The sequence below is a fragment of the Vicugna pacos genome, chromosome 20 (assembly GCF_048564905.1).
Source record: "Vicugna pacos chromosome 20, VicPac4, whole genome shotgun sequence".
NCBI lineage: Eukaryota > Metazoa > Chordata > Mammalia > Artiodactyla > Camelidae > Vicugna > Vicugna pacos.
In genome coordinates, this window is record NC_133006.1 from 20839718 (window position 1) to 20981228 (window position 141511).

The following is a 141511-nucleotide window of genomic DNA, read 5'->3' on the forward strand; positions in this document are numbered from 1 at the left end:
CCTGAGATGTGCATTGTGTTATACTGGTAGCTTTGTTCCATGACACTTTAAATGGACTGTAATGAAGTTCCTTGCAATGGAGTTTGGTGTATTTGCAAAAGACATGAACTTTGATATCAGATAGGGTATAAGCCCTAGGAGGACAAGGACTCCATCTGTTTTGTTCTGTGCCATAGTCAACACCTAGTCCAATACCTGGCATATAATAATAGCTTAACAAATAATTTGCTGAATGAATGTATTTGAGTTAGAATCTTAGCTACTTCATCACCTAGTTGTGTCACTCATTTTAGAATTTATTCAACAAATATTTGTTTCATGCCTGCTAAAAGCCAAGCATGGTGCTAGCCACTGGGGACATAAGTTGACAAAAATATGTCCTTGCCCTCAAGGAACTCAAACATCTGGTTATGGAGGCTGTTATGTGAAGGGAGGTGGAAAGAACAGCCAGTGTGCAGATCCAAACGGAGGAAAAGGAGGGAGCTACTAGTAAATCTATAAAGCAGAGGCATAGGAGGCTCTCCTGGGCCTTGTATGCCACATATGGGAATGTGAACTTGACTGTTCTGGGTACCACTGAGAGACTGGAAAGTGGAAAGAGTCAGGGAAAGGTCTGCATTTTAGAAAGCCTACAGGCAGCTGTTAGGAGAAGGGTTAGCAAGGAGACCTGATTTTGGCTGTAATCCAGTTGGGAGGTGACGAGGGCCAGAGTAAGGCACTGGCCATGAGATATGGCCCCAAAGGAGTATATTTGAGAGTGACCAAGAAAATCCAATCAATTGGACTTGGAGACTGATTAGATATGGGGCAAGATGGAGAAGGAGTCAAAGGCCCTAGCCGTGTCATTAGCCATGGGGATGGAGACAGAGGGATAGGTATGAGGGTATGAAGGAGAGAGAATCTACTGGGTTGAATGATGGGTTTTGCATGAGGGGGATGAGAGGGAGGGAGTAAGTCATCCTTGATTCCCAGATCTCTGTCTTAGGTAACAAGATAGGTAAGTCAGACATTATGGGAAGAGAAGCAAGTTTGGAAGGTTTTGGGCAAGTTGCTTGACCTCTCTGAGCCTGAATTTTCCCAGATATAAAATGAGAATAATAATACCCACCTCTCAGGGTTGCCATGAGAATTAAATTGCAGGGCATAGCATATATGCTCAATAAACACTTTTGGGTGATACCAATAATAGTGCCTGCTCATGTGTCAAGCACTTACTCCCCACAACAACCCTATAAAGTAGGTACTATTATCCCTATTTTACCAATGTGGGAACTGAAGCAGAGAGAGGTGAAGAAACTTGACCAAGGTTACCCAGTTGGTAAGTGACAAAATGTACTTTTCTAGCCACTGCATTATATCTTATTCCTTCTGGGACCTATAACTGGACTTGAGGGAGGAAGAGAGACAATGACAGGAGAAATAGACAACAGACCTGGTCAATAATTTATACCAAGAGCAGTTTTTATTTAGAAATGTGCCTCCACAACTTGGAAGCAATCTAGGGACAGATGGCCCATGGCTTGCTTGTTTACTCTCTTTCCCAGCCCAGGGTATAGGGCCCTTGGGGTTAAGGCACTGGATCAAGTTCTTAAGGACCAACATCCCAGACAGCCTCAGTGGTCTGGGGCCTGGGGCTGGTGCAAAAATGAACCAGGTTCCATCTTGGACTATTTCATGGTCAGAGGGCATGGTCCCTTGGCACCAGGATTTCAGCTCCTTCTGCAGGGGCTGGTGTTACTCACAGGCCAGCTGTGGCCAGGTCCTAGTAGGCATGAGGTCAGGGGGAAGAGAGGCTAGCAGAGGTTAATTTTCTGGTGCTGGGTCCAGTTTTTCTTCCTGAGCGGTGGAAGCCGAGATGGGAGCCTCATCCCCACCATTGAGGGACTTCTGCTGCTCACTGCTGCTCGGTGAGGGGGTTCTGTCACTGCGGGATCCCCAGCGGGTCAGGCGCTTTAGGGAGGAGTCACGGCGGGCAAGTAGAGGGGGCTGGAAGCCTGTGAAGGAGCTGCTGGTGGTGGGACGCTTGTCTGGCAGAAGAAAGGCAGATATGAATAAGGAGCAAGGTGCAAGCAAAGGGGAGAAGTTGAGTGGCCTTGCCTCTGTCCTTGGGGGAGACGAGAACCCCTTGACCTTCAGTCCTGTGCTGGTTCTGTACATCTGGAGGTATCCCTTCCTCCCTCCCTTGCCCAGTCCAGGGCAAGCTCCAGGGTCTAACCCTTCTCACCTCCAGGTTTGATTGGATGCATGAGCCGGTTCATCTGGACATTCCAGTGTTTCACATTGGTACTGGCCTGGCGCAGCTTCCGCTGGGCAGCCTGTAGGGGCAGGATGAGTGAGGAGTGGGCCAGAGCCACCATCCAAGACAGGGTGTCTTGACCTTTTCAGGTTCACAGGCCTCTTCGAATCTGACAAAGTCTACTGGTCATCTCCCCAGAAAAACACATGTATGTTCATAAAGAGTTATGTATAGGAACAGAGTTGGCATCCAATTTCAAGGGACTCAAAGACCCTCAAAGGGTCAAAAATAATCATAATTATAGTTTCCACTTATTAAGCAGCTCAGATGGGCTAATAACTCATTTAACTTCCAGAGTAAAAGTTAACAGCAAACAAGTTCAAAAGAGGTGAAGTAACTTGCCCAGGGGCACACATGGAGCTCTAAACCAGTGTATCACACCACCTCTCCAGCACCTAATGCAAAAACCTCTGCTCCAGTGTTCATCCAGCCATTAGCAGTGGTTGGGGAGTGGGGAATCATAGAGAAACTTTTCCTTTCTATGATCCATATTTCTGTGTTCGAATTTTTTACCATGACCATGTATGCCAACAAAGCAAAATAAAATAATCAATATTAATAAAAACAGAACAGCAAGAGTTAAAAAAAAAAGCCCTCTTCCATGGAAATTCAGGCTCCAAGGAGTAGAGCCAAAGTACAGGGATAGCAAAGTAGGGGCTGGAAGAATAGGAGGAAAAATTTTGCCCAGGTTAATAACAACGACAAAATGGCAGCTGGTGTTTCTTCAGTGCTTGCTGTATACTAAATAGCATGTGTTATCTTGTTTAATCTTCACAACAATGTTATTTTCAATCTCCTTTCCTGGATGAGGGACTGGAAACTCAGAGAGGTTAGGCAATTTGTCCTAGGACACACAGCCAGGTAATGATAGAGCCAGGGTTTGAGGGAAGGTTCCAGAGTCTGTGCTTTGACATGTTCAACCTGCCAGCCTCCATCCTATCCCACCTCAGGCCTCACCTCCACGTCCTCATCAGCCCTCTGCCGGTTCTGCCGCACCTCCTCCAGCTGCTGCTGGGCCTGCTGCAGGGAGCGGCTCTGCAGTGCCATCTCCTGCTGCAGCTCTTGCTTCTCCTGCTGCGCCCGCTCGATGTAACGCTCCTGTTCTTCCTTCAGCTGCATTAGCTGCTTCAACTTCTCCTCTTCCTCCTCCAGCAGTCTGCCGTGAGTGCACTGTGTCACCTCCAGAGCCATGGCACCTGGCAGGTGCTCAGCAAGCGGAAGGGTGGGGGTGTCAGGGAGGAGAACCAGAAGGGGTCCCTCAGTCCTACCTGGTCTGTGCTAGGCGCACAGCCTCCTCATCCCGCCGAGCTTTCACCTCCAAATGCAGGGCCTCCTGAAGCCTCAGCTGCATCTCCTCCAGCTCCTTGATGCGCTGCTGCTGCCGGGCAGCCTCCTCCTTCTTCAGCTCCATCTCAGCCTGCATGGAAGCCCGGGCCTGCTCGGGGGATGCAGAGCCAGGTCAACGGGGGCATGGGGGAGGGAGGCGGCAGGTATGCCGCCCTTTCTCCAGGGATTTGTTAGGTCATCCTAACTAGTTATCTCCAGGTGAGGGTCTGGGAAGTTCTTTCATGTAAGGGTTTCTTTATCTGATCCCCTTCTGAAAGCCTGATTAGGTCACATAGTGATCAGTGAACTACATGTTGCACGGGGGAAAGGGGCTCAAGTCATCCCTTTCCTGGCATTGGCCTTAATAGTTACTATTATATATTATAATAGAATGCATTATAATTATAATTAAGGCTAGTGCTAGGAAGGGAGTGACTATAATTATAATTGTTTTAACATTTATAACTCAAAGTGTTTCCTTGTTTGATCCTCTCCATATTTCTATAAGCAAAGTTATATTGCCATCAACATGTCACAGGTAACTGAGGCATAGAAAGGCTAGGATACTTGCCTGAGATCACAGGGTTCCTAAGAGGCAGAGCTGGGATTGAATCCCCAGTGTCTCTGATTCCAGATCTAGATCTCTTAAACCCTAAATCTAATTGCCTTTACACACCTAGTCCGCCTCCACATTCGTCCTACCTTCCTCCCATCCTGCATTCCTCAAACTGGTTTCATTATAAACTCAGATCAAGTCTAGTCCAACCTAGTCCAGCCTTGGGTCAAACTCATTCCCAATCATGCTCCTCTGTCCAAGCCCCGTTCCCAGTCAAGGTCTCCGAACCAGGCCTCATTCTATACCTAGCACTCAGCTCCGGGACCCCCAGTTCATAGGCTCAGGCCCCTCCCCACACCATCTCTCCTCTCAAGCCATCCCTCGGCCAGGTTCCTTATCCCATAGGTCCCGTCCCTGGCACAGTCCGGATCCACGTCCATCTTTGAAGCCCACAGGCTCTGTCCCCAAAGTCCCTCTTTCCAAGCCTCGCCTCCCTCGCATCTCTCCACATCCATTCGTCGGTGTGTGGCTCCGCCCGTGGCCCCGGCCCCGCCCCCGCCCCCTCGCCCGTGCTCTGCATCCAGCCCTGGCCTCACCTTAGCCCTCAGCCCACCGCCTCCACCCCGGGTGCGGCCCCACCTGCTCCGCCTCGCGCAACTGGCCCTCGAGTGCCTGTTGCAACTCGCGGTGCTGGCTTCGGCGCCGCTCCTCCTCCTCCTGCAGCAGGCGCTCGGCCTGCCGCTGCGCCTCCTGCAGCAGCTCCAGCTCCTGCAGCTTTCGCTCCTTCTCCTCCTGTAGCTGCTGCAGCCGCAGCATCTCCTCCTCCTTGGCCGCCCGGCGCCGCTCCCGCTGCTCCCGCTGCTCACGTCGCTTCTGCTTCAGGTCTTTGTGCAGCGAAGTCTTCCCCTCGGCCTGCAGCCGGATCGCCGTCTGGATGGCTGAGGGGGGAGCGGGAGGTGGTCAGCCGGAGCTAGCCTGGGACAGGGGAGCCTCGATGTGGCCTACCGCCGAAAGGGGCCTTAGGAGTTGCTTAGAAGTCCCGTCTCCAGCCTCCCGCTGGGCACAGTGCATCACCACCTTTTCACAGACTGAGGCCCTTCCAGATCCAGGCCACCCAGCCAGCACTCACCAGCTGTCCACTCCTGGCGCTGGCGCGTGTCTGACGCGCTCATCTCGTACGTGCGGGAGGCCGTCTTCACGCAGAACATGCAGCGCTTCCCCTCTCGGTCTGGCAGCACCTGGCAGAGGGCAGGCGGCCCCAGACAGGCTGGCTTCACTGGGGTCAGGGCCACACCCGTCCCAGGGGTACTCCAGCTCAAGCCCCTACCCCTCCTGGCTGACCATCTTCCCTGGGCACCCCTCCCGCTCTGCCAGGTGCCTGTGCAGCCTGATTTGGAGGTTAATTATGGGGATAATTGTATCCCCACAACTCGTGTAGCCTTTGCTCTCTGAAGGTGGGGCTGATGTCCTCTTGGTATTTCTCCATGGAGCCTAGCACATAGCAGCCACTCAGTGTGCAGATCATGCTTGAACATCTCCAGTGACAGGGTCCTCAGTATTGAGACCACTCATTTGCACATAGCCCTGTCTGTTGAGAAAGTTCTGAACTCATTCATTCCACAGATATTTTGTAATGTCCACTGAGCACCACTCCTTGCTCTCGGCATTTGGGATACTGAGGTGTGCCTAACAGAAAAAATCCCTGCCTTTCCTAAGCTTACAGTCTAGTGGAAAATAATAGCTACTGAGCTTCATGTGTTCTAGAGTCTGTTCCAGGCAGGGATTATTAGCTCCATTTTACAGAGAAAGAAACTGAGGCTTTAAGAGGTCCAGGAGCGTGCCCAATTCATACTGCCTGTTAGAAATGGAACTGGATTTCTGCCTAGATATGTGCTCTTTCCACAATGACACCTGTCTCCTTATGTGACAAAAATGGACAGAGCCTAGGATGGCTATAATAATAATGTTTTTAAATGTAAAATACCAAGTGTTGGTGAGGATGTGGAGAAATTGGAAATTTCATACAGTACTGTTGAGAATGTAAGATGGTACAGCCACTATAAAAAACAGATTGGCTGTCCCTCAAAAAAGTTAAACAGAAAAATGAACAGATAAACAAAATATGGTATATCCTTACAATGGAATATTATTCAGTCATTAAAAGGACTGAAGTCCTGATTCATAACACAACATGCTTGAAAACATTATGCTAAGTGAAAGAAGCCAGCAGAGAAGGACAAATATTGTATGATTCAACTTATATGAGGCACCTAGAATAGGCAAATTTATGGAGACAGAAAGCAGAATAGAGGATATCAGGGGCTGGGAGGAAGGGAGGATGAGTTATTGCTTATTGGGCACAGAGTTTCTGTTTGGGATGATAAAAAAAAGTTTTGGAAATAAATAGTGGTGATGGTTACACATGAAGGTACTTAATGCTACTGAATTGTGACACTTAAAATGGTTAAAATGGCAAATTTCATGTTACATATATATTTTTACTTAAACTTTAAAAATTGTTATTTTAAGCCTCTGAAATAATGGGCAGAGCCAAGAGAAGAGAAGGGATGGGAAGGGAGAGAAGAGGGGTGTGGAGAAAGAACATGGAAGTATAGAGTTGCCAAAGGGAATGGAATTTAGGTGAAGGAGAAATAACTTTAAAGAGGATTTTTAGAAAGCTTTGTAGGGTAGCGTGGCATAAATCATCTCTTCTGAAATTTTTAGCAAAATCCACATTATTCACCAACAACTTTAGTATTTGATTTGCAGTTTGAGTTTTTTATAAAGTGTTGACATATGGAATCTAAAAAACAAAACAAATGAACAAACAAAACATAAACAGAGTTGTAGATACAGAGAACAAATCATTGTTTGCTAGAGGGTAGGGGGCTAGGGAGAGGAAAGAAATAGGTGAGGAAGATTAAGATGTACAGACTTCCAGTTGCAAAATAAGTGAGTCACCATTATGAAATGTACAGTGTGGGGAATATAGTTAATAACTATGGTTACACAGTTGTCTTTGCGTGGTAACATATCATAACTAGACCTATCATGGTGATCAGTTTGAAATATACAGAAATATAGAATCATCATGTTGTGTAACAGGAACTAACAGAGTATTATAGGTCAATTATACTTCAAAAATAAATTTATAGAAAAAGATTCGATTTGTGGTTATCAGAGGTGGGGGAGCTGGAGGGTGGAGAAGGGGAAATTGGATGAAGGTAGTATAAAGGTAGAAACTTCCAAATATAAGATAAAAGTACTAGGAATGTACTGTTACACATGATAAATGTAATTAACACTGCTGTATGTTATGTATGAAAGGTGTTAAGAGAGTAAATCATAAGATTTCTCATCACAAGAAAAACATTTTTTCTATTTAATTTTTTACCTATCTGAGCTGATGAATGTTCACTTATGGATGTAAACTTATTGTGCTAATCACTTTATAATGTATGTAGGTTGAATCATTATGCTGTACACCTTAAACTTATATAGTACTGTATGTCAATTATATCTCAATAAAACTGGAAGAAAAAAATAAACTGTTACTTTTCTAAAATAAAAAAAAATAGTGTGACAACTGACATGGCTGAGAATGGCCTTGAGACACCCAGGTGTGCAACTGACCCTTAAACAACACAGGGGTTAGGGGTGCCAAAACTCTGCCCAGTTGAAAATCCACATATAATTTTAAAGTCAGCCCTCAGTATCCTGGTTCCACATCTGCAGATTCAACCAGCTGCAGATAGTGTAGTACTCCTGTATGTATTTATTGAAAAAATCTGCTTATACGTGGACCCACAAAGTTCCAACCCATGTTGTTCAAGGGTCAACTTGAACAATTCGGGTTATACTCATCTAAGCAGAAATTTGTCACTGTGGCTTTTCCCGCTTGCCCTCCTCCAGACCCCCTTGCCTTCACTCTACACTGGAGACCTTCTGGGCCTTGAGAGGGGCTCTACCCCTTCACCTGTTCCCCTCACCTCCACGCAGCACTGTGCATCCAGTGGGATGGTACCCCTTTTCTCCTTGCAGTCTTCACTCCCAAAATAGCAGAGGCAGCTGGGCTGCAGCTGGAACCAGCGTTCTGCCCAGTTCCTCCTCAGGTGCCCTCGTTTCCACAGGTAGCCCTGCCAGCCAGAGCAAAGTCAGAGGCATCACTGTCCCCTACTTTGCCTCTTCTGGGGGTCCTCCCCTGGTTCCCAACATGGCCTAACCTGCTTCAGGACATCTTGAATGAGCTCCTGGTAGACCTCGTGGATGGCCATGCTGAGGGTGTCCCGCCCCACACCTCGCAGACAGCGACCTGAGTTGAAGAGCTCCAGGAACTGCCAGACGCTGAGCCCGCCAGTGGTCTGGGCTGCCTGGGCCTCCTGGGCCAGCAGCTCCTCCAGCTCACCCAAGCCCACCTCCAAGCTCATGCTGCTGAGTACCTTCTTCAGCAGGTATTCAACCTGGATGGGGAGGGAAGACCTAGTGGCTGCAGCAGGCAGGGGTGCCAGTCCCAACACCAGGGGGCACTCCCATCAGGCTCCTAGAGCCTTGGCAGAGGTGACTAGCGGTTGGGTTGGGGGGTGGGCAGAGGCCTAAATGCCGGTGGACACTTGGGTAGAGATTTGGGAGGGGATCCCAGAGCCCCAGCCTCAATTCAGGAGTCTCCTCCCCAACCTCCAGTCCCATTCCTTCCTGCCTCAAATTAAAAGCAGGGTGAGATGGGAGCTAAAGGCCAGGAAGGGGCAACAAATCTTAGCAAATGTCAGAGGGGGTACAATGGCCCTCTCATCCAATATCCTCATTTTGCAGAAGATAAAACTGAGGCTCAAAGGGAGACTTGCCCTGAATCATAAAGCAAGTTGGCAGTAGCCAGAACTCCACTCAGATCTGCATCCCATTTGAATCCTTATTCCAAGCCCCAAGCCCTAACCCTGGGGATCCTTCCCCTGTGGGAGGGCAAAGAGACTGGAGGTGGGAGTAAGCAGGGCGGGGACAGGAAACCGGTCACAGAGGAACAGGAAGTGGTGGTTGGGGTACATCCTGCTGCAGTTTGTTCACACTGCGTGTTGATCACAGCAGCAAGCAGCTTTCTGGCCTCTGAGAGGCCACCTTGCCCTGACTGGCAGGGGTCTGACAGAAGCGCTTAGCCAAGTGTCTGATAGACACAAGTCCCTCTACTGCCCCTTCTTGGGAAACTCTCTCCAGGACTTTCAGTCTGGGGGTTCCTGGGTCTCAGCCAGGAGTGGTGGGGCACACCAGTTCAGGACTCAGGTGGCTCCTCTAACTCTTCCCACAAACGGAAGCAAGGACATGAATCTGAGCGCAGATGGATGACATGCCAGGATTTCTTGTAAATACAGCGGACCTCTCTCGCGTGTACCCTACTCTAAAGACCTAAATTCACCCTGGAGTCTTCACAGCCACCATGAGGGTTAAAGGGGCAGGAGAGGGCTGAATGAACAGAGGACGGGGGCAAACAGAGGGAGGGTGCAGGCTGACTGGAGACAGGGGGGCAGGGATCTGCTCTGGCTTCACCCATGAGTAGAGGACGCAGGGGCTGAATTCTAGGCTTCTACTCCCAGGATGCCCTCTCTGGGGCCCTGAGCTGAGTCTGCCCTGGCTCTCCCATATGTAGGAGAAGTAGGAAGGGAAAATCTGGAACCAGGCCCAGGCTTGGTTGCCCACCAGAAGTAACTGGAGAGATGTCCCAGGGAGGTCTCCATTCCCCTAATATAGCATCCTTCTCAGACTGCCATAGTGTCTAAAATCCTGCCATTTGATTTTAAATGTTTTCATTTTTAAATGCCCAGTAATATATCAGGCATTTACACCTCTCTATAAATAGAATTTGCAGATCATTTTCCTACTGGGAGGGCTAGCAGAGTGCTGAAAAGGTATAGCTTTGGACCTCTTTGGAGGAGGTATAATTGCTCTGATATAGGCAGTTCTAAGCATCTGGAGATAGCTGGGTGTGAACAGGTACTGGCAGGGGGAGACAAAGAAAGGGGATGTGGGAAAGTACACAAGGTAATTTGGTCTCGTTCACGGTTTTGCTGAGGCCTGGCCCCAAGTGATTTAGTCCCTGAATCACTCACCTCATCAGGAACCATGATCAGAGGGTACTTGTCCTCAGACAGGAAGTTGAAGAGACACCAGAGGCGGAAGGCATCCTGATTGGAGAGCATGCTGTTCCCATTGCTATCCACCCGATAGTTCTTCTTGGCCGTCAGGGTCCAGCACAGCTCATCAAAGTGCTCCTTAACGAAAGCCCCCTCCTCCGCCTGCCACCAGGCCTGCAAGTCAGCTGAGAAGGCTGCCCTGTCCCCGCCCTACCACCAAACTAGGCTCCAGCTAGTTTCTTAGGGTCATTTATTCCCCTGCTCCTCACCCTATCAAGTGAGGCTCTACTTGAGGAATCCATGAGTTGCCTACAGGTAACAGTTGGTTCCAACCACCCTACCCCACCTCCACCCCAACACATCCACACCCACCCAAGACCCCTGCTAACAGAGAAACTCTAGTCCCTCAGCCCAGGGGAGAAAGATGGGGAAGCCCAGTGGGGAGTGGACCATCAAGAAGAACCTGAGAAGACAGCGACAACTGGGAGGAGCAGGGGGTACTGCATTAGGGGGAAGCTGGAGACAGGCCTAGGCGGGGATAGGGTGGAAGGTCCTGGGAAAGGCAAAGGCTAAGACAGAGATGAGGGAGACTGAGGGTGTGTTAAGGGGAGCAAGGAGAGGACACGTGGCTGGGATGTAAATGATGGAGACAAGAGAGAGGGATGGACAGAGGAGACAGTAGTGGGGGGCCATAGCGGGAGGAGTTGGGATGGCAATGTGTTGGGGTGCTGGCCAGGTTGGGAAGTAGGGAGAGGTCAGAGGGGCTCCACCTTGTCCAGGATGTACTTGTTGAGGTAGGGCATGTATCCCTGGCTGGACACAGGACCATCGTCATCGTCTCGGAAGTGTTCCTCCAGGGCCACAGGGTCGTGAGGGATGTTCAGGACTGTGTACAGGTTGTGGGACAGCACCTGAGACAGAGTGGCAATTTGCCTTCCTGCAGCCCAACCAACTGGGCCGAAAGACAGCTCCTGCCTCCCTGCTTGTCTCCACCCCTAACCTGGCTAAGTCTTCTGCACAGATTATTCAATTCAATCATAACTAAAATGTATGCATTTATATACAAAGGAATATTACTCAGTCATACAAAATGAATGAAATCCTGCCATTTGTGACAACATGGATGGAACTTGAGGGCATTATGCTAAGTGAAATAGGTCTAACAGAGAAAGACAAAAACCATATGATCTCACTCATATGTGGAATTAAAAACAAAAGGGAAGAAAAGGGGGCTCACAGATACAGAGAACAGAGTGGTGGTTGTAAGAGGTATGGAAGGGGACAAAATGGGGGAAGGTGATCAAAAGGTATAAACTTCCAGTTATAAAATAAGTCATGGGGGTATAACGTACTGTGTTGCATATTTGAAAGTAGCTAAAGGAATAGACCTTAAAAGTTCTCATCACAGGAAAAAAATTTTGTAACTATGTAAGGTGATGGATGTTAACTAGACTTATTGTGGTGATCATTCCATAATATATACAAATATAGAATTATTACATTGTACACCTGAAATTAATGTCAATTATACCTCAATAAAAACCAAAAACTGAAAACTTACACACTTACTATGCATTAAGCACTGAGCTAAGCAATTTACATATAATTCACTTAACCCTGTAACAACTGTTAATAACCTCATTGCACAGATGAAAAAATCCCCTAGGCTCTGAGACATTAAGTAACTCACTCAAGGGCACAGAGCTGGCAGAGCTGGGATTTAAACCCAGGAAGCCATGCTCTTCACCGCTTCATTAGGCAGGTGTGTCTTGTTTCTGCAGACAAGGACGTTGAGGCTCAAGGGACTCAGTAACTTGCCCAAGGACCCATAGTGAGCAAGAGCCTGGGATTCAAATTCAGCTCTGCAGATCCCAAAGCTCAGGTGCTTCCTATGATGCTGGGCTGTCTGCAGGAAGATGGTCCGTTACCCCAGGGCAGAAGCCCAGCATCTACCATCAAAGACTCAGTGTCAGGCATGTGCCTAGAGTCCAGTGTTTCTGTTCCAGGAAGGGTGAGTGCAGTTTCAGCCACTGCCCTTCAAAGATGGAAGGGGGCTGGAAAGGACTCAAAGAAAGGTCATGAAAAATGGTCTGTGGGATGTGGAGGACAAGGCCTAAAAGGGATGGCAGCCATGATGGTATGGAGGGGAAACAGGAGTTGGTTAACAAACCTATGATATTAGAACAAAGAGTTGAAAGTTGAACAAGGAAATCAGGAACAAAATAAAATTGCCTTGGGGTAATTGTTACAGCACTCACTACAGACGGGGTGAATGATTAAAAATTGTCATCATGTGCTTTCCATAACCCATATCTAATCTCCACAATCATGATCTACAGACATTATTATCCCTGTTCTTCACATGAAGACACTGAGGCTTGGAGAGGTTAAGTAAGAGTAAGTGGCAAAGCTGAGGTTGGAACCAGGTATTCCTGGCTCTGAAGGCTGCCTCCCTATTATTATTATTGACCCTTAGCTTCATTCCCCAACTAGATAGTGAGCTCTGTAGACAAGATCTCTGTTCACCTTTATGTCTCACAGCACCTATGTCCTCTTCAGCATACCAAAGTCCATTAATAAATGCAGTATTTAAGGCTGCTTCCACCACTGGCAGTTAACCTTGGAATCAGTTCTTCTGAGGCAGAAGCTGACATCTCAGAGATGGCATGTATACCAAGTCTCCATTTCCTTATTCTCTTTTGTGAGAGGAGGGGGACAAAGGTTTGAGACTTCTCCCCAATGTTCTCCGGGGCCTCAGGTTCAACTCAGCAAAGTGGGAAGTTGGGGGCTCAGCAAGGGGGTCAGTGTTTCTCTCTTCCCTCACTTCCCTCTGGTCAGCTATCCCTAACCCCCACCCCAAGCCTTCTCCCATTACCTTCAAATTATCCCATGTGCCATCTTTGGTTTTGCCTTTTCTTGTTCTAAAGGACATGTAAAGTTTCTTCCTGATGAACTCTGCATCCTCCCTTATTTTGGTAATGGAGCCCTGATTTTCCTTTGAGAAGTACCTCTCCCCCATTTTCAGTATCTCTGGTATTGGCCATTTGCACCCCTACCCAACCTGGCTGCAGAGGTGGGCACATTGGAGTCCTGGTGTTTGGTTCAAGGATGCACATGACCAAATCTGGGCCAATAAGAATCAGCCCTGAGATTTTTTGCTACCTCTGGAGGAGAAGAGGTATACTGTTTCCATGGGAGTGTTAAACTGTTAGATGGTAGATTCAGGTGATATTTTGTCCATATATGGGAAGTGCCTGCTTAAGAATAAAGCCATGAGTGAAAAGCAGAGTCAAGGTACAAAGAGAATCATAATTGGAGGACCTGGATCTAGTCATGCCTGAAGTCAATACTATGCATGGAGTTTGGTTATGCGAGTCAATAAATAACATCTCCCTTAAGTTATTTTGAGTTTGGTTTCTACCACTTATATCCAGAAAAGACATGACTAATACATCTGTGGTCATAGGATACCCCTCTCTAAGAGGTGCTCAATGTCTACCACATAAAATCCAGGGCGACCAACACAAGAGAAATTCCCACTTCTAAAGAGATGTTATTCTAAGAGTTTCACATATTTCCACTTGCTGTCTCCTGGCCTCTTTTCAAATTACCCATGTCTTCATCTTCCTTCAAGCCTCCTCAAGACCTCTTTGAGAAAGCTTCCTTCACAGCCCAGTCACATGGCTACACTCCAGTGAAGGGGGAACATAGAAGGCCAGGGACCTTCAACTTCTAGTTATGAGGCCTTGAATAAATTCCTTCACCCTCTGAGCCTCAGTTACTATTTTTTAATTAAAAAAAATTTTTTTTTTTGGTGGGAGGCAGTAACTAGGTTTATTTATTTGTTTATTTTAATGGCAGTACTGCAGATCGAACCCAGGACCTCGTGGCTAGGCAAGCACTCTACCACTGAGCTATACTCTCCTTCCCAAGAATTAGTTTCATTGTCAGTAAAACAGGGGATAATGCCCACCATGCAGATGGGCCGTAAGGATGGAGTGAGATGATACATATAAAGAGAGAGTGCCAGAGTTAGGTCTGCACAGAAAAAATGCTAGGTCTCTTCTTGTATTGAAAGTGCAATTTTTCACCTGACAAATTGACAAAAAGTCTGATACTATAGGGTACTGAGGAGGCTGTCGAGAAATAGGGGCTCAAATACCCTACTGTTGAGGTGTGAACTGGTAGTCTTTCTGGAGGGCAAGAATCTATCAAACTTAAAATTGGGCATGACCCCAGCATTTCTAATCATCCAACCTGTAGATGTTCAAGGGAACAGAGCTACCTGTACAAGAATGTTCATTGAAGCATTGTTAGAATATGAGGAATTGGAGCTAGCCTGAGGCTCCTTTGATAGGGGACAGGTACACTGTGAGTGGTTGAAAGATTTTATTTCTGCTACATGTGTGCTCAAGTGATTTAACTTCCCCAAGACCTTAGTCACCTCCTCTGTGAGGAAAATAAGGGGTCTGCTCCACAGCGTTTTTTAGAATGAAGAGTTTAGCACAGCACCTGGTACATAGCACCATGGTATAAATTTCTTAATAAAAGTTCTGAGCTACTGTTATTGTTATATTTGTATGAACAGAGATGGAAACATTGGTGTACTATACTGACAGGTGAAAAAAGCATGCTGTAGAATGAAATATTTGTAAAATAATATGTGTGCAAAGATTAGGTTGAACCATATCAAACTGCTTTTCTAGTAGGTCAAAACCACCAAATGTCAGCAATTTCACATAGTTCAAACTAATATGTTCATTTGTACACAGAAAAAAAATCTAGAAGACTCAGTAAATTGTTAACAGCTGACACCCCACAAACCCTCCCCAGTGAGGGGAGGAACTTTCACCTTCTTTAACACTATTTTTGTTTTTGAATTTTTTTAACCAGTAAAACATGTTTTACTTCTATAATAAATTACAACTTCTTTGAAATTATATTCTTCTGCACCAGGAGCATATATTGTTTTTACAAAAAAATTTTAAACTATAGAGATAAAAAGCAAAGGGTGCCATTAACCACTGTTATTAATGTACCCTGTTATTAAGTTGCTCTGTAATAACATTCTTCTTCTTCCCTGCTTGTGTGAGCATTTCTGGGTGTTCTACATTCCTTGAGGGCAGCAAGGACTCTAGTCTCAACCCGGACTCCAGAGCTCAGTACAACATCCCTCACATGCTGAGTGTTTGTGACTGATTCCTCAAGTCTAACTTAAAACTCCAGTGGTTTCCCAGTGCTCTTGCGGTAAACTCTCAAGTCCTTCCAGAGATTTTACTCTATAACTTCTCTGATTGCATCCCTTTTGCTCACTTCTCTCCAGACACTCTGGTCCTCTTGATATTCCTCTTGCCTCAGGACCTTTGCACTGGCTATTCCTTCAACCTAGAACATTCTTCTCCCAGGTCGTGGCATGGCTTATGCTTTCTCCTCCTTTATTTAGATGTCACCTTCTCAGGGAGGGCTTCTCTGACCACTGTATTTAAATCTGTAATCCCATCCCCTCTACCCCTCCCCACACTTCCTATCCCCACTTCTGCTTTATTTTCCTCCATGTCATGTATCATCTTCCATCACATCATGCATTTTTTACTTATTTTATCATCTGTGTTCTCTGACTAGAATGTCAGCCTCACAAGGGTAGGGATTTTTGTCTGTTTTATTCACTGCTATATTACTGGGTCTGGCATATTAAATAAATATCTGTTGGGAGGATGGGCATAGCTCAGTGGTAGAGCACATGCTTAGCATGCATGAGGTCCTGGGTTCAATCCCCAGTACCTCAATTAAAAACAAGAGAAAAAACAAAACAAAACAAAAAATATCTGTTGAATGAACTTAAGTGTTTCAAGGGGAGAAGTAGGAAAACTGCAAGTCAGATGGACAGGAACTGGTTCTCTCTAAGCAAATCAGCCTCGCTGGACCTCAGTTTTCAAACCTTTAAAAATGAAGTTCAAGGAGATAATTTATAAATCCCCTTCCACTGCAGGATAGAACCTGATACCCAGCAGCACACAGTTATCTGCGCAGTCCCTTGTCTTGGTTCACAGGCCCACCTTGTCCTTCAGACCTTCCTCACATGTACCTTTTGCCAGTGTAATCTGAGGAGCCTGGGTAGAGGCTCTGACCCCTGTAAGCCATCAAGTGTCAGGACAAAGAGGAATTAAAGCCTCCAGGCAGAGCTCAGGGTCTCTCCCCAGAGAGCTCATCCGACCTGAGATTGCCAAGCTTCCTGTGCCTGGGTGTGAGTGGGGGCTGGGGGCGAGGAGAGGGTGTGTCCAGAGGAGGGTCACGCTGGAAAGGAAACGGGCTGGGGCCAGCATGAGCAGGAGCAAACCTGCTGATTTCAGTCAATCCTCAGCCCTGGAGGCAGGGACTCTCATTATCCTCCTTTTACAGATGAGGAAATCAAGGCTTAGAGAGGTGAACTGTTTTCCTGTTCAAGGTCTGACTCTAAAGCCCTACTCTTGATCTCTATGCTACACTGGCTCAGATTAAACATCAGAATCACCTGGGGAGCTGGTTGAAACTGAAATACCCTGGGGCCTACTGACTCAGAGTTTCCAGGGGTGGGGTCCAGATGTCTGTAGTTTTCACAGGCTGCTATTTGGGCTCCCCCAAAGAGGACTCCTAGTCTCCCCCACCCACCCAAGCAGCCTCTGACCTCTGGGTTGGCAGTCTTTGACCTTTGAGAGGCGTCATTTATTCGCCATTTCCTCTGGAGGCATGTGGGGGAGTGGTTCTCCCCTGGGGGCTTGGGAGTTCCCTAAAAACTCAAGCGCAGGGATGGGATGGGTGCCAAGACCCATGGTTTTGTAGTTCTCAGACTTTGGGAATAGATGCAGATACAGAGGGTTTGGGAATCCATGAAAACACCAAGCAATAACTGCAGAGAATGACTGACTAATCTCTCTCTCCTAGATGGTCTATAGTCTTTAAACGTGCTTAGGTGCTAAGTGATTCTTTCAAAGTATATAGATCCTTTTAAGGAGTTACTGAACGTATTTTTCTCAACCAGCAGGTACTAAAGCAAAACTACTATCATGAGGGAGGAGCGCCAGGAATTTTAAAAGGTGGGAATCTCTGGATTAGCTATATGCCTGCAGAGAGCAAGAAGGGGCTGGAGGGGTTGGGTGTGGGCATCAAAGAAAAGACAGAGGCTCACAAAAGGGAGAGGAGAGGATGCATCAAGTATCAATTTCACCCACTTGATGTATTTTGTTAAAATTTATTTTCCTAGGCTAGCTGGATAGCCCAGGTCAACTCTTAAGCTTTACAGATGAGAAACCAGAGGTTCAGAGAAGGGCAGTGACTTGCCTAAGGCCACCTTGCTAGGCAGCAATATAGGTATGGCTCTGAATTATGTGCTCTGCACATCACTGAATCATCCTCCCCTCCTCCCCATTTGAGCCTGAGGAGATCAGCAGCAAGTAGGGATCAGGGCAAAGCTTATGATCCCAGCCATCAGATACCTGGACTAGGGTGATAGCTGTTAACAGCTAAAGGCAGGGTGGGTATAGCTCAATGATAGAGAGCATGATGCATGCACAAGATCCTGGGTTCAATCCCCAGTACCTCTGCTTAAAACAAAACAAAACAAAACAAAACAAAAACAGTTTGCTGAGTCTTTTAGATTTTTTTTTCTATGTACAAATAAACATATTAGGTTGCTAACATCTGATTGTTTGACCTACTAGAATAGCAGTTTGATATGGTTCAACCAAGGAGAAGGTTGTCCCTCTCCAGAGGAGGCAGAACCGAAGCTCAGAGACTCTCAGTGGGCAAGAGACCCTCCCTGGGCCCCAGGACTGCCCTGAATGCAAGTTAGAGGCTCAGGAGCCTGCGAGACCTTAAAGAGCCAAGTAGGGAAGGCCCCAGTTCACTTTCCCTGCCTTCCTCCTGCTCCTGCCAGCCAAGGGGAAGTGGTAGGCCTAAGATCCTCATGGAACCGAGACACATTGCTCCAACCACATGTCAATCTCAGGCTCCTCACTCCAGGCCTGGCAGTCAGGGAGTGAGGAAGTCAAAAATCTCAGTTGATTGCCAGTGAGGCCTAAAGTCAAAGCTGCTCCCTGAGGAAATTCATTATTTTAAAAGTTCCCCTCCCTGAAGCCCTCTGTCATGATCAGGGACTCACTCCTAAAGTTCTTTAGAGAGAGGTTTCTCGTGACTCTGCAAAAACTCACAGTCTTCACTCAACTCCTGAGAAGTTTTATGTTTAACCTAAATCCATCCTGGACAGAAGTGACCTATTTTTCTAAAATCAAAGGGACAAAAGCTATAGTACTTTCTACAAGATCAGAGAGGAAAATTCATCTGATGTCTCCCCTGAACCTTCTCTTCTTCAGAGAAAACAATCCTGACTTCTTGGGGTACTTCTCAGAGGACTTGCTCTTCTTTCTCCTCCTTCCAGCCTCATCATGGTTTTGCCCAAGACAGCCAGTGGCAGCCTTCTTACCAACACATCAGGGGAGAAGTGGTAACTGTCACAAACAGACATAGTTTGCTTTGGGCTGGTGCAGGTCTCCTGCCTCTTCCCAGCTGAAGGCCCCAAGGACAGGGACAGTTTTAGTGAGTACAGGCTAACCCCAGGATCTTTCTCTTTCTCACCAAGTCTTTCAGCTCAGGGGAGTGTGCCCTGCTGGTCTATCTCTCATCAGCTTCTTCTTCTGACTTCTGACCACTTCTCTATTGCTCTTTTGCCTTTCCGGTATCCCCACCCCCAGCACTATCACTACTTCCTCCCATTCCAGTATCCACCACTACAGACTTGGGGGAGAAATCCTTCTCTCCTATGACATGAGCCCTCCCATTTCTGCCCCACCTGCCGCCTGGCCTACTGCTAGACTCCCACTGCTAGCTCAGATTCCTAGACCAGGTAGACGAGTTTTCTGTCAAGTGAAGGAGAAATCTAAGGCTGCTGGCAGTTGGCTCAATTTGAGCTGTGATGTGGTACAAAGACAGCAGATGGTCCAAGGATGCAACCTGTGCGGTTGGTGAACAGGCAACACCCCAGTTAGAGGGCAAGACAGAGGCTCAAACTAAGCTTTACTGACTGATGGGACCAGGAAAAGGGGAACCACCCTGAGTGCTGTACCCTCCATGTATAAGGGCATACAGAGCCTGGAGAGGTCGTAGGGGCCTCAGGTAAAGGAGATGTAGAAAACAGAGTCTTAGAGACAAAAAATTACAGAGATTGGGGCTGTTCCTGAAAGATATTAAAAGGGCAGAGAGGGAGTTTCAGCAAGGATGGATTTTGGATAATCCACTTTTCTTTTACCTATACTGAAGACCTCATTTTATTACATAACCTGTAATAAAATGGTTTAAGTAGAATGTAAGGAAGAATCTGTCTGTTGGGAGACTCTCCCAGATGATGGAATGTGGTAGTGGACTCTCCTCCTTGGAGGAGTCAGGAATCATTTATTGGATGCTCACAGGTCTGGCTAAGGGATAGATTATGGGATAGGACCAGTTTGGGACATTCTTTGTGTCCAAGTTCAGCAAAGCAAGGGGTTGGAATGGGGGTGGGGCACAATGCCTATCCTGTCTCATTCATCTCTCCTAAATTTCCTCCTAGCTTGGTCTGGGGAGACATCAGCAACCTATGGCCTAGCCTTAGGGCAGGCACCTGGTTGTGCTCAATAAATATTTGTAGAGTGAATGAATGAACCCTTAAGGAAGGTGGCAGACGACTGAGGCCTACCCTATTCCTGTCTCCTACAGTTCCCTGGCTCCAGTGGCCTAGAGCCTTGCTTCTTGCCACAAACTAGGGTGAAGGCAGCACTAACCCAGCATGGGAGAAAAGAAGGAGAGAAACTTTTCCGCCTTCTAGGGATTATCTAGGACAAACTAATGAACTTTAGGGCAATTACTGATGGGGCTCTTCCTGGGCTCAGATTCTACCCCTTCCTTACTTGAGGTCTGAAGGCCTAATGTAAGTTTCCCAACCTGGTGTAGGGGTGAGGAGGATGGTGAGCTGGGCAGCAGTATTATGGGGTCTTCAGTCCTTGCCCCTTGCCAGCTCTGTCCCACCTGGGAGGCAGGGCTCAGAGGAGCTGCCCTCCTGCTAAGGGTGACCCGGCCGGCCTGGTTTGGGACTGCTAGAGGTTCTTGAACACTCTCTCTCAGCTCCGAGAGGAAGTGACTGACAAGTACTAGCTAACTGTAGTCTTTCTTCAAAGCCAGGAGGAAGCAGCAGGAAGGAGTAGGGTGCATGCCCAAGCTTGATTTGGGGAGACGTGTGCTCATCACATGGAGTCTGGGATTAGCTTGGCCCGTGGCCCTCAGAACCCTGTAATGCCACCTCCACTTTCCCAACAGTTGTGGGCAAGGGCTCTGGCTGATGGCTCTGCACATACTCACTGAGGCCTCTGGACAGTGAGCAGCAGCATCCACCAGGTAACGTTGCCCGTTACCCAGTACTGGCCCCCCACCCCTCCTGGGCCTCTGGACAGCTGGGTGCCCTGGGAGAAGCAGTGTTCATGCCTAGCTCCCAGGCAGCAGGAGCTCATGAGGTGTGTCTGCTGGCCTCCCTTACACCCCGCGTGCCCCTCACCTTGAGCTGGGACTTGGAGACCTTGCCGCTCTTCTCCACGTCCAGTGCGGTGAAAGCGTACCAGATGGACTTAAGCAGCTCCTTGCGCAGGGCCATGGCTGAGGCGCCCGCCCAGCCTGGGCGGCTCTGACACCAAGATCCGGTTTCAGGAAATGCAAACGGCTGCAGAGACCGCAGAAGGGCCATGGCGGAGCGAGAGCTCCACCTGCCTGCTCATTCGGGCTCCCCGTGCAGGCAGGAACCGGCCTGTTGATGGAACCAGCCTTTTGCTCTCGCAGCGTTCAGTGGCCCCATTCCCTGCACGGGAACTGGGGACCAAGCCCTGGAAAGCTAGAGCCCCAGTTTTGTTCAGCCTGGTTTCCTGGGGGTGAGGCTCTTTAGAAGCTTCCTCAGCCCCAGAGCCTTCTGGAGCCTGCTGGGCTCCCAGAGGCAGCTTGCTGAGGAAAAAGCAGCCCATCCAGACTTGGGTGTCTGATAAAAGGGAGCAAATCCTGTACCAATCCCACATGTACCAGGCGGGAGGCTTTGGTTAAGTTACTTAACCTCCTTTGAGCAATTTCTCATTGGTAAAGCAGGAGAAATGTCCATGTCATAGAGTTGCAAGAAGGTCTGAGAATGGCTGTAAAGCACAGAGCAGGCACTGGAGAAAGCATTTCTTTTAAGGCCATCTGACATTACAGTGGTGGTGGGGCTCCTTCCGAGTGGAAGAAAGATAACACAAAGTTGGAAGAGGAACTGGGCCATGGTGCTTCTCTGGGTCAGGAGGACTTGGCAGGTAGAGGATTGGCTGCCTCCCCATCCTCTGGGCTTTAGCTTGAAAAGGGACCCAGAGCATTGCCCACTCTGGCCTAAAGACCTGGAGACTGTTTCTGAGGCTCATGGGGGTTAGCCTAGTGGTGGGGCCCAGTTTCAGGGGCGCTGGGAGTAGGAGGAGTAGGAGGCTGGGGATTCAGGTTCCTCCGCATCAGTGCTTCCATTTCTTCAGATTCAATACCTGTGAGGACTGGGGCATATCTCTGCCAGGAACAGTGGTCATGGATGTTGAAGGAGCCTGCTTAGGCAATTGAGACACCCCTCCCTGGGGGCATGTCCCAGCCCCATGCTTCCAAGGAACTGGTAGCAAGAGGGAAAGGGAGCTTGCTAGGCATCCTAGGAGAGGATGCCTGGGTTAGGGGAGAGGGTTCCAACCCCAGGGTAGCAGTAAGAGGCCTGGGGCCACATGTATCACATTACAGAGAGGAAAAGAGGCACCTCTAATAACTGCAATGTTCCCATGGGGTCAAACCCAAAGAGTTCTTTCCATCAAGTCCCTTTCCCTGTACTTTTCAGTGGGGTCTTGATTGTAGCTTTGGAATTCCATAGCGTGGCCCCAGACACCTAGATAGGTACCCCCAGAGCTCGGTGCCAGAGCCAGGACTTCAGTGCCAGGGCAGCAGAGGTATCAGAGACCCTCAGTATCTTGGCAAAGCCACCCCAACCCCTACTCCATGGGGCTTTGCCCACCTAGAGGAGCAGTGGACTCTGTGCTGTATGTATGGAGGGCTGCCTGTGTTTGGAGAGGCTCTGACAACATAACATAAGGAAAAGTAGAAAAAAACAGAGTTCCTCCAGCCCAACCATCTTGAGGCCTGAGATCCAATGGAAGCCTGTAAGCAGTGGTCACACAGGTCCTGTTTGGCACCCTGGAGCCCATCTGCTCAGCTGTGGGCAGGAAGCCACTGGCAGCTCCTCAGGGCTGATCTTACACCAGGGCTTCCTTCCACCTGTGCCCCTGGTAGGGCAGTCCTACCAGTCCAGCACTGAAGCCAAGTGAGGTCTGTGCCTGGGATACAAGGCTCTTAGCCTTGCCACCAGGGTCCCAAACTAAACGGAGGCACCCAGGTGGAAACTTGGAACTTTTATTAAATACTCATTCACCCATTTGCCACCACCATCCAGAGAAGGGGAAAAAATAATCAAAAATGGAATTAAAAAAAAAATTACACCCAATCCCCAGTATGTACAAGGTTGCTCCCTGCCTCTCTGCCAGAGGTTGGGGAGCAGCTGGGGGTTGGGGGGGGCTGGGCACCTTTTTTCCAGTCATAGGCCCCTGAGCAATTCTGACTATGGTGGCAAGAAGTCCCTGCTGCCAAGTGGCCAGGCATCTTGGCTGGCCTCCGGGGAGGTGGTTATTGCTGGGAGGGGCAGGGCTGCGCTGCACTGCCCCTACTGGGCTGAAGAGCTATCTGCCTTCTCCCCTGGTGGGCACTGACCAGTTGGAGTGGAGGACCAGTTCCAAGAGCAGCCCTAATCGCCACCTGAGAAGGGGAGTGGACCAAGGGCAGGAAGGGTGTTTTCCAGAGGGAGGAGATGGCGCCCAGCTGATACTGGGGGGAAGGGAATCCCAGTGCAGCATGGTGATTAAGCTTGTCCTCCTTAGCTCCTGAGGATGGCACACTCCCCCGATTCCAGCTGCTTGGACCTCCTCTTGGGCAGGGCCTCTGTGCCCTTTAGGCCGTTTTTCTGCCACCGTCTTGCCCTAGAGACCCATGTGGCCACCTTCCACGTGTCAGCCACACCCTGGGCCGTTGGAGGCAAGGATGCACCTCCTCCAACACAGCGTGGGACCCAGCCCTCTTGGGCTCAGCAGCCACTCTCCGACTCTGTGGTCTCCAGGGTCACAGCCCTCTGCTGCATGGCAGCAGTGGCCACACTGATGGCCTCCTCAAAGGTCTGCTGCTCTTCCAGCTGTGGAGAAGGGGGTGGAGAAGTAAGGAGTGAGACCCTCCCTCCTAGATTCCAGAGGTATATGTGTATATGTGGCCTACTTTTCTGAATCTCCTCCACCCACCAAGTGCCACATATTTGAGCACTTAGTAGGACCCCAATAAACAGGAAGTTCACTGACAGAATTCTAGAATTAGGCTAGGCATGGCGAGGGAGCCATGGAATGGTCGAGAGGCAAAGACCAGTTTGCTTAATGACTGGCTCGAGTGGACCTTGGTAATCATCTACTTCAGCCTCCTTATATTCCAGGTGAAGAAACAGGGACATGAAAAAACAAAGGACTTAAAGTACCAGGTAGATTGCCATCAAAGTTATTCTGAAAGTTGGAAGGGGCTTCACCAACCTGCCTTAGTCAAGAAAGAGCCAGAGACAGGTGTGTGGATGCAGGCAGAAAGGGATTTGTCCTCTGAAATGGGCTCTTGTTGAACCAAATGCTGTTCTCTTCAAGATCGCCATCTAGTTCCCCTCCCCTTCTTGTTCCTTTCTCCTAGCAGACCTCTCTCTACTCACCTGCACCGCAATGTGAGTTCCACTGGCTGTGGCCAACAATGCCACCTGTTGATGATGAAGGGATGCTACACTTGAGTCCTCGGCCACCACAGTCCCAGAGGTAATGATTGTGACCTGAAATACAGAACAATGAGGTTTTCCAACCCACAGACATTACTCTCCCAATCCCCAATCCAAAAAAAAAATCCCTCCAAGCAAGGTGGCTGGGAACAACCCAGAAGGAAATGCATAAAACCGTTATGGGTCAGATTAGGGTCAGATTAATTAGCCTGGAGCTCAGAGCTAAGGGAGGTTGTATTTTTCTTTAACTTACAGCCAATTTAATTTAGTAATTTTGAATCACAGAAGGACAGACCTGGAAAAAGCTCCAGAGATAATTTAACCCCCTCATTTGAAAATGGTCTAAAGTCCATGGAAAAGTGACCTGTCTATGGTAGCAAAGCAAATTGGGGGTAGATGGGAGATTGAGAAACTGCCTCTTGACTCCCAGTGAAATGTTTTTCAACAAGGCAAGTCACTGATGGCCCATAACTGCTGTAGGGAAGACCCTTTATGTCTTTATGTGGGAATGTTGGTCCTCATAAGAAGGCTTGACTAATTCAGCCTGCACTTTAAGGCCCATCCCACAGAAAGGAAGGATGAGAGAACAAGAAACCCCAAGCAAACCGCCTGGTCATACGGGCTGCGTCTGGGTGCCATCGGCGCTGACCATGGTGACTGTATGAGTGCCAGATGTGGCAAGGTCATCCTCATGGCTGGGGATGGTGAGGGTGGTGCTCCCATGCTGGGTCACCATACTGATGGCACTCCCCAGGGCCTGCAGGTCTTCTGGGGACAGGCTGACCTGCCAACAGGAAGGAAGAAGATGATCTGGGAGTGCAGGGGACGGATGTCTGAAAGCCCCTAGGCAGACACATCTGCTCTCCCAGACCAGCTTAGCTTATTGGTAAGCTAGAAGATCAGCATCATGTCCCAGGTGTGGAGGGGGTCAGGACACTCAAGCAAAAGAGGCCCTAGGCTGCAAAGAGGGGTTACACTGCAAGAATTCTGCTGACTACTTCTATTCACCATCACTTTGCTTCAGGGCTCAGTTCCATTCAATTCATGATCTCTACCTAATTTCATCCTCATGTCAACTCCAAAAGGCACAGGTGCTCACTGGACAGTGAGCGTGCCGACAAGGATCAGGTTACACTGCCAGCTAGAAATCCCAGGCTTCCAGACCCCACACCATGCTCTGGCTCCCATACCAACATGCCTCTCTGAGAAGGAAACCTAAGTGTCTCATTCAGATGATCAGGACCTGTCAGCCTCTAACTACTAACTGTGCTAACTCCACTAACTGTGCTCCAGAAGTCCCAGAGACTGAGGTGGATGCACGAGGAAGATGGGGGCCTGCATTACAAGATTTGGTACCCTCAGTCTCAGCTCTCTGCGATCCATAAGACTAAAAAAGACAAACTAGGTGGAGATGAGGCTGTCAGAACTTTGGGGTTCCCCAGAGGGAGTGGGAGAGGGTACTAGCCAGACTGACCCACCCCCACCCTACCCCCAAGGCCTGTACCTGCTGGGCACCATCCTGAGTGATCAGAGCCACCTGAGGGGCCCCCTCCTCCTCGGTCACCATAGCCACTTGGGCTGGGATGTCATCACCTTCTTCTTTCACCTCCGACAGGTAAGCAATGCGGGGTCGTTTGGGTGGCGGGCTCTCCTCAGCTGCAGAGGCGGCTGGGAGAGAAGAGCCCAGGCTGACACCTGCCACCAGGTGGTCACAGGGAGGCCAGGCTTGTCTCCACCCTCACCTCCTGCCCACACCCCTCACCCTCGAGCTGCTGTTGCTCATACAGGGCCTGCTCACTCTCCTCCGTGGCCTCCAACTCGCCATGGGCGCTGCGCTTGTGCATGGCCAGGGTGGAGGTCTGCCGGTAGGTCTTGCCGCAGGTGCTGCAGGTGTAGGGCTTGCAGTGTGTGTGTACCACGTGGTGCTTATACAGGCTTGAGTACTCGGTGAAGCGCTTCCCGCAGCCTGGCACCGTGCAAACGTATGGCTTCTCCCCTGGGGACACTGGGCTGTGAGGGTGGTGGGAACTGGGGCTGGCAAGGGGAAAACTAAGGGGACAGGGATGGGGAACAGGGTTGGTGAAGGGAGAGCCAGAAGGAGGAAGAGGGACTGAGATCTGGGACTCTGAATGGACAGAGCTGGGGAAGGTAGCCCGTGGAAGACAGAGGGGATGTGAGTGTGGGACCCTTGAGCCCAGAGACAAGGTGGGGAGAAAATGAGGGGACGGGGCAAGGCTGAGGCTAGTGAAGGGGCTGGTGGGAGGTGCTGGGGGCTTGTAAGGTTGAGGGTTATGAACAGAAGAGGCAGGAGACAGAGAGGGATGACTGATGTGTCAGGCGCAATGGGAGAGTGAGGGGACATATGCGTCTGAGAGGTGACACAGGAGGCTGAACAGGAACGTAACACTGGGGAGGGGGAAGGTACACAGGAGTCATATGACAGTGGATGAGGTGAGGAGCTGAAGATGACACTTCACTCTGCTTTTTCCCCATCAAGCCTGACCCTAGCCTACTCCCGGGAGCTCAGCTGGAGGGGGAGAACTCAGGGTGGATGTAGAGAGGTGACAAGGAGCTGAGAGGGCTGGCAATGCCTGTCAGATTGGACCTAACTGGAAATGGAGGAACAGCTCACTGCAAGTAAAAGAGTGGTTCTGGGGATTCAGCCCTGCCCACAGGCTGGAACAACTAGTAGGGAAGGGCTCTGGGCTAGGTGTGGAGAACATGTCTCAGGTCAGAAGCCTACGGCAGAAGGGGTTGAGCCCTCAGTGGGGGTGGTCCTCACATGCCAGCTGGCCCACCTGTGTGGATGCGCACGTGATTCTTGTAGTTGGTGGCGCTGGTGAAGCCACGGCCACAGTGGGGCTCGGGGCAGGTGTAGGGCCGCTCGCCTGTGTGGGTGCGCACATGTACCTTGCGGATATTAGACGTGGTGAAGGAGCGGCCACAGCCCTCAAAGGGGCACCGGAACGGGCGTTCACCTGTGGAGATGGGCTGTGTGAGGGGTGACTCAGGGAGGGGTCATGCCAGACAGGGAGCGGGGACAGCCCCAGGCTTGGGTCCAAGTCTGAATGGGGCAGGGAGGGCAGGGCCCAGCCCACCGGTGTGGGTCCGGACGTGCTTCTGCAGGTCTCCTGAGGTCTTGAAGGCCTTGCTGCACAGCTCCTCTGGACACTTGTATGGCTTCTCACCGGTGTGGGTGCGCACATGGCTCTTCAGCCCATATCCTGTCCTCGTGCAGGAGGGAGGGGTAAGAAGACCGCTCGGTGGGGTCTTATCCTCCACCCTCTCACCTTCCTAATGCAGAGGCTCTCCATCTGAGGTGTGTTCTGTGAGGCTCTAGACCTCCTTTGGCACAAGAAGCCTGTGTCTGCCTCTATCCTACCCCTGCCTGGGCAGATAAGAGGGGCTGGAGAAGCCCACTCTGCTCTCCTTCCTTCTCCAGGGACAGCTGGTGCCATTCCAGACCAGTGTAAGAGGGAATCCAGAGAACCTATGGCTAAAGGTCCTCAATTCAGGGGGAAAATGAAGCTCAGAGAGATTTAGCGGCCCACCCAACACTCTCCACTGGTCGGTGTCAGCGCCAACACAGGGGCAGGTCCCTCTACCAATCCCCAGGCCTGCTGGCCTGGACCGTGCTGCCTCTTGTTTCCGTTAACAGGGACTCCTTGAGACAATGCCCTGCAGTCAGAGCATTCTGACAGTAGTTCCTCCAGGGAAGCAGCCTGGTGCTTGGTTCCCTTCAGGGAGCTGCCAAAGCTAATCTAGAACCCTTTGCCCTCAACTGGAAGCAGTCTACCTTGGTCTCCATTAGGTTACCTGTGGCAAAGGCCTTTCCGCAGCCGGGGAAATCACACCTGTATGGACGGTCACCCGTATGAGCTCTCTCATGCACCTGTAAGGACAAGCAATCACATAATTGGAAGGACAGAGGTGTGAATGGACACTTTGGTTCTCTTTAGGGCCCAGAGTATCAGCACTGGCCATCTCCTTTATTTTGCTTCCTCTTCAGCTGAGATGCCACCTCCTCCAGAGAGCCTTCCCTGATACTCTGTCCTGCATTCTTCATGTGGGTCACAGCCCCCCTGTGCTGACATTTCTGTACAATCATCTCTTCCTTCCAGGAGGCAATGGGCAACTTGAGGGCAGGGACCAGTTCCAGTCTGAAAGCTCTTTACAGCAACCTTACCTTTAAGTGATGAGCAGTGGTGTAGAGACGGCCACAGCCCTTGTAGCCACAGCGGAATGCCCTGTCCCCAACCTGCTGTCCTTTGACATTATGGGGAGCCTGGCTGTCATGTAGAACCTGAGGAAAAAAATCTTCGGGTCACTTTGTGTTCTCCTCAATGAAAGACAGGAGGAGGTGGGACACAGGGTCCAGCTGGCAGCTTAAGATCCAATAAGCAGAGTTAAACCTACCAGAGGGAGAAGGGCAACCTGGGTGACAGATCTAAACAGACAGGGAACAGACACTGAGGCACAATGCAGAAGAAATGAGGCTAGCATGTGGAGTCACCACCCATTCCTAACGGACAGAGGGAGGACTAAATGTCACAGGGGCTATGACAGCTACAGGAGAAAGGGCATTTCCTAGATGGCTAGGTAAAGAGGGGGAGGAGTGGTCTGAATGGCCACACTCAAGCTGGGCTGAGAGCCAGCAATCCCCCTTTTGACCACCAACTTAGGAGGCTGCAACTCTGGACATGGCTATCCTCTGGTGAGAGGAGACTCCTTCCTCCCTGTGGTTGGAAAGGGCATAAAATAAGAGGCTTACTGTAGGGTTGAGCTCACATGGATTCACCAGAAGTGAGGTGGCCACAACCATTTAACTGCAGAAGCGCCCAGGGCAGGGGCCTGAGGGTCCCATCAAAAGCTCAGTTCCAACCACAGCACCCAGCTAACTGACAAGTCCTCCCCTTCCATCTCTTCTGGGAACCCTTCTGGAATCACCCGTTTCACACCAGCCTCTGGCTTCAGAGAGCCCTTACTGTTCTTCTGCTTTTCTGGGCAAAGTCCTGCTGGGACTGTCCCTTAGTCTTTGTTTCTGGGACACCATGACCTTCCCAGGAGCTCCTGAAACAGAACTCCAGAAGTTGTGGTGAGTAGGAGACAAAGGAGGGAAGACAAATCCATCGCAAGTTCTGTCTAGTCATCTCTAGGTCAAGAGGTCAAGCAGCTGACAAAGTTTCATGGATATTTAAGCAGCTGGCGGATGGCAATGGATGGTCACAGGTGGCCAGGCCTGCTTGGTGGGCTAACCCACTCAGACGTTCAGATAGCATTCCCATGACTCTTGAGGTAATCGAGGAAATCAAGGAAATTCAGGGCTGGTAGCAACTTCTGAAAGCATCTGGTCCCATCTCATTATACGAGAGAGAAATAAGCCAAGGCCTAGGAGGGGCGTGACTTACCCAAGGTCAGACTAGGTAAAGGCAGAGCCAGCACAGATCTCAGGGCTCATGACCTGAAGCCCAGTTGTCTTTCCAACAGCAGTAAGCCTCAAATTTGGCTACTTAAATACACCTGAGGGAACTGGGGTGGGAGTAGGCATAGCCCAGAGGGGCCTACTGTGAAGTTTTGTGCTTCAGTTTGAAAAGACATGAGGATTTCCTCTTCTTGTCTATCATCCAGCCACGCTAGTTTTATTATAAAAAACAACTCCCCCCAGTCTTTTGGTAAAACAAGTGCTGCAGGAAACCCTGCCACACCCTGAGGCTCTGCAGTTCATTTTGGGGAGGGAGCACCCTGGTTTGGAAAGCTCACAGATCTCTGTACCCATTTCCCCTGTGGGTAGAACCACAGCTCCAGCAGAGAGAGCTTAGACTGATTGATGTTGGGAAAGCCAAGATTCTTCTCCTTTGCAGCTGAGCTACTGTGCAGGCTTTGTGTTTCAACGATCCTAGCTACTCTGTTAAATCTGCCCTGGCCACTGCCTACTGAGGTTATTTTCCCAAATGACTTAATGAGTTGCAGAGAAGACATAAATACACGAACATCTGACCTCAGTGGACTGAAAAACTAATAAAAGTCACTGGCAAGGGCTTTCTCAGACAGCACAAAGTGAAGCTGGGCCTAAATTCCCACAGTTTGGATATCACTGTTTCTTACAGCTGCCTTCCCTCTGCAGAGACAGCATAAACAAGGGTAAGTGTAAACAGCTGTCGGCGGCCCCAGACAGGCTGGGATGCTCGCCCTAGACGATGACGTGTGAGAGATGAGTCGGGGGAGCCAGGGCAGAGGGGCAAAGGGAGTAGCCTGGGCCATGACCAAGCACAGGGCTGCCCCTGTCCTCCAGAGAAGTGGCAGATTTGGCAGGGGCCAGAAAGCTGAGCTCACCTTGCTGGCATACTGCTCCAGGGCCACCACAGTGTCTGCGCTGAAGCCCTCATCATCCTCTGTGGCCAGGTCCTCCAAGCCCACCTCCGTCTGCACAGCCAGGATGGTGCTGTCCGATGGCACAGCCATGGGGTGGTGAATGTAGGCAGTGGAGCCATCTTCCAGCTGGACGGCTTCCAGGGCACTGGGGTCATAGCCCTCTGCAGGGTACATGAGGTTAGCCCAAACACTGCACAAGGGCAAGAGATATGGCTGGGACCTGGGCTTTAAGGTAACGAGATGTACGTAGACTAAGGAGGATTTCAGTATCGGGCTTCTTGTCCCTCACCTTGATGATTCACTCTGGCTAGCCCTCTTTCTGGGGCTGCCCCTCCTAAGGATGAGGTCTCCTATGGAGTACTGATTGGGAACCCACAAGCTCCTTGAGGACCTGAGGGAACCAGCATCACTGGCCTAGATGACCTGAAGAACCTCCTAAATGGTGGCATCACAGCATCTAGGGGGATCTTTGCAGGACACAAATGTGACTGTGTTACTTGATGACCTAAACAGTTCAACCGTATCCCACTGGTTTCAGAATAAAGACCAAAACTTTATCCTGAAGCCCCAGCGCTCTGGCCCCCGCCTCTCTCTGTTCAGCTTCCTCTTACCCGCTCTGCCCTCATCCCCAGTACTCTAGCTCCTAGTAGTTCCTCGAACGTGCATTCTTTCTCCCTGCCCACCTCACCCTGGTCTCTGGGCCACACCTGCTGTTCCTTCTGTCTGGAGTACTGAACCTTTCCTGCAGTTGCTCTTCCCCTAGCTAAGCCCACTTCACCCTTCAGCTCTCAGCTCAAGCATCACTTCCTCAGAGAAGCCCTCCCTGAGCTTGAATCCCTTTTTCAATAAGTTCCTCAGTGATGGTTCCCTAGTGAGGCCTATTTCCCCACTAGACTCTAGGAGAGCAGGGACTATGTCTGGCTGTGTTCTCTCTTGTATACTCCACACCTAGTACAACACGTGGCACACAATTATTGCTCAAGAAACTACTTGTAATAGGAATAAACCATTATTCTTCAGTACCTTAAAAGCTTCATTCTTAAAAAATGTTAATTAAGTTTTCAGTCCTGGTCTTGGATGGTGTCGTTGGGTCTTATTTAAAGCTCTAAGACTTTGTGGCTGTGCTGGAGCCAGAGCTGCCATCAAGGCCCATGCTACTAATTCCCAAGGCAGAGCCTCCTGGCATAGGAAACAGCTGCTCCTGCAGTCCACACCAGGGAAGGCAGGCGACACTGCTAATCCAGGTGAGCTTGGGGACCACAGATCCCATGTCTATGCCCCAACTCCCAAGGTGCACAACTCCATGCCCCAACCTCTGTCACTTCTGCCTCCCTTCCTTCCCGCCAGTTGTGACGACTATGAACCCACCTTTGGGTGTGCGGTGTATGTAGGCCATGCTGCCATCTTCCAGCTGCACAGGTTGTCCATCCTCAAACGAAAGAGGTTCTGTAATGAGAGCAATGTCCGCCTTTCTCTGGAGTTCGATGTCAGGGAGGGGTCCTTCAGTGGGGACTGCCCAGCCTACCTCACAAGGCAGGGGTGTCTCAGGATGCCCTCACCTTTCTGCACTGTCACTTGGTGAATATATGCAGTGGTCCCGTCTTCGAGCTGGATCACTTGCCCTTCTAGAAGCTTCTCTCCTGTGGAGGTAGAAATGGAGAGAAGCGGGCCAGGCCCAGAAGAGGGCTGAGGGACACCTGCCTGTTTTAGCAGAGGCCTGTTTGAGGCTCAGTCTGTGTGACATTCCATGCTACCTCCCTCCCTGCCTCCCAGGTCAGGGCCTCAGAGGTACTAGGGGTAAAAACATCCTGTCATGAGGAACCTTATGGCTCCCAACAGACTCCCTTCCTGTCACTCGCAAGAGACACAACTTTATTTATTATTTCACCCACATCTGGCAAAGTGGGGACTTCCAACCTAGCACTAAGTTGCTGAGATTGACCAAAATGGTGAAAAAGGATGCCCTGAAACCTGGAAAGTCCCCAGTGGGTCAAAATTCAGATATGGCTCAAACTAAATCAAAATACATTTCCTCATCTCCCTGTAGCAGTATGCTAAAACCCAGACCCTCTGATAAGGCAGCAGAGCTTAGAGGTTAAAAGCAATGGGCTCTGGCAACAGTCCAGCCTCCTGGGTTTGAATTTCAGCTCTACCTCTTACTAGCTGTGTGATCTCGGATGCTTATTTAACCTCACTGTGCCTCAGTTTCCTCTTCTTAAAATGAGGATTAAACATGGTTTCTTCTTCACAGGGTTGCTGTGAGGGTTAAGTGAGTTTATGAATATAAAACAGTGCCAGGTATGTGGTCAACCCTCAATAAATCCTAGTGTTTACTGTAATAAGCCCAATCAGCATTTTAGAAGAAACAAAGTAGAGCAACAAGGAGCTGTTGAATGCGACATGTCCATCTAGATCTTGTTCCACTGCCACTGTTGGGTAATGCTTCCTTCACTGATCCCTGACATTTTCATTCTAATTTTCTAGCAAAACAATTGACTCATCTAAGGCAACACAACAAGCAGTATTAAAATTATTAAGTTTCCAGGTTCCTAAGAGTTTCTAAGATATTATCCTTCCTTTATCTCAAATCCTTACTGGAAAGCACTTCTGAGAGCAAAAGGCTCTTCAATTTAGAATCATAATTAGAGAGGACTCTCCCTATGTTCAGTGAGTTTGAGAGGGAGAAGGGGTAAAGGAAATGAGAAAGGGAAGAAGAAAAGGGAGACTGAAGAGTTAATGACAAGTGGTTTGTTCCTTTCTTTACAAGTTTCAGGTTTAGGAATTTGAGCTCTTATGATGTGGGAAAAGGACAAGACAGCTGCTTCTGGCTCATCTCTCTGCTGATGTCTCCCTCCTCAGAATTCCCAAACTGAGTCTTCTTGGGTCAGTAACTAACAGTTCTACAACCCGGCCAACAGCAGGTAAGGTGGAGACAAAGGTAAGAAGTCGGAGAGAAAGGCAGCTGACATGAGGGGAGAGTAACTTCCCAACTTCCCTCCCACCTGGCAAGCAGTAGGCTACCCTGCCTTTTAACACTTTACCTGTCCTAGCAAGGGCACCAGTACCTGGGGTTCTGAAAGTATCAGCAGGTAGCAGAGCGGTTATTGCTTCAGGGTAGGAAACAAGATGTTGAGAAGAGTTATTCGGGAAAAAATTTCAACCTAGAATTTCCTCTAACAACCAGAGATGACAACAAGCAGAGGCAGCAAGGAGAAGAGCTGACTGATGGGGCCCTTGTACCCACTGTAGAGGTACCATAGGTTCCTGTTTGCCTAGAACAGTCCCAGTATATTTATCCATGGCTTGCTGTTTCACTCTCAAAAGTTTCAGCTTTGAATAACACATTTTATGCTTACCCTAATTATAGACTAAGTCTCATAAAGTTTTAGGGCTTCCTGCTGGCTAAACTGGGCCCAGACAGAGAGCCTGCTGACAGATGAAAGTGCCCTGCTCGAGAGCTTCAGAGGAGCTCACAGCAAGTGATGCCTTTCAGGACAGTGTGGCTCTGGTTCCTGAAGGCCAGCTCTCTTCTCAGCAGTGTGAAATCTGTTGTGTGTGAGTGTGTGTGTGCCCACATGTAAGCACCCACAGCAGCACTGTGGAGGAGGCAGAGAACAGAGCCAGGAAGAGTGATGAGAGAACGATATAAATGGGGAGATGAGGGAGGCAAAGAGATCTAGATATAAGAAGGGAAGACATGAGAAAAGAATGTGGCTTTCTCAGGCCAAATGTGGCCACTTGTTTTTTATTCATTCATTCAACCATTAATTCGCAACAGAAGACTGAGGCATGGGAAATAACTGGGTCCATAGAGTAAACACAGCCCTATCTACAACTCCTGAGTTCTTCCATCCCACTGAGATTGCATCAAAGGGGCAAGACCCGTGATGGGAAGTCTGCGAACAGCAGGTTTCAGGCTTCAAAAGTATTCTAGAGAAGTTCCATTCTTAAGAAAACGAAGCCAGTCAGATCCAAACACTGTCACATGGAAAGAGCTTATTGACGAGATTAAGGGGCCTCTGTCGTCATCAGGAAGCAGACAATTTAAAATGAAATCAACAAACAATTAATCTGTAATCTTGGGACCTGAAATACATTTTGACAACATGTTGAAATGAAGGAAGGCAATGTTTCAATGACAGTGCAGTCATGTGGATGGTGGCACTCACAGAATCCAGAAAAGGAAAAATAAAGAGTAGGAATGAGGCAGTGTTTGCCCAGTGCTGTCCAAAAAAGACATGCATGCCATCTGGCATGCCTGAGAACTGTGGCCAGAAAGAAGAAGCCTGTCATGACAGTGAGTGTCCCTGGCCAGAAGGCCCTGCTCTTCAACAACACTCTGTTCTGACTCCATGCCCAATTTGAGAATCTGAATTTCAGGTAAATCTGAACTTCAGATAAATAATGAATTTTTTTTTTTAGTTATTGGTGTTATTATTTTACTGTTCTAAATGTTTAACTCATTTTTTATACATCTTTCTCATGCAGTATTTGGGACATAGTTACACTACAAAATTATTCATTGTTTTTCTGTAATTAAAATTTAACTGTGTGCTCTATATTTTAATTTCTGGCAATCCTAGATGGGCCTAAGGCATGAGATCTATGCTTGGGTGCCCCCTGACCTAGAAGAGTATGTTGTATATGGTCGATGCTCAGAAGATAGTTTGAGTGCTTAAACTTGCTTAAATCAAAATGAACTGCTTCTAGAAAGCACTGAGAAACTGGACAGGGAATATATGAAAAGCAGGAAGTCATAACCAGCACTGTGTTCATCCATTCCAGAAATCTTTATGAACTACTCACCACATGTAAGGGATTCTGCCTTTCAGGGGTCTTGGCTTCTATAGCTAGACTCATCTGATTCTCCAGCCTGCCTGCATGGCATTTTATTTTAAAGAGGTCCCCTTTTACTAATCGTCCTGAGAGTCCCTCATGCAGAGCAAGTTGTGGCAAGCAGGTGGGAGGGCAGGGTGATGGTGAGACCCTTGGAAGGGGATAGGGTGGCATTCTGAGGTCCCCAGAAATACCTTTCACAGCTTGCTGGACGTAAGCTGTTGTCCCATCACTGAGGGTCACCGTCTGCAGTCCCAAGCTCTCCATGGCAAACTACTGCTCGTGCACTCAGACATGAAGTTGGCTTCCTCCTAGCACCGAGAGCCACAGCTGAGGTCAGAGATTTCTTTTTGCGTCACAAATCTGAGAAAGTGGACAGTGTCATATTGTGAGTTGCACGACTTCCTCCTGCTGCAAGGACACACAGGGAAAGAGTGGATGAGGCCAGCCAAGAAGAAAAACATGAATTCTGCAAAGTAGATAACTATACTGGTTTTTATTAAGAGGCTTCAAAATATACACATTTAAGAATTCTAAAGGTTATATAAGAGAAGCACACCAGCCAAACTGGATGTAAAGTACAATTTCATTAATTAAAATCCACTTTTAAACTTGCTCCTCTTAGAAGGGAGCCCCACTGAAGGTAAGCAGCCAACTCCACTGCTGCTGGTTTTCTGTGAGATTTCTGACATCTCTCTTTTGCTCAGATCCATCCTTGTAAAGACCCTATAGGCATCACAAATGGAATGAGTCCCCAGCAGAACTCACAAGGCCTCCCTCCTTCGAAATGTTCCACTTCTAGTATCCCCTACCCCAGGGATAGCATCTCCAGCCACCCACAATCAGTGGGGGTAATTCTTGAGTCTTCCTTTTCCCTCAGAAGTCTAGATACACCACCATCTTACACCATACACAAAAATTAACTCAAAATGGATTAAAGACTTGAATGTAAGACCTGAGACCATAAAACGCCTAGAAGAAAACACAGGTGGTCAGCTCCTGGACATCAGTCTTGGTGATGATTTTTTTGGATTTGACCCCAAAAGCAAAAGAAACAAAGCAAAAACAAACAAGTGGGACTACATTAAACTAAAAAGCTTCTGCACAGCAAAGAAAACCATCAACAAAATGAAAAGGCAATCTACTAAATGGGAGAAAGTATTTGCAAATCATATATCTGATAAGGGGTTAATATCCAAAATATACAAAGAACTCATACAACTCAATAGCAAAAAACCAAACAATCCAATTAAAAAGTGGGCAGAGGATCTGAATACATATTTTCCCAGAGAAGATATACAAATGGCTTCTGGTACATGAAAAGATGCTCAATATCCCTAATCATCAGGGAAATGCAAATCAAAACCACATTGAGATATCTTACACCTGTCAGAATGCTACTATCAGAAAGACAAGGAAAAAAAAGGTGTTGGTGAGCATGTCGAGTAGAGGAAACTCTTGTGCATTGTTGGTGGGGATGTAAATTGGTGCAGCCACTATGGAAAACAGTATGGAGGTTCCTCAAAAAATTAAAAATAGAACTACCATTTGATCTAGCAATTTCACTTCTGGATATTTATCTAAAGAAACCAAAACCTTAAGTTGAAAAGATATATGCACCCCCATGTTCACTACAGCATTATTTATAATGGTCAAGACACGGAAACAGCCTAAGCGTCCACTGAAGGGTGAACGAATAAAGATGTCTCTCACACACACACACACACACACACACAGGGATATTATTCAGCCATAAAAAGAACGAAATCTTGCCATTTGTTTTTCTCTGCCTGATGAAGAGAAATACTGTGAGATCTCACTTATATGTGGAATCTTAAAACAAAAAAACCCCTCAGATTCCTAGACACAGAGAACAGATTGGTAGTTGCCAAAAGCCGGGATTGGGGGTAGTAAAATGAGTGGAGGGAATAAGGGACTAAAAAGGTACCAACTTCTAGTTACAAAATAAGTCTTGGGCATGTAATAGACAGCATGCTGATTACAGTTAATAACAGCTTACTGAATATTTGAAAGTTGCTAAGAGAGTAAATCTTAAAAGTTTTTATCACAAAAAAATTACATATGTTGCTGGATGTTAACTAGACTTAACTGCGGTGATCATTTCACAGTATACACAAATATCGAATCATTATGTTGTACACTTGAACATAATGTATAGCAATTATACTTCAATTTAAAAAATAAAAAAAATCTAGGTACCTAATTTCAGGTAGGTATCAATCACCTCTCACCTCTTGATTACTGTAAGAGCCTCCTAACGTATATCCTCAAATAAATTCTTGCCTGTTTCCTATTCTTGTAACATTGTGTGCCAGGTGTCTTTAAAAAAGTAAAAACTAAATCTACTTCCTTGATTAGAACTCTTCAGTGGCTTTTTATCACCCTAAGAATTCATTCACCTTGCAGGCAAGGCTGGTCCCCTTATAAGTCCCTGTAGCCCTGGGTACTACCTCTTTCTGGCACTCACAATCCTGGAGTCACCTACTTTAGTACTTATCATGACCTCTTTAACACATGTTGCCTACACAAGACTTTGGGCTCCAGCTTGGTTTCTAGTTCACTGTGGGCTCTCCACAAATCCTTGGAGAGAGGCTCACCAGGTCTTTGTATGAGGAGGGAAGCACTGGAGCATCCTACTGGCAGCACCTGCTCTTGCTGCTGTGGTGTGGAGCATACTGGAGCAGGAGAGCCCACACTTGTGAAGCCTCTGCTCTAGGCTCATAAGATTCTCTTTGCCACACATCCACAGAATTCTTCTGGACTTGGGAGTCTGGACTGCCTACTTGAGTCTCACTACCTGGTAGCTGATCTTCTCAAAACAGTGCTGCCCAAAGTGCTTTCACATCAGGGTATCCAGAGAGAAGGATAATTGAATGTCACACTTTGGATGTTGCTGCTTGAAGCCAGGAGGAACCAGGAGGGGCTTTGGTAGCCACAAGGGCTGAGTGGATCAGTATCCTGACATAACAATAGCCCATTTGTGACACACTGGTTGGGATGCTCTACCCTAGACCTGGCACCTCCACAAGAATTACTCATCCATCCTGTCCATAAACATTTAATGAATGGGCTAAGCTCTGGGGATAGCAACACTACTGCCACTAAGAGTGAACACTGCTGGAGAGCTAACCATGTTCCAGGCATTTACACATGTAACTTGCTTAATCCTCACAACGATCCTATAATTAAATACTATTATTATCCTCATTTTACAGTTGAGGGAATTGAAGCCCAAGACATTAACTTCCTCAAGGTTGCACAGCAAATAAGTGGGAGAAGAGGATTTGAATTCAGGCTGCCATCTGGCTCCAGAGTGTGCTTTTAAGCAGTTTACTCTGCTGCCAATCACAGAAGTTTTTAGCTGGGGGCTTATGAACCCTGCAGCCACCTGATAATGCTTCCTGGTGTGTGAGCTTGTCCATTTTTTCTGAAAAGGGGAGAGTCCATGATTGTCATTTGAGTCTTACAGGGACTAAAGGAGGCAAAGAACCACTGTCTAGGTGGGAATTCTGACATCTGACATCTCTCTGGTCTACTAGGTCTGCTAATCCTGTTAAACTCCACGTGGTCCCTACCTCATGGAAGCTCTGGTCCTGGCCTTTCTTGGTCTGCTCCAGGACCTTTGACTTTCATCCTCTTCACTGGGGAGAAAAGTTCTTTTGGTAACCTGTTTTTGTGTTAACAGCATTGTGTCAGAAATGAGAATACACTCAAGAGACCTAGGTCTGAAAAAAAGCAGACTGTACATTGAAAAGGGATTACAAAATGGCCTCAAATCTTTATTGCTGGGGCCTGTGGCTGCTGAAGCAATGGTTGGTTTAATTTAATTCATCTGTATTCTATTGAGACTATCTGAGGAAAATCCATGCCGTGGTTAAAAAGACAGGCTATGGAGTCAGACAGGTTAAATTCTAATCCACATTCTGCCTCTTTGAAGCTGTGTACCCTTTGACAAGTAACTGAACTCTCTGAATCTTAGAGGCTACTTCTAAAAAATGAGGATAATAGTGGCACTTTCTTCACACGTTGCTGTAAGGATTAAATGAGGTCACATATGTCAGCATTTAGCACAGTGATGGCACACAGGAAGTATTCTAGAAATACTGGCTCTAAGGAGAAGGGGATGGAAGAAGAACTTTAAAGGGATATGCTTTTGAAGCAATGGGTATTTCTAAAACACAGCCAAGAGTAGTGGCAACAGCCTGGGAACAGAAGTCTGCAGAAATGCTTCTAACCTCTATTCTACCTCCTATAACTGTCTCTTAATTTATAAAATAACGTGTTGGTCCAGATGATCCTAAAACTCTTCCACTGCTCATGCTAATTATATTTATCAAATATATAGCCCTTAATATGTACCAGCTGCTGTTCAAAGCACTTTACCCATACTAACTCTTTTAATCTTAAAAATAACCCTCTAAGGAAGTAGGTGAACTATCCCCATTTTACAGATGGGGTGACTGAGACTTAGAGGTAGAGTAATTTGTCCAAGGTCCCACAGCTAGTTAGTGCTGAAGCCAGGATTAAAGCCAGGCTGGCTGGCCTCAGAGTCCGCACTTCTCAGTATCTGGTGTGTTCCTTCCTTTTGCTAATCCACTGTGACAAAATGTCAGCTCTCAAAACACTTGAATACTGGTTGTTTAACTTCCATCTCACCCAGTGCAACTGAAACCCAGTCCCTCTTGACCTGACCACATGGAAAGAGGGAATGGCTGGTAGCCACATTTCCCAAAATAATGCTTTTTAGACTCAGAGAAAACAAATCTCCATTCTTTTACATGTCCTCATGTCCAGGCTAAATATTCACTTTTCCTCCTTGAGCCTCATAACATAAACCTTTAAAACAGTCCACTCTTGCTCTCTAATTTTTCTTGACCTCTGAAGCTGCCTTCTAACAGAACATGACTGTGGGTGACCGAGAAGGTGCTTCATGGCTATCAGGCATGCACAAGTGTCTGACTGCCATTTTTCTCCCCTTCTTTCGTTAAATGATGGTCTACTCTGATCCTCCTGTGCTGGTACTAAACTAACAACAGTGACACTGGCAGAGCCAGGGAGAGGCTTGTCACTGCCTCAGGACGGCTGTGTCTGAGCAGTTTTCACCTGCACCTGACACTTCAGATTCGTAACACCCACAGCCCTCTGAGAAAGGGCAAGGGGAGAAGGGGCAGCTGCTATGTTTTCTCCTCGGAGGCCATAAGGTTTACCAGCTCCCTAATGACCTGAGCCAGGTATGGGGGTATGTGGGGGATGCCGGGAAAAAGAGCCATGATAAAAGGTGGGGATGAAAAGTGAGCATCCTGACACTCCCAGAATTGGCAAGTCCAGCTCCTCTTTGTTGCATTTTTAAATGAACTTAACCAATTGTTGGCTCTGATAAAGGAAATAGCTGTATGGCTTCATAATATATAAATGTGTTTCCTAATGTAAAAACTTTATAATTATTGGCAAGATAACATTTAGAAAAACTTCTTACATATTTTGGATCTTTAGGTCTCTCTATGAAACAAGATGTGCTTAAACTGCCTCCTCAAAGCAGAAAAATAAGGAATATGATAGACAGGAAACTAAAGAGTAGCAGTGTATTTGTGTTTCTCCACGTTGCACGGTTCATATCTAATCTGACCCACACCCATGCTGGGCTTCGCCTTAACTACAGGCACCTGTTCGCTACTCTGTCATTTTCTGCTAAACCCAACGCTCTGGACATTTGGAACAAGGCTTTCTGCACCCTGCCTCACCCAGATCAGAGGGCAACTGTATATAGAGGCCAAAAAAAGGAAAAACAAAACATTTGCTTGGAAAGAGAATGCTCAACTTTGGAGAAAAAAAATGACTTAATTTTCACTCAGATAATTCCTCATCTGGAAATACAGAAAACTTCTTAGGACAAAACAACATTAGGTTGGGCAGGACGAAGGCTGAGGGAGTCAAGTGGCAAACAACTAAGAACCAGATTTGGAAGAACTGTAGTAAAATGATTCAGATTTGTTATTATAGGAAAAGACTTCAACGCACACACAAAACCCCTAGTGAAACAGGCTTGCTTCTGTAGGTTTCCAAACACTAAAGAGAAAAAAGAAAATTAAAAACAGAAACACATTGTAGGGGAGGATATAGCTCAAGTGGTAGAGCGCATGCTTAGCATACACAGGGTCATGGGTTCAATCCCCAGTACCTCCTCTGAAAATAAATAAATAAGCCTAATTACCGCCCCCCCCAAAAAAAACCCCAAAACAGAAACACATTAAAACATCAGCTAAAGATTTCTTTGCAAAAGGCACACTGATGTTAAAAGCCCAAAGTACTTTTTAAGTATGGTTCCTATTTGGCTTCTACAAATTTATAGGCTTGAATTAGTCACAGAAAAGGGAATAATTAGGCAAAGTGCATTATTTTCAATTCCAAAAGGGCAATGAAAAAGCAGACCCCTCTACTGCAGAACAGAATTCATTTAAATTAAAATAGATAACTTAAAAATCTAATTTGCAGCCAAACGTTTTAGTGAATTTTAACATCTTAGTTTGTAATTGCCCAACATAGCAATCATGGCTGAGTTTCAAATCCACCTTTAATCCACGACAAGAAAAGTCCAGAATAAAGGCATTTTGGAAGGGTTATTCTAAGGATATCGCTTTACATCAACAAGCAAGTTAATATAGATATGAAGTAATATCTCAATTGTTTCTGGAATTCAGTTTGGGGTCACTGCTGGCTTGAGAAGGGCTATTTGAAAATGAAACATTCCATCAGCAACAGGAGAGACTGGATCATCACAGTACTCAGAAATATCATGTTATTTAAAACATCACCCTGGGGCAAAAAGGTTAAATTTATATTGTCAGTTCATCAAAATGGAACAATATCCAGACCTCAGACAGGAAGAGAAGGTAGTTTGGGACTTTTAAAGCATAAGAAAATCAATAGCCAAGACATGGAAACAGCCTAGATGTCCATCAACAGATGACTGGATAAAGAAGATGTGGTATATTTATACAATGGAATACTATTCAGCCATAAAAACCAACAACATAATGCCATTTGCAGCAACATGGATGTTCCTGGAGAATGTCATTCTAAGTGAAGTAAGCCAGAAAGAGGAAGAAAAATACCATATGAGATCACTCATATGTGGAATCTAAAAAAAAAACCATATATACAAAACAGAAACAGACTCATAGACATAGAACACAAACTTGTGGTTGCCAAGGGGGCAAGGGGTGGGAAGGGACAGACTGGGATTTCAAAATGTAGAATAGATAAACAAGATTATACTGTATAGCACAGGGAAATATATACAAGATCCTGTGGTAGCTCACAGCGAAAAAAATGTGACAATGACTATACATATGTTCATGTATAACTGAAAAATTGTGCTCTACACTGGAATTTGATACAACATTGTAAAATGACTGTAACTCAATAAAAAAAAAGTTTAAAAAAATAAAAATAAAGCATAAGAAAATTAAGTCAAAAGAAGAGTTGGCTTAAAAAACCCCTCAACATTAGGAATAAATATTAAAGAAATAAAAAGTAAGACATGATATTAAAAACACATGTAACTAAACTGTACACTTAAAAGTGGTTAAGATGGTAAATTTTAAGTTATGTGTATTTTACCACAATAAAAAAAATTGGGTGGAATAAAAAAACAAAACACATGCAGACACTTATAAACCTCCAAGAACAGTATCAAATTCCCACTGGACAAACAAGGCTACAATAGGAATTCACATAAGCCAAAAATGCTAATATTAAATAAACAACATGAAAAAGGTTCACTCTCATTAGTTATTAAAGAGTAAGAAAGAATATTTATGATGATATTATACTTAACAAATCACAAAAAAACCAAAGTAAAAGTATTTACATCCAACAGAGGATGAGATTATCACTATACACCTATTACAACAGCCAAAATCCAAAACTGACAATACCAAAGGCTGGCGGGAATGTAAAATGGCATAGAAAACTGGAACTCTGGAAGACAGTTTGGCAGTTTCTTACAAAGCTAAACATATTCTTACAGTAAGATCCAGCAATCCTACTCGTACGTATTTACCCAAATGAGCTGAAAACTTATGTCCACAGAAAAACCTGCACATAGATGTTTATAGCAGCTTTATTCATAATTGCCCCAAACTGGAAGTAACCAAGCAAGATGTCCTTCAATAAACAAACTGTGGTACATTCACACTACGGAATATCATTCAGTGATAAAAAGAAAAGAGCTATTAAGTCATGGAAAGACATGGAGGAAACTTAAATGCATTTTACTAAGTGAAAGAAGCCAATCTGAAAAGGCTACATATAGTACGATTCCAACTATATGACATTCTGGAAAAGGCAAAACTACAGAGATAGTGAAAAGATCAGTGGTTGCCAAGGGTGCTGGGGGAGGGGAAGAGGGATGAACAGGTGGAGCACAGGGCATTTTTAGGGCAGTGACACTATTTTTTTTTTTTTGAGTCAAGATCTTTCTTATTTATTTATTTAATAATTTTAAAATTTTGTGTACAATTTTTAAAGGTTGCTTTCCACTCAGTTATTACAAAATATTGGCTTTATTCCCTGTGCAGTACAATGTATTCTTGAACCTATCTTACATCCAACAGTTTGTACCTCCCACTCCCCCACCCCTATGTTGCCCTTCCTCCTTCTCCCCACTGATAACCACTAATTTGGTCTCTGTATCTGTGAGTGGCAATGAAACTATTCTGCATAAATCTATAATGTGGATACATGACATTATACATTTTCAAAACCCACAGAATGTACAACACAAAGAGTGAACCATCTGATGTCCATTCTCTTAATGGAGGCAAAGCTACAGTAGAGTCAAACTGTTACCCTAATGCTCTTCCCTGAGCTTGGAAAGCAGGTAGGATGATTTTTTAAATTTGTGAAATAAATCATAAATACAAAAAAAAATGAGTGAACCATAATGTATTTATGGACTTCAGTTAATAATAATGCCTTGATATTGGCTCATTAGTTGTAGCAGATATACCCCACCAGTGCAAATCTTAATAGGGGGAAACTAGGAACTGAAGGGTGGGCGGTGGTGGTGGGGAGGAAGAGGAGAGTATATGGAAACTCTCTGTACTTTCTGCTCAGTTTTTCTGTAAACCTAAAACTGCTCTAAGAAACAAAGTCTAGTAATTACACACACACACACAAAATCAACCATCAATGTTAGCAAGGTCAGGAAAGGCAGGGGCAAGTGTGCACTGCTGATGGCACTAGAGGGGCTCCAGGTTTCCCAGAGGACAATTCGTCAGTGCTTAACCCCACCAGGAAAGGTTCAGGATCTGAGATAGAATAATCTCAGCTTCATAATTCATCCCACAAAAAGAATGGACACAAAAGAAGAGCTATTTGCAAAGGATGCGTGTTTAAACATTTTAGACAAGAACCATGAAGACCATCTGGATTAATGGAGGAAGGTTAACAAATTAACACTAAGTGAAAAGACAGTAAAGGCTGAACATTCATCCAGTTCCAACTCGCAGAAACCTTGACTCCAAATGAGATGAGGCAGAAGAGGCCACAATGAAATGAACAGCTGTGCTAAAAGGAGGGGGGGCATGATCTTTAAAAAATGAAGTCATTGAAATGAAAAGATACCAGCATGGAGCTGGAGCTGACAGGTAGTTCTAAAGTGGACACGAAACCCTTCTGCTTGATTGCCAGCTCCTCCCTCTTGGGGTTTTTCTTTACTTTCCGCACAGCCTTCCTGTCACTCCTCATCCCTCCTGGGTCCTGCAAAGACAGACATCTATTCTTCCTCTATTCATGCCAGTTTAAGTACTGAAGTAGAAAACTTCTTCCTCTAGGATTTTTCTTCCTTTCTTCTCTTATGACCACCAGAGGTCTAGTTACCTCTTTTGAATATATTTTAAAATGTGGTATTCTTCAAACTGGGCTGTGTTGTACTTTGTGTGTCTCATGGAATAGAGTGTCATAGTGGGGACCCATGATTCAGTATCCTACGCCGAACTTTAGCTAATCTGTATATTCTTTTTTAAAACATTTTATATTGATGTATAGTTGATTTACAGTGCTGTGTTAATTTCTGGTATACAGCATAGTGATCCATTTATACACATATATATTCCTTTTCATATTCTTTTTCATTATAGGCCATTACAATTAAATATATTTCCCTGTGCTACATAGTAGAACCTTGTTATTTATCTATTTTATATATAGGAGTTAGTATCTGACTAATCATGAACTCCCAATTTATCCCTCCCCATTAGACATGTACAGTTAAAAAAAATTTTTGATGGGGGAGGGTATAGTATAGCTCAGTGGTATAGTGTACAACTAGCATGCACGAAGTCCTGGGTTCAATTCCCAGTACCTCTATTAAAAAAATAAATAAATAAATAAATAAACAAACAAACATAATTACTTCCCTCACCCCATAAAAATTTTTTTTTAAACGGAGGTACCTGGGATTGAACCTAGGACCTTGTGCATGCTAAGCATGCGCTCTATCACTGAGTTACACCCATCCCCCTGTATATTCTTAAAGCAATGTTCATGAGGCTGTGGGGAAACAGGCACAGTTTTACATTGCTGGTGGGAATATACATTGGTATAAGCTCTATGCAATTTGGCAGTTATCAATCAAAATTACAAAGGTATATACCATCTGCCCCAGCAACTTCACATCTAGTCTACAGGCAGACACACATGTGTGAAGAGTGGCACATGTTCAAGGTTACTCATGGCATCCCTGAATGTCATAACAGCAAAAAACCCCAAACCACAAAAATTTCTATCAATATAGATATTCTATACTATGCAGACATAAAGAAATAAGGACATTCCTTACGTATTGACATGGGAAGATCTCCAAAATAAATAAAAATGTCAAGATATAAACAGTGTCTTTTGTATGCTGCAACTGCCATAAAAAAAAATCTGTGGAAAGACAGTGAAGCAATTACTAAAGAAGGTTGCCTGTGGAAGGATTACTGAATGACTGGGGCATAGCGATGGAAGGGTGACTTTTCACTGTACATCTTTTACACTTACAAAAAAACCTTAAGCTTTGTGAATGTGTTACCTATGTAAAATAAACAAATAAAAATATATAAATAAAAGAAGAGAGTCTAAAAGCACTCCTTTTGTTGGCTACAGGGATATCTATGACTCTCTACAAGGCATGGCTAGTACAGAGCTGACAGGAGAGATTCCATGATGTTACAGCTTTGCAGCAAAAGCACATCTGAAAACTCAGCTTTCCAACTCATGGATGCCATTCTCAAGAATCAGATGGAAAGGAGATCAAGGTGAGCATGAAACAATAGCAAGTTTATATAAGACCTGAGGGCACACTGGCTCCAACACGTGTGTCCCCAGCTTGGTATGTCCACAGCCTGGTCACAAGGATGGGTCTGGCTGAAGTGGAAGCTAAGCAGGGGGTGCTTTTCTCTCTCACTGTTTCTGTGGCCCCAAGGCAGTACCACCTAGGTTGAGAGGGTGATCTTCTCAGACAGAGAGAACTTTGGTTTCAGGTACCCCTGCTATATCCTCTACATCTAAGTCTCAGGTCAATTCTACAATCTCAAGCAGACCCCAGTTCCTAGGTTCTTATCTTAATGGCATGGGTCTCATGCTTTACTGGCTATCCTAAAGCAGCAGGGACTTCAAAAAATGAAGAGTTATGCAGTAAGAAATGGTCCCAAGCTAACAAGTTATATCTGGGTGTCTCACAGATGAACCGTTAATTAAGGCACGCTTGGGGCGAATGTTAACCCAGAAGCACTAGACGTGCTCTGACTTCCAGCTGGTGTCAGTGTAACACACTTTGAAACATCATAGATCTTTATGAACTGTAAGTGAGGAGCCCCAGTGGGCCCTGTACTTTTACTAGCAAAAAAAAAAAAAAAAAAGGTTTGTGAGACCCTCAAATGTCCATACCTTGACTGATACCTGCCAGGGTGAGAGGCATCTGGGGTTCCGTCAGTAGCTTAAGGCCACCACTTAAATGTGATGGCTTCAGCTGCACTTAAATTTGTATCTCAGTTTTTTTTTCCCCCCACTCAACAGAACAAAATTTCCCCATTCTGTTAAGTGAAAGATGCTGATTACATATCTACTCTAAATTAATTTTGTGGGTGACCTGTTCATTAAGATGGGCATATTCTTGTTTAGTTGGTCGGAAACTCTCCTTACAATATAAACATCAACATCTAAATGATACAAGGATAAGACTGTGTTTCCAGGTGCAGTGAAAAGATTACTCTGCCAGGTATGTCTTTCCCTTAAACATTGACTCTTTAGTGGGGAAAATAACACACTCCTACTTTCTGTTGAACTGCTCATAATTTAAGTTCCTGGAGAGTAAGCATTTCAGCTTAATTAGCACCTAACAAAGAATGTGCCCATAGATACTAAATGAATAATACTATTAGGTCACATAGCTAACTGAGCTCTTTAGCTCAAATTTGAATCCTAAATCAGCTCCACTTACTATGAATTAGATCTAACTGAAACTCTTGAGACCAGATTTGAAACTACTCATATACTACAGAACTATAAGTTCCTTAAGAGAAGTGCCTAGCAGAGGAGCAAATGCTGAGTGAAAGAATGAAGGAGAGAAGGAACCGAGTCCTACCATCTCAACTCTTCCCCCAGCCCCAGCTAGGACGACCACTTTTTCCTCACTTGGAATACCATCTTGCCTCATCTCTCACATCCACGTTCAGTTTTCTCCCAGACTCAGGTCAAGAACAAGCTCTCTCTGGCCAATAGCACACTAGACCATCAGACTCCAGCCCACTCCCTCAGCACTCAGCAGTGAAGCTACTCGAGGTGGCTTGTCTGTAGAGTTCCAGGAGGGCAAGGATGCATCTCTCCATCATTGGATCCTGTGTCCAGCACAGCGCCCAGAACATGGCAGGCACTCACTGGGTATTACTTTAGCAAAGGAAGAAAGGAAGGACTCTTACCACCAACACCACTACCCTGTGTAGAGCTCAGCATTTTCCAACATGCTCGCAGATAGACAGATATATTATCTTGCTTGCTCTAAGTACTACTTCATCGACTCACAGTGGGAGGGGCTGACAGCTCATTTCTAGTCTAAAGCAGTCATCCTGTAGATGAAAATACAGATGCCAGAGCTGCCAGAAGAGTCTCAAAGGATCTCACAGCTACCTGGTGGCAGAGCCAGGTCTCACCCCTAGGTGCCAGTGTTCTTCCCACCATACTCCTTTGTCTCTTGCCCAGTAAGAGTATTCTTTCTGTTTCCATCTACTCTTGTCTAACAGACTTGTATATCCAGCTGCTTACTCAAGATCTCCATGTCCAAAAAACATCTCAAACTTGACATATTCAGAAGTGAATTTATCTCCCCCTTTTCAAAACCTGCCCTTTTTCTAGGCTCCCTCATTTCAGTAAATGGGAACTCCACCCTCTAACTGCTCAGGCCAAAAATGAGGGAGCCATCCTTAATTTCTCTATTTCTTTCACATGCCACATCCAATCCATCAGCAAAACCTGTTATTCCTCTTTCCATCCAAAATATATCCAAAATCCAACCACTTCTCACTCTCCTGCTGCTTTACTTTGGGTCTAAGCCACCAAATTCTCTTGCCTGGACTACTGCTGTAGGTTCCTAATCGGTTTCCTTCCTTCTGCTCTTGCCCCTACAACTTACTCACAGCATGGCAGCCAGAATGATCTTTTATGTCAGATCATGTTACTTATCTGCGTAGACCCCTCCAATGGCTCCCATCTCAATCACAATAAAATCCAGAGGCCTATAATGCCTAATATGATCTGCCACCAATCTATTCCAACCCTCACATCTCCTGCTGTTTCCCCTCTCTCACCCTACTGCAGCCATACTGGCTGGCATCCCCATGTTTCTTGAATAAAGGAGCATACTCCTGCCTCAGGGCTTTTGCACTTGCTGTTCCCTCTGACTGGAATACACTTCCAGATAAATGCCTGGCTCATGCCTTAACTTCCTTCAGGTCTTTGTTCAAATGTCACCTTTTCAGTGAGATCTTCCTTGTCCACCCTACTTAAAAGGTAATACCTCAACTTTTGGTACTCTTTTATCTCCCTTCTCTGCTTAATTTTCTCAATATATATTTTACTTGTTTGTTTATCCTATATTTCTGCCTCATCCACTCCCCAACAGGTGAGCTCCTAAAGTCCTGGAACTTTGTTTTATTCACTGCTCTATCCTCAGGTACCAGAAAAGTACCTGGCATCTAACAGATATTCACCAAAGACTTGTGGAATAAATTGAGTGAGTGAGTGAGTGAGTGAGTGAATGAACACCCACACCTTTAGGACCTCCCAGTCATCTAAAGGGTTTAGGCCAGAAGGGGAAGACTGGTTGAGCTCTGCTCTCTCCCTGACTTCCCCCACTGCCTCACTTTCTCTTCAGGCCCAGTCCAGCTTTTGACCACAAGAAATCACACCTGGGCTGGGAAGCAGGGCAGTACTAGGGCAACAGGTGCTTGTTACCACTATGGTACAATTCTGCAGGGTGGCAGGGTGCTGATTTTTGTATTTAGCATCTTGATATCTCACAAACAGAAGAGGTCAAAAATAGATGAGGACTAAATATACTACTTAACCTAGATAACAGTACTGATTCAGTAACAGCAGCTCATTTACCCTGTGATGGTTTCCAAGGAACAGTGCTAAATTCTCACTTGTTCACCTAGCTGTCCTTTCTTCTCCCTCAAACTTTTTATTATGGATTACAAGCATACATCAAAGTAGCAAGAATAGTATAATGAACCCCATTAACCCATTACCCAACTTCAACAATTTACTAACATTTTGCCAATCTGGTTTCTTCTATTCTTTGATTGTCTCTGCAACCCCCACTAAGTAGTTCATCTAGCGGTTTTCTGAGAACTGGTCTATATATGTCAGACCCTGGCCTTGTTACCACTGTACTTTAGCAACTATATCAATCAATCTCTCTAGTCTTACCAGAAATACAGTAAAAAGAAGTGCTTACACTCATTCCCCCACGTCAACAATGGCTAAAAAAGGAAGTGTCTAAATTTCAGACTGTTTATATCAAGGGACTTACCCATTATCACGTTTGGAGGGAATTGAGAAGGGTTGTTGTGGCTACAAAATGGATGCAGATATGAGCTACTTTCACTTGTTTGTCTCTGATGCAGAATTTCTGAATGAGTTCATTCAATCCAGTAAGTTTTTAACCAACTACCTGCTAAATATGAGGGACAGGATTAAGGCAGAAGATAAAGAAAACCCAGCCTCTGTTCTCAAGGAAAGCACAGTGGGGGTGGGGGTGGGGGTGGGGGTGGGGGTGGGGTGGATGTTCAGTGAAAAGAGTACACAAGATCCAAGGCAGAATATGTTCTGTGCGTAAGAAAGATGAAACAAGCCTAAGGCAAAAGCTTTTTAAAAATCAACCCACAGAATTTGCAGATCCCAAGATTTAACCCTTCTTTAACTGTAGTTTTTCCCTCTGCTGAATTTATTGCTAAACAGCCAACAAGTGTATTATAGGAGACCTGGGAATTTGGTGACCTACAGAACAGATTTTGGGATGTGGATCTTTAATGTCACATTATGCTAGTCACCATTCAGTCTTCCAGTGGGAGGGGACTGGAAAGTCCTCCCAGGGCTTGGAAAACAATCGGGCTAATTCAATGCTGACACTCAAAGCATTCTACCCTGAGGGCATACATAGCAAGCAGCTTCCTAAACAGGATAGGATAGTGGGAATGTCTCAAGGAGACATGGCTAGATTGATTCAGGATTTTCAAAGTCTCTCTCCTGGCTCCCTAAAGGACTGTGGTCTTGGTGATCTGTTATCAGAGGTTCCCAGAGAAGAATGCAGTTCTTTGGACAAACCAAAGTGGCCAATGAGGTTTGGCTGGTCAGTGCTGCATGTGAAGGAAGGAGATCTGAGAGTGGCAGGGTCACCCATGTAGCTCCAGAGTTAGATGCACAGGAGAGTGGAAGAAGGGGCGGAGGTGGGATGGGAGAAAGGTTTAATCATAATCACTGTTACCAAGATTGGTGAGGTGAGGATGGATGGGAGAAAAATAAAAGTAAGGCAGGAAAAAGGCACTGTGAGAAGGGATAGGGACATAGGAAGAGGGAAAGGGTGAAATATGATTCCAGTTCGAAAAGGAGTTCACTGATGAAAATGAAGAAGATGCCAGGAGATCCAGGAATCTGAGAGGCAGGATATCACAGGATTTTGAAAGTGAAGAAGGATCTTAGAATGGGAGGGTATATAGGTTATGAAGGATGGGTTCACGTGGGGATGGAAGCAGCTCATTTCACTGAAGCTGGGTGAAGAAGTCCCTAGGTGAAAGCCTAATTCTGATGAAGGTTTTGTGTAACAGGATGTGGCTGAGGATGGTAGAAGGAAGGCAGGTGGAACACACAAAAGAGATTGAAACTAGGAAGAGACCATCTACTGGGCTAGAGGATTTCAGAGTATATGAATTCCTGGGGTTAAGGATGAGAAGATTTGGGGGTGAAGTACCAGTGAGGTGGGAGCTCCAAGGACTCATAAGTTGAGAGGACATTTGGACCAAGTGTAAAGGGAGGTATTAAGGTGCAGGGGGTCTCTGGGCATTTGGGGTCAAAAGTCATGAACAATGGGTTGAGGGATTCACCAAGCCATGGGGCAAAGGTTAATAGAAACCTTGAAGGTCATGGAATGTGTTGATGTTGGCTTAGGGATTAGAAAATAAGGAATAAGGGGCTGAGGGTGGCCTGGAAAACTAGGTAGGTTTAGGGGCAAGAGAAGCAATGGATCAAATGGGTTTTAAAGACTCTGGGTTCAAATCCCAGCTCTGCTACTCATATGGGTGAGTTTTAGGTTCTTCATTTGTTTAAAACCAAACCAAAACAACAAAAAATGGGAAATGATGGTAGATAGAGTAAGAATCACTTCTTGAGGTTGTTAAGGGGGAAACTTAATCTATACATACAAAGTTTGGCACACAGTAGGTACTTAGCAGTAAGTGCCAACCATTATTAAGGAGATACCAGGGTAAAGAACCAGAGAAGTGAGGAGGCCACAGTGGAGATAAGAGGATAAGGATTCCAAGAGCTCAGTGATACAAAGATAATGCAAGGTGTGGGCCCTGTGTTCATTATCTGTTCACTCCCTAGAACCTAAGACAGAGTAAGACTCATAGGAGCTTCGCAGCTTATACTTAAGGGTTTCTGTGGGCCAGGCATGGTGCCAAGGGTTTTGCATGCATTATCTCAAGCATTACTATTGTCCACCCCTAGCAGAGGTGGAGACAGGCTAAATGGCATGCCTAAGGTGCCACAGCAGAAGGGCCAGAGTCAGACTAGAACTCAGGTCTCTTAATAAACTAATACTCCAAGCTGAAGTGAATATGCTTTGCATATTAACTGATGGGTTCTGATCAAGGGAAATGGATATGGACTATTAAGAATATTAAGAGTGTAGGGGGTCATGGGAGTGAGGGAATAAGGTTCATGAAGCAAGTGGACCCTGGGGTGAGGTTACAAGAGTAAACTAGGGAGGAGTACAAAAATGACTGCAAACAAACATTATCTTGACTGAGAACTGCAGAATTTCGCAGCTGGAAATAAACTCTGAGATCATTTAACCCAACTTTATCACAATACAGATGAGAAACAGGTTCAGAGCGAGGAAAGGACTTCTCCCAGGTTGCCAAAACACAACAGTGGCAGAGCTAGGACTTGAATGTGGGACCACGCTCAATCCAAATTATTTGATGCCTCCAACTATCGCTACTTCATATTCATCTCTGTATTCTCCTGGGCACCAGCTTGGTGCTAGCTAGGACACTTGTAAGTCATGTGCTGACTGACACTGGAGGATGGAGTGCAGAGAGCGGTGTCAGTGGTGGTGACTTTAGGATGAAGGGGGAACATGTTATGAGGATCAAGCGGTTACAGAGCAAAAAAAGGATTATCAGATATTGAGGGTTATGTAGAAGATGACTGGGTGGGAAACTATTGTAGTAGGTACGGCTTAGGAGTTACCAGACAAGGTTTGAGGAGAGTCACCAAATTTGTGGGAGAACATAGGGTAGAACTCGAAGGGTTACCAGACCAGTAGGGTCACTGAAAAGGTTTAGGGGTCACCAAGGAGGGATGTGGGGCTCTTGGGTCATGTATCATTGGTTGAGAACTGAAGGAGTCGCTGGGTTGGTAGGTTCCTAGGCAGTGCTGGGGAAATTCCTGGGTTGGCAAAGTCAAAGTATAAGAAGTGAGGACTATCAGCTGAGGTCCTAGGGTCAGTGGGTAGGATTGGGGTGGGGGTCACAGAAGAGGAGGCGGGCGCAGTCACGGGGTGGGGTTTGGGAGTCAAGGGGGAGGAGTCGAAGGGCGGAATGGAGGGGCAGGGATGCGGGCCGGGACCCGGGGTAGGGGAGGGGTCAGGCCGCCGTCTAGCCGCCCAGCCACCAAGCTAGGGCCGGAGGAGGATGGGCACGCCGGGCTCGGGACCTTCCCGGGGTCCTGCGCCCGTCCAGCCTCCCACCTGGGCACAGTGGACCCACTCTTCCCGCAGCCACCAACCTGACAGCCCTCGAGGGCGACTCCGCCGACAGACCGCCATGCACCGGGCCCCGCCACGAGCGCCGGCCCCGCAACCCGCCTGCGCCATAGCCCGCCCGCCCGCGCGCTGCTTGCCTCGCGCGATATCCAGGTTCCAGGGCCGCCGCGCTTTCCTCTCCTCTCGGCGCGCCTCTACCGGGCCCCGGAACCGGTATAGAAAATACCGGGCACGCTCCACCCCGCACCCCCGTGGCCGGGGCCGCTGTCCTACTTATCCCCGTTCCCGGGCCGCTTGAACCCGAACTGCCGGGCTCTAAACGGTGCCCCTCAGAGCCCCGCCCCCCACCCCCCCTTGTTGGCCGGGGTGACGCACCGCCCGCGAGGCCCAGCGCCCGGGGAGGGCGTGATGACGTCACGACGCCCCGGTCAGGGCCTGGGCGCGGCTCGCGAGCCGGGTCGTCGCTATAGCAATGAGGAGCCGCCACCTGTCCTGTGGAGGGATTCGCTCCACCTGAGGCCTGAGGCGGGAGCGGGGAGGAGCCCGAAGCCCCGAGGTCTCTGCGCCGTCTTGTCGGCCGCCTACGGGCGAGAAGGTGCGCTTCTGGAGCCGGGGAGGGTCGGAGGGGCAGACTGTGAGAGAAGCCGTCGCGCGGGACCCATTGCCCACACCCGGGCTACGGACCCTCTTCTTGGGGCTCAGGGCCCTCAGGCTTCCACCTGCGCCTTACCGTCCCGAAGCGCTTTCCTGTGCGCAGGCTGCAGGCACTGCCTATGATCTTCGAGCCACCCGTTGAAGGAAGCAACTGCAGGTATTACTAGGCCCTTACTGAAAAGGACGACGTCGAGGAGCTGTGAGGGACTTGCCTCTTTAGGAAGGGCGCCCTGATGGCCCTCTTGGGTTCTCTCACTCTCATTCTCCCGTCAGCCCCATGCCTAGCCTTGGAACCAGCTCCAGCTACTCCCTCTTGTAGTCTTGTTTCAGGGTGAACAAAGCCAAGCACTTTTACAGTTTCTTCCTCCCACTAGGGAGGGGTATGATTGGGGGAATTTTCAGACACCTAAGAGAAAACAAAAAGGAGTGAGATTTTGGTTAAAAAAAAAGAAAGAAAATAAATAAAGGAGTTAGATGAGAAACTGGTAAAGGTTGCCTCTTAGCAGAGGAATTGGGTGCTTGGAGGAATGAGGTGAGAAACTTTCCCCTCTCTGTCATTTTAAACTTTAACTCCTTTATTTTGTCTCCTCTCTCTTGTCCTCCCCCCAAATTTTAACTTAAAAAAAATTAAAGAAAGTATTCTGGTAAACTAGAAACATTTACAAAAGTACTGTGTTTGGGGTTTATGGTAGCTAAAGATACCATTGGAGGCAATGGAGGTTCCTCTCCTCCCGGTCTGAAGAGCCTAGCCAGAAAGCTTCCCTTTTAATTTTAGTATCCCCTGTTCCCCATCTTACTTGCTCTCACACAACAATTGCCAGAGTTCTTCTCATCAGGTTCTTAGTTTAGGGAGGCAGTGATGACAATGGCACATTCTTATGGTTAATAATTAATCCTTTTTGTGCCTCAGGTATAAAAATAAACATCCTGACCATTAATAAGGTGCCCTCTTTCTGTTCCTTTTTGGTGAAAGTTTGACAAGTTACAGATACATAGATACAGAGAGAAAGTAGTAGCTTGTCCTGTAGCATAAACTTCTGGTTAGAAATAGAGCAAGTAATAGAAGTCAAGATGTCCTAGTTTGTACCCCCCACCACCTTTTTCCATAATAAAAGATACATCTGTCCTTTCTTACAGTCTTTGCACATCGTAATCTGATTGGCTAATCACCTCTCCCATTACACAACAAAAACTCTAGGAAACCAGTGTCTGAATCTGAAGTAGTAAGATTCAGATGGTGGGTAATTTCAGGTACTGAGGAGAACTAGGGAGGAAGATACTTTGGAGTGGAGGATTGAAGATCGTTTCTAGCAGCTTTGAGCCCCATCCCCATGATATATCATATAGGCTAGTGGTCCTCAGACATTTTTTAAAATGGACTTCATGAAAGAATTTTAAAGAACCACATATACTCCCTTCTTCATTTCTAAGTTGATAACTAAATTTTCCATCATAAAAGTTGACATTTTAAACTAACATTCCTAAATGTATCCAGTGGACTCCAAATACCCTAAATACTTGATGCCCACCAACATCCATTTAAAAATATGCGAACAAGCTCTTGAACAGAAATTTTATATGGTTCCCTTTCTTCTTGGACTCCTAATTCCATTCACTTCCCCTGTAGAACTCTATCCTGATTAGTGTATTTGTATGCTTTAAAGTCTTTCATTGATCACTGTCAGGTTCTTTGCAACAAAAATGAGTATAAGTTTATTACTGGTTACCATAGACCTTGTTAAAAAATTTCTTCTGAGTCAAATTGTCATTGCAGTTATTACTAGTACAAAATTTAGTAAGCAACATAAATATATTACATATTTTTATAACTTGTAAGACTAAAAAGTGTCATTTTTATTGAAAATGAATCTCATAATGAGAAATGTAGTGTTTCTCCTCAATTAGTTCAGGTAGTCATGGACGAATATTACTTAATGGTAGGCGATAAAGTGCAACATCAATTATCTATTTTTATAGACGTTAAGTGTTGAGAAACCCTGTTCACATAGTAATTGGGAAAGGAAGAGATTTGTTCAAACGATATACCTCAAGTCTTTGAACTACTAAATCATGTGCCAATAATCACAAAGTGTCCTATTACCAAATACAGTTAACAAGTACTATCAAATAAAGTCTTCCTTTAATTTTATTAAAAGCAAAGAGTTGGAAACCACTGAACTTGCAAAAGGATTTGTTACTCATGTGAGTATCAGTTTCAGTCTTATAAAAATGATTATCTGTTACCTTCTCACTCAGAGGCACCTAGTTAATCAGATATTGATTTTCATACTTCTTTGCCAACACAATGTTTTGGGTTAAATTCTTTTATTATTGCATGTCTTCAGTATCTTTTTGTTAAAATATTGAAGTGCAGATTCACTTCCATATGGAAAATGCCTGCCATTTGTGGAATTAGCAAAGCCAGTCTTCATTTCAAATCAGACTTTCTGTCAGGAAGAAGTCTGACTTTATTCTTCAATTCAAATAAATATGTTAATAATTCATTTTAAAGAATATAATAAAAATCACTGGGAAATGTTATTAACTGTACCTTATAAAATAGATTACTAAAAATCAGCCATGAGTAAAGTTATATAGATCTAATATTAATACAGACTTCAAAAACAAGTTAGTACTATTTCTTATTGTATAATTTAGAATAATGCCATATAATGCCTAGCTAAATACATTAGTTATTTTATTAAGTGAAAAGTAGGATAGAAGGCATGTTATTCCCTTGGCAAATGCAGATATGTATTATGCTGAACTCTCGTGTTTGACTTTTGGGAACAATTAAATAAGAGTCATGTAAAGAAAAATAACTATAATTTTGTTAGATTTGTTAGAACTCATGATCAAATTTTTCTTATGTATTTAATTTAAAAAGAAAGTTTTTTTTTAATTAGGAAATAATGCATTGAGCAGTTAACAAACAATTTCATTTTTTGCTAGTAGGGGACAGAAAATAGGAAACATTTTATAAGATGAAATAAGAGGCCTGGCTGCAATGGGAATATTTTGTTTCGAAGGGAAAAGACAACCCCTTCCTCCTACTCTCCAGGTTTTTACACCCTCATCCAGGCATCAAGATTCAGCCTAGATGAGGGCTATGCCTTTCTTTTGTAATGTAGGACAAGAACTGTGGTAAAAGGGGAGGTGGAATGGAGAGTGTGCATGAATATGCCAGCTGGCTCTCAAACAGATTAATTTTAGGGAAGATTTCTTATGGAAGTTGAGGATCTGGAAATTTATTCCCTTAAAATTCTCCTCGGATTGATTCCTTGTCCAGGTACCCCTTGGAGAGTCTTCATATACCTTTGGGAAGAATTCCTTGGAAAGTCTTCATGTACCCCATTTTAAAGACTGCTTGAAATAGACAGACCTATACTCCACTGGCCCTGACTATACGTTATTCTGGGACATAATTACAGGTGTCCTAGAAGGTGGATGACTTAGTGTTTTGGGAATAGAAGAGGGTTAAGAAGGGTCAGAGAAGATGGCCCCAAGTTGGTGTTGTCATTCACAGTGGTCCTGGATATGGTCCTCAGCTTTGCAGTTCTAGAAACGTGATTTTGTCAGTTCACACAAAGGTGTTCATGTTTTGTCACACTGAATCAAGCTCACAGGAAGTTAATGTATGAAATAGAATGGCAGTGAATTAATTTATGCTCATAACTACCAGGTAGACTAGATTCTCTCTTCTGCTGGGAAATCTATGTGGAAAGATCAGTTGTAATCAGTCTTACATGAGGAGTGCAGATCTTGACCATGGCTATTGTAATCAAGCTGTGATAGCCTGATGCACAATGCCTGGCATGTAACAGGAACTCAGTAATAGTGGAATAGAATGTACCCATCTGCCTTACAGATGCTAAAGGGGAAGTTCAGGATTCTGGTAGGCCAACCCAACATATTTTTTAATCAGGTAGACTTTTCTTTATTCTTCTTAAATGGCTATATCATGTAGGTATTAAATCCAATAAAATTTCATGTCAGGAAATCATATAATTGCAACAATTAAGTTTTATTGCACAAGGTCCTGGGTTTAATTCCCAGTACTGCCATTAAATTTTTTTTTTAAATTTAATTACCTTTCCCCATTAAAAAAAAAAAGTAAAAAACAAAAATATATTTTTTAAAAGTTTTATCTATCATCTCTGAGCCTAGAAATTGAGACTATTCATTTATAAGAGATTGGAGATTGCTTTCCCGAGACCTATATAGTAATGGGTGGTAGTGGCTAAATGATCTGTATTTCATAATTCTGTTTGGTGGCCAAGAGTATACTGCATAAAAAGAACAACCTTGGTGACCTCCAGGGCTGGAACTTTGCTAGAGGTGGGACATCTTAACTAGGGAGGTATCTGAGCCACTTGTGGCCTGGCCTGATTTGAGGGACTGTACTATATGATGAGGAACAACACCCAATTTCCACCACTTCCTAGATCCTCCTCAGGAAATAATTCTTGGTACTGCTTTGAAAAATAAGCCTTTTCAAATTCTAAAATTGTTAGGAATAAGATGGATAAATGAAAAATTGGGGTAAGTCCTATTTGGAAGCCAGAAGATACTTTATCTCCTCAAAGCTTTTTTCTAGTGCTGGGATAAGCTAGTGAGACAGAGGAAAAGAAGCCAGGCTGAGGAGGTTCATTTAGTATTTTATTAACAATAAAAAAAAAATACAAAATCCAGACATTTCTTTTTACAAGTTCAGATACATTTTTCCCCCAAGTGCAAAATATTCTATGAACTGCATCATTTACTGTTTATTGTTGTGTAGGAGATGCTTACTATATTGGCAGCAGTGGAAGGTTGATATAAATACAGTATTTTGAAATTTCTTCTGCATTAAAAAAAAAGCCTCCCATATGGTAATGACTATTTTCTGAAACTTAAGTTCAGATCACACAGTATAAAGTTTGCAGTTTGCCCAAACTGCTACAATCTGTGTTGTCTAGATAAGCTGATAACAGAACTGAGAATTCTATTCTCTCTTATCATATATTTTTGTAAAGGTTTCCTAGTCCAAATAATGGCCAAGAACAGGGTGTGTTACCTTTGAGACAAGTCAGATTTAAAGATATCCTTGTGTTGTTTGCTTCCACTTTTCTCTTACAGTGCTTAAGAAGGAAGCCAAGCAGGTTAACATTACTTTCTGCTTATGGTCAGTGACACTTTGTCTCGCTTCCTCTAGTTTGAGCCTGTTATATTGAAGTTAAGCAGCAAATACAAAAGTCTGAATACTCTATAATATTTTCTTTCATTTTGAGATACAGCCTCCTAAACTACTCCAGAATGACTTCAGACATACATATGGAGAACACTTCTCAGATATGAAAACTTTCACTAGGGCCAAAGACCAGGACTGTATCACTGAACTTTGAGCAATATATCTGAGCCTCCACCACCTCAAACTGACTCAGTCCTGGGGAAGTCAGAGCAGTCACAGCTCAGTGTCAGCCTCTAGGGATTTGTAGGCCTGAGACAGGGCAGCTCAAGTCCAGGCTCTGGTCAGTTTTCTCCTGACTCTGTTCCCTAAGGTTTAGGGAATAGGCCTGGCCTAATATACAGAAAGATGGAGACAGAGAAGTAAAAAGAGATTGCTATGTTGCTGAAGATATAAGTGCCTTTCTGATATGCATCCCTTGGAGCTTGAAGCCCTTGCAGAAATGGCTTCCTATTCCCAGACTCAGATCAGGGCAGGTTTTGGACTAAGATAAATAAGGCCTCACAGTACTATGGCCCCATAAATACCTGATCCTGCTGAGAGGCCTTTGGGCTAGTTCACGAAGGGTTCCCATTTACGCCATTTTCCTGCTTCCCTACACTGGTTAAAAAACCTCTTTTTCTGTATGACCTATAAAGGCATAGAGAGTCCTTAAATGTTGATTCCTTATTCAGTCCAGTTAATCCCTAGTTCGATGCCCCAGGGCCAGCTTCCTTTATGTACTTGAGGAGCTTTGCCTGGATTCTAAACTCCCAATTTGGGATAATCTAAATTAAACTTGGTGGACATTAGCAGGTCTTCACCTGCTCTCCAAGATCTGTCTTGACATCAGTTAAGAGGCTTGGTGGTCAGTACTTTCCATATTGTGGAAATGATTTGCAAGCCCCAGAAACCATGGAATAAATTATTAGAGGAAGTGTGTTTATGTGTATGTATAGGGTAACAGGAAAGGAAGAAAGCAAGAAGCCAGACCCTGAAGGCATGAATTGGGAAGCACTCTGGCTTTCTAAGAGAGATGCAAAATGGTAGTGAGAGAGGAATCAGAAAGTTATCCTAGCTTCTGGTAGAGAATTAGGATGGTCAGAATTGATTAAAGCAGGTAACATTTCCTGGGAAGTGTGGACACTTCTATTAAATGATCATTTCCCTTCTTGGAAGCAGCCATTTTATATTTCTACAGCAGACTCTTCTTTGACCCAGAGAGACAAAGGCAGCCAGACACTCCACCCCCAAGGGCCATGGTGTTGGGTAATGGATGTAGCTGTGACATCACTTACCAACTGCCTAGAGCTGTCTTGGCTGGTGAATGCTACTGTTTGAAGGGTGTCAGTCTCCTTTATTTAGTGTTGAGCCTCCCTGGGGAGCAATAGCCTGGGACAGTCACTTAGAAATGAACCCTAGGAGTCAATTGTTAGCCTTTGACTGAATAGGACTACAGCTTTGGGGGAACTAGAAGGAGTAAATGGAAAATAATTTTACAGGTGGCAGTGAATTGAAGGTGGAGTATGTGCAGGATCTGGGCTTGGGGATGTACTTGATTCTTCTTCCTTTTGAAAAGCAGTAGTTGAGGAAGCTAGGCTTGAAGTCAGCTCCCAGAGGAAATGGCAAATAGGTAGGGGTAGGCAGAGTGGCCAAGGTCAGGCAAACAACTTCCTGCCTGGATAACTGTTCCTGTTCTTGGCTCTCACAGCCTTGTCTCTGGCCTTGGGGCCCTGAGTCAGCTCATCTCCAGGGGTTTTGTCCTGGTCCTCTTCCAGGTTTATACCAGGGGAAAACAGGATGAAGACAGGGAGAAGATGGAGATTTTTCCCTACTTGGGGTGGAGAATCACTAATCAGTTCCATTGGCCTCTACAATCTTGAGGTCCATGCTGAATCCAGGGAGGCATGGGGATGGTAGGATTGGTTTAGCAGACACAGGTCTCTCTCCTTCCTGCTCCATCAAGTCCCCAGAATTACTGTCCTACACATCAGGTGTCTCTGGTGAGGAAGTAGAGACAGATCAGATGCTCCAGCACTCAAGGCTCATGAGATTCAAAACCTTACTTCTTCCACTCCAAACATACACTCTTCTCTCTTGGGCAGCTATAAATAGGGTTGTTCTAATAGAAGAAAAAGAAACAAAAACCCCTCCCTCTAGTCAACACAGAAAGACAAAATGATTGCACTTATTAGATGTGGACAGGGTGGGCAGAAGGCTCGCCAAGTGCACACATTCCTCTTGCTGCTCATGGCCTGGGGCCAGAGGTAGGTGGCTCTGGGCTGGCTGCAGAGCGGGGTCCTCTTTGGTGGTGTCCACAAGCCATCTGGGGCTACAAGGGAAAGACAACTCTGGGGCAAGGCCCAGGCTGGCTTCTGGTCAGCAGCCATGTTTAAAGACGACACTTAGCAAGGGGAGTAGGGCTCCCCCAGGGAGCACTTGGGTGGAAGTGAGGGGATGGCTGGGCCAGGGAAGACAAGAAAGGACAGGGATTAGTGTTTGAGGCTGGTTTCCAATTGTTCCGTAGTTTAGTCCTTTAGAGGATACATTTTCTTTTTGTTTGTTTGTTTTCTATTTTGGTGATGCTTTAAAACCTGGTTTCTGTCCTGCAGAGATAGTCTTTGTCTTGGGGAGCAACAGCGGCATATTCAACATGGTCATTCCTGCTGTTCTTCCTTACTCAGCCAGTGTCCACTAGCCCAGTGGTGTGGGCCTTTTGTAAGCCCTCATGGATTGGACCCCAGGCAGACATGGGGGAAGAAGGAGACAAGCTATATAGACAGGAAAGCCAGCTGTGTGGATGGTCCAGGGCTCAAGCCACATGCCCCAGAGGACCAGTGCTGGCATTAAGCTTGTAAGTCAAAGGCTTCTTTGGCAGAACCCTAGGCTGTTAGAATATCCCTGGGGGGCACAGCCAGGGGACATTTTGGCTCCTGACTAGCAAGGCACAACCCTATAATGGCAGAAGCCCCTCTTCCCCCTCCCCATTCCCCACTAGACCCACTTCCTTCGTGGGCTTCTAGCACCCTTCCAAGCAGATAGGGCCAGGGATGTAAGCTGGTAAAATGGGCAGTGTGGCTGGGGAAGGGAGAAGAGGGGGATATGATACTATTCCTTCACCAATTGGGGGAATAGAGCCAGCACGGAATGGCTTTTCCAGGGAGCATGCAGGAAAAGGGAAAGTAAAGAGAGAGAACGAGGGTGGCAGAGAGAGACAAGGAAAGGAAGCTAGAGAAACAGAAAGGGAGAGTGCTTGGTCTATACACTGATTTTTTTTTCCTCCAAAAAGAGAGACTGGAGAGAGTCTCTTATCTGAGGGTGGGGGCAGCTGGCTCTGGGGGCTTAAAAACCTGGGTCTTGGGCCTAGGAGCACTATTTGTAGGGCCTCAGGAAGCTGGAAACTTTGGAACGAAGCAGCTTGATGAAGGACTTTGGCAGCATCTCCTTGTGCTTCTCTGTGTACTTGAAGTAGTTCTGGGGGTGGGCCAGCACCTCAAAGAAGGCCTTAATGAGCTTCTTGTCCTGCAGAGGATGGCAGGTGGCAGTGTCAGCATCAGGGGCGGGAAAGAGGACCACCAGCCTCTGCTCAGCAGCAGCACCTCTTGGTGTCTAATAGGCATACCCAGAAGTGAACTCTGGATTCCCATTCTACCAGCTGTTGCTCTTTTAGAATTCTACAACTCAATCAATGGCAGCTCCATCCTTCCTTTGCTCAGTCCTAGTCCTTGGAGCCATCCTTGACTCTTGCATCCTCAGCAAATCCCATTGATTCTAACTTTAAAATATATCCAGGCTCTGACCACTTCTCACCATCTCCACAGCTGCCACCCTATCCAAACCACCATCCTTTCTCACTTGGCAGTGGCCTCCAAACTGGTCTCCATGCTTCCCCCTACCCTTGTCCTTCTATAGACTGTTCTCCCCCACAGCAGCCAGGACTTTTTTAGTGTTTAATTCGATCACGTCCCTTTTCTACTCAAAACACTTCTCTAGTTTCTTTTATCACTCTATAAAGCCGAATCCCTTGCATGGCCCAGGCTGAGTGTAATCTGTGCCCTCTATCCCCTCTTGACTCTTTCTTACTCTGCCGAGCCACACTGCCTTTAAAGTTCTTGAACATGTCATACTGCTCCCATGCTCCTGAGCTTGGAATGCTCCTTTCCTGATCTTCTAATGAGTAGCCCTTTACCTCATTCATGTCTCTTTTCCTCAGAGGCCTTTCCTGACCACCCTGCCTGAAACAGCAACATGATGTGTGGAGAGCCTACTGGATGCCAAGCACCATGCATTAGGACTCAGCTCTTCTGGCTTCCAGGCTAGTGTTCTTTCCATTGCATCAGCAGATTTTTAAAATATGAGGTGGGGCTTCCAGCCTCTTATCCCCCACTTTACTCAAAACAGCTCCTCCACTTTATGCATTGAAGTTCCACAGCACATTTGAAATAAGGGTTCAGTGCTTTAAAAAGGTGTTTGAGAAACATTGCTGAAATTACGGAACTTGAGGATTTTTGTCATTGTCTCTTATTTTGATAATAATACAAAGTTACTGATCATAAAGATAACTTTTTTTGTACTTATAATTTATGAAGGATAATACTGTGACTAGGACTATAGTTTCTTATATAAGATTTTCTCAAACTGGGATCCACAGACCTGGGTATCCAGAACATTCTTCAATGTTGGAAACATGTCTTTTCCTTTAAAAGTGGTCTATACTGAATTAACTCTGGGAAATGCTGTGCTAGGTCTGCTGTTTTTCTGTAAGAACTGAGGAGGGAGTAAGGGAAGGAAGGGATTTATGCAAAAGCATCTTTCTGTACCTTATTTTCTGTATATTTATTGGTGGAAGAGGTAGAGGACATTTCATCTCCTCATCTTCCCTTTCTCTTCCTCCAGGGAATAAGATAGTGTGGGTGACTCTGCAGCCAGATGGGCTTGGGCTCAAATCCTAGCTTTAACTGGGCAAGTTCTGTAATTCTCTGTGCCTCAGTTTTCTCATCAGTAAAGTGGGAATGATGAAAGTACCTCCTTTATAGAGCTATTGTATATATCAAATGAGACTATTCATGTAGGCACTTAGCATATTGCCTACACATTGTTACATGCTCATTAAATGTTGGTTATCATTATTGTTGTTAATATTCACTCGCCTTTAAAATCTCCTGGTGGTTTTCAGATGCATAGAGCCGGCCATCTCGCACAATGTCTTCTACCAGCTGCTCATAGTCCTCTGCAGAGTCAACCAAGGGGAGGGGCTTAGGGGTAGGAACTCCTCCTGCTCCCTTGCTCCTTCCCAAGACCCATGAGCGTCCCCTTTCTCACCCACCTCCCTGGCTCTCCTGCCCTTGCTCACCGTCATAGGTAACATAGGGGATCTGGAAGCCACGGGCACTGTTGGCCTCACTTGTCTTGAAGTTGATCCAGAGCTTCCTGGAGCGGGCTGTGAAGGCGATGGGGCGCTCATAGGTCTGGCAGGTCTCATAGGTGGTAATGGAGGATGGGGAGGCTGTGAAGGCAAATAGCAGGTCAGGAGAGCAGCAGGGCAAGCTCCCTAAGTCATCTGAGAGTGAGGAATTGGGCTGACAGAAGCTCTCCCCGACCCCTCAACACACACATATCCTCTCTCACTGCCTTAGGCTTGTTCCACAGCTCTTCTTTGACATCCAGGCACTCACATAATGTAAGAAATTTGACATTTAAATGAATGGAACAGCAAAAAATGTTAGCACAGGGAAGTGTCACATGTAACACTATTGAAATTTTACTCCCGGCGCTGGCTTTCATAACTCTGGTCCCCACCGAACACATCACATTCATTGCTGTTTTCCTTTGTTAGCTTCTCTCCTCACAAAGCCTCCCTCATCACTGCCTTGGTTCTTCTAGTACCAAGTTTCTCTCTCTCCCTCCCTCCCTCCCTCCCAACCAGATTTGGACTGCCCTTCCCTGGTCCAGCTCTGCAGCCACCCACAGTTCTTTCTCATGACGAGGACATCCCCACACTCGTCCTCAGATGGCAGGAAGATCTCGGGTACCACGATAAGAATCTTGCGCTTGGGTGGGGGGTTGATGTTCCAGATGCACTCCACGCCGGCTGGGTAGTTGCCTGGGTAGTTGGGGGACTCGATATAGCCAGTGAACTCACCCAGCTCCCCACCACACTGGCGATCTGTAGCCAAGCCCCAGTGGACAGAGCAAAAAAGAGAAAGGAAGTCAGTGGGGAAATAGGTTGGGGAAATCAAAGAGTTCTGAAGTGGAATTCAGACACGTAGGCAGCCTCCTTCCTAGTTCATCATCTATTTTCCAGATTCTGGGTCCAGCTTCTTTCCTGCCCTCTTAGCACCTTGTTATCTCACTTTACCTGTCTGTGCCTCCCCATTACCTGTCTCCAGGGAGAGAGCACTACAGGGCCCAGCCCAGCATCTGGTCATGACACTGAATGGGTTGGGAGAGGTGGGGGGTAGGACTTTCCTGCCCATCCACTCTCCAGCCCTGCTCCTTTTTGGTTTACTACCCAGCCCACCTCCTGCTTCTTCCCACACCCATTGCTCCCAGGTCTCTCCACCCCTTTTCCCACAGCCTGGCCTGCTACATACTCTTGCACTGGGCCACACTGGTGGAGCCATCAAAGTCAGTGCTTGTGTTTCCTGGGCAGCGGGTGCAGAAATTCTGACGGAAGTCGGGCTGATAGGATCCCATGGCACAGCGGATACAGCGATGGATGCTGGTGTTGTAGTAGTGCCCAGGGGAGCACTGGACTGCAGGCAGCGGGGAAAGGTAGGGGTTAAGATGGCAGGGAAGTGGGACTTCTGGGACATGGGATGGGCAGGACACATTCATCACAGAGAATGAATGAAGACACCAAAGTTCCTTCTAGAGTCCTAACCTTTCCTAGTAATGCCAGAATTTAAGCCCAGGGTAAAACAAACTTGACAGAGTAGTTGGCTACAGTGCCAATCCTTTTCTTTCAGGCACTGAGCATAGTGCCAAACCTGTACAGAAACTCATTTGTAGTATTGAGGGGAATGTGACACCAGTTCTCCAAAGCAGAGGGGTATGTGAGACTGTTACTTATTCTCCAGTTCCCAGGCTTGGGACTGTTGGAGGGTCAGGATGGGTCCTATGAGCAGGATGGTGTGGTTGGTAACACAGCTGAGCCTTTCCTGGTTTGGGGAAGATGGTGAGGCAACATACTTGGGACTGCTCTGGGGACCTGGAGAGTTTGTTTGGAAGTAGTTGGGATTGGGAGTCCCCAGTGGAGTGAGTAGCCCACTTACCTTTGGTATCACAGTCTTGAAAGGAGATGGCCCCTTCGTGCTTGGTGGTGAGGCCCCCACCACACGGAAAGCACAGGGTCCGTCCTGCTTCAGGTTGGTAGGTGCCACGTGGACATGGCTGGCAGGGCTTGAACCCATCTACAGAGTGTTGGCCAGGTGAGCACTGACCTGCAATGAACCAAGGACCCAACTCTGATGGGGATGGTCCTGGTCATCCCCATGGGTCACCCAGTCTCAGGGGACAGAGGCACACACAAACAGGATGTTGACTAGGAGAGTGGCCTGGAGCCTGGGCCTGCCCTTGGGAAATCCCATGCCCATGGGCGTCCCAGTGCCCACCCTACCCAACTCTGTATTGTTTGTTCCCCTGGCACCTGCACACGTGGTGATGTTGGTTGCTCCAAGAGGCCCGTGGGCATCACTCCCAGGGCAAAGGTCGCAGGAGAGCTGCCCTTCTCTCTCCTGGAAGGTGCCCGCTGGGCATGGCACACACTGCTCCGTCTGGCCGTGGTAATACGTTCCCTGCGGGCAGCTGACTGAGGGAGAGTCGGCCGTGCTAGCCACCCACCCCCCACCTATCTCCCACCACCCAGGTCTGGGATTCTCCTTCCCTCTCCCCCAGATTCACAGAGAATCTCTTTTATGGGAACAGACAGAATCCTGCTCGGGAGGGTCAGGGGCCAAAACCATGTACAGGAGGGTTGGTGGCCCCACATGATGCCCCTCTAAATTTCAGAACGGGACAAAGGAGGGGAGGATGATGGGCAAGAGGATCTTGGCTGCCTCACGATTTGAGAGATGCAACTGAGGCCATAAAGTGTCCTGCTCTGAACCAGACCCAAGCTGGGCCTTCCCTACTCCCCTGCTTCCCTGTTCCCCAGCAAGCTCCCTTACCACACTTGGCCCCTGAGCGGTGCTGCCCCAGCCTACAGGCCTCCAGCAGTTCAGCTCGCTCCCCAGCTACGGGGCCCTGCTTGTGGGCCAGCTCATAATCAAGGCCTGCCAGGCGCAGCAGGAAGCGGTCCTGGTTGATGGACTTTCTAAGCATCTTCAGGGATCCTTTCAGCCGCCGCTCCATCCGCTGTCGGAGGCAGGGCAGCCCACAGCCAGCTGGTGGTGGATGGTGGTGTGAGTCAGGGAAGGAAGAGAAAGAAGTTAAGAGGAACTGGCTCCTGGGCTTGGCATTAGGCAGGCTCTGCCCCTTCCCTTTGTTGCCAAGATCTGCTGTTTCCCCATCTCTGCCCTCCCCTTTCCCCCTCCTTCCAAGAGTGCCCCCAGTCCCACCTGTGGTTTCTTCAGCTCGGACTTCTGCCTCCAGTTCCAGGGTGAGCCGAGTGACTTCCTTGCCTGGAGGGGTCCGGGCCCGCCGGCCCTTGCCCTTCCGAGAGGAGTCACACTTGAGGTGAATGAAGGTGACCTGGCAGTCAGAGCAGGGGGCACCACCTGGGGGAGAGGCCTTGTAAACCCCAGGCACAGCCCCTGGAGACAGGGAAAGTTGTCACTCCCAGCTCTCACTTTTCCATCCCAGCCCGGACAGATCTCACCAGATCTCTGACTGCAACTATCTCAGTTCTCTTTTTGTCTAGCATACTAATTAGTTAGGGGAATATCCTAGGACTTCCTTGGACCCTGTGCCTTCAACTGCTTCCTCCCCTGCTCTGTCCAGAATTCAGGGTGCCAGTGGTTTTTGGAGATCTCACTAAGCAGAGAAGCTGAGGGGTGGGAAGAGTTTGGTAGCCAGATAGTTCACTGGAGTGGGGGCCCCAGTCCAGACCTGGCCCCAGGATTCTGCTGGCCTCCTCTGTTTTGCCTTTGTTTCGCAGGTGCAAACGACATTTGGCATCTTTGATCTTGAAGGAAGCCCGCTGTTTAACTGTCAGCACTGCAGCCTCTAGAGGGATGGTAGAAGCTCAGTACAGCCTGGGGACCCCTTGGGAGTGGGAGCTGCTATAGAGGATGTTGGGAAGCTGGGCAATAAACCAAGGGCTTAGCTGGAGGAGAGGGATTACAAAAGCCAAAGGCATCAGATGTTAAGAGCAGAGGGAGCAAAGCAGCAGAGCTGGAGAATTCAGAACAAAGAAGGGGATCCAGGAACAAGTAAGGCCAAGAGGGGCAAGAGAGTAGTGTGGAAACAAGGCCTCTGGGCTGGTGCTCACCATGGCAGTGGTTGAAGTTTGTGCTGTTTCCAGTGTGGCCAGCTCGGGCTGGAGCAGCCCTGGGGCTGGGGATGCCACAGCTCACGGTGAAGCCATTCTCAGACTCTGAGAGAAGAGGGCTGTCACGGTTCTGCCCTGGCCCCACCAACCCCCACTGGTTAGAGGAATTCAAGGGGAGTAGAGAAGCTGCCTGAACAGCCAGCCTTCCTCCCTGCCAGCCCTTCAGCGGTTTCTACGTACCTGGCAAAAACCGGGCCCGGGAGGGGCAGTTCAGGGCACAGGTGTCCTTCTTCCCAGACCGGTTGCAGGTGAGCATGGCTTTTGAGGCACTAGGACCACTCTGACACTTTACTGGCTCTAGGAATGGGAGATAAGCCTGAAGAGGAGAGGGTCTTCCTCTCCCACCCTCTTCATCACTTGGGTAATTTGAAAGAGGAGAATTAGCTACATGCAGAACTGTAATTGTACACGGAGACTGATAAAGGGATTATTTACCAGAAACTTCGCGTCTCAAATGACTACATTCTCCATCCCCTGCTACCTCACACCTTTAGCATAGAACTCCACAGTTTCCAGGATCCCCAACAACCCCTCTACCCTGGGACTCTGACCCTGCAGTGCCAGCTTCAGCCAGCAGAGGGCGCTGCTCACCTGTGCAATCCTTGCCATTCCAGTGCAGCCGGCCCTGGCCTGCTGGGCAGGTACACTGATAGCTGCCAGGAGTGTTGATGCAGCCAAAGCGGCAACCTCCCCGGTTGATGCTGCACTCATCCACATCTAGGGGAAGGAGGAGGGAAACAAACAAAGGTGGAGGAGGAAGAGGAGCCAAGGAGTGGGCAGTGAGCTAGGACCTTTGGTTAGAGTTCCAGGCACTCTAAGATGATTCCTGGCCTGAGAAGAGCTCAAACCTACGACCTCCTTCCCTTATCTGTCCCCAGTCAAAAGAATGCTTGAGAAAGGGCCAAGCTGACAAGCTTTTTAAAATCTTCCATCCTAGCTACCAGTGGGCCTGTAATTTGGGAGCTAAAGATGGGAGTCAAGGGGCAGTGTCAGGGTGGAAGATAGAAATTTTGAAAAGAGGATGCTGTTCCCTGATACCCTAGTCTCTCAGTTGTCTTAATTTCTCCTGTTTCATCACGATGGGTGCAGACTTGGCACAGGCACCTGGGGATTGCCCATAGCCATAAACCAACTCAGGGACTTGTTCAATTGAAGAATGAGGAGGTGAGAGGGGCTGGGGGCTGAGGGTTCAAATCTGCTGACTTACCCCCACAGTGGGAGACACCATACAGTAGGTAGCCATGATGGCAGAGGCACTGGAAGCTTCCCGGTGTGTTGACACATATGTGGTCACAGGTTCGATCAAAGGAACACTCGTCTATATCTGGAAGGACAAAGTTTCAAGCCACTGAATCAGTCTTGGGACACTTGACCCTGTGACCCCTTGCTCAGGTGATGGGTCCAAATGAGGGGCCTTGGCTCTCTCCCTTAAATTGAAAGAGTTCCTACTCATGGCTCAGCCCAGAGATCAGTGATTCAGCAATGCCTACCCATCCTGTAAGCCCCTCCACTTGCAGTCTTGGGAGTCAGGAACCACGAGATCTGGTGCCTCTGGATCAAGGCCACCATGTGGTTAGGCTGGCCAGATACTGCCCAGGATATGAATTGGGGTGAAATCCATCTCTCACTTTTTGCCAAGCCTAGTGCTCTCATGTAGAGCTGCTTCACCAAGAGGAAGGAGTATATTTGCTAATTCACAGCATGACACTGCCTATGGAGACTCTCCACAGTGTCTATTGAGTTTCTCAGGCTCCAGCTCTCTGGCCTCCCTGAAGCTCGCTTACCTCAAGAAATTCTCCCACAGCTTTGCCCTTGGCCTGAGTCTGCTTACCCTGGCAGTTCCTCTCATTGATGAGAAGCTTATAGCCCTTCTTGCAGCTGCATTCGAAGCTGCCCACTGTGTTGCGGCAAATGTGGTCACAGCCCCCATTGTTCAAGCGGCACTCATCTATGTCTAGGGAAGCAGGACAAAGTGGAAAGAATCAAAAGTAATACTGAAGGTTGGGGACAGATAAGGAGACGAGATCCCTCCCTCCCTCACAGAGACAGGGAGAATCAAGGAGCGCTTTGGGCCCTCCTCTTCTGACTCCTTTCTCTCTGCCATCTCTATTTCTCCCCTATTCAGGGTACCTGTGGCCATTAGTAACACCTGTCCTGAGACTGAGCCCTCTTAGAAGGGAAAAGATGAGAACCAGAGTCAGGCCTTCTGAGAACTGCCTAGAAGTAGGTGGGCATTTGACCTACAGGGCTAGTCCATGTACCTGATTCTGCTACTGATTGCCTTCCCAAAGAGGGTGGTGGACAGGGTTTATCCCTTTACTGTCCCCTACCCATGCCTGTCATAAGAGCCCTGGGGATGGGCGGGGTGGCAGAGGGGTAGAGATTCAAAGGGGCAGTCCTTCAGAGAGGAGGAACTGGGAGAGAGGCCAGGCAGGGAGGACCTCCAGGACAGCCAGTGAAGCTGGGTAGCTGGTGGGGGAGGGGTAGGGGCCAGGCAGGGGGGCTGGGCTGGGAGAGGTCTGGAGAGACTCAGGCCTGAGGCAGCTTTCAGCACTAGGAAGGGAAGGGGGGCTGGACGGGTGAGCAGCTTCCTTCCTGAGGTCAAGTTCCCCAAGCTGGTGGCAGACAGGACCCAGGCTACTCACCCCTACTTGGGGGAGGGGGCAGAGAGGGCTGTCTTCCACTTCACTCTTAGCATACCTGTCAGCAATCCTTCCTAGCAGCAAACTTCTCAACTCTGGCTGCCTGACCCGATACCCCCACCCTACCCTGGCCCTCCCTCACCCCACAACCCCCATCCTCTCTGCCAGCTGTTGGGCCAGAAGACACAAAGAGCAAGCCCAGGCCTTCCTCCAGTTCCTACTTCTCATGACCAGGGAAACAGACCTGATGAACCTTCCCCCCAGACCTAATTAAAGGGAGGGAAAATTATACCATAATAATAGCTAACAATGTTTACCATTTGCCAGGCACTGTTCTAAGTACTTTATATATAACTCAGTTAATTCTGACAGTGTTCCTATGAGCCAAGCACCTTTACTGTGGTAAAGCTGAGGCACAGAGACACTAAGTAACTCGCCCAGGATCACAGAGCTAATAAGCAGCAGAGATGGAATCTGAACCCAGGGAGCCAGGCTCCAGCATCACTGCTTGCAACTGCTACCCTAATCTCCCTCTGACCAGGATAGCCTTTTCATTGAGAAAGTCTGGGGTTAAGAAGGTTATGGAACACACTTGTGACCTTGTACACCTACAGGGCTCAAATACCCTCCTAGACCCAGGAACATAGGGGGATAGGAATAATAGGGGCAGGGTCACTAAGGAAATGGCTGGACTTTTGTGCTCCTTGAACTGAGATGGGAAAGGTGGACAGGAGACAAACCTTAGTCACATCCCCAGTTCTTTATAATCAGATAGCTCCCAAGGGGTTGAGGAGGTCCCATAATAGGTACTCTATCTCTGGTCCCAATCTCAGCCCCTTACCCTCATGCTCCTGTCCTCTGAAAACCCTTACCTTTGCAGGTCTTCCTGTCTGGCTGCAGCATGAAGCCCACCGGGCAGCTGCAGTGGACACCCGTCGCTGCATCGTGGCACTTACTGTCACAGCCCCCGTTGTTGACAGCACAGGTCTCTGTTTAGGAGGGAGGTAGGGGGATGGTAACTAGGTTATCAGCTTGGAGGAATCCCAAACTGGAGGGTAGAGGAGAGCACAGAGGCCCAAGAGAAGGCCTCAGCTGCCTCCCTGGGCTTTAGAAGGAGCATTAAGCGGAGGCTCCCATCCCCCTTCCTCCCATCATTCCCAGCCTCCATTCCCTCACAAGTGCAGCCAAGCAGTCCACTTCCCTGCCCCCTACTTGATTGAAACAAGGTGGACAGCAGTGAGGCAGGTACAAGCCAGAGCTGTCAGGCAGGAATGTGCTGAGGGGGTGGAGGCGGTGGAGGAGGGAGGGCGCAGGGAGTGATGGAAGCTAAGTAAGGGTGGTTCTTGCTGCCAGGGAACAAGAAGGGACAGATAGGAGTTTTCTTCTCTTTCCACCGACTATCTCTTTGGTGGGTGGAGGGGTCATGGTGGGACATCTTGGGAAGAGTGAGCTTGGTGATTCCTAAGACAGCTGAGAGATGGCCATCAATTCATCTTCCCTTCATCCCTGCTCAGCTGTCTTATGAAAGATCCCAGTTCCGGGACTGACTACTCATCCTCAGAGGAGATAGCTCATATTGTCACAATTTCCCAGCCCACTCCCTGCTACCTGTGTCTCCTCCCGAGCCTTCCTTTAAGTTCTGGATGGAGAGAAGCTGGCTGTTCTGCTGTTGTTTTATTTTCCTAATGGGTAGGCATTGTCTAGAGGAGGGGAGGGGGCAAAAGGAAAAGAATCCAAAGGAGAAGGAAGGGCATAAGAAGGAAGGTGAAAGAGTTAGAGGACCTCAGAGCTGAGTCTCTTCTGTTGCCCCCTCTTGACTGGTATGCTTTCCCTTTGCTGAGAGGTCAGAGTTAGGGGAGCATGGATGGGTCATCTCCCTATCTTCTGAATTCAGAGCAGGAAAAAAATAGATTTAAACTGCAGCTCAGGAGGGTCAGATCAGCCCAGGAGAAAAAACCATCAAGTCAAATAGTGCAAGGCCCTGACACAGGGACTACGAGGGAGGTGCAGGCCGATCACTGGGAGGCCTAGAACTCTCTCCCATTAGAAAGACAAAATCATGAGGCCTCTGCTACAGAAGAGAGGAGAATCAGGAGCCCTGAAGGAGAAAAGTACTGCAGGGTACTATCACCTTGAATCTTTGACTCCTGAAACTCAGGCCCAACCCTTATTACTGAGGGGACCAGCAAGGGCTGTAGAAGAAGCCCAACTCTGCCTCTGGGTCCCTGGTCGTGCCCTGGTCCTTCAAATGCCCAGGCCGGGGAGCAGCCACAGTGAGATCTCCTCTGTGCTAGTCCCACCTCAGTCTCTCCTAAGGTTCCCCAAGACCATGGGAAGAACCTGGGAGGGAACCTTGAGTTCAGGCTGCAAGCCCAGCCACCCCCACCCACCTACCCAGAGTGCTCTTAACATAAGAACAGGTGCCCTAAGCCCTGGAGCAGAGAGGGGAACAGAGATCCTGCACCAAGTCTAGTAGATTCTCAGGGACTCAGGATGGGGAGCATTAGAGCTGGCACAATGACCATCCCAGGTTGGACCAGGAAGCCAGGCATTGCTGCCTGTCCCCACAGGGCAGTGCTTTTGAGGGTGGCCTCTTTGGCTGCCTCAAACTTTTACTCTTTGGATTGCATGTTAATATCACAGTTTAATCTGTGCTTACTCTGTGCCAGGCATTAGTAGACGCTCCACATGCACTACCTCCATCATCACAGCAACACTAAGGAAGGACTCTTATTCTCCCTATTTTTTTTTTTTATAGAAGCATAAACTGAGGATCAGAGAGGAAGGTCACTTGCTTAAGGTGGCACAGTTAGAAGGTGGCAGAGCCAGGATTCAAACTCAGGTATGTCTGAACTCAAATGTCGTGCTCTTAAACCGTTATGGTGGGAGAGAATGGTGAGTGATGCTGGGACTGTGAGTTAATGTGGGAAAGAACCCAAGAAAGAAGCCCCCAGGAGGGGCTGGCATCTAACCCTATCCCACCCCTACCTCAGGTGGCACAGTGGGCAACACAGGTAGATGGAGCTGGCTGGGTCTTTAGCTGTGGAGAAGGCAGAGAGGGAGAGGAGCAGATGGTTGGGAAGGGGTGAAGGTGTTAGGCGAGTGAGGAAGAAGGTGGGATGATGGAGCAGGAGAGAAAGGAGAGGAAGAGAGTAACAGGACCAAAGGCAGACAAAACCAATGTGAAGCCCAGCTCTTGGGGACTCAGGTTTCTTGTCACCCAGTGGGCCCAGTACCCAGGCTGCCAGGGGAACCCAGTCAGGCTGGGCCCAATGGGCATGCGGTTAGTGGGAGCCCCAGCAGGTTAGCCCTTCCCCTAGCAAGCCAGTGAGAGCAAGCGGAGAGAGCAGACATATTTACCATTAGAAACGGCCTGAGGGGGGATGTGCTGCTCTAGCCGCCTTTCCCCTGTTTGACATTGTAAAAAAGCTGTTTAGATGCTGGGCAGGAGCTACTATGGCCCTCTGTGCCCCGACCCCCTCCCCACCGTCCTCCTCCACCCTGCAGGCCCAAACCACTAGCCCCAAATGATGAGCCCTGAGACTCCTACGCTTCACTCCCCAGCCTTGTTCTGCCTGGTATCCTCAAAGAAACCAGGCTCCCACTAAGTGACTAATGGGAAACTGAGTCTCAGAGAGGGGCAGTCATGGGCCCAGTACTTCACAGCATGTCAAAGGCAGAGCTGGGATGCAACCTCAAGTCTTACAAGCTGCCAGATCCCACGGGGTGCCCACCCTTTTTACTACACTGTACTGCCTCTCAGTCTCCCCATTAAATCTGAATGTCCTGATGGCCCTGAACAATGAAGTTTCCTCCTGCCAGGGCTGGGGAGAAAAATGAGATACAGGGCAAGGTAAAATAAGTTCTACTGGAGAATAGGGAGAAGAATTTGGAAAGAACATAGCTGTGAACCCTAGAGCAGCCTCATGTGCTCTCTTCTGCCTCACTTGGCCATGGCCCAGAAAGTGGAATGGGTCTTGCATTAGAGAAGAGCTCAAGCTTAACAGTATTTTCCAAAGCAGCCGTGCCCAGGACTAACTAAACAGAAAGAAACCAGGGAGGGACCTGGCCTCACATCCGTGGGTCCTGAGCTCTGTCCTGATACATGCAGCTTTTTTGGGGGGACTGCATGCAGTTTCTTCTGGGAGTCTCTAAGGATGTATGAGTGTGTCCAGGGGCTGGTGAGAGGTTTGGAAAGCAGTAGAATTAGACTTACGAGTTAAAAAATGAAAGGGGTTGGAAAAACCAGACTGGAGAAGGCAACACGAAGACCTGAAAATGTTCCAAGGTCTTTGAAGAGTTAGTTCAGAGGGAAACATGTAGCAAGAGAGATTTTAATTAAGGAACTTTAGAACTGTGTGCGCAAGTCTCTGGAACAGGTACCCGAGGGAGACCTTTAAGAGCCCTATCTGCTCCCCTGTTCTTGTGTCTGGGGGAAAGGCAGTGCTTTTTGCAGACAGTGAGTCTCTGGAGTGAGATGGAAGAAAGTCTGGTTCTTAAGCTGAGTGTCTTGTCTCTGTTAAACACAGAGTGACTGTGTTCACACCTTCCCATCCCCAGCATGCTGTAGCCCACGAGATGAATGGCCATCCATAAACACCCGTGCCCACAGAACAAGCTTGCCCTTGCCTGGTTCATGACACAACCTGTCCTCCTGCCCAAACTTTTCCCTTTCATTTCTCACTTCTCCAAGGGGACACCTTATCCCATCATCTTTCTCAGCACTCTGTGAGCACATAGTAATTGGCCTTTACCAAAAAAAAAAAATGAAAACAGAAACAACAACAAAAAAAACCCTATTAAGACTTAGGGAATTAGGGATTAAGGAATTGAACTCATGTGGTACCTAAAGATATGTGAGGTAAGGCCTAGGAATTCAGGAGAAGGGGCCCAGGTGTTAAGATGGCTCCAAACTGGGGTGAGAGGGATGGGATGCTGGAGTTGGTGAGGAAGTGAGAGGCCTACAGGCAGAGCACAACTGGAATGTGGAGGAGAGGGGAGGAAATGGGGGGCTAGGGTGAAAGGACTGGAAAGGGGATTTACAGGAGGAGAGAAAGTAGAAAGAGGAAAAGATACCTGGAGTCAGGAAACCCCATTTGTCAGTTCAAGGCTGGCTGTTCCAGGAAAGAGCACTCTGTTCCACCCTCGGTCCCAGAGTGGGGACAGCAGGCTGTGACAGCTCCCATTTTACCACTCTAGTCAGCTGGGGCCTCTGGTCAGGCTTCATCCACTGTGCTGCCCCAGCTTTCCTCCCCATTCTCAACCATGGCCTTGGTCAACAAGCACCTCTGCTAATTATTCCCAACTTGGCCACACTATTCTGGATAAAGAGGATGGTGAGGCTCCCATGGGTGGGGCAGTGGAACCAACAGGTCTGGGAGTAGAGGGTCAGGTGAGCCCTTCAGTCTCTCAGAGTCGTTCCTCACCAGACCTGGCATTGTCTGGTCCTTCAGCTTGCTCACCAGTAATTCTGCGCTCAGCACCTGGGCCCCGTATGTTTCCCCTTCCCTTGGTTCCCAAGGGCCTCTACCCACTCCACCCCCCTTAACAGGTGAACGAGTTCTCCACTGGCCTCACCCACCAATGCACGTCTTCCCGTCCGTATGGAGCACAAACTTGACATGGCAGCCGCACCGGGGGCCCTGCTCTGTGTCATCGCACGTGTGTTGGCAGCCACCATTACCATAGTTGCACGTCACTGTGCAGAAAGGGCAGGAGGTCTGTAAGCCTACTTCTCCCTGGCACTGCAGTTCTCCATCACACCAAAACTGCTCTCTTATCTAGTTGTCCCTCCCATGCTCCCTTTCCTTCCCACCACTTGCTGCTGAGGCCCCACCCCCCTTCTCTTTGTTTCCCCTTCTCCCCCACTGCCATCCCAATTATCTCACATTTACAGTCCCGTTGGTTCTTGGTGAGCTCAAAGCCAGGGCGGCATTCGCAGGCAATACCCCCTTTGGGTGTCTCCCGGCAAATGTGAGCACAGCCGTGGTTCTTGTTCATGCAATTCATTCCTTCTAAAACGGAAGAGGAAGAGGGTGAATGTTCTGTACTCCTGGACACCTAGAGGAAGAGAAACTAGGAGGGAGAGTTGGGGCCTAGGGAACTAGGAGAATTACACTGAGGCTACAACACAGAGGAGACTGACTCTCCCTCACAGGCCCCTCGTCCTGACCACAGAGCTGGGTGCCAATGAGCAGAGCTCACAGCTATGCTGAATGACATATAGGTATTGCTTCCCAGCTCCCCCAAACCTGCATGATCACCCTTTCCTTCACACAACCAAAAAATAGTATCTAATAGTTGCCCAGCACTGTGCTGGTATGGGTGGATTTAGGAAGGACCCAGAAAAATGAAAGATGTGATCTCTTTTCTCAAAGAGCTTACAGTCAAACTGGGAAGAAGGTAAATAACATTTATAATGTTAGAGAGGAGTAACTGGTACACATAATTACTATATGATTTTATTCAACAAATATTTGTTAAGCTCCCATTACAAGCCAGGGGGTATATTAGGTTCTGGAGAAACAAAGATGAATTAGACATAGTCCCTGTCTTCAGGGATGTAACAGGAAGCAGGGGTCAGGGGGTGATGGTGGTGTCACAGAAACAGACAACACATACCCTACTACTCCTGCCTGACCTTCTCAATCCAATCCAAGAAATAAGGCATGGGTGAGGCCCTCTCAGACAGCGGCATCTTAGAGCTCAGCCCTCTACAGTTAGGAACAACATCCACCTTGGGTCTGGACACACAGGATGCCCATGGTAGCCTCAATTCCACACTGACTCCTAACCCCAAATGAATTCTCCCAGATTTTGTTCTAACACAGAGTATCTGTCCATAGAGCCCTCAGGATGTGATTGGGTTAAGGGATAAAAGAAGGAGCTAGTGGAGAGTGAGACCTAGGGGCTATTGAGAGAAAGCTCCTGAGCAGATGGAGAGAGAAGCCTGGGAGCACAGGGCTGGACCCTCCCAGGACATAGGCTGACCTTCCGGCCGCTGGATGCAGGTGTGCTGGTTGTCGCTGAGGAAGAAGCCTTCCCGGCAGTGGCACTCATAGCTGCCCATCATGTTGACACAGCTCTGCTGACAGCCGCCGTTGCCCTCGGCACACTCGTCCACATCTGTGCAGGAATCAAGGTTGGTAAGGCTGTGGGTGCAGGCCAGGGTCTGGGGGTGCCCTGGGACTTAAGCACCAAACGCTGAAAGCAGTCTTAAGAATCCAGCGCACACTCACATACCCTCCCCTGAGATCCAACACCCAGCCTTAAGCCAGGCAGTTCTCACCCACTTATCAGCTAATGTTCCATTGCTGGTGAAGAGGCCACCCTAAGAGGGTAGAGCTGGGAAGCTAAGCAGGTCGGGAGGGGACATTTGACATGGCTCACTTAGGTGAAGATGTGCCTCCCTTTTCTGCACCTGTTGAAACTGGGCCCAAGGATAGAGGAGATCAGGAAAGAAGTCAGAGCAAGAGGAACACAGATGGAGACTGGAGCATGGTCAGGGAGAGGAACTGTGGGTTGTGGTGAGCAGCCAGGGAATCAGGGCTCCATGTGCAAGGAGAGCTGTGGCCATGGTGCTGAGGCTGGAGGGATAGGGTGGGGAAAGGTAGCGAACCTCAACTCATTGTGAGGCAGGCACCATTTCTGTGGACAGGCCCTGGCCCCAGCCTTCCTCCCCTCCCCCCATGCCTGGGCTTGCTGCCATCTTCCCGAGCCTTTCTCCTATTTTGGTTTAACAAAACAAAGTCTAGTAGCTTGGCGGGGAGGGGATAGGGGGAGAGCTGCCAGGCCACACCCTAATCACCACCCCAAATCACCACCCCCAGGTCCCAGAGCCAAACTCATTGTGGAGTTCCCACTTCAATGCCTTGACTTCATCTCTCTTCTACCTACTACCCTCCCAAGTTAACAGCCCTTCTCAGTTTTCCTCAGCCCAGGAGGCATCAGAGAGACCAATCTGGCTTCTAAGGAATCTGGCTCCCAAGGGCCTCATTTGTCCTTCTCTTCCCATCCTTTCTGCTAAGCCCTAAAACCCTGTCCTTCTGGCCAAGGGCAGAGGGGCCCGGATCAAGTAGGCTTCTGCGTGAGAGATGCACCCATTGGGAAAGCCAAGGAGATAGACTTTCTTTTGCCTTGTTCCTGTCCCATCTCCTGCACCCCTGCCTTCTCCCCATCCCTGTCTTCCTGCTCTCACCCCATCCTACATTCCATCCTTCTGTTTGCTTCTTTCTATTCCAACCTTGTGATTTTGCTACTCTAGCCATGTTCTTTCCTCCAGTTCTCAGTGGAGAAACTGAGGTCCAGGGCATGGATGACTTACTCCAGGTTCTCCTAAAAGCCAAAGGTTAAGACTTTGAACCCCAACTCTAGGGTTAGGGCTAGATCTTTGCTCCCCTGAGCCTTTCCATATCTACTCTTTCTCTTATCCCTTGGTTGGTTCTCCCCAAAACACAGGGAAACTAGACTCGGTGAGAATCGGGGGGCCTAGAAAGTTCAAAGGTAACCAAAGAATTTAGAAGCTGATGTTTGCAGTCTCTGTAAGCAACTCATTGTCCTGGTCCAAGTGTCACAGCTTCTCTTTCCAAAGGAATGCCCAAAGAGGGCCTCACAGGTGACTGACAGATGAGAAGTGAGGTCCTTGCCTGGTAGCTACAGTGGTAGGAAAGGTGGCCAAGACAGGGGGCTAGGGCCCAGCAGGAATTAGGTTCAGAGACCCGAGTTGGGAGCAGAAACCTATAAGCATGGTCCAGGGATAGAATGTGACTGGGTTTAGAGGCAGCTTTATAGTAAGGAGGCTCTCCTAGGCCAGTGAGACCTCAAATAATTCATCTGTTTGGTCAGGTGGGGCAGCAGGGGAACAGCCTAGCCTGCTTTTGTGGGCATTATTATTCTTGCTTCTTTTCCTTTCCTCATGTTCTGCTCTTCCAGTCTCCTGTTTCTGTTTACTACCAAAGAGAAAGAATTTGGGATTCTTTTCCTAGGTTCACATCTCAGATCCTTTTCTGCTATGGGCTTCAACTTTTCCACTTGAGCAAGAATCTGACATGGTCCTGGTAATTTTCCAGAATGACAGAAACCAAAGTGGAGTTTGGTTCCCTAAAGATTCTCCTATCTCTGATACAACCTCTGGGACAAAGATCAGGTCAGATTGAGGCCTCAGAAGTGAGGTGAGGGTGAGCCTGGAGATTGCAGGAAGAGCTGGGAGAAAGCCAGCTGTTAAGGGCCAGTGGCTCCCTGGGGCACAGGGAAGCAGCAGCAGCATCATCGTCATCATCAAAGACATCCCTTCTGTTTACTGAGCACTTACTATGTGCTAAAGATTGTATAGGGCTCTTTACACATGTTTTCTCATGGTGAATCACACAGCAGCTCTCTGAGTGGGATATTACCATCCCAATTGCCCAAGGCTCCCTAGCTAGTAAGCAGCAGAGCCAGGATCTGCCTGGAGCCAAATCACCTTCCCACTGTGCTCAACCCCCTGTGACTAAGCTCACTGTTGTCATCTCTTGGCTCTTGTCCTGAGGACACTTTCTTGTGGCATCTCCTCAGTGTTTTCATCCAGCAACAGGACTGTTTCATCCTCAGTATCCAGTCTCAAAGGGGAGGCTGACCTTATTTTCTATTTTGTGGGAATGCAGCTTTTTGATCACTCTCCTCTCCTTGCCTGGGAATAGAAGATGCTGAAAATGCCTCTTTCCCCACAAGACATACCCTTCCCCCATTCTTCCCCGTTGCTCACCCAGACAGTTGTGTCCATCATGTGCCAGGTGGAATCCATCATAACAGGTACATCGGTAATTGCCGGGGATGTTGACACAGTCGTGCACACAACCTGCATTATCCTCTCGTTCACACTCATCCACATCTGTGGGCAAATAGGAGCTGAGGCAGCTGGACCCACCTGTGTGCCCCCGACTGTCCACCCCTGGGTTCAGCCTTACGGTGGCTTTTAAACATATATATATATAACCTGTGTGTGTGTGTGTTTCCATAGTTACTTTCATAGTTTACAAACCATTTTGCATTTTCCTATTTTCATCTGTATTGTCATAAACATTTTTAGATGTTTCTACCCAGTCTTTCCAATTATCATTGTACATGGTTGCAGAATATTCTATTACATTGTTGTATTGTAATTTACTAATCCCTTTTCTCTATTGTTAAGATTCCTTCCATTAATTTTGCTAGCATAAAAGCTGCATCAAAGAATATCTTCTCCCATATATTGTTTCTTTGAATTTCCTTTGACTACATCCCTAAGCGTAAGATTCTTGGGTCAAAGGGTATAAAAACCTTCAGGATTCCTGCTAAGTATGACAAAATCACTTTTCAATTCATAATGTCACCAGGAATTAATGAATATACCTTGTCTATTGAAGTCTTAACCAATGCCGAAGGTCATAAATTTAACATCTCAAGACGGCTTTAATTTGCATTACTTTGATTATGAGGAGATCTGTTTGTCTGCAGTATGAATTGCCCCTGGGGTAAACTGTCTGTTCTCATTCTTTTGGGGCGTGGTGTAAGTGTCTAAAGATGGAGATTCCAACGTCAGGGAACCTCAGGGCTTAGTCCCATGATTCTGGTCCCCTTACCAAGTCAGATTGTATGGCTATGAACCATTCCCACCAGGCCCTCAGCTCATCTATATGGTGCCTTTGTGCCAACTAGAAAATGGCACCTTCTCTGGGAAAAAACAGATCCCCAATACCTTCCCATGCCGGCAGGGATTGCAGGCCTTAGTGTAATACACACCATGGCCAACTGAGAGCAGTGGCACTGATTTCCCCTCTCTGGCAGGTTCCCGTTCTCCAGGAGCCCTCCCAGCCTCACCTTTGCAGTGTTTCCCATCTCCTGTGTAGCCAGACTTGCAGATGCACTTGTACGACCGCGGGGTGTTCTGGCAGATAGCGTCGATGTGGCAGTTGTCGGTCCCCTCTACACACTCGTCCACATCTGGCAGGGGCAGAAGGGGCACATGAGACCCTCCATTGGTGCCTCCCAAGGGGTATCTTGAAGGTGGTTCCCCAGGGCGAAATCCCTTCTCCTCTAAAATAGAGATAGCAGCCCCTCCAGAAGCAAGTGCCCTTCCACACCCCTCTGATTTCAGAGTGGGCTGACTCTGTAATTTTAGGAAAGAATCCCCACTCCCCTCAAAAATACTTAATCCACAATGACAGTTAAAATTCCATCATTTGAAACACCCTCTTTGATTTAAAAACAAACACATAAGAAACTTGGACTGGGTAGCACACTTAACTTGATTAGAAACATTCAACCTAAGGTGAATTAGTTTACCTTTCTTAGGAGCAGGCTTAGAGACAGGGAGAAGAGAAAAGGCATGGGGACAGTGGCCTCTGGGAAAGTGGCAGAGTCCAGCAACTACTGGTAATTAAAGGAGGAAGAAAGGGAGACGGAGCATCTGAGGAATCTTCATCTGCCTCATGATTCTGCTTGAGACCAGGCCTGCTCCCACTTGCCCACCATGGCGCCTAAAATCTTTAAAGGAAAGAAGTTCCATCCTGGAAGGCTTTCCTTGGCCCCTGTGCTGTCAACAGCGGAGGGACTGTGAGCTGGCAAGGGCTGGCACCAGTAACTTGAAGCCTGGTAAGTGCACCCCTTGTGGCTCTTCAGCTGATTCATCCAGGCACATCCATCCCGCCACCCTGAGCTCTTTCATCTAACCCCAGGTGCTCCTCTCTCTCCTGGTCCTCACTTTGACATGAGGTACTACTCACAGAGCTGTGCTAAAGGAAGAGGCCAGCCAAAATCTAGCAGAAAAAAGGATGTTCAGAAAGGACATAGGAAAGAGAATTGTTTATCATCGTCGAGCAAAAGACTCCAGCTTCTGGGGCAATGTTATGCTGCCCATAAAGCTGAACTGAGACAGGGGGAAATGTTTCAGCCAAAAATGCTTTATAAAGTGTATTTGTGAAAGGTACTATACTGAAGGCTGTGGGAGCTCAGAGATGACTCAGCCCAGCCAGGAGAGACAAATAAGTAACATGAAGCAGGATGTGTTTCAGCACCACAAAGGTATTAGAGACAAGGAAAGGGGGTCTCAACCTTGGCTGCACATCATAGTCAACTCCCCTAGGACATGCCTGAGCACCACCTCCAGAAATTTTGGTCAGCTGGTCTGGATTGAGGCCTGGTTATCAGTATTTTTCTAAAGCTACCCAGGTGAGTCTAAGGAGAATCTCCATTAAAGGGAAGATCAGAGGAAGAAGAGACCACTTCTAGCTGCGAACTGGGGAACCCAAGACAGTGTAGCAATGTGCAAATAAAAGAAATGGGATTTGAAATCAAGACCGTAACTTCCAGGTGTGATCCATGGACTGTAGAACTGCTTGGCTTTTGTTAAAATACAGATTCTCAGGCCTTATTACCAACCTTTTGACTCCAAATCCTTAAGGTGCTTGATATATTTTTTACTGAATGAATAAATGACTAGACCAGTAATTGCTCCAATTTATAGACTCCCATGAGTCCTAGCTTGAGACAATTAACCGTTCTCTGCTTTCTTATTTCAAGTACTTCAGGGGCAGGACTGAGGCTTCCTGGAGCTAAGAAGAGAACTAAAATTTGGAAGAGTGCCCCCAGACACCTGCCTCAAGTCTCCTGGGCTCCTGTTTAGCTCTGCACTCTACCCTCCAACTCTCTTCAACCCTTCTGCAGCAGTCCACCACGCCCAGTGATTCTCACTGCTCTAATACACACAGATTCTCCACCTCACGCAGGCTCTGCAGTCATGGTGTCTGCCTGCTGGCCTACACTAGGAAGTCATCCTAAAGTCAGTGAGTGGAGATGGGGCACAGAAGACGAGTTCATGGGAGAGGGCAAGAGGGACCTCTGTGGATAGTAAGAGGCTGCGCGGAGAATCAGTCTGTCCAACAGATGAAAGAGAAAGTGGTACTAAGAAATGTCCTATCATAGAAAGAGCCTGAGCTCTGGAACCAGTCAGTACCAGGTTCAAATCCAGCCCTACCACTCTCTAGGGAGGCTTTTCTAAAAGGTTTTCTTATTTATTCCTCTTTAAAATGGGAATAATAATACCTCCTCATATGGAGGCTGTGAACAGTTGATGAGATAATTTGTGTGAAGTACCTAATAAAGTATCCAGTAAACAGTGGGTTCCCAATATATGGAAGCTGGAGATGATAAAGTATTTAATCACAGGTTCAGACAACAGATGCTTTAAGACTGTGCTATCTAAGATGGCAGCCACTAGGCACATGTGGCTATTTAAATTGTAATTTAAAATTCAGTGCCTCAGTTACACTGGCCACAGGCCAAGTGCTCCATAGCCGTGTGTGGCTAATGGCTACCACAGTGGACAGCACAGGTATGGAACATCATAGAAGTTCTGTTGGACAGCACTGCTCTGAGAGTTCTGAGTAAGGGATACTCTGCGCCTGAGTGGACCCAAAAACCTTTCTGAGGAATTGGATTCAAGTTTGAGTTTTGGAGGCTGGATAAGTGTTAGAAGGGGAAAGAAGAAATTCCAAGTGTGGTTAAATGCATGAAGAAAGACAAGGCACCCTGAGGTCCAAATCCTTATTCTCTGTCCCCACATTTACACATGTACACATGTGTACACACTGTCCCCCCACGGTGGGGAAAATATTTTTTTAACAATTAAAAAAATGTTTATATGTTCTTGTTGGGTCCCTAGAGGAGCATGGACTGGATGGTCTCCCCCTTCCCTGTGAGCCTTGGAGGCAGGTACAAGGGCACTGTGCAATCTCAGCGACTGGTAATCATCCTGTGCATCCTGCTTTGAGCCCTCTTCTGTGTCTCTCCATTCCTTCCCCAGCAGCCAGTTGGGTGACTTGGAAACTCACCTGGAAGCTCCTCCTCTCAGGCCATCTCAGAGGTACACACCTGTCTCTGAATCAGCTGGTGCTTCACTACGGTCTACGTCAGGCTATCTGAGCTCCCAGTTCTTTTCTTTACTGCCAATTCAATGTTCACCAGTACTAGAGTGGCTCCGGATGCTGACTGCAGCAACCTAGGCATCCTGGAAGAGCCTTTAGACCCTTCAGGAGGTTGGGTTTTCCCCACCATCTTAGCCCCCTCCCTCATTCCCCACTCTTAGTGCTTATTCCTCTTCAACACCTAACCTTTCAACCCCTTCAACACATTGACACATCTCATTCTTCACACCTGAGTGCAGTCCTTTCTTTTTTCTTGTAGTCGCACTGTTCCCAGCTTCCCAAATCTGGCTCAAAATTGTCCTCCCAAAAGCTCTTCCTAGTAAACTCTATTCCTGGTGAGTTCCTGGTCCTAGGGGACTCAGTTTGTCTCAGCTCACTTGCAGCTATTACTGCATTGCTCTGCTAATGCTTTAAAGCCATTTCATGTGGCATGTCCAGCTTTCCTCACTTAGCTGGTCACTTGCCGAGGAAGGGACCCTTCAACTATTTGGATGGAATCTTTTGAAGCAGAACAGGCCTAAAACAGAGCTTGAAGTAGGGTCCCAAATTATCCTGTGTCTCCTTTTGCCAGTTCATTCATTCAGCGCTCCCCCCATCACATCCACCCACTCAGTTTGTCCATGCAAGTTCCCTTCAGCACCCATGGGTACAGTCTCATCTTAGTTTGTCCTCTCAGGGTACAGGTGTTCACTAGTTGGCCTGACAAGCCAGTTGATGCTGTTGGGCATGATTGGTTTAGACCTGTGGCTGCATTCTGGGATTCCCTGGGGACCTGATTTTAAAAATGCTCATGTTTAGGCACTCTCTTAGACCAGCTGCACCAGGATCTCCAGGGTGAGGCTGGGCTGCGATCTGTCTTCCTTTTCTAGCTCAGATAATGTGATAGACTATTTGCCCAAGCTGGGAAGAGACCAGGGGCAGTAGCATGACCAAGTGTTTGAGAAAAGGGGTTCTGGAGTGCCTCTTGACAGTTCAAATGCCAGCTGTGTGCTTGTCTGTGGTCCTGGGCCAGCCTCTGAACTTACCTGCTCCCTCCTCTGTAAAAGGGAATGAGGCTTCCTCATGGGACGGCCGTGAGCATCAAATGAGTTCATACTTAACACAGCAGCACAGGCACATAGTAAATGTTCAATAAAGGTTCGCTGTTTTTATTCCTTCTGACTTTCTCCCCGGTATCCTTTCTGAACCCCTCTCCCCTTACTCTTTATCAAAGCCCCATTTGAGGCCTGGTGTGGGGAGCATGTGATGGTACAGGGAATTTGGGGGAGACATATCCTTGAAGGTATCTGTGCCACTACCTATTCTCCCCATGCTGGGAACTGCCCCAGAAGGAGGGGGAAATGGGTGAAAGTTCAGTTGGGGACCAAAAAGCTGTCTTGCACAATCCTTTGTGAAGACTATCATTTTTTGCCTTTACCCCCACCCCAGGCACTGGGCTGGATCAAAAGCTGAATTGGGGGAGAATGGAATCTGCAAAGATACCACAGGTGAGCCAGGACCTCCCTGTCTCTCCCTCTTCTGGCATGAAAGCACAGGTCTGTAACTATAGTAGCTTTTCCCAGCATCATCTGACCTTGCTTCTGGATTTGCTTCAGTACTGAGCAGAGCACTCCATAAACTCTGCTAATGTTGGGAGGAAGGGTGGGATGGGGTGGGGGATAAAGGGTTAGAGGACAGACTAGAGAGGGTGGATTATTATACCACAGGCAGTCTAAGATTCCCTTCTGAGGATGAGGAAGTGTACCTCCAAAGGGGAGCAGGAGGACCCCCAAGGAAACACTTCATCTACTTTAAAATTTTGCCCAGGTCCAGCTCTGGAATAACAAGTAGCAATGAGCAGGAGTTTTAGGCTGCCAATAAGCAGCTGCCTGTAGGTAGTCTGCCCTACCTTTATGTTATCACAGTAGTTTCCTTACTGCTCACAGTGGGTGGGGGGCATTGTGGGCAAATCTGCTGGGTCCAAGGAGGAGGTCCAAAACAGCTTCCTTGGTGTCCTAATGCACCCACAAGGCTGTGGCATCCTTCTTGCCTCAGCCAGGTTAGCCCAGGATGTCTACTGTGTCTACCTCATTCCTCTATTTTGCTCTCTAGAAATGCCTTCAAACCTCATCTGTCATTGAGGACCCAGTTCAAGTGCCACTGCTGGGAAGCTACCTTTGACCACTGCAGCCTTCTCTAATCTACTCTTTCTCTTAACTCTGGAGGCTTTGACTGTCAGGTTCTCTGATCCCCTGACCAATCCCCATGACTATTTTGTGACGCCTCTTATATGCTACCCTGCATCGCTATTTAACTTTTGGTTTATGTGTATTATCTTCCTACTGAAGCCATAAGCTCCCTGAGGCCACAGCTTCCAAATCTTTGAAACCTATAGAGCGGCTATAAGAGAATTGAGCATATTCATTTAACCATTCAACAAGTAGTTATTGAGCATTTGCAACATGCCAAGCACTGTGCTAGGCACGCATTCAGCAGTGAACAAGACAAACTAATGTACTGAAAGCATTTAGTAAATATTTGCTAAACAGATGAGTGGATGGAGGGATAGATGGTTTGGTGGGTGAGTGGATGAGGTCCATATTGTGGCAGCCTCTCTGTTCTGTGCTACTGCTGAGAAAAAGGTCACTTCTTTACTGTCCTGTAACCTCACAGCTGTTCTGGGTGGAGGGCAGTCCCAAGAAGTTTAGTCTTAAGGACAGGGAAATAAGAAATTCAGAGGAGGGAAGATACTCACTTGAAGGTGTCTCTTTGGTCATGCTGAAGCCAGAAGGGGCTGGGACCAGCAAATCTAGGATAGGATTCTTTGTGAATCCTATAGAATCCACAGGATCTCAGGGTTTTCAGATGTTATCTGGGGCTACTCAGGCATCTCTTCAGAGCATCCTTGTCTGACAGATGTTCTCTAGCCTCAGTGCTAACACCTGGTGACAGGGCACCAGGGGCCACTCAAGTGGAACAGGGCCAGTTTTCCTTTGCTGCTGCTGGTGGTTCCTGTATCCTTTCCTCCAAGTTGCCTCCCATATCCAAGTAACATCCAAAGTAGAACCAGCTCAAGCTTTGGCCGTGACACCCCAGTCTGCCGCAGGTGCACATACATGTACCTGTGTGTGTGCGCATCTGCTCTACCTCTAGATCAACTAGAGAAACTGGTGGAGCCTGGCTTCCCAGCTTCAGCTTCTCAGGCTGTCTTCCCAGTTAGGAACTGTGCTGTGACCTCAGCTGGAGCCTAGACCCATCCTTGGCCTGGAGAGAGTCCAGGAAACCACACAGATGGAGACAGAGTACTGTCTTCTTTTTAAAAAAGTACGCTTCCCTCTTATATAAGCTTAGCCTGCTCAAATGAAGAGCCAGGAAGAGCAGTTGGTGCTTGGTGACTGGGGAGGAGCCAGGATGGACCTGATGGCTTCATCACCCACCAGGGAGCCTGATGAGTTACTCTTTGAAGTCCTACCTTATCCCCAGTCCAGCTCCTTGCTCATTGAATGGATCCCTAAATAGGTAAGAGTTTTCTCCCTTTCAGTGTGGACTAAACCAACAACCCTGAGTCAGAGGTCTTTAGAGGATGGGTAGGATACAAGGGAGTAAAGAACAGAACATGAGAGAGATAGAGGCAGGGAGTCAGGCACGTTCCAGTTTCATGATAATCAATTTTCTCTCTCCAAATTGGTGGAAGAAATAACAAGATAAACAATGATGGTGGCAGGTGACATTTAATTCCCTTAAGTATGCAGAGCTCTTTTATGTGGGTTATTTCATTTGGTCCTTAAATGGTCCTATCTCTTACCGTATAGATGAGGAACAAGCCCAGGGAGGGTATCTTGGGAAAGAGAAAATGGCCGAGTGCAGAGCCAGGAGCCAGGAGCCAGGTTTTCTGACTCACAGTCCAGTGTTCTCTCACTGTACATTGTCCTTTATAAACACTTGAGGGAGAAATCCATGCCTTAGTTGTCCTTGTACCTTTCCCACCCCAACTCAGTGCTTAGTTCAGCACGAAGCAAGCATCCAGTGCCCAACCATGGAATGGCCCGGAACTGACATTTGGATGTTCCTGGTAGGAAGTCAACAGGAGGCATGCAGATGCTCTGAGGCTTTGGGCATGGGGGCAGCAGGGAGGAGAGCAGGGCTGGGTGTGGGCAGGGAAGGAGGGTGGCTCCACATGGTGGGAGCAGACAGAGTTGCAGGGAGGAAGGGGTGGGCAATGCAGCAGTGGGCAGGTGTCTCCTGCCCTTGGATTCACTATGCTGGGCCAAGCAGCTGGTTAGAAACAAAAACAAACACCAGGGATACAGGTTCCTGCTGTTAACAGCTTCAAACCGCCAGAGGAAAACTCCAAATAAATATAATTAGAAACTTGTAAAAAGTCCTCTCTGTAAACCTGCTCCCCAGGGTCTACCTTTTAAGCGCCCCCCTTCTCCCAGCCCCCCCATGCCCACATATCCTGACACTCCACCCTCACCCAGGGAGTCCTTAGATGTTTCCTTATTGTGGATCTTCTCTCTTCTCTCCAGCCCAGCAGCTCTTGCCCAGGTCTGTCCCTAGCTTGTTACCATCAGTGACCAGATGCAGACAGCCCCCGGCCTAGGGCTCTGAAATCCAAACCCCACAGCTGTCTAGGGCTGTGGTCACAGCCACAGGGAAACCATAGGTAAGAGTGAGGGCCACAGCACCCTATTTAAGGGTCATCATTTTGTCTGTAGGGCCGAACTGCAAAATCCAATGGCAACTACAAAACAGTGCCTTGGTCTGAAAAGGGGAGATGTCTAGGCTGGAGCAGAATACAGAGTGCTAGTCCTGGAACTGAGAATGTATGGTGTAGGACCAAGAACTGGGGCCCTGGGGCCTTTCCCAGATAGTATTCAGTTCTCAGAACACAAAAATTTCAGCTCCATTCCCCAAAGTTGCTGGATACACACACATTCACACACACACTTGTTCTGCAGGGGCTGTTTCCAGGCAGAAATACCCCACTTAAGGGCACAGTAAGAACTATCAGGTACATGGACTCCAGGAAACTGGGGTAGGGAAGAAAGGAAGAGTAGCCACATGCTGTAGACCTGGGCAGGGAACAGTGAAGCTGGGCCCAGGGAGAAAAGGGCATGAGATTCAGGCGAGCAGCCTGGGGAGGCCCGGCTGCAGGACTGGGGCTTGCAATAATGTTTTCTACTTTCAGCAGGAAGGATTTCGAAGAGATGTGCAGAATCTCAGAGCTGAAAGGGACCCTACTTAAACTCTAGCCCATACGTGAGTGAGGAAGAGGATTTCAGTTATTTCCTCAGAGGCTGCATTCCTCAGGCTCTGCATTTACCTAAACCCGCTGGTACCATCCTCCCCACCCCATGGCATTTGGGGCTGGCATTATGTAGGTATGAAAAGAAGACAGCAGCCTGTCTGGTGACAGAAGGGCAAAAGGGGTGAGGGGAGAGTCCACATCCCCTCTTAGCCCAGGCGACTAGCTCCCTACCCCTCAAACATCCCTGGGTTGGCAGTTGTATCACTTTCCTCCAAGGACCAGCAGTCCCTCTGTTTCCAGACTCCTGTCTAATAACTGAGCCTGAAGAAGCTGTCCCCAGGTCTGGGCCTCTTGCGGGCACTGCCAGCCTCAGAGTAGCTCTGCAGTTTCCAGCCTTGACAGGGACTCTTTCTTACAAGCGGTCATGTGCTAGGGGTGCGGGACGTCAAAGGAGGCCCACACCCTAACACGCGGGGACCGGAGCCGGGGGCAGGGACTGGGGTTAGTGCAGGCAGCAAGTTCCTTTACCTCTGTCTTCTCAAGAGGGTCTGAATCCATCCGTTCCCTTCCCCCACGTTCAGTTCAAGGCATGGGACCAAGCCATTCCACTTCTTTACTTCTCCAATGAAAACAAAATGCACATTGCCTGCTTCCTTTTTCCTCTCACCAGAGCACTACACACACACACACACACACACACACCCTGAATCATGCACATGCACGCTCACACACACACACACACCCCTGAATCATGCACATGCACGCTCACACGCCCCAGTGAGTGCACACCTCACATTCTCAAACTCACACCCAGGGCTGGCTCCTTTTACAACAGGTCCCAGCTGCTCACATCTCAAACCGGTTCTCATGCTCTCAGATTCCTGAAGGTTTCAGGAAACAATCTTATTTAGGGGTTGCTGATAATTTTCTTCTTTCTCTGCCTGTAGTAGTTCTGGCCTTGGTGTCTTCTAGTCCTCTCTCTCATTCCACCCTGCAGAGACTCAGGAGATGAGGGGTAAGAAGTGGAAAAGTTCTCCCTTGGCTCTGGGCTCCCCCCCTCCAATCCCTAACATGTCACTGAGAGAAGAGAGGTCAAAGGGATTCCTGAGGAATTTCTAAGCAGTCCACCCCCCTTCTCCACCCTTCTAGAAAAATGAGGGGTGGGAGTCGGGCTTAAAGGGAACTGATTGAGGATCAGGCTCCAAGAGAGGGGGCTGCCTCTCCCTTTCTCTCCCCAGCGTGGCCTGGATGGGCACGGGCACAGCCAGCTGCCCACGGGGCCACCCTCACCCGCTGACATGGTTATGGTTTTCATTTCATATTTTGGAGGGAGGGGTTAAGAGGAACAGTCCCCTCACTGTAAGAGCTGGCCACAGGAGTCCAGGGAAGCAGGGAGGAGAGGAAACAGCCACATTAAAGAGGAAGAGAGGGGTGGGGGAAAGAAAGAGAGAGACACACATACACCCAGACAGAGACCCGGAGAGACGCACCAAGACAGAGAGACACTGTTTACCGCCAGATGAACGCGCTCAGTCCCAGGGATGGTGTTACTGGGAAACTCTAAATACATGACTTTATCAAAATTCTATCCCTAATGAGAGGAGAAAACAACCAGGTAAACTAAACTGCCAGGCTGGCTTTCCCTGCCCGCCCTGGGGACAAGTTTTCCCCAGGAGGCCAGGAGACCTTTTCATTCAGCTGTAACCTGAGCCCTATGCAAGGATTAGGTCTTTTTAACCACTGTTGCACACACACCCCCCCCCCAAAGCAAAGCAAATTAATGCTTTTAAGTTAACAATTATCCTGGTTATCCAGTCTGTCTACTTTAAAATACACAGACAGACACTTGAAAAACACTCAAAACCATGTATCCTCATGCTCACTCATTCCCTGTCACAAAAGCTTACCCACTCACTCATCCACACACAGTTCTCAAAGACATTAAAACATCTGTACACATGTTTAACAGCTAAGTCACAATAAACACATACACCCAGCTATGTCACCTTTGGGTGACTGTGTGAACCTCTCTGTCACACACACACACACTCACACATTCACCTGCATACTCAGGGCTCCCTGCCTTGTCCATCCCCTCCTCTCCATTTCACACCACTTTGTTTCCCCCCTCCCCCCCCACCACCCTGCGAATCTCTGGAGAAAAGGGACAGGGACCCAGATATCCCTTGAGGTACAGTAACTCTGTGCAAGATACTTGCCAAGAGTATCTGTATTTTAAAGACCTGCTAGAGCTTAATTTAGAAGCATGTGGCATTAAAAACACACCTTCTGGCACTGGTGATATCTTGGAGATATGTTTGGGAGCAAGGGATGTACACAGCACCGTCTATGGGTAAGGCTGCCTTGCTCGGTCAGTACTTGTCCTTCCTGCAACATTGGCCTGCAGATTTGGGACCAGAGTCATCCCTCTAACCTAGCAAGCCTGTTGTCAGACAATCTCCAGCAGACCAGGTTGATAAATTTCCTGATTAGTGGGGTTTAAAGGTAGCTGAAATGACAGGCTTGGAATCTATGCTGAGTTAAGACCAAAGCTAATTTCAGCCCAGTCAGAGCAAGTGTGGCCCAAATGTGAGATAAACGGTGGATAAAACTATAGTCTATAAGTTCCTTGAGGGCAGGGGCCTCCACTCTGGCTGTATTTCCCACAGCACCAGCAGGATGAAATGAAAGAGGGAGTCCCTGAAGTGCCTTGAAGAGATTCTGAGTCCTTCTGTTGCTGAAGGATAGGCTGATCCCCCAGGCTTGAAAGCCTTGGCTTGATGGCACCTGTCTCTTCTAGGAGTCTCCATCTGCTCCAAGAACCCCTTTAAATATACTGTGTGCTCCCCCTTATGCCCTCAGTATTAGAAGGCCACTGCAGACACTGGCTCCAACTTGAAAGGGGCCCTTATCTTGTCTCTAGATTACTACATGAAATCTGTTCCTTCCTTCAGACTAAACTCCCTAGCTAATTCCATGTTATGAGTAAGTCAGAATGTACTACAAAAGCCAGCTTTGTTTATGAAAACACAAGCAAATCCACAGTGGGAGAGGGGCTGCTCCCAGGCTGGGGGTGGCAGTGGTAGCGGGCTGTCTGGAACCAGGACTAGAGAAAAGGGAGTTTGGAAGGGGTGGGGGTGGGCTCTGATATTTGACAGCCAAGGGTCTCTAGTGTTTTGGTTCTGTTAAAGGACAAGTTTGAGAGGGAGGGAGTAGTTGAAGAGGCAGTGTTTGGGGAGAAGAGGATGGCACTGATAATAGCACCTTCCTTTAAGAGAATGCGAGCCTATCCAGGGCACGGAGCAGCTTAAGAGTCAAGAGCTCAGGCCCTGGGACACAGCGACCTGACTGCCAGAGACTCAGGTTTCCCCAGCTCCCAAGTTCAACTTTCAGTTCTGGCCCAGTCACCTCCACACCCCAACTTGGCTTCAAGAGCCCCCAGGACAATAGGCAGAATCATATTCTCCTGGGCAAAGCTTTGCCAGGAGGAATTTTCTTTTTGTCCATATAAATCTCTTCCTGGGTGAGGACACGATGGGGGAAGGGTACAGCAGAAGGTCAAGGGGGAGGGGAGGCTGTCCCCAAGAGAACTGTAGCCCACCAGCCTAGTTTCTGCCAGCACAGCCTTGGGACTGGCCAGGCAGTGAGCCTGGGGTCAGGGGTAGGGGCAGGAGGGCCTCCGCCTCTCTCTCTAATTCCTAGAGGGATCTGTCAGAGCTCCCCAGCCTGGAATTTTACTTTGTTATTTTAATGCAATTCTGACCTGGATTTAAATGGAATTGGAAACCCGAGGCTTTAATAAATAAATATTATGATAAGAAATGAAAGCCATGCAAGACGAAAGAGATTTCCCCCTAAAGAGGCAGGAACGGGACATTCTTGCCGAGACCAGCGTCAAAGAAATTTTCTTCTCTTCTTCAGCCCCCTACCATTCAGTGAGAAACGAGCTGGTTTTCTGGTTTTCTATAGAAGACCCTATTTTTCTTGACCATTTTCCTTCTGATAAGACAAGAACTTCGAAATTTCTGTCTAACTCTGAGGAGGTTTGGGGGTGAGGGGAAGAAATATATGGCATGGCTGAAAAAGTTTTCATTCTTTCAGTCTCTCCAGGCCAGAACTTAACTTTCTGGCAACGTTTGAGAGAAGGGAAGATTCTCTCTCGTACTTTTGGAGGACAAGAAGTCTTTCGAAGATGCTGGGGTGGCAGTGAAGTCTGGCAGAATTCTGATATGCGTGGTCACTTCTGTCTAGGACCTCCCAAACTTCCCACTCATCCATGCGGCGCCTGGCCCGTCCAGCCTTTCGCCTGGGGCGCAGCGCCCAGAGGTCAGGTCCCCAGCCGTGGAGTGCGGGTACACAGTGCCAGGTCCTGACAGCAGCACGCTTCTCAGCACCTGCCTTGCCCCTCGGAAATCGCGCCCCCGCCTTCGGGCCCCGCAGCCCAGGCAGCCCCGCGGCCGCGCGCGCCTCCTTCCTTACCTTGCAAGGCTTTGCTGTGCTGGGCGGCGCGGGCGTGGACCAGCAGGACCAGCAGGCAGAGTCCGGGCACGCGCCCGGAGCCCATGGCTGGAGCTACGGGTGGCCGGCAGCCGGGGCCGGTCTCGCAGCCCGTGGAGGGCGGAAGCGGGCCAAGCCCCCGCGCGCCGGAGGGGGGAGGGGAGGGGGCGCCCTGCCGGGGCCGGGCCGGGGGCTGCGGGCGCGTACCGCGGACCGCGGCGCCCTCGGCAGGAGGCTCCCGATGCTGCCGGCTTCTCCCGGCCCGACGCCGGGGAGAGCTAGGCGGAGAGTGTGACTAGGCTGGGGGCGCCCGGCGCCGCTGACGGAGGGGAACCCCCGCCCTCTCCAAGCCCGGCTCCGCTAGCGGCGGCGGCGGGGCTGCTCCGTATAATCCCACCCAATTCCCAGCTTCGCCGGGAGAGAGCTGCAGCCGGAGAGCGCGCAGAGCCCGAGCGAGGGACCTGAGAAAGGGGAGGGGAAACGCGGAGCCAGAAACACGCCCTTTCTGCCTCTTTCTTCTTCTCTCGCTCTTTCTCCGTCTCTCAGGCTCCGTCTCTTTTTCTTCTCCTTTCTCCTCCTCTTTCTCCTCCTCTCCTCGTCCTTTTCGTTTTCTTCCTCCTCCCCCAACCTCCTCCTCCAGCACCACCACCTCCTTTTTCGTGCCCTTTTTTCTTTCAAATGGGGCCTCGGCGCGGCCGCCGCTCCCCCTGTGCGCCCGGGCGCGGCGGCCCCCTCCCCAGGCTGCCGGGCCGCTGCCTGCAGGAATTTACAATCCGGCGCTGGGGGAGCGGGCCCGGTCTCCATGGAGACGGCTTCCCCGGGAGCAAGGAGGTCAGGCGCAAACCGCGCACAATCAATGGATCAATGCAAGCCCCGCTCCGCTCCAGACCAAACAGCACCCGGCTTCGGCTCGTCCTAGAGAGGAGAGCCTGGAGGAAAGAGTTGGGGAGCTAGGGTGCGCCCCCGCGCTCGCACGCGAAGAGGGCCGTGTGCGACGCAGGTTTGCACGCAGGTTTACGAGAGGAGACAAAGAGAGCGAAGGGTGTCGGGGAGGCCGGGGAGGACCGGATCGCACGGGCACTCAGGCATGCCCGCCGCCACGGCCCGATACGCGGGACACAGCCACACAGGACCTCGAAAAACTGAGAGCGGCTCCGACAACGGGCCGAGTTACACCCTCCCAGCTCTTACACAGTCCCCCCACCCCATTCCCCTCTCTGGACTCAATCTTCATTTCTAGTGCTGAGTACACTTTAATTGAAGACCAAGAAGAAAGTATCCTTCCCTCAGCTGAAACTGCCAGCTCCAGGGCAGACTCCCTTGCAGTTAAGGCGTTGGAGATAGCTCACTGAGCACCCTATCCCTATAGACCTGAGCTCATGGATAAAACTCTCATGCGCTCAACACATGAGCAAAAGCTAACCCATAGAAACCTGCCTATGTGTATGAACACAAAGACCCAAAGGTAAGCACGACATTCTCCTCCAAACCTGACCTCCCACCTTCAAGATGTGGTCCTGACCAGAACATTGTTAAGCCTTCATCCTTCCAACTTGCACGGGCAGAAAAGGAAAGATACATGGTATTTTTAAAACTAAGGGCAACGTTTGCCAAAGAGCAGTGTCCCTGAACCATGGACAATGCCTCCTGGTGCATTTACCAGCTCTGCATCTTCTTTCTTTACATCCCAGGGGAAAGAGGAAAGCTCCTCTTGGTAGGAGCTTTGGAGTATGGAGCTTTGGTCAGAATGAGACTGCCAGGCCCTGGGCAGTTACTTATTCTTCAGAGCAAATCTTCTGCGGGGAAAAGACCGTTCGAACCTAGACTAACCTCACAGAGCCCTCAGGGTACCAAGGAGGAAGGGACAATGACCAGTATCTCCCTGAAAATAACTCAGTTCTTAGACCCTTGACACTAGCAGCCCACATCAGCTAGTGGACTTTGTCAAAGGCTTCCTTAACCCCTAGGGAGAAGAACTGAGCCCTTCTTTCCCTAGGGATTGAGTGGAAAAGTAGGAGGATGCAAACAGATTCAGGTATTTGGGTTTCTTGTCCGCACTCTACCCTGGGATGACGATTACCTTTGGGCAAGTCACACCTTAATGGGCCTCAGTTTCCTCATCTAGAAAATAAGAGGGTGGGTTAGCTCAGTGGTGGGAAGGAGACAGTGCCCTTAGGAAGCCTGGGGAAGGAGAGTTTGAGAACCTCTGCATGACATGAAAGATGATGGTTGGGATGGGGGCACTTGGATCATGGAAATGGTGTGGAGGCCATGAAAGTTTGGGTCAGGTGATCTCTGAGGTCCCTTTCAGTCCTGTCACTCTAGGATCCCTCCCTCCTTCATTCCATTTGTAAACCTCTCCCCTTGAAGCAGCTTTGCCTGCTGCCACCTATTATGTGTAGGGCTGGAGGACAAGTGCAAACACGCCATCCTCTCTGCCCCAAACAGGAGAGTGGTTTAAAAAGAAAAAAAGAAAAACAATTGGAGGTTGCCAGACAGTACCTGATCTACATGGGGGCACAGAGGGCTGATTAGCCCCCCAAGGCAGGGAAGGGAGATTGCACAGTCCTTGCTTTGTCTCTGCCTTGCTTTGGACACTGGTGTAAGCTCCTCTGGGTCCGGAGGGAGGAGGGCTCCAGCCCACCGTCTAAACCACAGGTGAGGTGGTCATGTAGGAGATTCTGTATGGGCAGATTAATAGGTTATCTCAGACCTTCTCTCCAAGTCAGCATGATTTCCTCTGAGTATGGACAGTGCCTGACTTGGGAGGGAGAATGGGTTGCCCCATCTTAACTACTATATCTCTGGGAGGCTCAGTGTCTTTTACTCTAGTTTCTTTCTTCTTCTTATTATTTTTTTTCATTTTCTTCTGTTCATTTCCTCTGCTTCTCTAGGAAGGTGAGCTTTCTCTACATCTGGGCAGAAGATGCAGTTCCCTGCCCTGCTCCCCTCATCCAATCTAGTTCCACCCATCCCTGGCCGTTCAGGGAATTCTATAGGAGCAGAAACAGGTCTTATATCACCAGGGTATTGTGCACTGGGGTGCTGGTCACATTGTCCTCTGCCCTGTCCACTTCTGCAGGGACTCACAACTGAAAAATGACTCAGAAAGACGACAAGGAAGGAATAATGAGGTGGCACTTGCAAGTGCTACTACAAAAGCAGCAGCATATGCCTTACCCTAACCGGCAGGGGCAAAATGTTCCTGGGTTCTCTGGGCCTCCCACACTCACCTCTCAGGCTGCAGTTTGCTTTTAGACTTTACTTTCCTTCAGGGATACCTCTGACATTCATTTCATTCTAATTTCTCCTGCGAATGTCTAGGGAGAAGATGGGGCTGGGGGACCCATAGCTGATATATCTTGTTTTTTTTTTTTCAAATATTTTATTTATTTATTATAGTATTATTCATTTTATTTTCACAGGGTGGGGTGTGTGGGGAGATAATTAGATTTATTTATTTTTAGAGGAGGTACTGGGGATTGAACCCAGGACCTTATGCATGCTAAGCATGTATTCTACCACTTGAGCTATACCCTCTCCCTTGATATATCTTGGTTCTGATCCTGCATCTAAGGATACTTCTGCCAGAGCACTGCCGCATTCAGGGAATTCACCTCCCCTGGCAGGTCTCCTTCCATGAGCCTTTGCTTTTTGTCTCTGCTCCTCAGCTTCCCCATCTCTAAAATAAGTCCAGTGACTATCTAGTAGTAGTAATGGAGAACAGGTACACCTTGAAACTAGACTACTCCAAGGTCAGTGTTGGGCCCAGCATTTCCCAGCCATCTATCTATTTTGGGTGAGTTATTTCATCTCTCTTGAGCTTTAGCCTCCTCATGTAGAATAAAGAAAGGTGTGCTCATACAACCTCATAGGTGAGGTGGACATCACTGTCTAACTCTAGGGACTCTAGAGTAAAATAAACCTGCAGTTTGTATTTCAGCTGTCTGACCCAGGTCAGTTACTCGATCTCAGTAAGCTTTATTTTTCTCTTCTGTCAAAGGGAATAAAAACACCTGACTCATAGGGTCATGGTGTTAAATTAAATGAGATCATGAATGGAAAACCCTTGGCACATAGTAGACATTCAATAGGTGGTGGCTATTGTTGTTTTTTCTACCACTTTTCAGAAGAAACAAAGGCCACAAGTATTGGATAGCAAAGGTGTAGTAGTGCCTGGGAAGGAACAGTCTTGTCCCAGACCAGACTTTAATGCAGCTGGGTGTGAGTGCAGCCAGCTAGTCTTGATTCTCACCACCCTCCATAGGTTCCTGTCTGTCACACAATCCTACTGAGAAGGTTCCCAAAATGCCATGCGTTCAAGCACACTGTCCTTGTCAGCAGCACTTCCAAATGGGAAAGCAGAAGGCCACGGACCTACCTGGTAGGGTAGCTCTGGAATCCCTCTATCCCTACCACCTTGCACCTCCTCCCCTGCCTGAAGAAGGCACAGACACTCTGAGACACACATCAGAGTGCACAACTACCATCTACTCAGTGCTCTTCTCTGTTCCAGGCACTGTCCCAGGCCCTCCACCATAAGCCTAGCAGGCAAGAATTGTTAGCCTCATTCTGTTGATGGGAAAACAGGCTAAAGTAGGTCAACCTGCCTGGATGACCGACTAAGAAGAGGCAAAGCCAGGACTCGGGGCCCAGGCCTGACTCTGAAATATATATGCCTCCTCTGTCCTCCGTTCTGCCTCCTCTGAATCCACATTATTGCTACTATTACAGTTGAATGATTTGGAGCAGACCAGCCCCAAATGATGTGAGGGTCACAGACCAGCCCCTTCACATACAAGAGATAGTAGGGCAGTACCCTTGCTCGGGAGGCTCATACAGGAGTAGAATTTCAGAGGACTTTAGCCATCACCTTTGATGACAAGAGGTCAAGAGACTGCCCTCAGTCATGCAACATATTTAAGAGACAAAGCTCAAAGCAGAATCCATGTCTCCCCTGACTTCTGACTCCTGGATCAGTGCTCCTTAGCCTGTACCCCGAGCTGCCAGTCCTCCTCTTCCAGTTCTCTTTTCCTGATGATTTGATCAGTTAGGAATCCTATCAAGTGGCATATGGTACTTATCTCATATCCTTCTCCCAACATACTGTCATAGGCCCTCTAGAGTGTACAAAAGAAATAGAAAATGTGGTCCCTGATCAAAGAGGTATAGCAGCACCAGTATATGATTCCAGAGCCGTTCGCATCACAAGGCAAATCCCCCAAATGCCCTGAGTCTTACTAGGAAGGCAAGATTTGTATATGCAAAACAGTATCCGAATGCAACATCAAACGATTTAGACAGAGAGAGTGAGAGAAAGTCAGAGGAAACAAAAGTTGATCATCCAAGAAGACTCTGTGGACATTAGGAGGGATTTGAGCTGAATCTTGATGACACTTAAAAAGAAAGAGACGGACAAGATAGAAATATAAACAAAAATCTGATTGATGGAAAGAGAGAGAGGGAAAAGAACAATAAAAGAAATAGAAGAAAGGAGTGGGGAGGATCATACTAGGTCCACTGACCGGGTTGACCCTGGTCAGTCCTTGTTTCCCACCTGTCCAGGATGGCTGAGGAGCAGGTTGGCCATATAAGCAGAAGATTGTAAGTAACACTCTCTCTCAAAGTCTGTTCTGGCCTTGGGATTCTGGGAGTACCTTGTTCCAGGGCCCTTGGTTTTGTCTTTATGGAAAGGTCCACTGGCAGTCCTGCCAGGGCTTGGTGGACTAGGGGTGTAGCCTGGTCTGAGCTGCCCACACCTGTTTCAGCCTCTCTACTTGGGCAGCCCTCTTGGCCCCTCATCCCAGTGTCCTCCCAGCCCTTCCTCCCTGCCCACCCCCACATCTGAATCACTTTGCCACCTGCTTCCTCCCCACCTGCTCCCTGGCTCCTTCCATAAAGGAAACAAAAATCTCCAACCTGCCAATTGGCATCAACACTGATGTGTGATTCCAGACTTCACATCACAAGGCAAGTCTCCAAACTGCCCTGAGCCTTTGCTCTGTCCCTTTCTACACAGCTGCTCTTCCAAACTTCAGATTCCCTTCTGCCAACCTCAGCCCCCTTAATTCTTCAATGAGCGCTCTGAACTCCTGTTTCATTGAGAAGCCAGAAGCGACCTGGCATGAGCTGTCTATCTCCCACCCACCCTCACCGTCTCCCTCCACTGCTGGGAAAAGGGTCCCTCCTTTTACCAAGGCCAATCCCACATCCATGTGCAGGGATCCCCTTTCCTCTTGCCCCTACAGGGAGCTGGTGCTGTCAGTTATCCCCTCCCTCTCCGGAATCTCTCACTGCAGCTCTTTCTCCTACAAACACAGTGTAACCTGTGGCATCCCACAGTAGCGACAACAAACCTCCAGACCCTGCTGCCTCTTGTCCTTCCAGTCTCCAGAGCTTCTAGGAGGAGGACTCCTGCTCTCCGTCTCCACTTCACTGCTTCTTGAACTCCTCACCCTTGTGCAGTCCAGCCCAGGCCCACTACCACCCCTCTGTTAGGTCTCCACTGACTTCCACATCTCCATGTCTGGGGCTGCCTGCCAGCCCTTATCTAGCCTGGCCTCCCTGCATTATCAGAAGCCTCTGAACATTTTCCTGTCCCTTCTTGGAGTGTTTTCTTTTCCTCTATACCCTGCTGGCCACTCCCCCTCCACTGGCCTCTTAATGGCTTCTAGCTTGGCTTTTTTCACTTCTCATACGTGACCTCCCCAGGGACTCTAACCCGGGGACAGCAAGGGTGGAGGAAAGAATATCTGCTTTGTGGTCAGATGATTCTAAGTTTAAATCCCAGCCCCAACAATGGGTGCATTTGAGCAAATTTCTTAACCTCTCTGAGCTTCAAATTCCTCATCTAGAAAATGGGAGGATAAAATTCTGAACTTGCAGGTTGTGGGAGGATTACTGATAAGTCGTGTGGAAGTTCCAGCACAAAGTTAGTGGTCAGTTTGCCCCATATTGTGGAGCCTCATGGCTCCAGCTACCACCAGTGTGCTGGTGACACCCAAATCTGTGCCTCAGCCCCCACTTTTCTTCTAGCTCTGATTCTATATGTCCAATTTCAGATCTATATCTCCAGCTCCCTCCTCTCTTGTCTAACTAGTCCTATATTTTTGCCTACTTATAGATATTTCCATTGGTATTTGTCAAAATCACAAGCTGAACCAATCCTGAACCAAATTCACTGCTCCTCTCAGCACTCCCCGCCGACCTGTCCTTTTCCTGATCTCTGTCTCGGGGTTAATGGCTTCATAACCCACTCAGCAGTCTCATCTGGATTTCTCAGAGTCTGAGAAGACTCTCTCCTCCTCCCTCATCTAACAGACCACTAGATCCTGACGGTGGAGCTTCTGAAACCTCCCTCAATTCCATCTCTCCTCTCCACCCCTATGGCCACTGCCTCAGTTCAGGTACTCAGTGTGTCTCTGTGGACCACTGTCTGATAGGGTTAAATTCCAGCTCCTTAATGTGACATCCATGGCCCTCTGTGCCTGTCCTGACCCCTTCTCTCCAGTGACATTTCATGTTTCTCTTCTGATATCACCATCAGTATAATCAAGCCACACCATGCCTGGCACATACCATGTTCTTGCCAGATGGAAAACCACTACTACCCTTCAAGATCCAGCTTAAATGTACCTTGTTTATGAAGTCTTCTTACTGCCCCAGCAGGCTTGGAGCTCAGTGGTCCTTGAAACCTACCCCCATGATGGCCCTAATCATGCTGTTCTGTAATGGTCTGTTTCCCTTTACTAGTCTGTCAAACCTTTGAGGGGAAGACCCATATTGGTCACCACTGTATCCTCAGCCCCAAATGTATGTCTGGCAATAATTGTGCTCAATGAATACTTGCTGAATGGATGAAAGAATGAAGGAATGGTGAGCTCATGGGAATCCCAAGGAGAGGTAGAACATCTCCTGACCTGCCTCTCTGCCTCCCACTAGCCTGAGAATGCTTTGGGTTGCCTAAAGGACTGGTATCAGTAGAGGGTATTAAATGGAGGAGCAGTGTGGAAACGCCAAGATGAAGAGAGACCACAGAGATGCAGGGGACCCAGGAGGGGACTCTTCTGGACAGAGACTCTGAGATTCTGGAAGACAAAGAAGCAGAATTGGAACCTTCCAAGCTGGAGCTCAAGATCTCCCTAAAGGTTTGCGGAACTGGATGATGGCAGTTTGGATAAAGCAACCAGAGGGAAGAAACTGGGGAGAAAATTGGTAATCAGAGACCTGGGACCAAGGTGGATGGGGTGGGGTCCACAGGCAGTTTCCTCATCTGAACCTTGAGGAAGCAGACTCAGGAGGCAGAACCCTCATCATCTCTACCCCTTCATCAAAGATCTTTCACACTGATGCTTAAAATCCCATCATTAAAGGATAGGTCCTTTGAGCTAAACTTGTGTTCCTTGGGTCCCAGATACAAATATCCCTGTGAGAGAGGGTGGCAGGATTAAGCCTTTGCCAGTTAAAATGTTAGTTATCAGTTGAAACCATAACAAAGATGTGGCAAAGGAGGGCCTATAGGGACACTCATAAGGAACTTCCCAACTTTGCTGAGAGCTGGTTTGGCTTTGCTCCTCCTGCCCTGTTTCCCTATGGCTCTCCTCCCCCAGATTCCCATTGGGTTCCCTCCCCAGAACAGAAGATGGAGAGCTGGAGGAGGACCTTTCTGTCTAACAGTATAATTCCTATTGGTAACCTGGTTTAAAGAAAGGATGGGTGGAGATTCTGAGGCAAAGTCCAAGGTATTAATGAACCAATTCATAAAGCGAATTGCTGTAAACCAAAACTCAGTTCCCCCAATAGCTTCTATTATAGTTTCCAAAAAGGGTTCTTATAGGACTGAGAATTCTTTTAGAAGCTGAAAACCTGTAGCTTGGAAGGGGTTGTGTGCTTATGCTGAGTGTTGATACCCTTAGAAAAGTTTGCCTCCCTTGTTTGGCAAGAGGCTCTCCCCTCTTCATGCCACCACTTCTCCTCTGTCTTAGGTGGAGAGCTGTCCTAGGCATCATGCCAGGCTGGCTCGGCAAAAGTTAAGGGGCATCACAGCCAGGCTGAGATTTCTCACTGTCTCGACCTTGTCCTGCAAAAATCAGTTGGCATGAAGCTTCAGTGCACTGGAGGAAAACAAGTCATGAGCCTGACTCAGGCCTAAGAGCTACTGAGGAGAGAGAGAGACTCATTCTAGTCCTCTTCTGCCCTCACCCGCCCCTCCACGCCCTGGTCCAGTCCTGTTGGTAGAAATTCGGTTGCTTCTCTTTGGCCCACACGAGCTGTAATGTTCCTTTTCACCAGTAGGTGCCGCCGTCTAACATACCATCCTCCAGCCCTTGGTGAAGTCCTGAAATCAGACCTTGGGGAGCCTACTCAAGGAACCCAGTGCCTCAGACAAATTTACAAATGAAATTTTACAAATGAGATACTCCCACATCGGTGGAATTAATTGTATGTGGGTTTCTTTATAACTACAGACTCAGTTTTTAATGAGTTTGACATTCATTGTGCACTATGTGCTGGGAACTTAAAGGATACGGGAATTCAAAGATGACATTGTTTCTCTTTTCAAATTCATAATTAGGTAGGAGAGAGAAATTTGCATCTAAATAATTAGAATATAAGGCAGAATGTGGTAAATGCCCAAATACAGAGGTGCCAGCGTCAAATTCTAATTAGGGCATAAAAGAGATAGATTAATTTCAGCTGGAAGCCTGGGGAAGGCTCGGAAGAGGAGAGTTTAAAGATGACCTCAAAGAATACATACAATTCCCATACATGGAGTTGGGTGGAGAGGGTGAGGGCTTTCCAAGTGGTGGAAGTGAGGTGAGCAAGGACTTAGAGGGGGAAATGTCTGCTGGGAATTAATAACGTGCTTTGACCAGAGATGAGTACTTAAGGTGGTGGTGGGAGATCTGAAAGGTGGGATGGGCCAGATGAAGAGCCTGTATCCACCTGATGCTAAGGGGTTGACGTTGTTACATGGGCTCCAGGACCCTGACGACTTTGAAGCAGGGCAGCGGCGTGGCTGACTCATGTCGTGAATTGGCTTTCTATTCTCTGGGCCTTATGTACTCTGTAGTATTTCTTCAATGTGTAGTGAATTTATTTCATCATAGATGCAGGAAGAGAACAGAGAAGGGGGGAAAGGGGACAGAAAAAGAAGTGAAAGGGAGGGAAATCATGGATAGAAGGAGAAGGATGGAGGAGGGGGAGAAAGAGGAGGCAGCAGAGAAGGAGGCAAGACAGACTCTGTCCTGGGGAGAGGCTCTGCTCTGGAGCTGCGCTCAGGGAGCTGTTTGGGCTTTTCCAGGCCAGCGGCCTCTGGCTTCAGGCCCTGCCGACCACAGAGGACAATGTGAGGCGGTCTTGTTTGGTGATGTGTTTTCTGCTGGCCCTGTTTGTTTGTTTTCTGTTTTTCTGGCAGTGGATTGTCTGGGGTAGAGAAGGAGGAGGAGGGTCAGGGGTGTAGCTGGCATTGACAGTAGTCCCCAGGTCAGGCTCTGGGCTGGTGGGATCCTTTAGTGGGGGCTTGTGGGCATGGGAGCTAGACTTTTAATGTCCCTGGGAGGGGCTTCCATATGGGAGCCCAGAGCCAGGTGGCCTACCCAAGCCCAGAGATGGTTTGCCCCAAGCTCTTTGTCCCTGTCTTTCCCTACCCCAGCAGGAAAGAATTAGTCCTTGAGGCCTGGACTCCTTGCTGTGTAGCCAGGATGTCGTCCTGGGCTGGGGAGCCTATGGGGGTGGCAAGAGCTGCCACTTTCAGCTCAGCACTGGGGGCCACAGGGGAAGTCCATGTGAGCCAGCCTGCTCCCAAGTCCTGATGATGAGTCTGGCTTTCTCTCTCCTGTCCCACAGCCTTTGGAATCCAACCTAATGAGCACTGTTAAAGCTAATGATCCCTCCGTTTGCTCAGTTACAACTCTTTATGAGATTGTTCCCTCTTACAGAGGAGATTCATTTGAACCACCAGGGCTCGGCCTTTGTCTCCCTAATTTTTATTGGCCCATTAACAAGAGCAGATGCTCTGGGCTGACCAGGAATATCTGGTATGGGGTCCCAACAAGCCCCATTGGGTCAAGTCTTAGGTGGCATTTTGATTCCAAATTAGCCTTAAAATAGTCCCTGTTTCCCTACTCACCTCCAAACCCAGTTTTCTATGTAGGTACAACAGGGATGTGGGAAGATTTTGCAAGTTAGGAGGTGCCTTACCATCCTCTTTAGAATGTGTCTCAATCCACTGATAGAGTCGCTTCCCTACTAAGAACCCAGTTTGGCTTAAGGGTTTTACTCCCTATTAAAACAGAAATGTACTGAACCTTGTTAGTCATTTCAGTGTTGGTGTGAATTAGTTCATAAGGTCGTGGATAGGCGTTAAGGGGATCGGGGAATCTCCTATATTGTATACAAGCTTTTATTCTCAGTGTTCATTTTTTCAGAGGGAGGTTTTCAATAGCTTTCTTCAACATTTTCATGATACCCTTACCCCCTCACATACAGTTTAGAAAGCTCCATAGAAGTGGAAGAGGAATGTTTCATAACGGGGGGCACAGAAGACAAACTCTTCTACTTGCCCCATTTGCTTGGCCAGCCCTACCCCACAGGAGGTACTAGTCCCCTCCTCCTTTGGAGATATTTCTTCCACAGACTTCCCACTGTCACCACGGCTCAATCATACCTTTCCTAAATCTTAAAACCAACCTCAAGTTGGGGGGTGGGGCAAGAGGAGAGCCCTTTAACTCTGTTGATTTACATGGCAAGGCTGTAAATGATAGGTTCTCATGCTGATGTAAATACTCATAAAGTCACTGTAAGTGCCGGGCATCACATGCCTTGGGTGCCCAGATCCTCTGCAACCTCGTACAGGCCTGGCATTCAGGAGGTAAGGGAGGAGGAGAATGCTGAGCTGGCAGCAGCTGTCATGACAAGGTCCCAGCTGTGACTGTCGGGAAAGAGGGCATGTTCGGAGCTACTCTCTGTAACCCCTCATCCTCCCCTACAGAGCAAATGGCCTCTGCACGTTGCTGCCTCAGAATGGCTCCTCTTTTGCTCAGCCCATCTGACTGTTCTTGTTAGTTACAGCAGTGTCATCAGAAGGCCACTGTTAGAATACAAAGGGGCTTCTTGGGAAGATGAGTTGGGCTGATTGGCTGATTGTCACCCAGTAGAAAACAGAGACCCCAGACCAGGGAGGATAAGGTTTGGGATACATGGAGAGAAGTTTCCAGCAGATCAGTGTAACAGCTGGAGGACAGTAATTTAAATGGCCTTCCAGGTAGTCTCCCTGATTCCAATATTGGGCTTTGAGGGTCTATTCTTCACAGGGCAGCCGGAGTCATCTTAAAGCAGAATTTCACAACCTCAGCACTATTGGTATTTGTCATGGGGCTGTCCTGTGCATTGTTGGATGTTTAGCAGCAGACTGGCCTTTACCCACTAGATGCCAGTAGCAACACCCCCACAAGCTGTGACAACCAAAAATGTCTTCAGACATTGTCAAATATCCCCCTGGAAAGGGTAGCAAAACTGCACCTCCCCCATCCCCTGCCCCATTGGGGATTTCTGTCATAAAGTATAAATCAAGTCATGTTGCTCTCTGGTTAAAATCCTGCAATGTCTTCCCATTGCTCTGAGGATGAAATACAGCTGCTCAGGTTGCCCTTCAAGGCCCTGTAGGGGCTAGTCTTGCCTCCTGCTCCAGCCCGTCTGCTCTTGTCTGCAATCACTTTTTAGCCACATGAAATTTGTATATATATATATATATATATATATATATATATATATATATATAGTGCTGAAGTGAAAGAAAAGTCACACTTCTCCTTTTATTTGTGATTTATAAATTAAGCTGCAAAAGAAAGACCAAATAAAAATTGCATAAACTACCCTTAGGAATCAAACAATATTTACCATATACTTTCATTTTGTACATTTTTTGTTTCCACTAAAATATTATAAAAATGAGACTTGACTCTTTTGTGTGTGTGTGTGTGTGTCTTTAACACACGAAGTTTTAGGTGTACCTAGATAAGCCAAGCCTTTTCTTAGACAGGGCAAAAGATGCAGAGACACTGTCAAATTCGGGATGTATTTTGGAAGCCTTTTCATACACTCTTATGACAACTCATGAACACTTGACTTACACAATGCCTTACTTTTGTTTTTCCTATCTCCTCCAATAGAATACAAACTCCATCAGAGCAGGGACCTTGTCTGGCTTGTTCACTATTGTATCCTCATTATCTCCCTGGTGCCCTGAATCCGTGGAATGAATGACAAGGGTGGCAATATTTCAGAGAGGGAGAGGGACACTTCTGGAAAGTCAAGGGAAGATTTCTTGGGCACACTGAGCCTTGAAGCTTATTGGATAGGAGGAATGGAGGCTAGGGAGGGAAAAAAATGTGTTCTGGGAAAGGGCTTAGGGGATGGCAGAAGCAAAAGCCCAAAGAAAGCCCAGTGACCAACATGTACTGCAGTTGACCCAAAGGACATGTAGGCAGCAGAAACTCAAGGGGCAACAGGGCAAATCTGGTGTGAGTATGATTTTTGGTTTAGGTGGATCCAGGGGTGAAGAGCTTGAGTCCCTTGATAAGGAAGTGGGGAGAGAAGTCAGCTGAATTGGAGCCTGGTGAAACTAGGAACAAACTAGGGAGGATTTGGTTGATGAGCCTGGAGGCTGGATGCAGCTGAACCTGTGAAAAATAATGATTATTCCTCTCATGATATCTCATGTTGCTGACCCCAACTGCTTGGATCTCCTCAGACCCCTCGAACCAGATCTGTGGCCACTAGGGAAGTCAAAGGACTGACCAGACAAGTGAGCCTAGACCAGTGTGGAGAGCCCTGGGACCCAAATGGGAGAGGCCTGGGGCCTGGTTCCTTCTTCCCTCCCTCTCTTGCTGTGTGGCCTTGCTCAAGGCATTGGATTGCAATGGACCTCTGTGTCCTTCTTTTGGAAAACAGAGTTAACAATACCTGCCCCGTTCAGAGGAGAAATGAGGTCATGTTTGTGCAGCATTGTGAGCTCACTGGAGACAATGAATGTATTCTTCCTAACGGTAACAATAATAATCATTACTGTAAATCTAACCAGTAAATATCTCCACAAAGCTGGAGTTGGGCCCCTCAGTAGGATAGCAATTAAAGTTTAAAAAAAAAATCTCTAGATGTGGAAATTTTCTGGCCCCATTTTGATCTTTGGGGTTTGCAAAGTTGATATCACTGTGGGAGGGAGAGAGGACTGCAGTAATCATTCATTTCAATTCTATTCAGTTGTACTTATTGTATCTCTCTTGTCCTTGAGTTATGCCCAATGGGTTTTGCAACTTCTCATCTTCCTTCAGTCCAAGGAGAAAAAGGTCCCTTATATTCCCCATCTCCACACCCGCCCAGTGTCGCATTCACTCACGGAAAGAGTCATCTGGCTGTTAGAGATCCTGGGTATTTGGGCATTGGCCACAAACTAGCCTGAAAAGTAGGTGATAGATTTTGAGTACTTGAGCCTCATTCCCACCCATGCCACTAAGTAGGCTGACGACTCCTAGTGGAGCTATGCATTCAAAGCCCTGAGGACCGGGGCCTGTGGATTCTCAGGTGATTCTAATGCAGCCTGCCAGTGCCTGTATGAATTTGGGAGCCACAGGTTTAGTGTATTAGTTATAAAATGGGTCTTCAAGGAGCAGAGTGATGCTTATACAAAGGCATCATTGAAGTTTGGGTCAAGCTGGCAGAAGACCCTTTCTCCTGCCCCAATCCACAAAATGACAGAAAACTATAGGAAAACAAACTATATTACAGTGTGAGAAAACAAAAGAGAGCCCTCAGCATATCAAAACCATTGGGTACCAGAAAAATAAAGAAGAAATAGCATCAACACTATAAAGAAAGAAAATTGGAGGAAACCATAGCTAGCACATACGAAAGAGAAGACCGCTGTGGAGGAAAGAATGGTTTAGGGGTGGAGGTGGGGCTCTAAGCCTGAGACAACAGACTCAACATAGCCAGAGCAGGTCCCAGAAGTGTTCTTTGCTGCTTCCTGACCTGTGCTCTGTAGTTGGCAGCAGACAATTTGCCCCAACGTGCTGGCGTTGGAGAGGCAGAGCAACACTCCAAGAAGCAACTGACACTCTGAGAGGGAAATAGGGAGCCCTCATTCAGAGAAAAAGCTGAGAGCAGGCCATTCCTCTCTCTCCCATCCTCAATAATCACTGACAAAGCTATAGTGAACACTAAGCTGGCAAATGGATATTTTCAGACAAAAATGAGCAGAACATCAAGAATCACTAAAGATGAAGGGAAAATAAAACTATGGTACAGAGGAACTCTAAACCAGTACTGTCCAATATAACTTTCTATGATGATGAAAGTGTTCTATCTTTGAGCTGTCCAGTATGTATGTAGTCATGTAACACATGTGGCTAGTGACCACTTGAAATGTGGCTGTTGCAACTGAGGAACTGAAATTTTAATTAGTTTAAATTTAAATAGCAATCAGCTACTATATTGGATAGCACAGCTCTGAACTTAACATACAGAAGCGTTAACACCGAAGAAAACGAGATAATAGAACAAAAAACAACAAAACCACTTTAGTTGAAGAATAATTACTATCTTCAAGAGGTGGGAAAAAATAAATCCATTTTAAAAATAAACACGCGGTCTTAGAAATTTAAAAATTGATAATCAGAATTTGAAACTCAGTAGATGGTCTGAGCTGGATTTAATGATTTGGTTATTAGGAAGACTGAGCTGAAGAAGTCTCCTTAAACACAGTGAAAAGGATAAAAAGATGGAAATTCTGGAGAAAAAGATAAAAACATCTGTCTAATAGGCATTATAAAAGGATAGAACTTCAGAGAATAGAAGAGAGAAAATAATTAAAGAACTAATAGAAGAAAATTTTCCAGTTGTTGAAGAAAGAAATCAATCATTAGATTAAATGTTCCCAGGGTAAAAAAAGACCCACACCTAGACATGTTATGGTGAAATTTCTGAACACCAAAGATAAAGAAAAAAGATCTAGAATCTTACAGAGGGAAAAAGTCAGTCACCAACAAAATACTACTAAATTGGCATCAGACTGGATGTTAAAAGACAATGGAACACTATCTCCAGAGTTCCAAAGGGAAATGAAGTATTCAAGTGGGAGGGAAAACTTAAGATATTTTTTGTTGTAAAAGGAGAAAGTTTGCCACCCTCATATTCTTTAAAGAATTCCTTGGGTAGGTCCCTCCATTAAAAAAATAGTAAACTCAAGAAAGAGGAAGGCGTGGGAAGCTGAAACTGTGGTGAACAAAGAAACTAGTAAAACTTTTAGTGAAGTCTGAATTATTAAAACATAATGTAAACATTTCAAAAACAACAGTTTGGAACCATAATATACCCAGATGATCTCAACTTGGGAGGTGGCAAATGGGGGAGGAAGAGAAATGTTAAAGAATGTTAATGGAGAAGAAAGTTCCTGATTAGCTCTAGGCATTGATAGAAAATCATGAGTTAAAGAATATAGGATTCAAGTTCAAAAGTAGCCAGCAGAAAATGGGGAATTGAAAAATCAACTTCCAAATCACTAGAGTGAATTAAGTTGGGGTGGGGGTAAAAAACTTGATCAATGTAACAAAAAGCAGGAAAAAAGATTCTTACAAGATAAGAAAGCAAGATAAAGAGGAAGCATAAAGTAAAATGACAGGATAAGTCTAAAAATATCATTAATAATGCATGGAAAAAATAGGCAGTTCTTCTGTTAAAGGGCAAAGTCCTGCTATATGCTGTTTACACAGATGTATTTGTAAACCAAGTGGCAAGAACATTTTGAATATGAGCAGATGGGGAAAAGACACCAAGCAAATGATAACAAAAACAAAGCAGTTTTATTAAAATCAGACAATGTTGAATCCAAGGCAAAAAACACTAAGAGAAACAATGGAGATATACTGAAAAAAAATTATAGTCTTACAAAAATATATGATTTCTTTGATTCTTAACAGTCAAATTTCAAAATACATGAAGCAAACACTAGTAGAAATGAAGGAGAAATGAACAAATCTATGGCCATGGATGAAGGCTCAGAAATCTACAAGTCAAGTAGGAAACAAGTCATAATGAGAATAATAGATGATTTGAGTGACACAGTTAACAAGCTTTAGCTAGTATATGGTATACCCTAAAACTGAGAACACATTTTTTTTAAATATATTTTTAGTATTCATGTACAAAAAACTCCCCCAAACTGAAAAACAAAAAAACAAAAAACAACCCCACCTTATACCAGCCGTTTTCTCCATGCACAATACATGAAAGTAAAGCAATTAACATTAAAATGATTGGGGTGGGATGAGGTGGGACTACGGCTTGGAAATGTAAACTCATTCACAGGGAATTCGTTGGAACTCACAGCCTGGATTATCTCTCCTACATACCATTCTTGTATACACTTATGGATGTCAGTCTCACATATGAATGTCACCTGTCATGGGATCCTAAAGCAGGGAACATTATTGTGAACCTCTGGTCCTGAGAGTAAAGTCTAAATAAACTCAGCCTGGTATTCAAAGCCCTCCAGAATCCGACCCTAGCCTGCCTTTCTTCTTTCACTTTCCGCTCTTCTGCAACGTGCAAATGCCACAAACTTGGAATACTCACCACCTCGTGAATGCTCCTTGATCCAAGAAAAGGACCTGTTGCTTACCTCTGGTCCTGTTACCTAATTGTTCTACCTGTGTAAATCCCATCTCCTTAACCTGATTGTACACTCCAGTGAACCATGATTCAGCCATAGTTTTAGATATGTTTTAGAAATAAAGTGTTTTTTGTTTGTTTTTTTCTTTTTTCTGGGATTAGCAGGTAATTTGGACTCACTCTTCCCAAGTGAAAGAGGCAGTAGAAATTTATGTTATTATATTTGTCTTTGAAATGAAGAAATAGAAGCCAAGGAAGATTAAAGTGTTTGCCCAGTCTAGTACACTGACAATTGTAATTAGTAGGCACCATCTCGTGATTGAACTCCCAGTCATTGCTGTTTTTCTTTCTCTTGGACATCTCCTTTATTTAACAGAAGTTTATAATGGGCTTCCCAGGAGTCAGGCATTCTGTTATAAATTTTCACTCAGTTGACTCTCAACACAATCTTAAGTGTTAGGTACTGCTATTATCGCTCACGTTGGATAGGTGAGGAAACTGAGGCACAGAGAGGCTAAGTAACTTGTGTGAGGACACATTTCTAGTATGTGGCAGAAATGATTTGGCTCTGGAATCCATACTTAGCCACTGTTCTATATTGCCTTTCATCCTCAGATGTGACTTACCTTTTTCCTCAAGGTCAAAAACACATCAAATAATGCTTAATCTCCCAACCCTGGAATCAATAACAGTTCTACTTTATTTAACATTGCACCAGTCACCAAGGAGGGTACTAACACAGACTGTGAGCTTCAAGAGGGCAGGGGGTTATCTTGTTTACTGCCTTCCCATCACCTAGAATAGTGCCTGCTATAGGAAGGTGCCCAGCAAAAAAAATTATGAATGAATAAATGAGCAGATGAATCGATGGATGAATGGATGAATTAGATATGTATGTAAATAGTTAGTGGAACACAGCCACGCCTATTTATTTACATAATGTTTATGGCTGCTTTCTACAGAGCTAAGTAGTTATCACAGAGGTCATATGGCTGTGGTTTAGGCTGCAAAGCCTCAAAGTATTTACTCACTCCATGGCACTTTACAGAACAAGTTTACTGAACCCTAGAGTGTAGAGATGATGCAGGAAAATGGATGTGGGGCATGAGGAGGGCTGAGTCCCAGGTCTCTGTTGAGCCCCTGGGACATGCTACCAAGTGTGGGTCCTTGGCTTCGCTCAGGAAAGAATTCAAGTGCGAGCCACCGTTGAGTAAAGGTAGATTTATTTACAGAGGTACATACTGCATAGAGTGTAAGGCAAGAGAAAGGCAAGGAAAGAGGTGTGGGGATTGGGTGCTCAGGTTAAAGTAAAAGTAGGTACACACTCCACAGATAGAGTGCGGGCCATCTCCAAAGGGGAGAGAGAGCACAAAGGGCCACTAGGTGTGGTGTTGTCACTTTTTATGGTCTCAGTAGCTTCACATGCCTACAGGTGGAATCAGTCCAACTGCCCTGAGGAAGGGGCTGGGATTCCCAGGGATTGGGCCACCACCCATTCTTTGGCCTTTCGCGGTTGGTTAGCCTTGGGGCTGTCATGGTGCCTGCGGGCATGTTATTTGATCATGCTGTTACAGTGAGCACATAATGAAGCTCAAGGTCTACTAAAAGTTAAACCTCTTAATCCTTAAGGCCCACTAGGAGGTGAATCTTCCACCATTTTGGTGTTAAACTGCTGTCATTCCTTGAGTGGCTGTGGCCTGCTTCCTTCCCTCCTGTCTCAATGGCGAGTAGAAGTCAGGGAGGACTGGGACTGGATGAGAGCTGGTGTGGAATCTGGACGGCTACAGAGGTAACTGCAGGAAGAAGTGGGTGGGGAGACTGGTGGTCTTCTCCATGAAGGGTTACCTGAGCACGAAAGCTCATTTGAAACTGGCTGGTAATAATTGGAGACCAACCCTGAAACAGATTCAGTATGCACAATGAAAAAGAATGACCATTTATCAGGTCTCTTAGATCCTGGATAGTTTCTGTGCATTATCTTGCTCGTGCTTTGAACTACCCTAGAGGCAGAGCTTATCATTCAGTTTTACAGAGAAGCAAACTGAGGTTCAAAGAGAGCATGGAAGCTGCCTGAAGTCTTACAGCTTGTAAGTGGTAGAACTGGGAATCAAACCCTAGTCAATTCAGGTTCCAAATCCTGCCTTCTAACCACTTCTACAAGGATGACAGCCACTTGTTAGCACCGCTCCCTCATCTCCCATAAGGATATTCTTGTAAATTCCTGCATAGGCCATTCTTGACCATTTATTTTTCATGCAACAAGTAGTGGTATAAGCACTGACTTGATGATGACAACTTCCAGGAAGAAAGTGTCTCTGAGACAGGAAGGAAGAGGGAAGGGCACAGCCACTCAAGGAATGACAGCAAGCAAAATGGTGGAAGATTCACCTCCTAGATGGCCTTGAGGATTAAGAAGTTTGACTTCTAATAGAACTTGAGCTTCATTATATGCTCACTGTAACAGCATGATCAAATAACATGCCCGCAGGCACTATGACAGCCCCAAGGCTAACCAACCGCGAAAGGCCAAAGAATGGGTGGTGGCCCAATCCCTGGGAATCCCAGCCCCTTCCTCAGGGCAGTTGGACTGATTCCACCTGTAGGCATGTGAAGCTACTGATTCATAAAAAGTGACAACACCACACCTAGTGGCCCTTTGTGCTCTCTCTCCCCTTTGGAGATGGCCCGCACTCTATCTGTGGAGTGTGTACCTACTTTTACTTTAACCTGAGCACCCAATCCCCACACCTCTTTCCTTGCCTTTCTCTTGCCTTACACTCTATGCAGTATGTACCTCTGTAAATAAATCTACCTTTACTCAACGGTGGCTCGCACTTGAATTCTTTCCTGAACGAAGCCAAGGACCCACACTTGATAGGGTACATCCCAGGGGCTCAGCTGAGACCTGGGACTCAGCCCTCCTCATGCCCCACATCCATTTTCCTGCATCACCATGACCCACTGTCCCCATCTCTGCACTTACACTCTCCCTTACTCTATTTTTCAAGTCATTGTTGTTCTCCAGTGTTTCCCGGACAGATCTGCTCCCACAGGGGGTTCAGTGAACCCTTGAGGGCCCGTCATTTGATGTGACAACAGCTCCGGGCTGAGTGGGTGCACACTCACTCCAGGGTGGCATCTCCATTCTCAGCCACACTGGACAGCTTCCCCTGCCTGGTGTCCCAGGGCTTGAAATTCCTGCCACCAGAGAGGCATTCCTTTGTGATTATTCTTACCCTCAGGTCGTTCCTCTGTAAAAATGCAGGTAATTCCTTGGAGGAGATTACCTGTGTCCAGGTTCTTATCGTGAGCCACAGCCTCTGGGGTCTTACCCTAGCAGTGGTCAACTAATTCCTGGGCTGTTACAGTCCCAAATGAGATTGTGTATGTGAAAATGATTTCAACATTGTGAAGAGAAATATATAAGCAAAGGATGACTCTTAGTCATTGTTAAAGGTGTTAGCAGTTATACTCTCCATTTTATTGCAAACGGCTCTTGAAATAATCCCTAAAGGAAAGAGTCTCTAAGGGTGGAATTCTGGACTACAAAACAAGTTTAAAATATTCAAGGTGCCAGGGGCAGGTATTTGCCCTCCCAAGCCCACTGTCCAGGTGGCCATCAGCTCAGCCAGATTCTGGGCCAGCTCTGACTGCTGGCATCTTGAAGTGAAGAAAGGGCTGTTGGTTTGACTAAGTTGTTGATGCTGAAGCTTAGAACCAAGAAGAGTCTTGGGAGCCTCTTTTGTTGCAAATGAGGAAATTGAGGCCCGGAGAGAGAAAGCTGCTCACTCATCTAAATTGGGAGACCCTAAGTGAAATAGTAAGCAGGGCCTAAAGGAGTGATGGTGAGGCTGGGGGCCATGAGGGGTCAGAAGGCATAGGAAACCAAAGATGTATTAGGGACACTGCCCTCTTGGCAGTGCTGGCCCCCTCAGGGCTTTCCCTGTGCACACCCAGCACAGACAGACAGACAAGACAATCCACCCATCCCCTCACCCAGGCTGCCCCTCCCACATCAAGCACAACCCCTCCTTGCCTGGGGCCGCTCTGCCAAGGGAAGGCCTCCCACCCTCTGCCCTTGGCCCACAGAGAGAAAGTCCAAAACAATGCCACTGAACTGAAAACATTTTTGTCTTTCTCCATGGAACAATGGCCATTAACATCCATGGAACTGGAGCAGAAATGGAACGTGAACCTCAGGGGCCTGGGAGACTGGAGGATTGTGGGGGTGGGGTGAGCATGGGGGGACAGAAGTCTGTCCCCCCCAACCCCCTCCCATCACCGCCTGCACCCCTGTCCCTTTGAGGCACTTCCGGTGTCAGTTGACTTTTCCACTTGGAACACTGCTTGACCCTCACACTCACGCTCTCGTGGGACTCTGAGCAGCTGCCCGGGCCACCCTCCTTCCCACCCTAGCAGTGCCCTGGACACTCACCACACACCAGGAAGACAGGGAACTGCAACCGGGGTGACAGCTTAAAATGGCTCCCCCAACACCCCAAATTGGGTATCCCCTGGTTCCTGGAGAAGCCCCAAAGCCCCCTGCTGGGGAGTGGGCAGGGCTGTGTGGGTGACCTGGCAGCCAGTGACTGCTCCCCGCCCCTCACTGTGGGAACCCCCATGTGGGCTCCTCTGGGGGTGGCTGGGACAGGGAGCCCCGCAGAGAGCGGGAGATGATGACGCATTTTTCTGTGGCCACAAGCCGCTTTTGACGGGTCCGCCCCATTGGGGAGCAACTGAAACCTCATCCCACCCAGCACGGCTTTTGTCTGCACCACATATTTGTCTTATTTGGAAGATTTCTGTGGGTTTTCCCGTCTTTCTCTGGTGCTCACTGCCTTGAGGGAACCGGAGGCCATGATGAGGCTGAGGGAAGACACTCTTGGGGCACCATGCCTGGTGGTCTGTGGCACACTTAGGGGTGGGGGAGAAGAGTTGTGCCCCCCACGAAACCCACTGCGCCCCCCAGTTGGCACCCTGGGCTGGTGTCCTTCCCCAGTCTTCTCCCCTCTGCCTCCGGCCTGTTTCCTCTCCATCATCCATTTCCTCTTAACCTCCCTTTTTATTCCTTCATACTCTCTTCCTCCAGTCAACTTGGCCTCTTGTCATTTCCTGCCTCCTGGCCATTGCCCATACCTTTCCTCCCCATTGGAACACCCTCCTCTTTTTTCTACCTGTTGGAATTCTAGACAATCTCTCAGGGCCCACTGCCGTCTCACCTCTTCCTTGGTGCCCCCCTGGACAACTGTACCCCTTGGTAGGATCTCCTGCTTCTGAACTCCAAAAGTGTGTGTTTTCTGTCCCTTTGGTGATTCCAAACACATCTGGCCTCTATACCATCTGCTCAGCAAGGTGGAGGACAGGGGCCATGGCTTTCCTTCTTTGGTGCCTCCCACATGACACCTTATATAAAGCAATTGCTCAATTAATATTTGTTTATTGGTGGCTTCTCAAGGGCTAGTCATGGACCAAATTAGAGAATCTTTGTGATGGAAGAGACTGAATCCAATGACCCTCTCAGAGCTTGGATTCCTGTCAAATGGTGTCAGCTTACTTGCCTCCTGTGACAGAGATCTCACTACTGCCTGGGGCAACCCTTTCCCTCTCCTGATAGCTCTGACCATAAGAAGTTCTCTCTCACTGAGCTGATAGCAGCCACCTCCCAGCTTTTCCCACCCTACTTCCAGCTAGACGACAGAAAACTATTCCAGTCCCCTTGCCTCACAACCACCCTCAGACATTTGAAGGCAGCAATCTCCTATCTCTGCAGTCTTTTCTTTTCTGGGGGAACACCTTTTGTCCTAACCTCTAGTGCCCCAGTGGAGCCTCATGCTGAACCTCTCCACAAACCCCTGCTAAACTCATTCTCCTGACAAAATTTCCCCTCTTTCTGGATCTAAATGGATGTCATAACCTTTCAGATGGGGCTTGCCTCCATGTGGTAATCTGGGATGGCCTAAAGGAAGGAGCCCACTCTCTCACCAGGTTAAAATGAAAAGAGGATTGGAGGACACTGAACAGCTGCTTGTCTCTTTCCACGTTTGTCTTGGGAGCAGCCCTACCCGCTCCTGAGGTGGGAGCCAGCAAGTCTGACAACTGATTCTACGTGTGAGTGAAGGACTGGCTTCCCACACACCTCAAAGGCTGTCTCTTAGATCATTTATGTGCATTTTAATATAGGTATTTCAGAGGGAATACCAAATGTTTTAAACCAAAGGGGTGACTCATGGTGGCATTTCAGGCCGGTGAGATATTTTGGGACAAGCAAGCCTTGTGGTGCCTGGCCTGCCTCTCCCCTGATCCTCTGTGGGTGATGGAGAGCCTCCAGCCCCACGTATATTTGCATTAGGACCAGGCACTTCCCAAGGGGTTGCCCCCTCCAGCTCCCAGCCCCCATAACCTGTGCCAATGATTAGAACTTATGTTTTGCTGCCTTGTATAGTTCACTATCTTCCTTAAGCATATGTGTCTTGTAGTAAATGAAGGACTCCTTCAGGAAGATGAGAGAGATCTTAAAGTATTCTTACCAATGTTCTGTATCTTGATTGTGGTGATGCTTACACAAATGAATGCATTGTTTGAAACTCATCAAACTATGTACTTAAAATGGTTGCATTTTATTGTTCGTGAATTATACTTGGATGAAGGTGTTTTTTTAAAAATGTTCTTAGACCCCTTACAAAGTCTAGAGTCACATGCATTTGTGGATTGATTTACTGAGTTAAGCTGTACTTAGAACTATAGCCAAGAGCCATCTTAGCTTGAATACCCAGCCACCAGCTTGACACGGCTCCTCAAACAACACAGCTGAAGTAGAATTCTGCATTCTCTGGTCTTGCCTCCAACCTATTCTTTCTACCCAGTGACTCAGGCCCAAATCAAGGAGACACACTTGATTCCTCACCCAGCCTGTCTTGCAGGATTGTGTTACTATAATCATCACCGTCACTAGTATTGCTAGAGTACAGGTCCCTTGTATACCAGCTCCCTCACCAGTCTTGCCAGTTGCTCACCTTGAGAGTTGAAGGATCCTCTCTGAACCTTTGAGTGGCAGCAGGGGGATATTACCTGAGGTTGATTCACTAGACCACGGCTGTTGCTCTGAGCTGTTCCAGAAGCCATGTGGCAGTGGTCCTGCCTAATGGGCTACTGCCTCTGGGCCAAGGTTCTAATCATCTTGCCTAGGTTATGGAGTTGGATGTCTGGGCTTGGACGCTGGGCCCTGTTCTTCTGCCCAAGTGCCTGGCTTCTTTATCTTGTCCTGAGTTCAAGAGCATTTCCTTAAAAAGGGCAATCGAGGCTACTTGTAGGTAGCAGGATGGAGCAATTTCTGTTTGCCACTTTATATTTTCCAGTCTATTCTGATGATTCCTGAATGAGTTTGTCTGTCTTGCCTACCAGACTGAAAGCTCCCCGAGGGCAGAATCTGAGTCCTATCACTCTTCATTTTCCTCAACTCCTAGCTGTGTGCCTGGCATATATTTGACGTTCAATAAACATGTATGGACTGATTAATAAGTTCAGTTTCATGAAAACTATGGGGGAGATTTTCTGCACTCATCAAACAATATCAGGTTGATGAGGATGTAGAGAGACTGGAAGGTGTCTATGGAGTGTGAGTTGGTTCACCCATTTTGGGGAGCTATTTGGGATTATCTTATCAAGTGGAAAATGCCCTCCTAAGTCTTTACTATGGAGAAACTGTCAGAATCAATCACAGCTTCACTCATTGACGTGGATGACCCTCAGAAACATAAAGCAGATCAGAAAAGAAAATTAGCCATGGATATATGCAGTCCAATACCACTTATATGGCCTTTAAATAAATGTAAAATAATACTATATGTTGTTAATTATATACAATAGACCCCAGGACAGGCTGAGTGGAGACTCGGGGCCCAGTTCACCCCTCTGCAAAGGGTATATATAGTGTATATAGTAAAATACAGAGTGATAAACATCAGATTCAGAAGAATGGTCACCTTGGTAGTGGGGAGCAGAGAGATGTCTTTGAGTCAGCTACACAGAGGGTTTCACCAGTATGGGCAAGGTGATATTTTCTGGGTTGGGTAGTGGTGGATATACATGACATTTGTGATGTAATTCTTTATTCTGTGGTCATCATTATTGGTTTTTTTTGTTTTGTTTTCTTTTTTTCCTCATCTTTATTGACATATAATTGACAAATAAAAATTGCATGTTTAAGATATATAACTTGATGTTTGGTTGTGCACACACATTATGAAATACTAGCTACAATTAAACCAAAATAACATATCCATCACCTCACATATTTTGCTTTCTCCCCTTCCCCCTTCCCTTTTCTTTTCTTTTCTTTTTTTCTTTCTTTTTTTTTTTTATTGAGGTATAGTCAGTTTACAATGTTATGTCAATTTCTGGTGTACAGCACAATTCTTCAGTCGTACATGAATATACATATATTCATTTTCATGGTCATCATTATTGTTGTTCACCAGACATTTGTGGCTCCTTCCCTTAAGGTAGGATTGCACTTCCTGGTTCCCTGTGGTTGGGAGGGACCTGACCAGTTCTGGCCAATGAATTGTGAGACCATTACATGGACTTTTTGAGATCCCCCAGATTTCTCTTTTGCTTCTGATAACATTTGAGATGTTGGCTGTTCCATCAGCCTGGGTTCCTGAGTGATTTCAGTGAGCAGAGCCCTCTGTTCATCCTTGAAGGACATGGGGCAGAAGCAGAAGTGTGTTAAGTCACTGAGATACTGGGGCTGTTTGTTACTGCAGTGTAATCTAGACTACTCTGACTAACATATACCTTTTAGTGTGCTTGAGTATTTCCATTAAAAAATGAAATGAGGGAAAACACCCATGCCTTTTGGGTGAGTGCCAAAATTTAACAAGAAAAGGGAGCATAGGAGAGAAGAAGGCCTGCAAAGCTTTATTTTCGTTGCTGTTTCTTTAAAAAAAAAAAAAGAAAAAGAAGAAGAAGCCATTTCATAAAACACCCTTTAGCCCCATCAGTGGTGGCAATGGACAAGCTCAGCAATGAATCTGGGAGACTTCAGGCTGGAGTGCTCTAGGCATTTCATTACACCTTCCTTAGAAACCCATTTAGTACCACTGCGCTTTCCCTTGGCCAGGTCTCAGCTTCAGGAAACAAATCCGGCCATCTCTGGGCATTAGACACCTGCAGGGCAGACTTGGCTTGGCACATTCTCCAGGCTTCTGAGTGCCCCCCTCCCCTCAGCTGCAGGAACATCAGCCAGAGCAGATACATGAGATCAGAGCAGACAGGATGTGAGGAAGTTCTTGCATTAGGTGCCTGGCAAGAACAGGTCTGGAGCCCACTGACACTTCAAACATGAGCCTCCTGCCTTCTCACCTCCGGAGGAAGTGTTCCTGGATTACCTTGACTGGAGGGGAGGGGAGAAGGAGCTGCAGGTAATACCTGGATTTCTATGCTGCTTTTCTTCCTAAAGCTTCAAAAGATTTCCCTTTCTCTGATCTCCTCTGGCCTCCCCCAGAAACAGAGCAAACAGACAAAGTTCTCTCATTTCCCAGTCCAGTGAGGAAACGGGGGCCCAGAGAGGATAAGCAAGTGGCCAGCGGTCACAGAGCAGGACAATGATATGATTTTGGTGGGCAAAATGTCTGTCTCCAGACCCCATTTCCCCCACCCTGGCCCCAGGCCCATCCTGCTGGGGTGGCTGGCCTCTCTGTGTGGGCAGCAGTCTCCGTGCTCTCAAGCTGCCCTTGCTGAGGGGTGAGCTGAGCCCCGAATCCCTGCTCAGCCTGTCCTCGGGCCTGAGCACAGAGGAGGAAGAGGAGGTCAGCTCCCCTCCCACAGAGCAGTGACGACAGGTTGGCCATGAGCCCTGTGGTCCCGCCACTGGGAGGTCAGGCCAGGGAGACTGCCAGAACACCAGGGCTGAAGAAGGTCCAGATAGCGCAAGTGGGGCAGTCTCTGTGGGTGGAAATGACATTTCTTGGCTTTAAATAGCTCCATCTCCGGAGCCCTGGAGCCTCAGCACGGCTATTAATTCCTGGACTCCCAGGGCTGCCGGGCCCCGTCATTCTGTTTGCACAAGTTGTGTAAGATCTCAGGCATTTTCCCTGCCACCCGTCTCCCCCACCTCCCGTCAGTTTTCCTGCGCGATTTCAACAAGGGGTTGGTTTATTTCTAGTAGCGGGCCTGGGTTTCAAGCTGACCACATACATATTTTGTCCTTCTTACAAGTGACACGGCTCAAGTCAACAGCAAACTCTTGAGGGTGTTCTTTGTAACCTGGTGTCTCCATAATGAAAGGTAATCTGTGTATGGGTAAAAGGTGAAAATAGAGGCCATATCTATGCATGTACATGTATGAATATCAAGTTAACTAATCAATCAGTCAATCACTCAACCAATTAATTAATCCCCCAGATATCTGTTTGAGTGCTTACTACGTGTAGGCATTCTGCTAGTTCTGGGTACACAGGATAAGCAAGAGTCCCAACTGATAAAGCAACTGATACCATCTCCATGCCTGCTGCTAGTGGCATCTCCTGTCTAGTTGGGCATCCCAGCCACAAGTCTCCACATGTCTCTGAATCCTGCCCATTGTCACCAACCCTCAGCTTGTGCCATGCTGAAAATGATGAAGAGAAAAAGACAGGTAGATACAGGAGGTACTCACTGTAGAAAATTGGCAGGTCATGGTGGCTGACTGGCTGGAGAAATATGAATTCATGACAATTCCAAGGTATTCAGCCTAAAGACAGGGAGAATTGGAGAGTGGCAAAAAGATGTGTGGACTTGGGCGGGGCCATTTGCCTCTGTTGGGAATTGTGTTTGATTGCTGATAAAAATCCGTTGGCAAGTGGCTTAAGCACATGGGGTTTCTTCTCTCACATAAAGGTCCACAGCTTCATGGCTGGTGCAGTAGCTCCAAAGTCACTGAGATCCTTCTCTCTTTCTACTTTCTCATCCTCGGTTCTCCTCATGGCCCTCGAAATAGCTACAGGAGTTCCATTCAGTTCATCTGAATTCCAGAGAGAGGGAAGAGGGACAGAAAGATAAAAGAGGTATTTGCCCTCCACTCTTTTAAGGAATCTATCTAGAAATCCTCTGTCACCCTCTACTAGCCTCTCATTAACCAAAATTTAGTCACATGGCTCCACCAAGCTGCAAGGGAGGCCTGGAAATGTAATTTTTTAGCAGGGCTTGTTGCCCAGAGCTCTGTTACTAGTGAAGAAGGGAAGGACTGACATTGGGAAGCAACCATTAGTTTCATTATGACACTTAATAAATATGTGTTGACTCAAGTCAGAAGGAAAGCTAAGGAATTGTGTTTGGGGGCATGAAGAGTTTGAAGTGAGGTTGAAACATCTTTTTCAAAACAGAGTGTGGAACATATGTGAAGGGAGGGCTGAATATATAGATTCTCTGGTCGGCCACAGAGAAGAGTATGGCTCTAGTGAAAGCTCATGGCTGAGCCTGAGTCAGGTCTCCAGCATGAGGGGAGGAGAGGAAAGAGCAGCTTTCAAAAGAAGAATAGTACAGAACCATCATTTGTCTGTTATCACTCTCTTTATGCAGGCTCACCCAGCCTCCCAGTCAGTCTGTAGGATCTTTGAGGGCACACACTGCAGCTTCCACCTTGGAGCAGCTTTGGAGGGCACCTGTTAAATACAGCTGCTTGGTTCTCTCCTGTGCCCAGGCTGAGCATTTCAAGGACACCCATAGGGAAGACACCTCCATCTGCTCCTCCTCATCCAGATTCACCCTGCTTAGACCTAGCTAACATTTAAATTTTGTCTAGGGAATTCTGGGAGCTGAAGAATGGGGGACTGCCCCGTGGAGAGGGAGCAGGGACGTGGGAGGGCTTCTCCCCTTGCAATGTAAACCTTCAAAAGTTTCTCCCAGAGGATTTAGATCAGTGTTTCTCAACCATGGGCAATTTTATTCTGCAGGGGACATCTGGCCAGATCTGAAAAGATTTTTGATTGTTATGACTGGGGGAGTAGGGTGTGCTATTGACATTTAGTGGGTAGAGGCCACAGATGCTGCTAAACATCCTACAAAGCAAAGAACAGCGTCCCCAACAAAGGATTATCCTATCCAATATGTGAATTATGACGAGGTTGCAAAACCCTGGTTTATGTGGGTCTGATTACGGGGCCCACAGGAAACTTAAATAACCCAAATTTCACCCAGACCCATGCAATGTTAATTGATATTAAGGCTAACCCGAGACCTCTTAAAGGCCTACTTAACCACCGGAGGAATGATGAAAGCTATGCTTACCATAATTAACTATCATTTATTGACCATCTACTATGCCCCAGTTTCTTTACATAAATTACTGCCAAGCTTTTCAACAATTTAAAAAAGTTGGTCGCACAGTCTTCATTATCCCTGTTTCACCAATGAGCTAACTGAGGCTCAGGAGGTTAGGTGAGTTACTTAATAGCACACAGCTAGTAAGTCACCCCAGAGCCCACTCACTTTCCATTCCCCACATGCCTCTTATATTTGTTACAGTCCTCTTACTACATGTATCTGCTTATGTTATCATCTTTTGAAAGCTCATAACTAGGTGTGACAAATGAAGGGGTACTCTACTAATTAGACCATTCTACTAATCCTAGCACCCCCTTCTCCAGCCATTCTGGGCAAGTGGGAATTTCTATGCTGAAAACATATAAAGATGTATCAGGAGGATGCAGTTCTTGGAAAAGCAAAGCCAAGTGGCCGCCAAGCAGTTGAAAATATGCTCAGGTTCATTAGGAGTCAGGCAAGTACAAATTAGAGTAACAAGGCGATACCTCTTGATGGTCCCAGGCAACTGGTAGAAATGATCAAGCACTGTGCCACTTGTTGCTGCTGGGTGTAGGGGAAAAGGGCGCCCTCATTCATTGCTGGTGGGGACATGAGGTATTAGACCGTCTGCAAAAACAATCTGCAGTATCTTCTAAAATTAAACCCAGGGACACTTCAACCCAGCATTCCCACTTCTGGACATATATAGATATGTAACAAGAATTTTATCACACCATTGTTCACAGTAGCAAAAAGCTGGAAACACAGTGGAAGCCTGTCAGAGGGGGGGTCATTTAATAAATAAATAAAAGTGAATTTTATTCTATGTAAATAATAATATATTTTTTAATTTTTATTATTTTTATTTTTAAAAGATTGCTATACAACCATAAGGGTTCCTATGATGCAGAAAAATATGTCTAACGAGATCCTGTTTATATGTATTTGTGTATATGTAATTAAAATATATATGTAGAGATATTTGCATATGCTTATATGTACATGGACAAAAATACAGAACGGTTCATTCTAAGTTCTTAACATGGATTTCCTGAGGTAGAGATGCTGCTGAGGTGGGGACCCACGAAGAGTCAAGAAAAAAGGAACAGAAAAGAAGAACAGACTTTAACATTATGTGTGATATGACCAAATCTATGCACTTACGCAACATTTATAAATGTGTAGGTACGTATATGTTTAAATTAAAATTTAAAAAAATTTAGCCCTCAAACGGACCGAGCCGGGAAGGAGACGGTTGGTTTCGGCCAGAGCTCGCGGCTCCGGGTCCCCCGGGGCTGGCGGGCTGGCGGGCGGAGGCCGCGCGCTCCCGGGCGTGAGTCGCGGGCAGCCCGGCTGGTCCCGGCGCCTGCGGGCGCGTTGCAGCTGCACCTCGTCGAGGGCGCGGAATCCCTCACCTTGAGGGAAGCAGACGCCGGCCGCCGGGGAGACCGCGCGGGGATTTTCCAGTGGGGGCGGAGGCTCCTGAAAGGCTCCTTGTCGGCCGGCGACGCAGGCGCAGGGACAACGAGGCCGGGGACTGGGGGACCCCGCTTGGTCACCCGAGGGCCGTGCCTTGGATCCGCTGACCGGCACGTCAGCCCGATTCTCCTGAAGCTCAGCGAGAGTCCCGAAGCCCCTATTCAGCTCAGAGGCGAGTATTACCTGCAAGGGGGGCTGTGCACAGAATTTGTGCACTGAATTTTTGCCTCATTTTAGAGACCCGGAGTGGCACAGGCCCACCCTGGGAGTTGTCGCTGTTTGTGGCTCCCTCTTCCTGGAACCTAGCACCGTGCCTGGCACATTGCAAGCTACATTTGCATGGTGAATGACAGGGCCTTCAGCAGGAAAGTTAGGGAAGTATCCCTGACTCCCAGGCTCCACAGCCATGTACTTCCTCCAGACCCCTGGGCAGCATTCCTGTCCTATCAGCATCTCACCTGATGGGTTTGATTGGTGTTCTTTTCTCTGCCTGTGTCCTGCCTGCCACACCACCACCCTTGCACCCTCACCCCAGGGCTGCCCTGAGGACAGGGTCTGTAACAGGCAAGTTTGACCACTGGTGGCCCAACACACAGTAGGCGTCTTTCACCAAAATGTACTGTGGCAGGGCATGAGAAAGGGGACATTTGAGTCAAGGGGTTCTCTCCATGTCCTCTGAATGAAAATCTAATTAGGTCATAGATACTCTGTTGTCTTTACCAAGAGAGGAACTTAGAAATGTAGCCTGAGCTCTGACATGGTGAGAGGAGGACTGAGGTGTGACAAAACTTGTAGCTTTAAAAAAAAAAAAAAAGAAAAAACTAGAGCGCAAAGTTTAAGGATTGACTCATGGGGGCGAAGAAACCGCTCCTGTTCCCTTGCCCTGGGCTGTTTGCCAGGAGAAAGGGAAATGCTTCCAGAAAGCCCAAGTCGGGGTTTAGTGGTTCCAAGGGAAAGATTTTCTACCTGGAACTAAAGCAAGAACTAGGCTGCAAACCAAAAACTTCTAACTTCCTCTGTGACCAGAGAATTGCAATAGAGAAGTGGGGAGGTGTGAGTTGGGGGTTGGGGTGGAAGGCGGAACACTGGACTTGGGGCTGTCTGGATTTGAGCGGTGATCTCAGCCACTTGGATAAGCCCCTTGGCTTTAGGAAAGTTCCTTGACTTCTCTGAACCTCCGTTTCCTCATCTCTTGCCCTAATAATAATAATCCCATTTCATTCACATGACAATACAGCAATGGATGGGTGAGTACCTATCTCAGTTCCCTATACACAGCAGGTCGTCAGCTAAAGGGTCAAAAAGATACTCGCATGGCAATGTTCATTGCAGCATTATTCATAACAGCCAAAGGTGGAAACAATCCAAATGTCCATCAATAGATGAATGGATAAACAAAATGTGATATATCCATACAAGGGAATATTTTCAGCCATCAGAAATAATGAAGGTCCTGCTACAAGTTGGCTGAACCTTGAAAATGTTATACTAAGTAAAAGAAGCAAGATACAAAGGGATAACACTATATGATTCCACTTATATGAGTTACCTAGGGTAGGCAAATTCATAGAGACAGAAAATAGAGTTTACCAGGGGCTGGGCGAAAGGGAAATGGGTAGTTACTGCTTATTGGGTATGAATTTTCAGTTTGGGATGATGAACACGTTTGGAAATAGATAGTGGTGATAGTTGCACAACAGTGTGATGGTAATTGATGCCAATGAATCAGACACTTAGAAATAATTCAAATGATAAATGTTATATTACATACATTTGACTACAATAAAATTTTTTTTCAAAAAAGAGAAAAGGAAACCTGATTGTGAAAAGAAATTTCTGTTTTTAGCAGCATTTTTGTGATAGCTCCCACCTGGACACAGCCCAGATGTCCACCTACAGTAGAATGGACGCAGTGTTGTGTATTCACGCAGTGGAATGCTAGGCAGTTGTGAGAATAAACGACAAGCACACACACAATGATCTGGGTGGATCTGACAGACATGATATATTGAGTGGAAGAAGCCAGACACATAAGAGAATGTCCTGTATGATTCTGTTTATGCAAAGTTCAAAAACAGGCCAAAAGAATCTATGGTGCCAGAGGTCAGGATAGGGTTACCCTTGGTAATTACTGGGAGAGGGCACAAGGGGGCTTCTGGGGACTAGCAGTGTTCTGATAACTGATTTAGATGCTGTTACCTGGGTGTGCTCACTTTAGGAAAATTCTCCAAGCTCTTTGACACTTATCCTGTGTGTTCTTTTCCGTATATGTGTTTACTTCAACAAAAATTTTTTTAAAGTTCTTGTTCGTGTCTTGAATGGTGAATGGGAATGGTGAACAAGCTACAGAAGCCTGATTTATACTCTTAATCCATGCCAAACCAGAGAGACTACGAAACCAGATTTAGAATTCTCTACGCTACTTGCAATTTGTACTGCTCCCAACTCCCCACCCCACCCCACCCCCAGGCTGCCATGAGCTGTAACCAATTAGTTTTGAAATCTTAAATAGCCGACTTTCCATGGCTCACACTGCCAGGGACTTGGAGGGGAATAGGGTACACCCCAGCCCAAGAAGAGGCCCTGATCCCCAAGCTCATGGCCTCGGGAACAGAATCCACCATCACCTCTGGCTTACAGGCAGACAGTTGGCATTCAGCAAATACTTGTGGATGGACTGTGTCATAAAAATTCTTCAAGTGCACCCCTGGGATCCCACTGTCCCCAGTCAGGGAAGCGCTGTTTGCAGCCCCTGGGGAGCTACCTGTAAGGACATGGGACCTGGAGGTCTGAGAAGAGGTTGCCCCTTCCTCTGCCATCAGGAGTTCACCTCCCAGCTGCCCTACTGGACGCTAAGGGGAGAGCTGATGCAAAACATTTGACTTGGCCCTGGCTGACCCAGAGTGACTCCTGGCATCAAACAACCTGGCTGCTGGGGCCTGGGGGAGGGGACAATTTATATTTTTGCTTGGTGACAAATTGCTAAATAATAGATCTGGCTGGGGTTTCGGTGACTCCCCCAGCAACTTGACCAGCGTGTTGGCCGGTTGACTCAATCAGCAAGTTATTTTGGCCCTGTGAGGACCCAGAACTTGGTTTCTGCTCTGGTGTTTGGGCTTCCCCCAGGTGTCATGTTTGTTTGCCCGCCTGTCTGGGGCCCTGAGGGTTTAAAAAGGCAGCGTGGGCCTTTGCCAGACAGGTTTTTACATGATGTGGGGCACGTGGCCCTGGGGGCACAGACCCCTGCTTACAGGGGTGTTTCTCATGCACAGCTAGTGAAGCAGCAGCACCTCTGTCCCTTTTCTGTTTGTCGCAGCAAACACTGCCCTCCCTCTCCCTCCAGTCCCATCTGCCTTTCTCCCTGCAGAAAACAGCCAGCCAGTCTTAGCATTAATGACAGTAGTAGTAGCAACATAATTCCTTACGTGGAAATAGTGCTTTATGGTTTATGAAGCCCTTTTATGATCACATTATGTCCTTTGACCCTCTCACAGGCCTCTGTTTGGGGCTGAGGCTTACGGAGGTTTTGAGACTTACCCAAGGTCATGGACTTATAAAGGTCAGAGCGTGTATTTTGATTTCTGGTCCCATCTTCTCTCCTCTGACCCAAGATGCCCTCCTGCCTTTGGAGACGGGCAGAGGCTGCTCACTGCCACCCTAAATCCATTCCCCTTTCTTCCTTAGCAACGGAACTTCAGTTTTATTCAAGGTAGCATTGTGTTCCCAAAAGAAACATTCCTAATCTCAGCTGCAATTTGTAAGCAGAAACGACTCTTTTTACCTTATCTCACTGCCTATTTCAGAGACAATGGCTGGAGCTCAGCAGCCATTCTGGACAATGAGGTGACCTTGAGGATAAAAGCCTCGCACTAAGACAGTAAAGCAGAAATATAGAAGGGGCCTGAGTCTTAGATGACCAGAGAACTAATATACCAGCCCAGACTTCCTACCCCCAGACTTCTTTTACATGAGAGAGAAAGAAACTATTTTGTTTAAGCCACTGCCATATGGTTTTCTGTTTGCAGCCAAGTTCAATTGCTCCTGATTCTGGGGTCTTATTTTTGGTGGTACACAGTCTCTCCTGTGCTCCTTCCTGCTCACTCACTTGGAATGCAGAGGGCTCTCTCCTCGTGGTTCTCAGCTCTCATATTTGTACATCTGGGCCTGGGTCAGGAGAGCTATCCCAGGCAGGCATCCTTCTGGGTCCCTGGAGCCTGCTGAGAGTTCAAGAGATTGCTCACATTATAGAGTTTCGTCTATTAGTTCCTCTAGGCAGGTGAAACTGCTGATGGGGAGTACACATGAAAATTCCAAGCTCTCAGCAGTTTACATAGATTGGATTCTTCTGAGGGCCAGTTTACAAACATACTTCCAGCTGCCCTTCATCTCCCCAGCCTTCTAGAGGGTGGGATAGAGATTTCATCATTTGGGGCCTATTCCTCATCAGCACCTTTGTTCCCAAAGCACAGCAGAGAACAGTAGAGTCCATGTTTTTATGATGCTGGTCACATAAATCCCTACCAGTAAAACGTTCTGAGCATACACCCCTGTTAGACGCTTGTTTGTTGACTTAGGAATCACAGACTCCCTCCTATTAGTCTGGACATGTGAAACTGCAAGAAGCTAAAAATCTAGGCAATAGTGGCTAATTAGAGCACTTTGGCTGGTTGAGGGTGAGTGGGCTCAGCTTCCTGAATCAAGTCATGGATGTCACTAAGGGCTGGACCTTCCCTGGCATTCTGAAGTTCTTCTATCCTTCTTGTGTTGGCTTTTGTTCTCAAGTCTGTCCCTTCAAGGTCATGTGTTAAAATTGTATCTGTCTTCTCAGAAGGAAAAAGGGAGCCAGGGCAATGCCAACCTGCCATGCTTTGGCACCTGTACACTTTCTAAGAAGCAAAATATCTTTTCCAGAAACCTCGGTGGACATGTCCTTATGTCTCATTGGCCAGCACTGGGTCACATGGCTTCACTGGTCACAAAGGAGTCTGGGCAAGTATCAGGTAACAAGGGGAAATGGAGGTGGGAATGGAATGGCTGTTGGGTAGCCACTCCATTGCGTCTGCAATGCACATGTACTACTGGGTTAATTAATATATTAGGTATCTGATAAAACCTACATTTAAAAATTGGGATTTTAAAAGAATGAGATGAAAAATAGACATTCTAATGTTATTTCCCACACAGCTGCTGGGGCACAAGCACCCACTTTGGAAACCACTGGTATAACATAGAAGGCACAGTCTGCAGCCAGCAGGACCCGACTTTAAATCCTGTGTCTGCTACTTTAGCTACAACATTTTCAAATTCCTTAATATTGTTAAGCTTCACTTTCCTCATCTGCGAAATGGGGATAAGGAATAGAACCCACTTGACAGGACTTTGTAACAGTGCTTGGTACCTTTTAAGAAACAGTAAATATTAGATGTCTTCCTTCAATAACAGCTTCCCATTTAGAGGCAAGGGATGGTGGTAGGGAGAAATAAAATATTGAAAGTAATGCAAGCAATGGTAATTCCTCAAAGAATATTTTAGTAATGCTCATTATTTAAGCATCTAGCTGTTTTTCATTTTTATAGCATCAAAGGCCACATTCTGAGGATTCCTACCTGGGATAGAGCACTGGGCCAGAGTCCTGTCAATATTTTCCCAGCATTGCTGCTACCTGCTATTAGCCCCTGATCCTATGATTTCACTCTCTTGGTCTCAATTTTCTCAGCTGGAACCTGTAAAGTTTGGGCTAGAAGCTGCTAAACCTGTCCCTTCTTTGATTTAGGGTATCCCCATCATCAGTCCTGACTCATGTGACATCTCTCTGCCTAGACTCTCACCACTCCTGTTGCAGAAAAATGTGTTATAGCTCAGTGTTACAGCTCAGTTGTGACAGCAACCTGGATCCTGGCGAGAGACCAAGCAGCACCCAGAGAGTTGGAGAACTCAGTTTTACTACACAGGCCCAGAGGAGTTAACACTCCAAGCTCTGGATGCCGTCTGTAGGTCCACACAGGCTTTTATAAGCTGCCAGTTTACACTTTGCAACATCATATGCAAATAAGGGATAACAAAAGTTGACTAATCAGAAACAAGCTTTGTAGAAATGGACCAATCAGGAGTGAGGGAAATGGACCAATCAAGAGTGAGAGAAATAACCAAGCAGGAGTGAGCTTAGGGAACCAATAGAATTTTAGGGGTAAGTTCTACTTTCCTAGAAGTAAGCCATTACAGAGGCAAAAAGTGAAATAGAGCCGCTGGGCCAGGGAACTGGATGGTGCTGACAGGATAGTAGTGGCCCTGCCTGGGGATCCTGCTGGTCTTTTTTATGGGGCTTCCCACCTCACTCCCACTACCGTCCCCCCCGCAAGACCCCTGGACTTGATTTCTGATGTCCTGCCCCTTGTGGCTTTGCCTTTCCTTTCTCTGGCCTGTTCATACATCAGTTCCCCCCCCCTCTGGTGACTCTGCCTTATTGAAAGTGCTCTCTATCCCAGCATCCTGTAAGATTCCACCATCTCCCTAGGGAGGAGGCAGCATGAAGGTCTGGTCTCTGCTAGAGAGTAGATCTGGTTTCAGATTTTTTTTCTCCCAGATTCAGAGCACTTGCTAAGACTTATCTTAAGGCCTTCATGTGTTTTAACACACATAACACTAGGGAGGTAGCTTCTGTCACCAGTATCATCATCACCATTATCACCATCATTCCCACTTTTAAAATGAGGAGGACGGGGCACAGAGAGGTTAAGTACCTTGCCCAAGGTCAGACAGCTGGTAAGGGGCACAGCTGTGTGTCGGCCCGGCCCTCTGTCTCTAGAGCCCATGCTCTTAACCACTACATTAGACGATGTCTAATTTCTTTGTCTCTTATGACTTTGGGCAAGTTATTTCACCTTGTCACTTTTGTAAATGTGGAACCATTTGAGAAGACATTTCAGACATCCTGCCACTTCACCCTAAATATTTCAGCATGTCTCTGCCAGACATTTCCCTCTATAACCTCAGCACCTCATCAACTCAGGAGATTTGACACTAATACAAAACTATCATCTGGTACAATGTTTATTTTCAAATGTCCCTGTCTCAATAATGTTCTTTGTAGCTTTTTTTTTTCAATATAGGTCCAATCAAGGATCACACATTGTATTTAATTATAATGTTTTAAAACTTTCCATAGTGAGATATAATTCATATACCATAAAATTCACCCTTTTAAAGTGTACAATTCAGAGGCATTTTTTTTTTAGTATATTCACAAAGTTGTACACCTATCACTACTTTCTGATTCCAGAAAAATTTCAATCATCCCACAAAAAACCCCTCGGTACCCATTAGTAGTTACTCCCTATTCCCCCTTAACAAGCACTAATCTGTTTTGTGTGTCTATGGACTACTCTCTTCTGGACATCTCATACAAATGGAATCATACAATATGTGGCCTTTTGTGTCTTGCTTGTTTCACTTAGCATAATGCTTTCAAGGTTCATTCATGTTATAACATGGATCAGAACTTCATTTCTTTTTAAGGCTGAATACTATTCCATTGTATAGCTATACCACATTTTGTTTATCCACTCATCTGTTGATGGACATTTGGGGTGTTTCCACTTGTTGGCTCTTATGAACATTTTTGGGGTCCAGGTTGTTATTCTGCAGCACCCCTCCATTTGGATTGTCTGATTGTTTTCCTCATGATTAGTTTCAGGTTCACTGCATCTCTTTTCTTAGCCTAACAAATGGCTTTCTCTTTCTGCTGAGCCCAGCTGTGGCCAGCATCTCTGCCCAGGTATCTCACTGGCAGGTGGAACAGCCTGGTAGAGGCAGAGTGCCTTGCCTCCCCAACAAAGCAGTGCTGTGCTCCTTCCCACTGCCCGCAGTCCCTGCTACTGCCCTCCCTACCCCGTGGGCACAGAACCTCAGAGCTATTTCAGGCCCTTTCGTGGTAGACCTGGCCTGGGAAAATCTGAGGTCCTGGCTGCTGGACACAACTGCCTTCCTTAGGCATGAAGGTCATTCCCTGGGCTTGGCTTCTTTGGTCTAGTGGCCCAGCCCCTTGCTTCTGGTTCCCACCGACCCCCAGCAGTCGCCCCCCTGGCAACCAGCATGAGGGAGCAGAATACACATCACTGGGATGGGCTTCCTGTTGACAAATGCCGGCTTGTGGCATCGGGTGTGGTTAAGGCTCAAAAGAGCATCTATCTAAAAATGGGCCTTTTCTGCTCAATGGATTTGGAGCACGTGTGTCTTTGAGTCATTGCTGTTTCCTTCATACCAACAAAAATGACCTTTCTTCCCCTGCTGGTTTCCTCTGCACAACCCCAGGAGTCCCACAGCTATGAAAATCTGGAGTCTGTTCCCTCCTGGACCTCTTCGCCAGATTAACAGCTCAGCCTTCCTGGCAAAATCCACAGGGTAGCTGGTGCTGCTGCTCCACAGCTGTTTGTTTTTTCATTCTAACAGTAAGGCAGGGCTTTTGAGACACTTTCTGACTCGCTGTGTGGCTTTGAACAAGCCACTTGACTACTCTGTGCTCCTGTTTTCTCAGCTGGAAATTAGAAAATGGATGATGCCATTCTTTGCAGCATTTATCCACAGACTGAGGTTTGTTTATGAGTGAGACAATAGAGCAAGTGACTAAGATGGGGTGAACCTCCTTCCTGGGACATGCAGACATTTAACAATAGGTCAGATCCCCATTTGGCCATCCAGGCAGACAAAGAGGTGGTTGCGGAAAGAACAAGAGCTTAAGGGCCAGACATTCCCAAGGCCAAAACTTGTCTCTCTGTATCTTATTAGCTGTGTGCCCTTGGGCAAGTTAATCTCTCTGGCCCTCTGTATGATGGGGATAATAGTAGCCTTTCCAGGAGTTGATGGAGACATTAAAGGAAGTAACATCTGTAAAGTGCTGAAGACAGTTTCTCAAATGTTGTACAAACCCAATAAACCACTGGCATTGAGAAAGTGCAGTCAAATAGGGTGATAGTAGGATAATTTGTTCGGATGTATCCAAATTCTTACTCCTCTCTGTTGGCTAGTTTCTCATGCTAAGGTTTAAGATGGGTAATTTAATCTTGTTGGGTGAACACCCTGAAATTTTTACTGTGGTATCTTCCCTGGAAATTAAAGCCCCTTATCTCTCATGATTTTTGCTCAGCCCGGTTTTCACCTCCTTGGAAAATAGAAACAATCAAACAATCAGGAATGGGTTTCAAAATGTCCCAAATTATCTCAAGGAAAGTCTTCTGGAGGATGAAATGTTTCAGGGCGAGGCTGTGAACTCCACCTGTCGGGTCCCATCTCCCTGGGAGGCTTGTGGGTTCCAGCGTCCCTGGTGGTATGACTCTGGGTGGGCCACCCAGAGGGTGAGATTTCAGGACTGCCCAGCCACAAATCCTCTCTGTCTTGTGGGGTAATTCTTGATAGTCCTCGAAGCCCATTGACTTAAAGCTTTGATCCCTGCTGAAGAGAGATCCTCCTGGGAAAAGGTATCATTTAATCCTCTTCAATCATGAACCCTCAGTGTATGTGACTACAACAGAAATTGCTGGTGGTTCCCCTATATCATTACTTTGTATCTTAATTTTGTAATAGAACCCTCAAGTTCTGGCTGCCTGGTCAGAGCAGGATTTCTCAACCGTGGCACTACTAAACATTTTGGTCTGGATAATGCTTTCTTGTTGGGGCCTGTTCTATGCATCATAAGACATTTATTTAGCAGCATCCCTGGCCTCTACCCACCACCACCACTCTCTAGACATTGCCAAGTGTCCCCTGGGGTGGAGGCAAAATCTCCTCCATTGAGAACTCCTGAGTTCTAGACTACATTTCCCAGCCTCCCTTGCATCTAGGCATGGCCATGTGATGCCGTTCTGGCCAGTGGCATGTGCCGTGTGTTCTGTCAGTGAGCAACTGTCGGTTTTCCTTAAAGGGGATAGTGGGTTCTCTACCTTCTTTGCCCTCTTCCTACTGGCTAAAATGGAAACAGTGTCAGGAGCTGGAAACAGGTCAATGTGGCAGAGCAGCTACAAAGAAGGAGCCTGGGTGCCTAGCCTGGGAGCTGCCATATCCACCCTGTTGCTTATGTTTAAACTGCTCTGTGAGAAATAACCTTCTGTCTTGTGAGAGGCACTGTCATTTTGGCCTTTGTTATTAGTTGATATCCTGGTTGACATAATACATTTATCACCTTTCCTGACTGCAGAGTGTGGAGGAGGAAGTGAGGAGAAATTGAATGCATGAAAAAAGAAATGAATGACTAAACCTGTCTCTCTGGAACCCACTCTATATTCCAGGCACTGTGCCAGGGGTTTTCATGAACACAGATTTTATTTAGTCAGATCTCTAGCTAACTCTACAGGAGGGACACTATTATCCCCATGTTTCCAGAAGAGAAGGCCAAGGCTCAGAGAGGCTGAATGACGTCCGCATCACACAGTAGGCCAGGGACAGAACCAGGATTCAACTCTGGGCTTGAGACAACTTCCTGTATCATGCTGATCCTGTGACTGAGAAACTATACAGACAAAAGGCTCCAGCAACGATGCCACTGCCTTCAGGATAACGTGTCACATGAATCCCTGCTCCCATCTCCACCCAGCACCATGTCTACTCCCCTCACACCCCATGTTCAGCTTTGCTTATCCCTGGGTAGTCTCCAGGCTTGTCTGCTCTTTCCTGCCTCTTTGCTCAGGCATCCCCATGGGCTGGGATGCCTCTAACACCCTTCCAAACCCTTACCCCCTTTATCTGCTGGCTCAGAGCCCTTGGCAGGACTCCACTCAGATATCGCCTCTTCCAGGAAGCCTTCCCTGACTACCCTTCTCAGTCAGACCAGTTCCCTCTCCCGTGTGCTCCCACCACACCTGTACCACCCATGATGGCACCTTCCATTGTATGAGGTGTAGTGTCTATGTGAACTCTGTCTTCTTTGTCTCTGTCCTTTAATAGATCAACATGATGTCTTAAACACAGTACTTATTTAAGTATGGGGAAGGGAGGGAGGAATGTGAGGATGTTGCAAAATGGGAGAACAGCTCACTATTTATTCATCCCTTTATGTGTCCACAGTGAAAATCAGTTGCTAGTTGCTATGAGGAGTTTCATAGAGAGGAAATGCACTGGATTTGGTCCTCAAAGAGCTAAGACTCTGAGAGGAAGCAGAGAAGAAGTCAAATAGGAAACATACAAAGAGATGAACCATGGACATGGCCCTTGTGGATTGTCTATGGAGTGGGTTCCCCAAGGCCTCCAGCAGGCTCTGGTCTCTTTCCACCCCATCACTCCCTAGGAATGCCAACTCATTCCAACAGCAGTCTGAGTAAGACATAATTAGGGGGAGCGATCTGCTGCCAGAGAACTGCACACTGAGATTCCAAGGCTGAAAAGAAAGAGCAGATCTACATGCCTTCCTGCGCTGACCTTATGTCCTGCTCTGGGTATCGGCTGGCATTTAGGGCTGGGGAGCACTTCTCCAGCCCTCCGCTGCAAAGCAGCCTTCCCAGAGACCAGGAAGGGGGACCTGTAAGACAGGATCCCTTCCTCAGATGCTCTGAAAGCTCGAGGGGCACCTGGAGAGCCAGAGGACAGACTGGATGCCTCAGGACATGCTGACAGACCTCCCCCATTGTTAGGGGGCCACCCATCAGTCCAGAGTTTTCATGGGGTGCTCCAGAGGCCTCCAATCTATGTTTGGAAGTCTGGGCAGGAAGCCCAGTGGCAAGTCCACTCTTTGCCAGAGTAGCTTTCCTTTCTTGCCAGGTGAGGGAGGGTGGGGACCTGGCCTCACTGGTTGAATCAGCCCTGAGGGTGGATGGGAGTGACAGATATCCCAGTGATGGGGGTGGTGGTGACGGTGGTGACAGTGATGAAAGCAGCCAGCCCTACTGAATGCCTGTCAGGTGCTGTTCTAAGCACTTATTTAAGCCTCACAACCACCTCGTGAGACTGATTCTGGTCTTACTCTGTTTATTTTCCAAGTGATCTTAAAGCCATTTCCAGGGCAGTATGCTCCCACAGAAGTGCCCACCCTGTGTGGCCCTGGGCAGGTCACTTCGCCTGTCAGCAAGACACCCGCCCTGACAGGGCAGCATGCTTTGAAGAGCCTGTGGGTATTAACCAGGCTTACACTGTTACTCCTCCCACCTCAGTGGGCCTGGCTTGCATGCAGAGCCAGCGCCCCTGCCAGTGTTTCCAGGGAGGGAGCCTGACTCTTCCATACCCGCGTTGTCCTCTCTGCTTCTCTCTCTGTTCTCACTGACCACCCACCATTTTGTATGGCCAGAGGAGGCCTGGCCAGTGGACAAGGCTCCCAGCACTGGTTCTGTGACTCACCAGCTGTGTGACCTTAGGCAAGTCACTTCCCCTCTCTGGGCCTCAGTTTCCTCATCTGTAAAACAAGAGAGTCAGAGTGAACTATGCCTCTGAGTGCTAACGTCCCAATGTCCTGTGATCAAAGGCCAGCAGAAGGGCTGGAGGACCCAGACGGGAAAGCTCAGGCCAGCTCTCCCCTCCTGCTGAGAGGAGGCCCCTGGCCCTGGAAGCTGCCTCCTCAGAACATGTTCCAGCTCACTTAGATTACACTTCACTCCACTGAACTTCAAAAGGGGCACAAGGGTGCCTCTGTAGACAATTGCCAGCGGAACGTCAACACAGCGGTCAGGCTTGAAGGGGTCACCTCACTGGGCATCTGGGCAGGCTTTTATGGACCCTCAAAGGGAGAAAAGAAAGAGGGGGCAGGCTGGAACCTCACATGATTGAGCCTTTGTGGGTTTTCACATGGTTCTCATCTTCCCCTGGTCTCCAAATCTCAGATCCAAAAAGAGAGACCTGATGAGCCAGAAGGATAGGCCGCCTTTCATAGCTCTGAGGAGCTGCAGGCCTCTTGCTTAGAGGGAGGGAACAAAGCAAATTTATGAGGGTGACAGCTTATGGGTGAACCATTTTAGCAGCTTTATGTATGAAAAGGGACATGGGTATTAGTTACTGATAAAAGGTAATTGTGTGCTGTGGCTTCCAGAGAACCGAAAGCCTTGGTGCTGCATTTAGAGAAACACAGTATGAAGTTGAAGAAACGCAAGAATATTGTTACCATTTAGAAGTGCTTACTGTGATAGGCACTGAACCTAGCCAGTTATGTGGATTATCTCATCTGAACCTCACAATACTCAATGAAGTAAGTACTATCATGACTTTCCTATATTTCCAGTGAGCAAACTAAGGTTCAGAGAGGTTAAGTGACTTACCCAATGTCACACAGCTGATAAAAGGCAGAGGTGGGCTTCAACCTTGGGTCTCTCCACCTCTGCCACCAAAACAACATATGAGGAACAATCAAAAAAAGCAGTGATTGTTGAGTCTTCAACTATTTTAGGGATATGTGGGGAAGGGAGATCGGACTTGCGCTGCATTGGGTCATTGGGAGGAACTAAGAGTGAACAGAAACCATTTTCCACTCAATGCAAGGCACACATTTTCAGCAGCCAGTTGTCTGAAGACAGCAGGCAACCTCGGGAGTAGTGATTTCTTTGACACTGGAGGTGTGTATGCATAACCACCTTGCAGGGAGGCAGGCAAGTGGATTCAATAGGCAGTTGAATGAAGGCTGCTACTAACCCTGAGATTTCCGGAGATTCAAAGGCTGAGGGACAGCGTCAAGCAGACACATCTTGGTCTCTGGCATCCAACAAGTCTCATCATATAAAGGGTTTCTCCAGGTGTTACTGGAGGTGCCTGTTCTGGGCCTGAAAGAACACTGACCTCAGGGTCAGAAGACTTTTTTTTTTTTTAAACATTTTTTCTATTGAGTTATAGTCATTTTACAATGTTGTGTCAAATTCCAGTGTAGAGCACAATTTTTCAGTAATGCACAAATATACATATATTCATTGTCAGATTTTTTTTTCGCTGTGAGCTATCACAAGATCTTGTATATATTTCCCTGTGCTATACAGTATAATCTTGTTTATCTGTTCTACTTATGCCTGTCAGTATCTACAAATTTTGAACTCCCAGCCTGTCCCTTCCCACCCCCCACCCCCCACCCCCTTGGCAACCACAAGTTTGTATTCTATATCTATGAGTCTGTTTCTGTTTTGTATTTATGTTCTTTTTTCTTTAGATTCCACATATAAGCGATCTCATATGGTATTTTTCTTTCTCTTTCTGGCTTACTTCACTTAGAATGACATTCTCTAGGAGCATCCATGTTGCTGCAAATGGCGTTATGTTGTCGGTTTTTATGGCTGAATAGTATTCCATTGTATAAATATACTACATCCAGAAGACCTGGTCTTTTGACTTCAACTTTGAGCTCTGTGCCCTTGGGCAAGTCACTTGACTTCTCTGGACCTGTTTTTTCATTGATAAAAATGAGCTTGAATTGGATGAGTTCTGTGGTTCTGTCTATAAACAGACATTACAGGTGAACTTGGGATGACACAAACTCTGTCTCAGAGGTAAGTGTTGGGGAAACAGCAATAGAAGGTA

General features: G+C 47.3%; 3 protein-coding genes and 1 long non-coding RNA gene across 34 annotated transcripts; 1 reads left to right on the top strand and 3 right to left on the bottom strand.

Annotated features, from left to right (window-relative positions):
* Positions 1-1443: 1443 nt before the first annotated feature.
* DEF6 (DEF6 guanine nucleotide exchange factor) lies at positions 1444-21003 on the bottom strand. The gene is made up of 11 exons (XM_006202085.4): positions 20856-21003; positions 11068-11208; positions 10274-10459; positions 8402-8638; positions 8168-8314; positions 5308-5416; positions 4818-5116; positions 3565-3731; positions 3254-3452; positions 2225-2315; positions 1444-2027 (listed from the first exon to the last, which is right to left on the bottom strand). Exons 1-11 carry the CDS (start codon positions 20949-20951, stop codon positions 1804-1806), a joined length of 1896 nt encoding a protein of 631 aa, XP_006202147.3. The 5' UTR covers positions 20952-21003; the 3' UTR covers positions 1444-1803.
* A 1734-nt stretch (positions 21004-22737) lies between these two features.
* ZNF76 (zinc finger protein 76) lies at positions 22738-54287 on the bottom strand. 18 transcript variants are annotated; one of them, XM_072945182.1, is made up of 16 exons: positions 53976-54287; positions 50497-50640; positions 38996-39087; positions 35594-35762; positions 32123-32203; positions 31932-32009; positions 30525-30724; positions 28378-28494; positions 28008-28083; positions 27290-27415; positions 26990-27169; positions 25954-26187; positions 25696-25859; positions 24811-24975; positions 24132-24245; positions 22738-23582 (listed from the first exon to the last, which is right to left on the bottom strand). In XM_072945182.1, the coding sequence occupies exons 4-16, from the start codon at positions 35664-35666 to the stop codon at positions 23478-23480; spliced, it is 1713 nt and encodes a 570-aa protein (XP_072801283.1). In that variant the 5' UTR covers positions 35667-35762; positions 38996-39087; positions 50497-50640; positions 53976-54287; the 3' UTR covers positions 22738-23477. The 18 variants fall into 18 exon arrangements, 17 of the variants coding, with proteins under 17 accessions (XP_072801283.1, XP_072801282.1, XP_072801280.1 ...); XM_072945181.1 differs by lacking the exon at positions 38996-39087 and adding an exon at positions 45048-45182; XM_072945179.1 differs by lacking the exon at positions 38996-39087 and adding an exon at positions 45048-45182 and having other exon boundaries at positions 35594-35810.
* Positions 54288-54390: 103 nt separating this feature from the next.
* Positions 54391-89821, top strand: LOC116284689 (uncharacterized). Of its 10 annotated transcripts, none has more exons than XR_012062197.1 (7): positions 54391-54547; positions 64026-64127; positions 74703-74786; positions 84482-84744; positions 85623-85823; positions 87313-87371; positions 87976-89821. It is a non-coding gene; the product is annotated as an uncharacterized lncRNA (long non-coding RNA). The 10 variants fall into 10 exon arrangements; XR_012062194.1 differs by lacking the exons at positions 85623-85823; positions 87313-87371; positions 87976-89821 and adding exons at positions 77496-77662; positions 78955-79085; positions 83255-83554 and having other exon boundaries at positions 84482-85088; XR_012062193.1 differs by lacking the exons at positions 85623-85823; positions 87313-87371; positions 87976-89821 and adding exons at positions 78955-79085; positions 83255-83554 and having other exon boundaries at positions 84482-85088.
* Positions 59248-96443, bottom strand: SCUBE3 (signal peptide, CUB domain and EGF like domain containing 3). Of its 5 annotated transcripts, none has more exons than XM_072945193.1 (23): positions 95594-96443; positions 82781-82903; positions 81687-81812; positions 78935-79069; positions 77833-77955; positions 77526-77642; positions 75305-75352; positions 72817-72933; positions 71134-71256; positions 70510-70626; positions 69894-70019; positions 69483-69599; positions 69243-69347; positions 68861-68977; positions 68371-68529; positions 67981-68196; positions 67461-67622; positions 67087-67254; positions 66406-66567; positions 65781-65978; positions 65166-65318; positions 64963-65042; positions 59248-63334 (listed from the first exon to the last, which is right to left on the bottom strand). In XM_072945193.1, exons 1-23 carry the CDS (start codon positions 95676-95678, stop codon positions 63185-63187), a joined length of 3027 nt encoding a protein of 1008 aa, XP_072801294.1. In that variant the 5' UTR covers positions 95679-96443; the 3' UTR covers positions 59248-63184. The 5 variants fall into 5 exon arrangements, with proteins under 5 accessions (XP_072801294.1, XP_006202150.2, XP_072801296.1 ...); XM_006202088.4 differs by having other exon boundaries at positions 77833-77958; positions 95594-96442; XM_072945195.1 differs by lacking the exon at positions 75305-75352.
* Positions 96444-141511: the final 45068 nt, after the last annotated feature.

What these genes read in the sequence shown, in the direction of transcription:
- DEF6 (XM_006202085.4), bottom strand. Translation starts at nt 20,951, where the DNA reads ATGGCCCTGCGCAAGGAGCTGCTTAAGTCCATCTGGTACGCTTTCACC. An exon ending in GGGCTGATGAGGACGTGGAG is followed by an intron (nt 2,316 to 3,253) that starts GTGAGGCCTGAG and finishes CTGCCCCTACAG; the next exon opens with GCTGCCCAGCGGAAGCTGCG. An exon ending in GCATCCAATCAAACCTGGAG is followed by an intron (nt 2,028 to 2,224) that starts GTGAGAAGGGTT and finishes TTCTTCTGCCAG; the next exon opens with ACAAGCGTCCCACCACCAGC.
- ZNF76 (XM_072945190.1), bottom strand. Translation starts at nt 35,666, where the DNA reads ATGGAGAGCTTGGGACTGCAGACGGTGACCCTCAGTGATGGGACAACA. An exon ending in CATACACCGCACACCCAAAG is followed by an intron (nt 30,725 to 31,931) that starts GTGGGTTCATAG and finishes TGTACCCTGCAG; the next exon opens with AGGGCTATGACCCCAGTGCC. An exon ending in CCACTGCTCATCACTTAAAG is followed by an intron (nt 28,084 to 28,377) that starts GTAAGGTTGCTG and finishes TTGTCCTTACAG; the next exon opens with GTGCATGAGAGAGCTCATAC.
- SCUBE3 (XM_006202088.4), bottom strand. Translation starts at nt 95,678, where the DNA reads ATGGGCTCCGGGCGCGTGCCCGGACTCTGCCTGCTGGTCCTGCTGGTC. An exon ending in AGATGGGAAACACTGCAAAG is followed by an intron (nt 81,813 to 82,780) that starts GTGAGGCTGGGA and finishes ATTTGCCCACAG; the next exon opens with ATGTGGATGAGTGTGAACGA. An exon ending in GAACCAACGGGACTGTAAAT is followed by an intron (nt 77,643 to 77,832) that starts GTGAGATAATTG and finishes CTTTCTGCACAG; the next exon opens with TGACGTGCAACTATGGTAAT.